The following is a 144,179-nucleotide window of genomic DNA, read 5'->3' on the forward strand; positions in this document are numbered from 1 at the left end:
TAATTATTAATTAGTAATATGCGCCAAAATAATTTCATATACTTATAAATACATCAAAATCTCTTCTAGTTTCATTGTCCTCAGAAACCTAAGAATATCACTCAATGGTCATTTACTTGTCATTTTCATTAGACACCATTCTTTTTGACTTCATATTCTACTGAATACATCTTTCCCCGATTACTTATGTTTTACTAAAAAGAAAAAAAAAATATTCTTGGGAACATAATGAAATCTAAATTAATTCAATAGCTGCTGAAATTTCACCTGAAATTTTAGACAGCCACAAATTCACAAAAGGAAAATGTAAACACATTAGCTTTAATATTTAACTAGTATACAATAAAAATTAAAAGAGCTATTTTTGGAAAGTTGATGCAAGTAGAAAAACTGATTAAAGTAAAAGTCCTGTCATCAACATTTTTATTTAGTTTAGTATTTGTTAGAATATAAATACATAACAATATGTTCTTTTTTATCATGAGTAGTCTTTTACATAACTAAAACTCATGGCCAACATTTTATATAACATAAAACATAGAACAAAAAAATCTGTAAATTATCAGAATGGGACAAGGACATCAGAAAATAATACATTTTATATAAATTATAGAGGACAGTTACAATGCAAATCTATTACTTTCTTCTCTAATTCAATTTTACAAGATAAAGTCAACAGGTGTTTCGTGGACTGTTATGAATGCACAAACATGTGGCTCTTTCAAAAGACACAAGTCAAAAAAGAAAAGACATTGGTCAAACACAAATATTATCTTGATGTCATCTATTGTTCTTAGTTCTTAACTGGAGTTGAGCTTCCTTTCATGGTCTTCTTTAGGTGATGGTAGTTTGGCAAGATTTTCATCAGGAAATCCAGCTGTAGTGTCTGGGGCTAAAAAGATAAGAGAATTTTAAGAACTGGCCAGCAGGAAGCAAAGTTGAGAGCATCAGGTAGAAAGGATTATCACTACGTCACAAATTACAGGTGATTTTCACCGATCTCTGTTTTTTGGACTGAGGCATGCCGAGTCAGCTCCCTGACCAGGGACTGAACCTGTGCCCCCTGCAGTGGATCCCATTCACTGACTTAATTTTGCTTCCCTGCTTTTTCAATTTACAATGAACATAAATTAAGTTTGGTAATAAGAAAAAGCCAAAAACTTTTGCATGTAAAAATGTATGTTTATCAGTTTTCAACCTTGCTTTTTGTAGATTTCATCTTGGCCTCTAAGAAGTGAAAGAGTTTCAATTACAGTAGACGTCATGAGTACACTGCTTTCTATATGACAGAGCACACAGCTATGACACTCATCTGATCTTCACTCTTCATACGTCAGCTTTGCTCACACTTGGCCTCACTGTAAAATTCACTTGGGGTACTTTTAGGCCCTTTGTCCTAACCACTTTGGTTCAAAAAGTCTGGGGATCATTTGTAGCAAGGACCTCTGTGTGATCCTTATAATTGGTAAAACATGGAAAACGGTGTTGCATACATACCATTACGTATTAAACTTCAGATATTCTTGCTCACTTAGTTCTAATCTCCCTTACCCCAACTCCAGCTTCATCTCTCCCTCTTCAATCATTTTGCTGTTATGCAGAAAGATAGTGAAAAAATACTAGATTTGTTCTTATTTCTTTTTTGGTCCAAAGAATAGTAATACTTGCTTATAATAATAAAAGCCAAAGATTACAGAATTAGAATAACCCAGAAAGAACTGGCATTTTAATTTCTGATAAAATATGGCTAAGAATCAAAAGTGCTAAATGTCTTGCAAACATTTCTTTGGGGGAGGGGAAGGAGGCTGCGTAACTAAGGAAATATACTGACTGTGCCAAGCAGTAAGGTTAAAACTTCAATCAGAATGCCTTCTGTCCAAAGGAAGCTCCAAATGCTCTATCAATACTTATCTCCTACTCTAACATCAAACTCCAAATGCATACTTGCCATTACTCTTGGCTATTAGGAGGGGACAATTCCTCATAAGCCAGGAAAATATCTAAATATACTTGCATATTCACAAGCTGCATTTATTTTCAGGCCAACTATGTCAGCAAACTGATAGGTGGACCCAAGCTGGGTGTAAAGTAATTTGGTAGGTTCATTTCTTACCCCTGAAGGTTGGTATTTTAGGAGCAAATCAGTGTAGTTCGTAAGGCTTGGAGATGCACCTTCAGTGAAAACACGTAAGACTAGGAGAAACATCCCTGGATGTTCTCTTCCCACAGTCAATATGTCCCTGTCATCTTTGGACGTATTTCTGATATTAACTTACTGCTGCTACTGCTGCTGCTAAGTCGCTTCAGTTGTGCTGGACTCTGTGTGACCCCACAGACGGCAGCCCACCAAGCTCCGCCGTCCCTGGGATTCTCCAGGCAAGAACACTGGAGTGGGTTGCCATTTCCTTCTCCAATGCATGAAAGTGAAAAGTGAAAGTGAAGTCGCTCAGTCGTACTCGACTCTTGCCCCACGGACTGTAGCCTACCAGGCTCCTCCGCCCATGGGATTTTCCAGGCAAGAGTACTGGAGTGGGGTGCCATTGCCTTCTCCGGATATTAACTTAAGGACTCAATAATTCTGTTGAGTCAACAAATAAATTGTAGTTTTAGGAATGTTCCTCTGATGCTTTATTTTAATCACTTGCTTTTAAAATAACAGACTCGCTGCCCCATTAAAACATTTATGTGGTATTTTGGAAAATTAGCAGCCCTAGAAAGGATGCTACCGACTAAAGAGGTTCTAGTACCTGTGGCCGTTCAGTCTGCACCCGACGCAGGCAGTCTCCACCATAGATCACTGTGTTCTCAGGGATGACTTCAAACGTGTTCAGGTTGCAACAGGCCCCGATGATACAACCACTCGTCAGTATCACATTTCTGCCCACATACGCTGCAGGGAAGACACACAGAGAGCGACTAGAGGACAGTCGGTGACCAGAACACTGTTTTCCTCCTGAGATGATGCAAGCATAAAAATACAAACTGTCCTTAAGAAACATATTAAAAGAAGTACTTCAGTCCAGAGTTTGTACAGCAGAGAGGCACGAAGCAGGCTAGTATTAAGTGGATTCAAAACAGAGCTCTGTTGTGATCTGTGTGACCTGTACACGCTCTCAGCGAGTTTATCTCTAAAATGGAGCCCATCCTACTTCACAATGGGCTGTAAGGAATAAATGAGATAATAAATGTCAAGTGTCAAGCACAGGTCTGACACACGGTCAGTATACGATAAATAGAAAATGACAGTGATACTCATCATCATCATAACTGGCAATCCAAGTTAAATAAAAACCATTGCGTAGGTTAACAACAAGTCTTACTATTTTAAAAAAGCTCTTCTTTCATGCCATCCAAGACTAAGAAAGGAAAGGCACTATTCTAAAGAGGTCTTGGCCAATGCAGGTTCGTTGTATGAAGCAGGGCACTCAAAGCCGGTAGGGAGAGAGGTAGGTGGGGAGTTCAGAATGGGGGGACACATGTGCGCCCATGGCTGATCCATGGCGATGTATGGCAAAAACCACCACAATGTTGTAAAGTAATTATCCTCCAATTAAAATAAATTAATTAAAAAAAAATAAAGAGGTCTTGGGCTTCCCTGGTGGCTCAGTGGTAAAGAACCCACCTGCCAATGTAGGAGGCATGAGTTCCATTCCTAATCTGGGAAGATCCCACATGCTGCAGAACAGCTAAGTCCACGCTCCGCAACTATCGAGCCTGAGCTCTAGAGCCCAGGAGCTGCAACTACTGAGCCCACGCGCCCTAGAGCCTGTGCCCCAACAAGGGAAGTCACTGCAACGAGAAGCCCGAGTACCTCAACTCGAGAAAAGCCCTCGAAGCACCAAAGACCCAGCACAGCCAAAAATAAATAAAAATTTTAAAAATGAATAAAATGACTGTATTTGTCCTCTTAAATAGATAACATTATTTAGAAAAATAGACAAGTCTTATCATTCCGGTTCTTTCTGGACAAGCTCTTGGAGTCACTTCCCAGCAGTGGTGGCAATTCAGGAGACCCCTTGTCTAGCCCCTCCTATGATAAGTAGCTTACATATGTTTCTAATGGGCTAGGGGAAAGCAGTCCTGAAATTAAAGAAAGCAAACTAGTAGAGAAACTGGTTTTTTTCCTTTAATGCAACAACAACATGAATCAACTAAATTACCATTGACACTAGTTTTTAGTAGAAATCGTTTTCAAATCTTTCACCTGAAGGTTTAATTCAATCCTGATTTAAACATACACAGTTAGAAATTTAATTTAGTGGATAAAAAACATGATTAGATGAGGTTCCTTAAAGGCAAATAATTTGTCTCACGGCTATGCTAGCCCACTCCCAACCATGCCTGCTGTCCTTCCAAGCACATGGCTTCGTTGTGGTTTGCACTTAGGCTGTTTTTCAGAACACCACAGAGAGAGAGGAGGTAATCACTTCTCACAATATAGTTCCAAACGTAGCTTACCTTTTGACTCGATAACATTATTATCTCCTATTTTCATGGCTTGGCAGTCTGTAAGCCAGAGTTAAGCACACATTGTGAACGTGTTCATCTTTTTCTTTCTGATTCACTCTCCTCGTCCTGCAGTGGGGCGGACCGAAGCCTGAGAGGGCCCGCAGGCTGGGCTGACCAGAACCCCCTGCCCAGGGCAGCAGGCAAGTACAGTTTAATTCTTTAAACAGAAATATCTCGAAGGATAAATAAATGACTTCTGTATTTTTAAAGAAATGAGTACCTTATATCCCAATTTTATGAGTATTTTCATAACTGTTTTAAGAAACATATTTTCATAATTGTTTTAAGAAAATTAAAACTGTCTAACACCCAATCACATAAGGGCAGCACTGTTAACAGCTTGACATATCTTTACATTGTAAAGATATATAATTCCCTTTATATAACTGGAAATCAAACTGTATAAAATAAAACTCTATAACCTTTTGTAGCTTATTTTATTCAGTTCACCTACCTTTGCAAGCCTTATTCCATACCATCAGAATATTTAAAAACATAATTTTATGTGACTCCTTAATGGTTCTAATGGTCTATCTTATAAATGAAGCTTAATTCATTTAAATATTTTGCTATTGTTAAACCTTTAGTTTTTTCCTTGAAGTATTAATAGTTTCTCTTATAAAATAATGTTTTGCTCACACTATGAAAAGATTTTACTCACATTATGAAAAGATTTTACTCTTTTTAGAGCATGAAATCAGCAAAGGCACTGGTAACACTCAGGAGAAAAACATCAAAGAACGAAATATTTCCAGCCCATCCACCACTTCCTTGTATCAGACAACAACACACTGTCAACCTTTTAAAACTATACAGAAATCACAAATGGGCAGAGCTGTGGCTCTTAAATCAGGATTGAAGCCAAGATTACTCTGCTTCGTGTCCAGTGCCAGTCAGTCACTGACGGACAAGACAATCACTGACTGTCCGTCACCCGCTGACAAGACGCAGCAACACGGGAAGACGGCTCCTAAAGGTGAGTGCGTGTGTGTGCACGCATGCACACCTGAGAACAGCATGCTTCCTTCACTCTCTGAAGTTACTCAATGAAGGAGAGGGAATAATTTTTTTTTGATATACTGTAAATAAGTCTTTTCAAGAGATGGATGGCCTAGTCCTAAAAATATAATTCATACATTTATTTATATATATACATAATATATGTCACATGTATAATTAAATGATTATATATAAAGTGTATGTATGTGTGTATATATATACACACGCACACACATATAAAGTATTTGATAGATAAACTATGACAATTTCTACAGAGGAGATTGGGTACTGAAAGACAGTTGGGAATGATTTCTCTTAAATTATTGCAAAGGATACAACAGCCAACTTCAAACACATTATTGGTGCCAATGATCATAGGTTTGGGTTCTGGATCTTCTGCATCAGGAGTGATATTATCAGGGTGACTATAAAAAGAAAAGAAATTATCAAAAAGTCAATAATGCAATAAGCAATTCTCCTGTTACAGAATTTGGGTTCATTCTCTCAATTGGACCTCTATCAAGCTTGATATATGTAATGACATTAAGTAACTTCTTAATCCAAGTGAATTATTTATCCTCTATGCTGGAGAAGACTTGATTCTGAATTGAAAAAGAACTACTGCAATGTAAAGAAATCACAGGTGCGTATAGAAGGTCAGTCTTCCTTTGTTTATTTTTTAAACTCAAAGCCCAGGGGACCTTTCCCAAGACAAGGTAGAAAAGAAGCTGGCTGGGACTTTCAGCTTGTTAAATTGGAATCAAAATCATGCCTAACTTGAAAATTTTCCATTCCTAATAACCATTCAAGATTGTGAAATGTAAACAGATATTCATGTAAAATAATCATTTTATGCTGTTACGTGGTTAGCTGAAACATTTGTAACAAAAAAATGTTTGCAGTCTAAGAGAAGGAAGCCATTTAAAATTGGTGCTTTATCTCTGACAGCTGAGTTACTGCAGAATATAGCTGTTGTTAATTGACTTAAAGGTGCCAAAATATATTTTAAAAAGAAACTGCTTAATATAGTAAGAAACTCCCAAAGCCTAAGTAAGCATTAAGACAAATCAATCTCTTTATCACAGTTAAATATTTTCCCAAGGTCTTTACTACAAATTCCATACACTGTTGCTATAAATTAGGTATAAGCTTGAATTTCCTGCCAAAATTTTATCTAGCTTTACAGATGCTTGTAAAAATTTCATAGGTATTACAGTCTAGTTGACTAAGATCATACATATTCTAATAGCTTATAATTTTTTTTTAATCTTTAAAGTTGAAACATTGCCTCTAGGACCTCCAGTTTTTCAAATATAATTGTGAGTGTTATCCCCACAAGGCACACAAAAATATACATCAGACTGAAGTTCACGTGTCCTGGTATGAGTAATAACATGGCAGTCAGGATCAAGCCATCCCATCAGAAGATGACTCGAGGCTGGAAGCACAGCGCAGGGCCACTGGGGTGTCCTCAGGAGACGCCTCCTTACGGGACAGAAGAGGCTGGCATGTGGAAGGGAAGAGGACCAGACCCAGACTCGGGGATTCTAGTCACCCACCTATGAGCTGCTTCACCCTGGACAAGCCTCTACCCCTCTGGTCTGTAGCGTCCTCACTTACTAACTGCTTGTGTTGAAAAAGATCCTTAGTGTCTTCCTGGTTCTCAGACAGTGGGCTTTCCAGATGTCAGCTGTAAAAGGTCCCTACAGATGGCTGACATGAACGGAGACTCTCTCTGCGGCAGCTCGTTCAGAGCATGCGTAAGGGTGCTACTCACGCATTTATGATGAGCGCCTGCTCCTCTATTAGGTTGCCTTCGCCGATCACTATTGGACCGGCTTCTGCGATGATTCGTGCTTTAGGGTGGATCACTGTCCTGGGTCCTGTTAAACGGATGGGAAAGAAATTACTTGTGGAGGCCGAGCTTCTAAGGAGGCTCTTGGGAGGAACGTTTCCTAAAGCGGGTACCAGGTATCCCAGAGGGCACGTTACAAAGGCTATCACTGTAGTTTGGGCCAAATCTCCAGCCCAGGAGAGGGGACACAGCACAGGGCTTTGGAGCCGGACAGTCCGGCTCACCCTCTGTTGTGAAGTCTCTGTTATCTCAGTGGTGAAATGGGGGTGGTGATAATACCAGTCCTGCAGGGTTGTTGTAAGAATTAGATGAAACACTGTAGACAATGATATTTTGGCACAGAGTTGGCAATAAAAGTTAATTCCTTTCCTTCTCTTCCCTCCTAAAGGTAAGGCTCTCCTTGCTTACAACACTGGTACTTGCTTATGCTGCTGAACCACATAACACTTTCTCATGCTGGTGTATTACAGGGTTAGTCCTTTCATTAAGGGAACATGATGAAATACGGGTGGAATGAGAGTTAGAAAACATGGAGACTAACCTGACCTTTGTTACTCTGTCACCATCCTTATTATAAGCCTACTCAGTGGAAGAAGGCAGAGCCCTTGAGTCTGGTCGAGGATATGATTTTAACCAGTTGAAAAGGATAAAGGGAGGCAGAGGAAGGAGCCAAGCGTGGTTAATGGACTCTGGCAGTGGGAGAGCTGAGCTGAGGCAGTGACTCCAGCCTCACGCTGCGGGGCAGGAAGGGCCCTCATCGCATCCCTTCACCACCGGGGTGGAGGAGGCCCTGCACGGCCTAAAGAAGGCCGTCGGTTCCGGACTGTACCATTCCCTTCCTCCGCTCGACTGACCCAAAGGCCTAGCATTTGGCTGATAGTGAAGCCACTGATGAGAAAGCATCACCTCACCGCAGGCACTCCCTCCCAACCTGCCCCACCAACGCAGATCAAGGCCATCCTTATCTGTAGACACGGGGACAGGAAGTTTTGCTTTGTACAGGATGCAACTGACTCCGACAGCACGACAGGGTGGGCAGAAGCACTGGCACGAGGTAGGGAGGGAGGCAGGCAGACGACGCTGCCCATCAAATTCAGCGCTCAACTGCTTCAGTCGACTGCACTAATCAACTGTTAATTTACTCAACAATCACTATCTGCCAGTGACAGGCAAGACGCAGGGCTGCGTGTTACAGGGAAACAAAAAGGAACGGGTGCTATTGTTGCCCTCTGGAGCTTTGTTTGTCTTGAAAATCGGGAAGACTTAACACGCTCACTCAGAAATGTATTAAAATAAATAAGGAGGTGTTCCTGGTGCCCAGAGAACTGGAAAGACTCTCAGGACAGCTTATTTTTTTCCCCAACAAGAAGAGCTGGGGACTGATAACAGAGGGTGGGGCCCAACATGGGGTGCGGGGTCAGGGGACACATAGAGGGTGGCTTTGTTCTTTGTGGCACCTCCGGCTCCCTAAATCCTCAGTTGCTAAAGTAAAACTTTCCTGGCAAATGCTCCTGTTTAGGATAGGAGATTTCAGAATAGAAGATGGGGTCACTCAGATCCCTGGAAAACTTCTCAAGGTGGCCAGGACTGTGACCATGGGTGCCTTTTTCCTTTGGTTAAAAAATATACACACATACACATAATTATAAACATATACACACACATACACATAATTATAAATACACACATACATACACATAATTTTAAATACACACACATATATAATTATAAATATACCTATATATAATCATAAATATAACACACATACACATAATTATAAATATACACACACACATACACATAATTATAAAAGGAATACCTGCTTACCCCAAAAAACTCAATCAAAGTCAAAAGTGAAAGATCCTCTCTCCTCCTGCTGATCTCATTCCCTGGAGGTAACTATTCTTAAAAGTTTGGAGTATTACTCCAGACTTGAGTACTAGTGTATATTTAAAATCTGTAAATATGACTGTATATAAAATATATTTCCCTAGAAAGTTAGAAGATAAGTTCAACTTGAAGGAGAAAAATATGAATTTTACATACTAAAATATGAATTTCAAAAACTAAGGAATGGTACTTATTTTGCAACTTGCTTTTTCACCTAAAAAGTTATCATGATTTTTTTCCACATAAATTGTTGAATATTATTTCACATTATATTAATATACCATGATTTATTTAACCAACCCCTTAATATAAGGCATTTAGAAGAATTACCACTTCTGGGGAGAGGTGCTAAAACAATGTTGAAACAAACATTGGATTCCTTTGAAATGAGAAACTTCTTATAGGTCCTTCCAGCTGTGTGAAGCAATTTAAAGCTGTGGTTTGCACAATACCATATTTATATTTTATGTCAAGATATTCTATGATAAAGGGACACGATCTTTCTATTTTCGGTTCTTTATAATTAAAGCCCCAGCCAGCAACCACATCCCTTGTCTAGAAAGTCCAGGCTCTGGCCTTTATTACTGAAAGGCTGTGTGCTTAGCCTCTCAAATGCTTCAGTTTTCTCATCTATAAAAAGATGAAGTCTATGATAGCCTATCTCACCAGGTTGAAGTGTGGATTATATTTGGAAAGGAGATCATGGGGTCTGGCCCATAGTTCTTCAAAATGGGAGGTTCATCACTATCTGACACTAAGAGCTAAGAACTTTATCAGAGTAAACAAAATAACTCTTTCTGGTCTGAGAAACAGAAGAAAAGGGACTGCTTTATTCCCCTGATACTCAGGTAACAGGGTGAAACCTCCTTTTAAACAGGGAAGAAATTCTTCACCTTACTGTAAGACAGTGAAACAGATTAATACAAATTTTCCATACTGGCATTAAAAATCTGACAGGAGGAAGAGGTCATCCTGGCTATGACAGAAAGCAGATCCTTTACCACAGCTAGATTAGTACCCAGGGGCACAAGATATTCTGCTGGTCCTCAGGCTGCAGCTTTTGACAACAAGCAGTCTTGCAAAAAGCTACGTGAGAAAAGGCTGATAAGACAAAGGTTACACTGGGACCTGTGCTTCTTTAAAAGTTCCTCTAAAGTACAGGTTTGAAAACAACTGATATTTTCATTTTTTCCCTTTTAAAAATAATGTTGGCGCTGTGTTAGCCAGGTATTTTATTATTATTATTTCTTATCATTCTTAACAAGAGGGTTAGTAAATAACTGGAAAACTGGTTCTAAGTCTCAGGGCCTTCCCTGGGATAGAAAGCACTACAGGAGACCAGTGAGCAGATTCCATGAGACGTTTAAGAAAACACCTCCACCTGGTGGTCACACTGCCAAACTACAAGTCCTGGAGTTCTGAAGTGACTTGAAAGGTGAAACTGTTGCTCAGTCCCTAAGCTGTGTCCAACTCCTAGTGACCCCAGGCACTGCAGGATGCCACACTCCTCTGTCCTTCGCTCTCTTCTGGAGTTTGCTCAAACTCATATCCAGTGAGTCGGTGATGCCATCTAACAGTCACATCCTCTGCCACTCCATTATCCTTTTGCCTTCAATCTTTCCCAGCATCACAGTCTTTTCCAATGAGTCAGCTTTCCTCATCAGGTGGCCAAAGTATTAGAGCTTCAGCCTCAGCGTCAGTCCTCCAATGAATATTCAGGGTTGATTTCCTTTAGGATTGACAGGTTTGATCTCCTTGCTGTCCAAGGGATTCTCAAGAGTCTTCTCTAGCACCACAGTTCAAAAGCATCAAATCTTCAGCACTCAGCCTTATGGTCCAACTCACATCTGTATGCCTACTGGAAAAACCACAGCTTTGAATATATGGACCTTTGTCAGCAAAGTGATGTCTCTGATTCTTAATACACTGTCTAGGTTTATCATAGCTTTTCTTCTAAGGAGCAAGCATCTTTTAATTTCATGGCTGCAGTCACTGCCTGCACTGATTTTGGAGCCCAAAGAAATAAAATCTGTCACTGCTTCCACTTTCTCCCCTTCTATTTGCCATGAAGTGATGGTACCAGATGCCGTGATCTTAGTTTTTTTTAATGTTAAGTTTCAAGCCAGCTTTTTCACTCTCCTCTTTCACTCTCAACAACAGGCTCTCTCCTCTTCATTTTCTGCCAATAGAGTGGTATCATCTACATATCTGAGATTGCTGATATTTCTCCCAGCAAACCTGATTCCAGCTTGTGCTTCATCCAGCCTGGCATTTTGCATGATGTACTCTGCACAGAAGTTAAATAAGCAGGGTGACAATATACAGCCTTGACATACTCCTTTCCCAATTTGGAACCAGTCCGTTGTTCCATGTCTGGTTCTAACTGTTGCTTCTTGACCCACATACAGGTTTCTCAGGAGACAGGTAAGGTGATCTGGTCTCCTGTCTCTTAAGAATTTTCCACAGTTTGTTGTGATCCACATGGTCAAAGGCTTCAGCATAGTCAATGAAGCAGAAGTAGATATTTTTCTGAACTCCCTTGCTTTTTCCATGAGCAATGAATGTTGGCAATGCGATCTATTCTGAATTGTGAAGAAAGAGCAAGGTCATGGGTGACAAACTAAATAGCTCCCCTTAACCTCTTGAAGAGCTTTTTTGGGGCAGAGATTAGGGAGGTTAGTTTTTAAACATGAACTGCCATATCAGATCAGATCAGGTCAGCCGCTCAGTCGTGTCCAACTCTTTGCGACCCCATGAATCGCAGCACGCCAGGCCTCCCTGTCCATCACCAACTCCTGGAGTTCACTCAGACTCACGTGCATCGAGTCAGTGATGCCATCCAGCCATCTCATCCTCTGTCATCCCCTTCTCCTCCTGCCCCCAATCCCTCCCAGCATCAGAGTCTTTTCCAATGAGTCAACTCTTCGCATGAGGTTGTGACTGCTAAGACTTAAGTTTGGTGAACTTCTTAAAGGAAACGTCTGACCAGGTGCTTTGTCTCTGCACAGTGCTGGAGGCTGGCCCCAGAAAGCCTGATTGCCCAGCACTAGTGCAAGACGCGGGCAGCAACCTCTCGCTGAAACGTGAGCACAGTCTGCTCCACACTTTTCTGCACGCAAGTGGCACTTTCACCTAGGATAGGTCTGAATTCAAACCAAGTTGAAGGGTCTTGGGGTTAAAATGCTTTAAAAATAAAAATCTGTCACCATGGAAAGTTTTTGTTAAAAGGCTGTCGTGAACTTTCTGGAGCTCTTTCTGGCAGGGTAGTTTGTGTATTTTCTTACCAAATGTGCTGAAACCCTATTTGGCTTATCTCCTTGTTTGGATAAATGTGTCTAGAGTTGGAGCTGCCTTACTGGCTGATGAATTATTTTTCTAAATGGTTGGCTGGGCTTGACGCAACCTAGCCAGAAAGACATTCCTTGCATCATATTTCCATTCCCTTCAGTTGGTAAAGGGTATTTTTCCTGTCTGTCTTTGCCACAGAAAGCAATCTTTGTGGACATTTTCATATGTCAATAAATAGTTCCAAAAGCCACAAGGTCTCTTGAAAATGAAAACAATTCCTTTGGCCTATAAGACAAAGTACTTTTAACAACTGTTTTATATTCGATGCATTTCTCAAGTCAAAGCCACTGTTTTGCCTTATTGAAAAAGATTTCCATATAATGTTGTACATATGAAACTTATGTAATATTATAAACCAATGTGACCTCAATTTTAAAAAATTTCCACAATAAAAGGGAAGCTTTTGATCTGTATTAAAAACTCTAATGGAAAGAACAACAACGTGGGGCAAAGTGCTTCCATCACAAAGCTGTGTCCCTGCAGGCGCTCTGCCTTCACACCAGGAGTCCCCAAGTGTCGTCCTAACCCCAGGAGTCTGCCTCCAGGCTGCAACAGGACCGCAGGACTGTGCACGGACGGACCTTTGGACGGACCTTTCTAAGATGGGTTTCAGCTTTTAAAACAAAATTTTCAGAAAATAACACAAAACCCATGAATCAAGGCAGTCTGATTAAAAGCAGGCTTTAAAAAAAAAAGCAGGCTTGATAGTAAATAAGATGAAACCTTATTTACCCAAATTATAATTAACGAGAGAACTGTTATTTTTCCTAAGCTCTGTTTCCTAACAGACTCTAATGAAAGGGGTCAGGTTCCGTCAGCGCCACAGACATAGGGTTTCTGGTTAAGGAATACACTTCAAAGCTTCAGACTAGTTTCTTTGATAAACCAAATACTTGATTTTCTAGGAAAACAGAAAATGTAATGTTCTACTAACTGAAACACAGCAAGGTAAAACTGACGAGGGGATGCAAAGTTATGTAAAACATTGTGAAATCTCCCTATCTATACTGTAACAGGAGAAGACTTACATTAGCTATTCTGATAAATTAAGCAAAAACAAAACCAGCCATAAGTTGAAAAACAACAGCCCATCGACAAAGGGATGGATAAAGAAGATGTGATACATATACATAATGGAATATTACTCAGCCATCATAAAGAATGAAATAGTGCCATTTGCAGCAACATGGATGGCCCTAGAGATGATCATACTATGTGAAGTAAGTCAGAGAGAAAAACAAATACCATATAATGTGATACGTGGAATCTAAAAAAATGAACTTATTTACAAAACAGAAATGGAGTCACAGATACAGAAAACATGGTCACCAGGGAGGAAGGGAGGGAGGGATAAATGGGGAGATTAGGACTGATATATACACACAACTATACATAAAATAGGTAGCCAGTAAGGACCTACTGTATAGCACAGGAAACTCTACTCAATACTCTGTAGTGACCTGTGTGGGAAAAGACTCTAAAAAACGGGGGGTATATGTACATGTGTAACTGATTCACTTTGCTGTACAGCAGAAACTAACAACACACATTATAAATCAACTGTACATCAATGAAATTTTTTAATAAATAAAAAATAAAAGTTTCCCTAAGAAAATTCCACACCCCTCCCCCCCAAAATAAGAAGGAAAAAGAACACGGCAGGGAGAGTGAGTTTTCATCAGGTAACTTATCTCTACTCTCTGCTCTGATTTAACTTTATATCTACCAAGAGCTTTTTTTAATCTGAGATATTATATCAGAAAAAGCAATTAACAGTACAAAAAGATTAGAGATTATTTTACACCAAATACAAAAGTGATAGAAATGACTATCTAAGTATCAGTCCTGGAAAATTTCCATATTTATATATACAATTAAGAATCAGAAACAGGCACAATGAAAATGAGATAAGAAATATGGAGCATGGAACACTGGGTAACTGGGTTATACCAGAGTGATACACTGGGTATCACTCTGAATCTTTTCCTTAGTTTTGAAAATTGAGGTGTTTCTGTAAAGTGAGAACATTTTCTGATTTTAAAAACCTGGGTCAAAAATAAACCCAACAAAATATTAACTTAGATCCATTCAATGATGAAATTAAAGTCACTAGTTAAAAAAAAAGATTATTATCATTTCTTATGCTACAATCCATCTCTGAAAATCTGTACTGAACAATAATTTTATATTTTAACCACCAGAGGGGTACATGATCACCTGATCAGCTTATATGGAAAGCAGATTTAAATACCACATTTCTTTACATAATTTCAACGTTCAAGGAAGGCAGGAGGATAAGAGGGATAAAGAAGAGGGAAGAGCACCAAGACAAGAAAGACAGAGGGAAAACAGGAAAGTGAGTGCTGATTCCTGAAACCCCCAGGCCGCAGTCCTACGCAGCGGTCCAGCTCTCCCTGGCACAGGATAAAGCCTTTACTGCTTTTCTAGGGAAGCTTCTGCAAGGACAGAACCTGTTATTTCAAATCTGAAACACACACACAAACATATATGTATACTTGCGTGTACACTTATGCCTGTAGAGATATCCAGACTATCTATGTGTCTACTACACAGTAGATACTGAACACATTGTTTAAAGTAGGGAAGAAGTAGAAATGAGAGGGAAATATCATTACTTTAGTCTTGCTAAGTCGCTTCAGTCGTGTCCGACTCTGTGCGACCCCACAGACGGCAGCCCACCTGGCTCCCCGGTCCCTGGGATTCTCCAGGCAAGAACACTGGAGTGGGTTGCCATTTCCTACTCCATATTTTTTTTTTTATTTTAGTCTTACTTTCCTTCTAATTATAGAGTACCCTGCGAATTAATATTAGGTGTTATCCCTCGAATCATGATGAAAACCATAAAAATACTAGAATAAAAATGCAGAGGAAGAGAAACGTGGCTAATTTCTCCTCACAAAAAGTCTGCAAGTGGTTTAAAAGTTAACACAGGACTGAAAAGAAACAGAGTCACCTTCTAAACTTTGAAATTCTGTCCATTTAAAATAATTAATTAGATCCAACCTGGGCAAAGCCCTAATTATGCTCCATAATACTGGCACAATCGTAACTAGTTTTATAAGACATGATCCTGAAGTGGCTTAGACTTACTAAAATTACAGAAATTTTTTTTTCTTTTGTAGTTCCTGTTAGTGTAAGGGAACAAGGCACAGTTTCTCTCTGAAAGTGCACTTAGTTTCCTGAAAGCTCTACTCTGGTAACACTCAGTGGCTAGTAAATATGCGCGCACGTTAATAAAGCTACCAGGGTACCATGTCCAGTGAAACGTATGGAAAAGATCTAGTGGCTAAAACGTGCATTTGGGGGAACTCAATCATGTTCATATGAGCAAGTTGCTGTTTAGTCGCTAAGTCGTGTCCAACTCTTTTGCGACCCTACAGACTGCAGCCCACCAGGCGCCTCGGTTCATGGATTTCCCAGGCAAGAATAAAAAAGGGTTGCCATTTCCTTCTCCAAGGGATCTTCCCCACCCAGGGGCTGAACCCACATCTCCTGCAATACAGGCAGATTCTTTACCACGGAGCCAGCAGCGAAGCCCATGCTGCCACATGTTAAATTTTTCATTTCATTTTAAACGCTGGACTTTACCTCTAGAGCAAGGCTACACTGATTTTACAGTGCAGCTAGCCAACATTTATTGAGTGCTTACTACATGTCAGGTATTGGGCCATGACTTTCATAAATATTCTTATTTAATCCTTCAAAAAGCTTTGAGGAAGGCACTCTTATTTTGCATGTGACAAAAGCTGCTTCCACTGAATATCCATTCTTCCCTTTTTCTATGTAAGAGAATCCAATACGGGGGCTGCAATGTGTCCGGTTTAGACTACATCTCCCAGCATTCTCCGTAGCTAGACGTGTCCTTGAGGTCAGGCCCAAGGCAAAGAGTGTTGTGGAACCTTCAGGAAGACTACCTAAGGGGAGCGGACTCCACTGGGAGGCGCACCCTTTAGTTTCCACTCCTCTCCTTTCTGACCCAGGACACTCTTGGTGCTCCAGCCATCACGCCCTGGCCTGTGAGGCGCAGGTCCCGGACAACCAACTGACAAGACGTGAACTGCCTACCCTTAGGCTTTTTATACGAGAGAGTAACTTCTGTGTGTTAAGCCACCACTACAAGCTGCTGACCCTAATTCTGATACACGCAATTACACAGAAGGGGAAAATGACAGAGACTAAGTGATATGCCTGAGGTAATCCAGCAGATAAAGAGCAAGGATGCTAACCCCAGGTCCATCAGACTCTGTGGTTTACACTCTTAGAAGAGTGTAAGCTCTGCTATATTCACTGCTGGGTCCAGAGTGCAAGCACAGGTGTGAGCATAGGGCCTGGCACACAGTAGGTACACAGATGTCTCTCGAATAAATTACTTTATTATACTGCCTTAGTCTATCAGATGGGAGTTTAAACACAGACTCCATCACACTAAATTATTTGAGAAATATTAAACACTTAGAGAAATACATTGCTTTGTCAATAAAATTAGGAGCTCAGTCAAACATAGAAAATAATACCTAATGAACTGTAAAGCACAGAAATAAACTAAATAACACCAATTCTTGAGAGACAACACTTATAGGCTATTCTCTTACCTATAGTGACATCACCTCTGATTTCGCTCTCTACACACACAACTGCTCCAGGTGCGATCTTCACGCTGCAGGAAGAAAAAAGGAACATGCATCATGGGTAAGGTTTAAAAACATTGTTATAGGAGCTATCCTGGCACTGCAATGATAGAAAGGTTAAAACAAATTGATGGAAAAATGAAAAGTAAACTGTAAGATTTAATACATTATAAACTTCTCAGGTGATACACCATCCATCAACCTAAAATCATTTATCACGTGTTCTTAAAATGCTTGAGAAGAAAAGAGGCACTGGACTCTTTTAATACCAACATTGTTTTTAAATAGCAAAAAGCTCAAAACAATCTAGGTATTCATTAGTAGGGACCTGGTTAATGCGTTATGGTATAGTACGAACTAATATACAGCATAAAAAAGAAGGAACAATCCTGTGTGTAAAGAGTCCGGATGACCTCCAAGCTACATTGTTAAGTCAAAAAAATTGAAGCCAGGGACTAGAATCAGAGGCTCCAGCATACAAGGACAGAGGGGAACATTAGGGTAATTGCTGTGCATCGGTCTTAGAGAGCAAAGACAGAGGACTTCAAAGGGAAGTTTCTAGGAAAAAAGAAAAAAAACTGAAAGATTATGTGATGAGCACTTGGGGAAAAAGTTAGGAGGCATCTGACATTATCTGTTGAAAGATTTGAAAAACATCAGTACGTAGAAAAGAAAATGAAAAATGGAAGTTATTTGGTTAAATTTTAGATGAAGTCAGTTTGAGGTACCCATGGAGAAAGACCCAGTATATCTAGATCTGGGGCTATGAGAGAGCACTAGACCAGAAATATAGCTGAGAGTCAGCAGAGTACAAACTCTTTAACATGTTTCTCCATCATTCATATTCCAGAATCCACCCAATTATTCCCTAATATAAATGCAGAGTAACACCAAAAATAAATATTTTAAAAAATCACCACTTCCATACTGATGTGGAAAACTTAAAAAAGACATGTACGGATTTTTCTTCTGTAAATTTAAGTGAACAAATCTTCCTCTCACAAAGTATTTTTAAGGCTCTAAGTAAAAAGAATATCCATCAGAACTAAGAATCTGGCTAAGAATCTGGCTGCCAATGCAGGGGACATGGGTTCGATTCCTGGTCTGGGACAATTCCACATCGTTGTCATTGTCATTAAATTGTGTCCAATTCTTTGACTCCATGGACTGCAGCATGCCAGGCTTCCCTGTCCTTCACTATCTCCCACAGTTTGCTCAAACACATATCCACTGAGTCAGCGATGCTATCCAACCATCTCATCCTCTGCTGCCCCCTTCTCTTCTTGTCCTCAACCTTTCCCAGCACAGGCTCTTTGCCAAGGAGTCCGTTCTTTGCCTCAGGTGGCCAAAGTACTGGAGCTTCAGCTCCAGCATCAGTCTTCCAATGAATATTCAGGGTTGATTTCCTTTAGGATTGACTGGTTTTTTATCTCCTTGGGGTCCAAGGGACTCTGAAGTCTTCTCCAGCACCACAGTTTGAAAACATCAATTCTTTGGTGCTCAGTCTTCCTTATGGTCCAACTCCCACATCCATACATGACTACTGGAAAAAACAGTAACCTTGGCTATACAGACCTTTGTTGACAAAGTGGTATCTCTGCTTTTTAACATGCTGTCTAGGTTTGTCATAGCTTTCCTCCCAAGGAGCAAGCATCTCTGAAATTAAAAGGTTCCACGTGCCATGGAGCAGTGAAGCCTATGCACCACAACCACCCAGCCTAGAGCCGATGCCCTGCAACAAGAGAAGCCGCTGCAACGAGAAGCCCACACCTCGCAACTGGAGAGCAGCCCCCATTCACTGCAACCAGAGAAAGTCCCCACACAGCAATGAAGACCCAGAATAGCCAAAAATAAGTAAGTTAAAAAAAAATACTGATAAAATAAAAAACTTATAATCCTTAAATCTATCTTTAAGAAATGTCCAGAGGAGACACAGCTATGTCTGTCTCCATCATTTTCACAGGCACTGACTCTCTACAAGGCACAAAATAATACAATTTAAAAATGATCCATCTGGGTTACTACATGTCACTTGTCTGCTGAAATCACAGGAAATATATAACCTTTCCATTGAATAGAAGGAAAAACTTTAGGTCCTGTAGACTGCATCCTATGCAGACACCACTGCCATTACACTGCAGACACAGGGATGGACTAGAAAACAGAAAATGCTCCAAACCTCTCATTTTCTAGATGGGGAAATTGAAGCCCAGGGCCTTGAAACTTCTTGAAGCAAAGTTCATTCCCGGGACATCACTGTCCTAGTATTATTGAAACACAAGTCCATGTAACTCACAGTGAGGCCAAACAATACTAAAACGTCAGTTTGGAGCAGAGAAAGGTTTACTGTAGAGCCAGGCAAGGAGATGGGTAGCTTATGCTTTAAAACCCCCAAACTCCCTGAAAGCCTTTAGCAAAGCCCTTTTCTAGGAATTGGGGTGGGGGCATGGTTAGTTGTTGCCAAACATCCTGGTGTCAGATCCTTTGTTCTTGAGGTTGGTTCATGGTCAGGTAACGATGTTCCTGTAAAACTCTACCAAATAAATGTTATTCTCTGTTCTGACAAGGCCCAGGTCCCAAGGCACCACTGTCACCCTCCAAAGTCCAGGTCCTGGCTAAGAAGAGGCAGATATCCATCAGATATCCATCCGTCCCCAGACTCTGCCTAGCCGTCATCGCTGAAGGAGACAGGCTCCCAGGACCCCAGTGACTCTCAGGCTCCTCAAGCCACCCTTAGGGCAGAGGCTGGGTCCTGCAGACTGCATCCTATGCAGACACCACTGTTATTATGCTGCAGACACAGGGATGGGGGAGAGGTTCGCAGCCGCTCAAGACCTGAGCCTGGCCAGTGGGAGGCCTTGGCCAAGGCTCTGAAGCCCTGCAGGACACAGCCCCCAACTGTTCCCAGGATCTGCCTCTTACCGGACTCTCTGCCTGAGGCCTGAAGACCACCACTCTGCTGACAGAGGGAACCACTAACTGTCTCTCACTGACAGCTGGCAGCTTGTGGGAGGGGCCCACTGCAGCACCCATGGATGGCTGAGCAGGACCACTAAGGGTTGCTCACCGACAGTTGGTTGCTTATGGCAGGAGCCCAGTAACTGCTACCTGCCTTCCCAGGTGGTTTGCTGGTAAACAATCTGCCTGCCAACGCAGGAGATGCAAAAGAAGCAGGTTCAATCCCTGGGTTGGGAGGACCGCACCCCCTCCAAAAGATGGCATGGCAACCCACTCCAGTATTCTTGCCTGAAAAATTCCATAGACAGAGGAGCCTGGGGGGCTGCAGTCCATGGGGTCACAAAGAGTTGGGCAACTGTTATCTGGTAAAGGGGCGGGGCTTAAAGGTGTACAGCAACAGTCCATGCTAAGGTTTGTGCTCAGCCACACTCTAAAAAACACGAACATCAATCATCCCTTTTTTGTTAGCTGGAAGTTTCCTGGAAACAGCCTGTCACTTTGGACAGTTTCCTGTGTCAGCTGAATGATTTTGCCCTTGAAAATGGTGATAAATGTATCACCATTTATAAACACGTTTTCTCCGATCCTTTTCCCTTCAGGTGGGTTTGTGTGTAAAAAAAGCAATCTTATTAAGCTGTGGACAAATAAATTAACCTCTATAAAACAGCTCATTTTACACATGATTTCCGATCCTAGTTTTCCATTCCCTCAGCCTCCTTCTTGCTATTTCTTTTTTTAATGAAAAAAGCATTATCTAATATTTAACTGGGCAAGTTATATTGGCAATTATACTGGGCAAGTGAGAACGGAAGAGACTCAAAAGTGCCCTGTCTTCAGTTTTATGCCCAAGGAAGACGCCCCAGGTTGCGTGCGTCAGTCAGCATATTTCTTTGTGAGGCAGGAATAATAAAACTCAGGAGTGAAGGGGCGGAGCCGGGAGCAGACAGCCGAGGGAAGACTTAGCCGAAGTCCTAACTAATAAAATATCAACAGTAACCTCATCTCCACAGTACTCTCCTATATACTGTGCATAATATTCCTAGCATATCTGTTCCTCTTTAGCTTATGCAAAAGATTACAATTACCTGCCTAAATGGATGAAAAACCTAAATGTTAATTTACGGCCGCCCCCAAAACGAGGCTTGTCGGTGTTCATTTTCTAAAAAAGTCAGCAGAGGGTGCTCAACTTTGCTGCTTTGGGAAACGGTTTAACTGAAGCTTGTCTTGCATCCTAGCTGTCCATTTCCACCGACAGCGCCCAGCAGCCCCGAGGCCCGTCCCCACGCGTTTACCAAGCAGCTAGCTTTGGCCCAGGCGCGGGCCCCGCTTTGAGTCTGTCTGCACATACACGGAGCGCCCCCGACGCACAGGGAGGGTTTGGGGGACCGTGGGTGATGGCGACACAGGACAGCTACAAGGGTTCGGAGCGCCGCGGGAAACGGGAGGGTCCCTCCGTGTCCCAGGCGACGGGGACGCCCTGCATCCCCAGCAGGCCCGCCCGAGACAGCGCGGGCGCGTGGCGGAGGGCCAGCGAGGCCACGGAGGGACCACGAACCAGGACCTTCCCCTAACCCATTCCGCATCCTTTCCCGGCCCTCGCTACCCCCAACCCGTCGCCTCCTCCCTCCGCGAACGCCAGGTCTGGGCCTTAGGAACCATCTGGGCCGGGCGCCTGGAATAAGACACCACCTAAGTCCCCACCACTGGCGACCAAGAGCAGATTCCACCCCTGCGGGGAGGAGAGGATAGGACCTCAGACAGCGACCGACCTCTTTTGAGTCTTCTCCGCCATGGTTTCAGCTCCTGTCTCTAGCTGGATCGACACAACCGCCTGGCCACAGCGATGATCTCTGTAGGTGATTGTGGAGCCTGGCAGGACGGGGAAGGGGCGGAGCCTTGGCGCTGCTCGCGTGGGCGGGGGCGGGGCCGGCTCGCGTTGGAGGTTTCAGTTCTGCGTGAGCCGGCTCCAGCCAGGCGGCGGTGTTTGGCCGCGATCTGATTGTTAGTGCAGTAAAAGGATGGGCGGACTCGGATTTAAAACAGCCGTTAAGTCAAATCCAACGCAAGTCATTGTGACCTCACTAAGCCCCACTGTTCATTCTCAGTTCCTTAAGGATCCTCCTGCTAAACCTGGGCTCTTTTCCCTTTCAATGTGAGTTGGTTCTCCACCCCTACTCCCCACCCCCACCCCGTAAGTTAAGTACCCTCTACCTGATGTCTTTCTCAGGTTAATCTCTAATTCTGCCCTTCTTGCCAAGCTTCACACCTGATTATTCGAATGCCTACTTGACCTGGATGCTGCGAGGTCTTATGAAACCTAAAATGTGCAGAACAGAGCTTTGGTGGCATAGTGGTAAAGAATCTGCCTGCCAATGCAGGAGTGGTGAGTGAGTCGCTCAGTGCTGTCTGACTCTTTGTGACCCCATGGACTGTAGCCTGCCAGCCTCCTCTGTCCATGGAATTCTCCAGGCCAGAGTACTGGAGTGGGTAACCATTCCCTTTTTGCAGGAGGCTCAGGTTCAATCTCTGGGATGGAGAGATCCCCTGGAGAAGGAAGGACTCTTGCCTGAACAATTCCATGGACAGAGAAGCCCTCAAGCTGCAGTCCGTGGGGTCCCAAAGAGTTGGACACGTCTGGAGCACCTGAGCTCGCAGGCATTTCTCTCTAAAGAATGTAAGTTGGTCCTCTGATCTCTGTCTCAATAAAGGAATCCACCATTCACCCAGTTGCTCAAGACAGAAACTCAAGTCATCCTTGATTGTCTTCACCTGTCCATATATAATTGACCAACAACTTCTGCTGGTCCTGGGCTTCCCTTGTGGCTCAGCTGGTAAAGAAACCACCTACAATTCAAGAGACCTGGGTTCCATCCCTGGGTTGGGAAGATCCCCTAGAGAACGGAAATGGTAGCCACTCCAGTATTCTGGCCTGGAGAATTCCATGGACTGTATAGTCCATGGGGTCACAAACAGTTGGACACGACTGAGTGACTTTCACCTCTGCCAGTCCTACGCTTACAGTTTGCATCATTTACTATCTCTAAATCTCCCTCTGTAGTCTGCACCTTCTACCCTTGACCTCTAAAATCACATTTCCATCCAAGCTATTCTTCTGTAGCTAAAATCATCCTTTTAAAAACCAAATTTAGTTGTTTTTTTTTTACTTCTTTTCCTTTTAAAAACCAAATTTAGTTTAGTTTTTTTTTTTTTTTACTTCTTTTTCCTTTTATTTTTTATTTTTTTTCTTTTTCCTTTTAAAATTGCCATTACCTCTGGGCTTGATCCAGCCCCTGCCCACTTCTCTCTTCTTTAATTTCATGTTCCTCTTTCTCTTCTTTGAAACAGAGCAGGACCCTATGATCCTTACCCCAATGTCCTCTGCCTGCCTTTTGTCTGTTGAAATCTCAGTCAAAACTTATTAGTTTAATCAGAGAAATGAGAAAATGTGGAAACAAAGGGTAGCGGTCAAAGGAGACCAAATACTAATGATGTACTCATTAAGCATAGTCAGGGAACTTTAGTCCCTTCTCAAGGGCTATGGATAATATTCTGAGCCATATGCTGTGAGCTGTCTTATAGACACTGAAACCCCCACCAGGTGGAAGACGCTAACTACACGATGACCAGACTGTAGCTGTGACATAAGCTGCCACAGTTTCAAGAACTGGCCTCAAAGAAATGTAAACAACTGACCCTGGAACTGAAGATTAACTGTATTTAAAACAATCAAGATGAAGCTGGTCAGACCACCAGTGACCAACTTGAAGATGATCGTAAGAGCAGACTCTGCTGTTTCTGCATGTAGCCCGCTCCCTCAGTCTATAAAAGCTCTTGCCCCTCTGGTTGTCAGTGGAGGGGGAACCACCTTTGGACAGACATCTGTCCTCCCCCACCCCCGTTGCCAGCATCCGAAATAAAGCAAACTTTCCTTTCCACCTGGCCTGTTTATTGGCTTTTGAGTGGGCGAGGACCTGGACCCGAACTTTCGGTAACATAATCACACTTTAATTCTCCAAGAAGCCAGTTTGAATTCAAACCCAAACTGCTTCCACCCGCCCTCTACCCCCACCGCTCTTCTGACTGTTTAAGTCTCATGTTCAATGTATTAGTCCGGGTTCAGCCACAGAAACAAAAGCATTAGGAGATAATATAAGAAGAGGCTTATTGCAGGGAATGGTTAACGTGATCGTGAGGGTTGGTTAGGCAGGTAAGAAATCTGCAGGGTGCATTGCAACACTTATACATGGAGCACAGCCACTGTCTATACAGGTAGAATTTCTTCAGGGAAGCTCCAGCTCTGCCCCTAAGGCCTTTTAACTGATGCAGAATCTTAGTTCCCTGACCAGGGATCGAAGCCGTGTCCCCTGCAGTTGAAGCACAGAATCCTAACCCTTGGACCATCAGGGAATTCCCACTTTGGCCCTACTCTTTACTCAACACTGGCCACAATACCTGACACGTGGTTGATACTTAAAAAAAAACTTGAATAAATATATGGATGAATTTAGAACATCCTGTTGTCTCCAAGCAGGTAAACACCTATTCACTTTTAAGCAATGTCTAAATTAATTTAAAAGACTTCCATGGCATGAGTAACAGCCGGGGTTCTCCAGAGAAACAGAAGTGGTAGAAGATAATATAGACACACACACATTTATTTTAAGGTATTGGCTTACTTGATCAGACTGGAAACTCAGGGAAAAGTTGATATTGCAATCTCATACCCAAAACCTAAATGTGGGAATTCAAGCAAGGTTTCTTTGAGGCAGGATTTCTTTTTGGGGGGAGAACCTTGGTCTTTGCTCTTCAGACCTTGAACTGATTGGATGAGGCCCGCCCACATTTTGGATGGTGATTTGTTTTACTCAAAGTCTATTGATTTAAACGTTAATATCACCTTAAAAATACCTCTGCTGCAATATTTAAACTGGTGTTTGACCAAAGAGCTGGGCAGTGAAGCCTGGGTTGATGCAAAATTAATTGCAAGAGCATGCTTATAAGAAGGACAATTTTATCAATATTAGGTACAGTGTCTAGGACCTATAAGCTTTTGAGAAATCTATAAATTATTTGAGACCTGAAAGTAAAATGTGCTGATTCCAAAATTCAAGAAGAAAAGTACAAGTAGGTATTAATAAATATTTAATTCAATGACAAAAAGCATAACTTTTCCCTATTAAAATAAGTGCAGCTCAATTCTTCTGAACCTAGCAACTATATTCAGTGGGGGTTGTGGTTGCATTTTAATATGTTTAATATGATATGAGCATATTCATTGCTTAGGGAGCCCTTTTCTCCCATTAATTGCTCTACTGTTTGTCTAGGGTTTTGTGCCATCTGTGGCCTGGAAAAAACTATCCATCTGGGAATATCCTTCCAGAGCCAATTTAAGCATTCCCCCTTCTCTACTTCCCTTGCATTTGAAAAATTCCTTATCTCTGTAGATGATTGCTTCTTTATTTATTCACTGCAGTATGCCAGTGATGTACTGCATCAATAGTTCCTTAATGAAAGTATTTGTTGCCTTTTCCTTCTTCCTAGTCAATTCAGAGCTACTGGAGGGCAGGAGCCATATCGTATTCATCGTTCTATCCCAAGAGCTTAGCACAGGTCTCTTATAAATTGGCAGCCCAATGGTGCTCATCATTTTTATTAATCAGTTGGTTTACCTTCAACTACATCTAACCAACCAGTTTATCCTCCGTGCTTTTATATACGGTATCTAATCTTCATAACAATCCTCTTGAAGACAAGAGAACAATTTTGCTGAATAACTGGCATTATTGTATCTACTTTTAAAATGAAGGCTTTCAGTCTCAGAGAGGTAAAGTGATTTGCTCAGAGTTCCTCAGCTAACAGGAGGCTTCCTTTCATGCTTTCTCTACTGTGAAGAGCTGTATCTCACTAACAGGTGGTCCTTGCCTTTAAGATTTTTTTTTTCCTTAAGATGATATTATATCAGGCTATACTTTCCTGTCTCTTATTTAAGGCTGCTTGCTCTTGCATGTACCTTCAGAGATGAAAAACGGCTGGTTAGGGACAGCGCGGTGATGCTTGGCTCGGTAGATGGACCTCAACTCGCCATGAGGCTTCTTATTCTTGTCTTACTTTTAAGCAGTGTCTCTTGGATTGCTTTTCCACACCCTAAAGAAAAGCTTCTCTTTAAATATTCCTCTCCACATGTTTTCTTCCTTAAAGACTTTCGAATTTTAACAAGCACTTATTGAACATATCATACACACCCAGCACTGTTCTCAGTGCAGGCAATACAGCAATAAACAAAACAAAGTTCCTCCCCTGTAGAGCTCCGAGGGAGACGGGCAATAAACTAATCTAGAAATAGATATACAAGGGCTGGTGACCAGTACTATAAAAAAGAATAGAGCAGAAGGAAATAGTATAAGGAGCGCAGGGAGGAAATGGTTGGGAGAGTCTTCCTAGTCTTTGAGAACCTGCCTCCCTTTCTCACAGCTCATGTTCTTGCTCTCCCTTCCTAATCCAGCGAGTGAACTGTCCTCAATGGGAAAATGAGATTTTTCATTTACTTAGTGAAAAGAATATGACAGTCAGATGACTGGAAAGGCAAATACTGCAGTATGTAAACAAAACCAGAACTTCTGAAAGCAATGCTTTTGTGCATGTCCTTGTTAAGTGATATAATACCAAATATGTTTTGGTTTCTATAGTGAGTTCCCTTTATCAGAAAGCCAACTTTTTATACTGCTTATCTCCAGTGCTTTTGTTTGCCTTTTGCTCACCCTTCCTAAACCATATAAAAAGATCAGAGAACCTGGTTGAGACTTCTCTTTCAGGAAAGCATCAGTTAAGGACTCTAGGAAGGACAGCGTCTTTTGTTCCAGTTCATGATGGATTGGCTCCAGCTGTTCTTCCTTGATCCTGTATCACTTTATCAAGGAGCTGCTTTTCCTTTTGCACTTCTGTTTAATCATCTCTGCGTTATGGATTCATTTTCCACTCAGGCCAGGTAGGTTTGATGGCTAATTTTGCTCTTATGTTTAGGTTGGAGTGCACATGTGAATATTAAATATTAATTACACTGGTCATTTTTAAGTTATCATCATATCATCACTGCCACTGATTATTGATTGCTTGATTATGCATATGTCTAATAGAGTGAATCAGAATTGGAAATTGAAATCATGTCTGCCCTGACTCAGCTAAGTTTGATAAGTTCACATTAAAAGGGAAAAGGGTGAAAATAAACCAGGGAGAGATGAATGTTGGGGTGACACAGATTTCCTCAAATGGATGCATCTATAAATCAACCATGCACTCCAGATGTTCTTGAACAGTCTTAGTTTCATGGAATTCTATGATATTCAATAAAATTAAATTTTATTAAACATGATTTTTTAAGTGCCTTCGTATGATTTCCCAGAGAAATGAAATAAGTCAAAAACAATTTTCTTAGGTTAGTTTTTTCTCAACCTGGGATCTAGTGATTATTGTCACTAGAGATTTGATGGGCTTCTCTGATAGCTCAGTTGGTACAGAATCTACTTGCAATGCAGGAGACCCTGGTTTGATTTGTGGGTCGGGAAGATCCACTGAAGAAGGGATAGGCTACCCACCCCACTGTTGTTCGGCTTCCCTCATGGCTCAGCTGGTAAAGAATCGACTGCAATGAGGGAGACCTGGGTTCGATCCCTGGGTTGGGAAGATCCCCTGGAGAAGGGACAGGCTACCAACTCTATTATTCTGGCCTGGAGAATTCCATGGACTGTATAGTCCACGGGGTTGCAACAAGTCGGACATGACTGAGTCACTTTCACTTCACATCAGAGATTTGATAATGATTAAAATGATTTTTTATAACCAATCAACTTGATACATTAGAGACAGTCCCTATTTTGTAAAAAAGTTTTATGAAAAAAAAAAGTTTTATGGTATATCCTTTTGCAAAGTTAAAATCCATTGCCAAAGTTCTACCTCCTAATAATTCACTTATTTCTGAAATGTGGATTTTTACATGTTGGGGGTTCTTATGTAAACTCTGGCTATATCTAACAATCAGGCAGGCTGAGTTTGATTACACTGTGGTAGACTATTACATGTACACAGCTAGTTGGGGGCTCTTTACCTTTGTTTCAGAGATGAAGGAAACAGTTGTAAAAAAAATAAGTTTCCTATTGAGGAAGAATCACTAACAATAAAGCAAAATGAATGCAAGAATAAGGGTTAATTCCCACAGGTTAAGATTTCTGGCTTTGGAGTCAGCTTGATGAGCCCTGCGCCCTCTCTTCCTGAGTGTTCTTGTACATGTGAATAAACTTGGTCTTTATCTGTAAAATGGAAATAACAATAATAACAATATAATCCTCATGGGGTTATTTTAAGGATTAAATAAAGAAATTTCTTATAAAGGGATTATTGGCCCAATGCCCAGAATAAAATAAGCACTAAAAAAAAAATCATGCATCTTGCATTGTACACGTGTAGACAATTTCTTTCTTTTTTTAATTGTTTTCTAATTGGAGTATAATTGCTTTACAGTGCTGTCTTTGTTTCTGCTGTACCACAGCATACATACATCCCCTCCCTTTCGGACCTCCCTCCCTCTCCCAAACCCACACCGTCCCATGCCCTCTCGGTCGTCACAGAGCACTGAGCTGAGCGCCCTGCGCTATTCAGCAGATTCCCAGCAGCCGCCTGTTTCACACATGGTGGTGTGAATATGTCAGGGCTACCCTCTCAGTTCGTCCCACCCCGCTGCGTCTGCAAGTCCATTCTCTACGCCCGAGTCTCTATTCCTACCCTGCAAATGGGCTCATCTGTACTGTTTATCTAGATTCCAAGTGCATGTATTAATAAACAATATCTGTGTTTCTTTTTCTGACTTAACAGTGCTTACAAATCCCCAGGGCAGTTGCTTCAGGTTTCACTTGTGCTGCATAAGGAATAAGTGTTTTCCCTTATTTTTCGATAGCAAGGGAGCGAAGGCTTAAACCACAGGGTTCAAAGCCCTACACATAGGCTCAACAAGCGGTTCAGGAAGGGCCAGGGCCTGTGGAATGGAGCCTCTCATACTGAGGAACCTACATCTCCCTCAAGAAAGGAAGACATCTTGGCAAAGGCGTGTCTGTCCCAAGCACACGAGCCAAGGAGCCTCAATCCACACCCTGGGGCATATTCATTCATTTTTCCTGTCCCTGACTTCTCAGTCCCTGTTTCAGATGGTTTCTTCTGACCTTTTTGTTCAGATTTATAAACTTGGCACCAACTAAAAGGAAAAACCAAACAAACCTCCATATACTGTGGCAAGAAGAGCTAAATCTTCATTATGTGGAATCTCCAGGGCCTCGACTGGTCCTCGAGTCGTCCACTGGCTTCCGAGGGAGATAAGCTCCCAAACCATCGATGTTGATGTGGGTATTTACAACATTATAAAAAGTGCTAAGTCATGAGGCCAAAAAGTGCAACAGGGTGGATTAAGGGTAGACATAATGACAAAATCACATGATATCATTACCTAATCTAAAAGAATGATACAAAGGAAGTTATTTACAAAACAGAAAAACTCACAGGCACAGAAAACAAACTTATGATTACCAAAGGAGATAGCTGGGGGTGGGAGAGGAGAGATAAATTAGAAGTTTGGAAGTGACATATACACACTACTATATATAAAATCGGAGAAGGCAATGGCACCCCACTCCAGTCCTCTTGCCTGGAAAATCCCATGGACAGAGGAGCCTGGTAGGCTGCAGTCCATGGGGTTGCTATGAGTTGGACACGACTGAGCGACTTCACTTTCACTTTTCACTTTCATGCATTGGAGAAGGAAATGGCAACCCCCTCCAGTGTTCTTGCCTGGAGAATCCCAGGGACAGGGGAGCCTCGTGGGCTGCCGTCTGTGGGGTCGCACAGAGTCGGACACGACTGAAGCGACTTAGCAGCAGCATCATATATAAAATAGATACACAACAAGGACCTACTGTATAGCACAGGGAACTGTATTCAATATCTTGTAACAACCTATAATGGAAAAAATCTGAAAAAGGATATATGTGTGTGTTTAACTGAATCACTTTGCTGTACACCTGAAACATTGAAAGTCAACTATACTTCAATAAATTAAAAAACAAAACAAAATATTATACTGATGGTAGCAGCTTTACTCGAATAAGGATGTACTGTAAGATTTTATTCGTATGAATTTAGAGAGTAGGCTAAACTATGTATACAGATGACAAAAATTATTAAATGATACACAAAGACTTTGTCATTGAATTTTCAAACACTTATTTTAGCGAGGCATTGGACTTCCCTGGCAGTCCAGTGGTTAATGCTCCCAATACAGGGTGCATGGGTTCAGTCCCTCACGCCTTTGCAATGGGTTGGGGAACTAAGATCTCACATGTCACATGGCAATAATAATAATAACAATAAATTTTAAAAGGGAGCCACTGAGCCTATCCCTCCCCTCAACCTTCCCTCTGAAGGCCAGGGCAGTGTGACTATGTCAAAGGGAAGAGACCCATCTGGCTGAGATGACATCTGGAGCCCTCCTAGATCCTCAAGCCTAGATTCCCAGAGCTTTTAGGTCACGCAGCAGGCACAGGGCTGTGTGTGGCCCTACCGGGAAACATTACAGACCTGTCCCCACAGGACTGTTGGGGACAAGTGTTCTCACTGCTATGGTGGACATCAAAGAGGGGTGACCAGGCAGGAATCACGGTTCGCCTCCCAAGGAAGTAGTTCACAAATCCACCCTGCCCTACCTCCCGCATTTCTCTCCTATACCGCTGTGACTTCTTTAGGGGTGGAGTGGGGTCCACCTCCATCGGGCTTCCCAGGTGGTTGCCACGGGGACTGACTGCACTGCTTGGAGGCGGGCTCAAGGCCAGGCTGTCGTCTGTGTTCCAGGTACCTGTTCCTCCTGGCGGGAGGCGGTGCCCTGGCCGTGGCTGCTATGGGTGCCTTCGCTGTGCTGGTCTTCATCCCCGCCCTGTGCACGGTGGTCCTCATCCACTCGCTTGGCCCCCAGGATGTCCACAGGCCGACCTTCCTCTTTCAGATGACCTGGCAGACGCTGTGCCACCTGGGTCTGCACTATATGGAGTATTATCTGCAAGAAGCTCCTTCTACAAGGTAAAGCAGCCCATTTCTGCACTGGTACCAAGCCACCAGGGTTTGCTTCCACCCAGATGGTGGAGAGGACCTGGGCATTGAGTTTGAATCCGAATTCTTCCATATCTCAGCAGTGTGATCTTGAGTGAATCAGTCAACCTCTCTCAGCCTTCATGTCTTTTTCTGAAATAAAGGATGTGTGTGTGTGTGTGTGTGTGTGTGTGTGTGTGTGTGTTGGGGATAACAACGCCTATCTTGCAAGCTTCTTAGGTTAGAGGTAATGAATATACCGTAAGTCCGCTACCCATGAACGAATTCTACTCCAAGAGTGTGTTCATAAGTCCAATTTGTTCAAAAGTCCAACAAAGTTAGACTAGGTACCCAACTAACACAATCAGCTATATATACTGATATAGGTTTATAATACTTCTCACACAAACAGTACATAAAAAACAAAAAAATAAAGAAAGCATTTTTAATATTATGGTACAGTACCTTGAAAAGTACAGCCCCTGGCACACAGGGGCTGACACTGAGCACACAGGCAAGTAGAGTTCCTGCCAGGAGGAGGGAGAGGAGGTGGGAGATGGTAGAGCGGAAGGATCGTCAGCAACAGGAGATGGAGGGCGAGCTGCAGTTTCATGCACACCTGATGTTAATGGAATGTATGTCCATGTCTGAAAGTGTGCAACTTAAAGGTTCATATGTAGGGGAGTTACTGTATAAACCTATTCTAGTAAGGGGCTTCCCTCGTAGCTCAGTCAGTCAAAGAACATGTCTGCAATGCAGGAGACCTGGGTTTGATTCCTAGTTCGGGAAGATCCCCTGGAGAAGGAAATGGCAACCCACTCCAGTATTCTTGCCTGGGAAATCCCATGGACTGTAGCCTGAGGTCGAAAGAGTCGCACACAAATTAGTGATTAAACCACCACCATTCTAGCACAGTACTGTATAGCTGATTCTGTTAGTTGAGTACCTAGGCTAACTCTGTTGGACTTAGCGAACAACTTGGACTCACAAATGCTCTCTCTGAACAGAACTTGTTCGTATGTAGAAGACTTACTGTAAGTGTAAATGTATGACTGCTAGCCTAGTAACTACCATGAGCTTCCTACGTAGCACGGTGCCTGGCACCAGCTGTAATTATCATTGTGCCCGAGAAAGAGGGTGAACCAGGAGTCCCAGGCCCCCGCCTGCAGGTGACTAAGCAGAGGACACACACCTCAGTGCAGGTGGTTTAGACACCCAGCTGGCAGCCTCCCTGCTGTTTTCTGGTAAGATAGGGAAAGGCCAAACTGACTGTCAGCCTCTGCTGAATTTCCGCACACCTGCTCCGCAAGAGTTTTACTTTCACTGAGACACAACTCTCTATCCCCTAGAAGAAGAGAAGTCACCCAATCCAGGAAAGAAAATCAGGTGCCAAGCAAAGTCTAGGGATGTGTTTTCCTGAACCAGTGAGATCAGCAGGATTAGAGGGAAGCAGGCACCTCTGCCATCCTGAGGGCTGTTGCTCCCGGCTCCACGGTCTCGTGGTGAACTAGAGTGGTGACCTATCGAGGGGAGAGTCACCTCTCTGATTCTAGCTGCCGTTGGCTCCTGCACTTTGCCATCCCTCTGCACCCAAGATCCTTTTCTTTATTCTATTTTCACCAAAGGCTCCAGGGCTTGCTTCTCTGAGGAGAAGGCACGATGGCGGGTGGGTAGGGAGTGGGGAGTCCCGACTGGGATGTGGTGACCTAGGGCTACCTGGGGGGCCTGGAGGAGCAAGTCGAACAGGATCTGGCTGGATGGGAAGGAGGCTGAGCCAGAGCTGAAGTGGGAAGATGCATTTGTTTGCTCTGGCCCTCATACAGAGGGCTGTGGACAGGTGGCTTCAACAACAGACATTTTATTTCCTCTGGAGGCTGAAGCCCAAGGTCAAGGTGTTGGCAGGTTCAGCTTCTCCTGAGGCCTCTCTCCTTGGCTTGTAGATGCTTCTCCCTGTGCTTTCCCACAGTCTTCCCTCTCGGCGGGTCTGTGTCCTGATCTCTTCTAAGGAGACCAGTCACCTTGGACTAGGGCGCACCCTCACGACCTCATCTTACCTTAATTACCTCCTTGAAGGCCCTAGCTCCAAACACACACATCGTAGGACCTCCAGTGGTCCAGTGGTTAAGACTCCATGCTCCCAATGCAGGGAACGCGGGTTCCATCCCTGGTTGGGGAACTAAGATCCCACGTGCCACGCAGTGCAGCCAAAACCAAACCAAAACCAAAACGAATAAATGGAAAAAAAAAAAAAACCACCCAACATTCTGAGGCGCTGGAGGTTAAGAGTCCAACATATGAATTGAGGGTGGGGTGGACATGTTCAGCCCTTAACAGAAGGTGAGTGAACAGGGGTTAGTGGCCGGTTTGCTTACTGTTTGATAAGTCAAGTAAGGAGGTCAGTTGTCCTTTAGTTCTCAGACACAGAAACAGCATTGGTTGGGAAACAGAACCATTTTCTCCTCATAGGACAGCAATCCTGATTGTCGAGTGTGTCACTGTAATTGTCATTAATTTTCTCCTTGACAGTCCTGCCAGCAGGATCTTCTCTACTGTGAGGGCGAAGCAGGAAGAGCTCAGGTGGCTGGTCAGGAACACGCCTCGAATTGCTAATGACTCAGCGAACACCCTGAACCTCTAGCATGACTCCCTGTTCCTCAGCTCAGATCCCAAAGCCTGCAGAATCTTTCATTTAAAAAAATTTTTAAATTGGAGGATAACTGCTTTACAATGTTGTGTTGGTTTCTGCCGTACAACAACTCAAACCAGTCAAAACTATATATATGAAAAGTGAAAAGTATTAGTTGTTCAGCCATGTCTGACTCATTGCAACCTCATGGACTATAGTCCACCGGGCTCCTCTGTCCATGGGATTCTCCATATACATCCTACCTCTTGAGACTCCTTCCCACCCACACCCCCCTAACCTACTCCTCTAGGTCATCACAGAGCACCAGGCTGAGCTCCCTGTGTTACAGAGCTTCCCACTAGCGATTCGTTTCACACGTGGTAGTGTATATAAGTCAATGCTATTCTCTCAATTGATCCCACCCTCTCCTCTCCACACTGGGTCTACAAGACCATCCTCTATGTCTGTGACTCTATTCCTGCCCTGCAAATAGGCTCATCGATACCATTTTTCTATATTCCATAGACATGCGTTAATATACAGTATTTGTTTTTCTCTTTCTGACTCACTTCACTCTGTATAGCAAAGCCTGCAGAATCTTACAGTCCAGATCTTCAGCTTCCTAGACTCTCTTCATTCCTAAGGTTCTGTTTCTTCTGTGGCAAATTTCTCCCAGGTCCCTGATCCTAATCTTAATAAGCCACTCTCAGAGATAACATATTCAATGTTTCCCCCATAATATTCCTTGTTTTTCTTTTATTTGCCTCTCTGACTAAGGATTCATCTCTCCATTTATCCTTCCATCCTGCTCAGAGGATCCTGTGGCTCTGAATTAAGCCAAGAGTCTTTGGGGCAGCACTGCAGGGTACTAGATTGGTCTTACATGCTTTTTAAAAAATTTAAAAAAAAAAATGTTTGGTCACCCCTCCCCCCATGGCATGTGGGATCTTAGTTCCCTGAAGAGGGATTGAACCCATGACTCCTGCATTGGAAAGTGGAGTCTTAACCTCTGGATCTCCAGGAGAGTCTGATTGATCTCAATTGTCTAGAGCCACCCATTTCCCCAGGGATCTTGTTTGAGCAATTGGATGGAGCTAAAATAAACTATGGAATGTTTTACTTTAAAAAAAAAATATATCTCTTTCAGGTTCTGCATCACTCTCTCTTCGCTCATGCTCTTGACCCAGAAGATCACATCTCTGTCTCTGGATATTCGTGAGGGGAAGGTGGTAGCACCATCAGGACGCATCCCTAACAAGAATTCTTTGTCTGAGCATCTGCGTTCGGCTCTTCCCTATCTCAGCTACTTGCTCTTCTTCCCTGCCCTCCTAGGAGGCCCGCTGTGTTCCTTCCAGAGGTTTCAGGCTCGAGTTGAAGGGTCCAGCAGTTTGTGGTCCAGGCACTCTTTCTGGGCTCTGACCTGGAGGGCGCTGCAGATCCTGGGACTGGAGAGTCTGAAGGTGATCGTCAGCGGGGTGGTGGGCGTGGGGCAGGACTTGGAGGCTGCAGGCAGCTGCAGTGCGTCTTCGTCCTGTGGTCCACGGCCGGGCTCTTCAAACTCACCTACTACTCCCACTGGCTCCTGGATGACGCCCTCCTCCGCGCGGCCGGCTTTGGATCTGAGTTAGGTCGCAGCCCGGGTGAGGAGGGACTCCTCCCCGATGCGGACATTTGGACGCTGGAAACGACCCACAGGATAGCCCTGTTCGCCAGGAAGTGGAACCAGAGCACGGCTCGGTGGCTCCGACGCCTGGTTTTCCAGCAGCGCAGGACCTGGCCCTTGTTGCAGACATTCCTCTTCTCGGCCTGGTGGCACGGTCTCCACCCGGGACAGGTGTTTGGTTTCCTCTGCTGGGCTGTCATGGTGGAAGCCGACTACCTGATTGACGCCTTCGCCAGCGTGTTCATCAGCTCCTGGCCCATGCGGCTGCTCTACAGAGCCCTGGCCTGGGCCCACACCCAGCTCATCATCGCCTACATAATGCTGGCCGTGGAGGCCCGGAGCCTCTCCTCTCTCTGGCTGCTGTGGAATTCTTACAGCAGTGTCTTTCCCACGGTGTACTGTATTTTGCTTCTCCTGTTAGCAAAGAGAAAGCATAAATGCAACTGACATCTTTCCCATCCCTCCTCTCATATGCCCATGAAACAGACGTTAGAAAGTACCAGATGGCACCTGTGTGCATGTATTTGCACTTTTCCATGATAAAAGTTGTTTTTTTTTTTTTAAGTAATGGATGTATATACCTGATGTCTTGACATGGAAATCTGTCTATCTACTTTAATGATCTATTATTGATGCTGATACTGAGGATCCAGAAAGGAAAAAGACATAATTTCATCCCTTAGGGGTTACAGTTTATGTGTGGAAGGAAAGTTTAGGTTTAATATGATACATAAAAATATAAGGCACTTTAATGTTTATACATGGAATCTAGAAAAATGGTATGATGAACCTATTGCAGGGCAGGAATAGAGACTCGGACATAGAGAATGGACTTCTGGGCACAGAGAGGGAAGGAATGGGTGGGGTGGATTGACAGAGTAGCACTGAAACATATACATTACCATATGTAAACTAGATAGTATGGGAAGTTGCTAGATAACACAGAGAGCTCAATCCAGTGCTCCGTAACAACCTAGAGGGATGGGGTGGTGGGGTGGGAGGGAGGTTCAAGAGACAGCAGTTCAGTTCAGTTCAGTCTCTCAGTCGTGTCTAAGTTTGCCACCGCATGGACCGCAGCACGCCAGGCTTCCCTGTCCATCACAAACTCCCGGACCTTGCTCAAACTCATGTCCATCGAGTCAGTGATGCCATCCAACCATCTCATCCTCTGTTGTCACCTTCTCCTCCCGCGTTCTATCTTTCCCAGCATTGGGTCTTTTCCAGTGAGTCAATTCTTTGCATCAGGTGGCCGAAGTATTGGAGTTTCAGCTTCAGCATCAGTCCTTCCAATGAATATACCGGATTGATTTCCTTTAGGATGGACTGGTTTGATCTCTTTGCCCTCCAAAGAACTCTCAAGATTCTTCTCCAGCAGCACAGTCAGAAGGCATCAATTCTTTGGCACTCAGCCTATTTTATTATCCAGCTATCACATCCATATGTGACTACCAGAAAAACCATAGTTTGACTAGACGGACCTTTGTCGGCAAAGTAATGTCTCTGCTTTTAAATATGCTGTCTAGGTTGGTTATAGCTTTTAGCAAGTGTCTTTTAATTTCATGGCTGCAATCACCATCTGCAGTGATTTTGGAGCTCAAGAAAATAAAGCCTCTCACTGTTTCCATTGTTTCCCTGTCTATTTGCCATGAAGTGATGGGACCGGATGCCTGATCTTCGTTTTTTGAATGTTGAGTTTTAAGCCAGCTTTTTCACTCTACTCTTTCATTTTCATCAAGAGGCTCTTTAGTTCCTTTACGCTTTCTGCCATAAGGGTGGTGTCATCTGCATATCTGAGGTTATTTATATTTCTCCCTGCAATCTTGATTTCAGCTTGTGCTTTATCAAGTCCAGCATTTTGCATGATGTACTCTGCATATAAGTTAAATAAGCAAGGTGACAACATATAACCTTCACATACTCCTTTCTCAATTTGGAACCAGTCTATTGTTCCATGTCTTTCACTTTCATCAGGAGGCTCTTTAGTTCTTCTTCACTTTCTGCCATAGGGTGGAGTCATCCGCATATCTGAGGTTATACAGCTACATGTATACATATAGCTGATTCAATTTGTTGTACAGCAAAAACTAACACAACATAGTAAAGTAATTATCTTCCAATTAAACCTAAATTTTAAAAAATATAAGGTGCTGTGAACAAAGTAGAAAATGGCATCTACAGATGGTCTCCAACTTACAATGGTTCAGCTTATGACTTTGCAACTTAACAATAGTGCAAAAGCAATACATATTCAGTGGAAATCATCCTTGGAATTTTTATCTTTTCCTGGCTAGTGATTTATGGTATAAGGCTCTCCTGGGGTGCTGGGCAGGGCAGCCACAGCTCCCAGTCAGTCACAGGATCATAAGTAACTTGAACCTTCCCTGGTGGTCCAGTGGTTACGACTTTGAACTTCTAAAGCAGGGGCATGGATCTGATCCTTGATCAGGGAACTAAGATCCTACGTGCTGTGCGGCACAGCCAAAAAAAACAAAACCACCAAGAATTTGAAAAATTTGGTCTAAAAATGGCAAGGCTGATATTATCTCAGAGAGATATGTTAATAAACTGAGAATCCAGCAGACTAGATAGATAATCACTTACATAATTAAATACTTAAAATTATTTAAATTCTTAAATACAAAACTGATTCATGAAATATATCCCATGAAGAGACTGATAACAAGAAGTAAACACTATTTTAGTACAACTTTGAGGGTCTGGTCCTTTTTCTTGGTATATAACTTCCTCTGTTTCTTCTTCTGTTAGGATTTAAAATATACTGAGAGAAAGAGGTCAGGACCTCCAAGTTCCAGCGAGCAATGTCATCTTAACTAGCATTTTCCTAGCACTACCACAACTCTGGGCCACCTGGATTATTATCTAATTTATTTTTTTTTCTTCAAATCAACTTTAACTTACCTTACTTTTAAAAACTTTGTTTCCGAGTAGTAGCATTGGCAAAAATTGGCTTTGGTATACTAATTTTATTCTCCTTCCGAGCTCACTAAAAGAAACACATCCTTGCTTGAGTGAGAAATGTTTGTGTACTGCTTAAAATCATCTGCTTATCCCAGGATTATGTTTGTCCCACCAAAGAAAGAATTATACAGGTATCTAAGCTTCTAATACAGAAAATTTTCATCCTCAAAATATAAAATTGCAAAAAGCTTTTAATGTCTAAAATTTAACAAAGGTAATACTAAGAAGCTGTAATATATATACACACATGCTGCTGCTGCTGCTGCTAAGTCGCTTCAGTCATGTCCGACTCTGTGCGACCCCATAGACGGCAGCCCACCAGGCTCCGCCGTCCCTGGGATTCTCCAGGCAAGAACACTGGAGTGGGTTGCCATTTCCTTTTCCAATGCATGGAAGTGAAAAGTGAAAGTGAAGTCACTCGTCCTGTCCGACTCTTAGCGACTCCATGGACTGCAGCCTACCAGGCTCCTCAGTCCATGGGATTTTTCAGGCAAGAGCACTGGAGTGGGTTGCCATTGTCTTCTCCATATACATGCATAGATCACTTAGAAAGTTATGTCAATATCACTTGCCATCATTAAGGCAAACAAACAGCCCCTGATCTCAGCACACAGGACTTAGTGCAACAAGTGTTAAGTACCTTAAACAGATGGGATGAATGTGTTATGGCCTTGACCGGCGTGGTTCTATATTTTCTCTCACTACACTCAATACCCCAGAGGAGACAACGTGGACAAATGGGGTTTCCAGCATGGGGAACAGTCAAGGAGGATACAGTAGATAGCCTAGGGGGTGTTATTACAAAGGAAAATAGGGACTTTCCCAATGGCTTAGCGGTAAAGAATCCACTGGCCAATGCAAGAGACACAGATTTGATCCCTGATGTGGGAAGATCCCACGTGGAACAACTAAGCCTGGGAGCTGCAACTAGTGAGCCCACAGGCTGCAGCTATGGAAGCCCGAGAGGCCTAGAGCCTGTGCTCCGCAACAAGAGAAGCCACTGCAATGAGAAGCCTGGGCACCAAACAACTAGAGAATAGCCCTCGCTCACGGCAAAAGTCTGTGCAGCAACGAAGACTTAGCACAGCCAAAAATAAATACATAAAATGATTTTAAAAAGGAAAATAAATACAGTATTGCTGTATAAATTTGATAGCCTATTACAACTTTTAACTTCATTTAAATTTTTGAATCATCTACCTGTTGCATTTATCAAACCATACAGTAATAATATACAGAAATGCCACTGATAATACACAATAAAAATTATTCGAAGTGGTGCAACAAATCTAAGACCATCACAAGCACTGAAATGGCAATCTTAAGGATTAATCCAGAGAAACAAGTGGGATGGTGGTGCTGGTGGTCTCATAAACTCGGAGAAACATTAATCATTGCAGCATTATTTATTATAGAGAAAAATATTTAGCATGAGGAAAATGGTTAAGCAAATTATGATGGCCTCTTTCAGAGCTATTAAAAATAAATGCTTTTTCTAGAGGTACCTCTGGGGAGCTGGCTACGTGGATGCATGTGTTCTCCAGGTTATGAAAACCCTTCAAGCTATACACTTAATATCCATGCAACACACATACATACACACACACCCCCCCAAAGATACACACCAAAAAAAGATCCATGCAAGTTTCTGTATATATGCTACACTTTAACAATTTTAAGTGAGTGCTCTTAACAATTAGGGAAATGTATATGAGAGAATGTTCAGCTTTAAAATGAGTTGGTTAATGAAGTATTTTAAATTGCAACTTGGTCTCCCCAAATCTCTCTCCTTTTCTCCTAGGGATCATTTCTGCTCCTCTGATTGGTTACAACCAGAATATTTGCTTCCTTCTTTTTCTATTTCCATTTCTGCTCCTCTGATTGGTTACAACCAGGACATTTGCTTCCTTCTTTTTCTGTTTCCATCTACCAGGAAGGGTTTCATTTAGCTGGAGAGTATAAAGAAAAAAGAAAAAAAAAAGACATTTAAAAAAGAACAATGCAATTTGAGAGAATTACTCTAAGGAGACATAGACCCTGGAACTGTCTGTCTGCAGGGGAGATCCTTGGGATCCCCAGAAGGGCAGAGAAAAGAGACTGTGTCTTCTCTCCCTTCCTCGTTCCCTTTGTTAGGACTCAGCTCTTTCAGTACAGGATCCTTGGCAACTTTAGTTTCTCTTTCCTTGAGTTGCTGATTATCACTCCCAAGACCCTGCTCACAGACTCCCAAATGCCCTTGACTGATAGCACCTGCTCATTCTTCTCGTTATTGACCTCATGGCTCTGACCTTGCTGCCAGAACTGGATTTTTTTTTCCCTCTTGCTTGCTCTAGAAGTAGTCCCCAGGCCACCCCTACTTTCTATCTCTTTCTGGCTTGTACGTTGACCAATCATGCTTATCCTCTACAAATGCAAGGAAATGGCCAGTAGCCTCTGCCCTGTGGGCAGCAGCCCTGGTCAAATGAATTAGATTCTGTGGGACAAATACTAGAGTCAGCCCCTGGAGGGCATACACTTCCTGACCGCTGGTCTCCCACCTTTTGTGTGTGTGTTAGTCATTCAGTCATGTTCGACACTTCTCGACCCCATGGACTGTAGCCGGATAGGTTCCTCTGTCCGTGGGATTCTCCAGGCAAGAATACTGGAGTGGGTTGCCATTCCCTTCTCCAGGGGATGTTCTTGACCCAGAGATCAAACCCAGGTCTCTGCACTGGCAGGTGGATTCTTTACCGTCTGAGCTTTACCAGGGAAGCTTTGGCCTCCTACCTTGGTATCCACCAAATTACTCTAAAGGGTCTGGGAGGAGCCCTGACAGATCCTTCCCACAGCCCTCCAGAGGGGACCTCATCTTGTTGTTTGAAAGCATCATCCTGTGAGATTCTGGTGATTTAAGAAATCCCTAAAAAGGGGATAAGCCGTAACTGAAAAGCTCAGAATTCTCGTGTTGACACAATCAATAAACAACCTGTAACAATGAGTAGGAGAGGGTTTTATTTGAACCAGGCTGAGGACTAGCTCAGGAGAGCAGTCTCCAGTGAGGAAAAAAGTGGTCTGGAGAAGCATGGTTTTCACTATAGTTTTATATCGTGTCAAAACGTAGAGCCTACGTCAAACACGACCTTTCTTCAAGGTTTCAACAGATGGTTACAGATTAGCACGTACACAGTGAGTCAGCAGGACCCTGGCTCTGGGAAGGCAAGCTTATCTTCAAAGGAGTGGAACGCTGCCATCACAGGAAGGGGAGTTTATAAGGGCAAAACCCACAAGGCTACAGTTAGATGAAATTTTATTAAGAATTACAATTGGAACTGGCAAAAATTAAGGATACTTGTTGAGTAAGAACTGATTGGGGCCCTAAATGGTTGCATAGTTACAAGGGGGAGGGCTCGAGACCACAAGGTTGCAGCTGGCAGGTGTTGTTCTGAAGACAGCTCGTGGTGTCCTTGGGTTGGAACGGTTTAAAGAAAGTTCATGTTCTCAGAGAGGCAGAGAGGTGTCCGAAATCAGATTCCCAGTGGCCACCATTTTTATACACCCAAACTGTGATTACTCAATTACAATTTCAATTTGTCATCCCAAATTGAAATCTTAATTAAGAAAATATTTAACAAAAATAAACTACAAACTTTGCTTTCCTAAGAGGACCAAGGAACTATAGATGCTATTATTTGTCTAATGAAATAACACTGCCTTAGTAAATATTCCATGAAAACTTGAGGCCACCTCTAGCCCTATTGTTTTGGATCTGCTGGGCTCACAGGGCAGTCCCATCCCCCTGATGCATGTGCGGCCATGCTCTCGCGCTGGCATTCTTTTAATCTGTTGGCAGATGCCATGACCAAAAGGCAGCCAGTGGCTCTAAATGGGCAACCAGGTTTAGTAATCCACCTACTGTTCAATGTCTCCAAAGGTGATGATCCGATCTTGCTTTTTTCTATCCATGTAGCTTTATAAAGCAAACTGTAGGATTCACACATGCACGTCCAGCCTGTTGATCCGTCAATCTTTGACTCATCAATTCCATGAGAATTATGGAAAAGGAGGCCCAGATGGAAAGTGTTGAGGAGTATGTCCTGGCAAGAATTTGGAGATCTTGAAAGTCAAGTTCTACCTCTGCCCAAAGGATGCAACTCAGCCCATGTGACCAACACCTTGCAGGCAATGAACTCTTTTCCTGGTTACCTGAGAGACCCTGGCAGCCAACCCGCCAACTCTGGGTGAAGGGGAGTGGATCAAACAGTGAGGAACAGGTTGATGGTGAAGCAGGTTCAATGGCTGTGAAAGAACAGATTTGACAATTGTATTCATGGGAGCATGGTAGAGACCAACAGATTATGGGCATGGGCATTGTAATGACGAATTGCTAGAAAAGAATAAATGGCAATCATGAGTAATTATCCTGAATAAAATGTCAACTATTAGACTAACAGATTCAAGTCACTTCCAACAGATTCTTCATGTTTTTATAAATTAGCAGATGGTACAGAAACTTGGTTTCCTCTAATCTCTGGGTTCAGCACTGAAGGTGAAGGGGCAATGATTATTTTTGATATGAACTTTCTCAACTGTCCCTATTTCCCAAACAATAAAACTATGCAAAAAAATTGAACACAGGCTTCACCGAAGAACAGACACTTCATTTTTGGCTATTAGGTAACATGCTGTTATTCATAATAACACCAGATTCAGAGTACTTAAATAAAAAAAGAAATTAAAGTACAGGATAAGAGGGTTAGGGACAGAAGAGAAATAAGGGAAGAGTGGTCAAAAGAAGGGTGCTGGTCTGTTTCTGAATTTTACTCCCCTACTCTTGAGATTGGGCTTCCCTGGTAGCTCAGACAGTAAAGAATCTATCTGCAACGTGGGAGACCAGGTGCCTGGGCTGGGAAGATCCCCCGGAGAAGGGAATGGCTATCCACTCCATTCTGGTCTGGAGAATTCCATGGACAGAGAAGCCTGGCAGGCTACAGTCCACAGGGTCACAAAGAGTCGGACACGACTGAGTGAATTTCATCCGCACTCTTGAGATCAGGCTTGGCCACCCACTCCAGGCTCTGGTCAGTGGGTGTGTGGAGCACGTGTGCCCCCAGGAAGAAGTTCTAAGAACCCCCATGTGGGTCTCCATGTTTAGTCTCTTCTGCCAAGAGGTGTCAGCTCAGTCTCCCAAGAGAAGATGCCAGAGGAGAGCCAGCTGTGATGGACATGTGTGTGTGAAAGTCACTCAGTCATATCCAACTCTTTGCAACCCCATGGACTGTAGCCTGCCAGGCTCCTCTGTCCATGGATTTCTCCAGGCAAGAATACTGGAGTAGGTAGCCGTTCCCTTCTCCAGGGGATCTTCCCAACCCAGGGATCAAGCCTGGGTCTCTTGAATTGCAGGCAGATTCTTTACCATCTGAGCCACCAGGGAAGCCTGAGAATACTGGAGTGGGTAGCTTATTCCTTCTCCAGGGGATCCTTCTGACCCAGGAATCAAAGTGGGGTCTTCATGCATTGCAGGCAGATTCTTTACCAGCTGAGCTACCAGGGAAGCCTGTTATGGACATGTAGTGAGTAAGAAATAAACCTTTGTCGTGTTTCACCCTGAGATTTGGGCAGTTGTTTCTTCTTGCAGCAAGTTGAACCTACCCTGACTGCTACAGGAGGATTTCCCAACACCTCTGGTCCCAGTTCAAAGATCAACTATTAATTTCCCTAGTGGCTCAGATGGTAAAGAATCTGCCTGCAATGCATGAGACCTGGGTTCAATCCCTGGGTTGGGAAGATCCCCTGGAGAAAGGAATGGCAACCCACTCCAGTATTTTTGCCTGGAGAATTCCATGGACAGAGGAGCCTGGTGGGCTACAGTCCATGGGGTCACAAAGAGTCGGAAATGACTGAGCTACTAACAACGTGACTGCACAACATTAATGAATACGCCAATAGGCAAATCAAGGTTTTTCTGATGTAGAATGCATGATGTTCTGATGATACCAAATCCCAACATTTTAGTATCTTCATGGATAGAAGTAGGGGAAACTGGTGTTTGACATTATCAATAAATTTTTAATTCATTTTAACAGCGCTTGTTCAGGCGATGGAAGAAGCAACATTTTGATGAGCTTCCTGGCCACATGAAACAAAATCTTCCCTCTTGGATTAAAAGGGTTGAAAGGATCATGTGGTCAATTATGAGTAACCCTATCTTCTCTAGGGGCCAAGCTGCATTTGCGTTGATTGTTGTGTTTTGGAGGTGGGGTCTGGACTCAGGCAAGGGGACCTTGTCCAAGAATCCCTCCCATCTAGGGGAGGTAAGATGGTGCTGGCAACTTGGGACAGGTCAGCGCCAGGGAGGTAGGACTCGGGGCAGCCTCCAAACAAGCCCATGGGCAATAGACTCTAGAAGCCAGAGTCCAATGCCCAGTTGTATGGTTGGTTTGTTTTTGTTGGGGGTAGGGGTGGGGGAGGGGAGGGTGTATAGTAATCCTCTCTTCCTCAGGCCTTCAGTAAAAAATTATGTAAAGTTACAGCTGGGCTTTTGATGTGCTTTGCAGGATCCTATCCATGGTTGTGAAAGTGAAAGTGAAACTCACTCAGCCGTGTCCAGCTCTTTCCAACTCCATGGACTACACAGTCCATGGAACTCTCCAGGCCGGAATACTGGAGTGGGCAGCCGTTCTCTTCTCCAGGGGGATCTTCCCAGCCCAGGGATAGAACCCAGGTCTCCTGCATTGCTGGCAGATTCTTCACCAGCTGAGCCACAAGAGAAGGGGACAAAGGTCCACGGTTGGGGTGCAGGATTTCGGGAGAAATTTGCAGTTTGCAAAGCAATTAGAAGATGGTAAATGGTGGCTGCAGAGAAGTGGAAGCCAGCCCAGGTTGGCTGAGGTATGAGTGACAACCAAGACAAGTTTATTCAACATAGAAGAATTCCTAGAATTTCTAGGAATACTTTGGAAGAGGAAAAACATAAAAGAATGTTAACTGTCACATAGGCTGGAGGCTTGAATGGTTACTTATGAGCTTGTTTAGGATTCTCTAGCCTGGAAAATCCCATGGACCGAGGAGCCTGCAAGGCTGCAGTCCATGGGGTCGCTAAGAGTCGGACACAACTGAGCGAATTCACTTTCACTTTTCACTTTCATGCATTGGAGAAGGAAATGGCAACCCACTCGTGTTCTTGCCTGGAGAATCCCAGGGACGGAGGGGCCTGGTGGGCTGCCGTCTATGGGGTCGCACAGAGTCAGACAGGACTGAAACAACTTAGCAGCAGCAGCCCCTCAGTTTCTGCCTACTTCCTCTATAATCACAGTCACTTTATAGATACAATGTAGTAGAGAACTTCAAGATACTTTCTTCTGTTTGTTGTCACTTCACCTTCCTTTTTTAAGGGAGAATATGTTTTTTAGGGCTTCCCTGGTTGCTCAGTGGTAAAGAACTCACCTGCCAATGCAGGAGACATGCATTCAACCCCTGGGTCAGGAAGATCCACTGGAGAAGGAAATGGCAACCCACTCCAGTATTCTTGCCTGGGAAATCCCATGCACAGAGGAGCCTGGTAGGCTACAGTCCATGGGGTTGCAAAAGAGTGATTAACAATTTCTAAAATTTTTAAAAATTGACGTATGGTTGACTTATGGTATTGTATTAATTAGTTTCAGGTGTACTGCTATATATACTTTTTCAGATTCTTTTCCCATATAGGTTATTAAAAAATACTGAATAATGAATATTGTCCCCTGTGCTATATGGTAGGATCATGTTGTTTATTTTACCTATAGTACCATGTATATGTTACTTCCAGTTTCCTATTCGCCTTCCTTTTCATTTACTTTGTGGTTTTGATGTCTGGTTCCAAACATCTATGGAATGAGTAAGTGCTGATGGTGGCCATGTATCGTTCCAGGTGGGAATCTAAGCATCTCATGGGATGGGGTATGCTTCTCCCCTCCTTTCCACCCATGCAGACAGCAGGTTCTAGGTTCAGTGTCAGGACAGGATGCCACAGGGAGAGAACATATTGCAGAAAAAGTTTATCAATAGTAAGTTTACTGTATTCACCGTATCTTTGAGTCAAATCTATTGTTGTAGTTAGAAGAGCCTTGAGGAAAAATAGTTCTCCAGCGTTCAGTCCTGGGGAATCCTAATTGGGTTTGGGTGCGAGAAATGTAAAATGTTCTGTGACTTGACTTCATCAACCTGATTTTGTACACTTGGCAAGACCTTCTGGGCCAATGGATGGTTCCAGTACTTGGAACTGTAAGCATGGAGGTCTTTTTGTTTTGTCAACTGTTCCCCTGAAGGTAAATTCTGTGAATCTGTCTTCTTCCATCGGGCTCTCCTCAACTGCTTGGTTATCCCTGCCTGGGTGCTCCCCTTTGAGACCCCTGGGTAGAACGTCTGCCACTCTGGAGTGAGCATTCTGCCTAAGGGTAGGTGCAGTGTGTTCACTGCCAAAAAAGATGTGCTGCCAAGCAGGGTCTCCTGGTGGCTGGCCTCCTGGACTTGGATGTTCCCGTTCTCCCTACTGCAGGATGCGGGTTCTTCCCACCCTAGAGGGTGTGAGACGGGGATGGGTGTGTGTCTGGTGTAGGTGGACCTGCTGGCCTGGCTGCTTGTGCTGCAGCACCCCACATAAATCCCCTTGTGACTTTCCTCTCTGTACGTTGCCCAAACCTGTCCTGGCCCCGGGTTCCACCACTTGCGGTGGTACCGGGCCTCCCCAGCAGGACTGCCACCTATTAGGGTAGTGTTCACCCACGCACCTGCCACCCATGTTTCAGGCGACAGCTTCTCTCTTCAACTCAATCCCCGATGGTTTCATTTTCTCAGGGATTTCTTAGCTTCACATCCACCATGACTTCCCCTTCTTGCTTTAAAAACGTTTAGCAATGTATTTCTTTTTAAAAAATGTGTACCACATCTCAGTTCCAAGACAGGAGCGGAGGGGGCAGTAGGATCACATGTCCTTATCCACCGGAAGCACGTGTCACAGCAGCTGGCAGGGTCTATTAGAGTCAACAGATCTCCTGATTTCCCCAAAGTACTGTGGCACTGACAGGGAACAAGGAGGTTAACAGTATTTCCAAGAGGTACTATAAGGCTGACAGTGATGTGTCTGCAAATAGATTATCTAAAGAGACTGGATTTTCAGTTTGTCTCCTTGTGTGAGAAGGAACTGCTTATCAGTACAGAGAACTGCTATGAGAAACAGTAAAAACGGCTAACGTTGAACACGCACAGCTGCTGTGAGCCCTCTGCGTGTCATCCTTGAACCCCACAAGCACCCTATGAAGTAACTACTATGATCACCCTCCTTTTATGGATGTGGATATGAGACCCAGAAAGGAGAAAAACCACACTTGTGTGACGTATCTAGTGTAAGAGCTTGGGGCCAGGCAGTCTGACTCCAGAGCCCAGTGTAACCATGAGGACAAGACATGTGCTACCATGTCACCCCTCAAGGAACTGACAAACCAGTTACAAGGTCAAAGGGTCAAGGGTACCATCTTGTCTGGTAAAGGTTTTAAACAAGGCAGATGATGATATCCTTAGGTTACCCATCGATGTAACGAACCAGTGGTTGGGACATGGTGTCCACCTCTGCCGTTTACTTTTCACACCCTCCCTCATTACATCTCTTTCACCCCAAGCCCCTGACATGCACAACTGACAATCTGGTAGTCACCCTTGACTCTTCGTTCCCCCACACAAATTCATCAGCGGATCTGCTTGATCATTTACTAAGTCTCACCACCTCTCACATCGCCATTGTATGTGGGACCCAGAGATCAGGGTCAGAATCAAGAAGCCCTGCGATCACCGCTGCTGCTGTGCCTGTCGCCTTCTGCACCCCAGGGAGCTGAGGAACCACGGCCAGGACGCTGCCCTGGAGACCCGCTCCACGACCCTGCCTGCAGCAGCAGACCGGCCAGAGCAGGACAGGAAACTCCCTCCAGCTCAGCTTTGCTTCCCTAACCGTTTCTTCCGGTGAACCCACACACTCCTTTGGCGTGCATAGGATCAGCTTCCTGTGGTCCATTTTTGCGTCTTAGCTCAGTAGACTCCTAGCTCCAAGAGGGACCCCGTGCCCTCATCTTTTCATGTTCCCCAAGAGTATCTAGAATGCAGTCCTTTAGTTCATAGGTTTCACTGGGAACAAAGAACTTTTCCAGGATTGAGCTTTTTTTTGGGGGGCCACAAATTGTCTTGTGGGATCTTAGTTCCCTGACCAGGGACTGAACTTGAACCCAGGCCCTGCAGTGAAAGCGCAGAGTCCTCACCGCTGGACTGCCAGGGAATTCTCACACCAAGCTTTTCTTAATCATTAGGAGACTAACATCCTTCTTCACTGCCATACTCATAATTTGGTTTTAGAGCTGATTCTTACCTATGTTTTGGAGCACGATGAAAATAAGGAAAAATCTATCCAACTTAGTTTAATTCCAAGAAATTGTTCAGCTGTGAACAGTTTTAGAAACAATCTTCAAATGTTCAATGTAAGTATACCTAGCTTTCAGGAAAACATCTGCCCATTTTGGAGGTTCACAAGTCTACACAAGTTCATTGACACTTATTCCACACTACAGTTACATAATATTAAACATTAAATTGATTTGACAAGAGAAAAAGACATTTCTGATATTAAATGCCAAACCATAAATCTAAATTATAAAGTACTGTTGTTTAGTCGCTAAGTAGTGTACGACTCTTTGTGATCCCATGGACTATAGCCCATCACACTCCTCTGTCCATGGGATTTCCAAGGCAAGAATACTGGAGTGGGGTGCCATTTCCTATTCCAGGGGATCTTCCTGACCAAGGCTTCGAACCCTGCCTTGCAGGTGGATTCTTTACTGATGAGCCACTGGGGAAGCCCTATAAAGTACTGGGTTGGCCCAAAAGTTCATTCATTTTTTTGGTAACACCTTATGGAAAATCCAAAATGAAACTTTTTGGTCAACCTAATATTAATGCTCTTACAAATACATACGCGAATACTTGTTTGTTCTATAAAATTTTATTCTATTTGATGGTTCCTATGGCTATAAACTGTGACAGTTTTTCTTTTACAGTATTAGCCATTCTACTGAAATTAAAAATTCATGAGTTCTCTTTTTAGTACTGCCTCTAAATACACAAAAGAAAACAGAACTATAATTGAAAGAGGAATGTTTTATGGTCTTCATTATTTGATTTCCCCAAAATCATATTAAAGCAGACTCTAAGACCCTATAATTTGAATTTTTTTAAACATATAATGAGATTGTAAGTACGACAATTGGGGCAAGATTCTTTTTAAGATTCATTTTTGATAAAAGAGAACACTACTTTTCTCTGTTCACACTGTACCACACAGATCAATTTTTTTTTAACATTTACCTGTTTGAAATGTTTGCAAAAAGCAAAATGCTCTAATGACAAACAATAATAAATTATAATAAAACGTGAAGTCATAAAAGAGTTCTGAAAATTAAGAACAAGTACAACCTTAACATTAGATGGTCAGTAGCCTTGTTATGTCAACAAAACCTTCTACAGCGTTTTTTAAAAGGTTAGGTCAAAGTTCTACTCCTCCAAATTACCAGTCCTTTGACTACAGCTCAATATCATATGGCTTCACTGTAGTATTACTACAGTTTCACTTTTATTTTGGAAGTGAAACTTCTGCAAGATTAACAACTAATGTCCTCCCTGTTTTATAGCACATTCTTAAAATGGATAATGCACTTCAGCAACTGAAGTGTGTTGTACGTTTTCATTTCAAAAACACCCACAAACTAAAGCGGATATTTAAAATCTTTATTGTTTCATCATCAAAAGTTCTCTTTCCATAGAAGAATGGCAATGCAGGGTCAGTGCACATTCTATGGAAAATTCAGCCCTCAAGTAATTTTAGCCTAGAAATCAGAGACAGCACTATGTCAAGCTAGTGTGCAAGGTCAAAGACACAATGCTGCCAGGGTGATTATTATACAGAAGAAATCCGCAGCTGCTAGAAAAAGAGTCTACGGCCAAGGAAATAAGACAGTAGCAGTGCACCGCACTGACACTCTAGAACAGAAAACAGGGAAGGACCAGAGACTGTACTTTTGGCAAAAAGAAAAACTCGAGTAGATCACAGGCACTGAGTTCCCAACTCTACCTCCAGCTGCCTGCTCCGTGAGCAGCTGTCCCTTTGTCTTTAGGCCTACCTCGTGACACCGCAAGCTGCCTTCAGCTTGTGTGCAGATGCGACAGCCACACGCCGGCATTTCATCCTGCTGCCCATCTCACGGCTCAAAGTAAAAACTTGGGTTGGGCAAAGAAGCCTTGAGGCATCTCTAGTAGAAAGTTGAATAAACCCACAATCTGTTCCCATTTTTTTTGAGAAATCAACTTTATAGAATGAAATAGTTGTTGTGATTACTGTTTCATCTGAAGCCAAAACAGATTTTTAAGTAAGTATACTGAATAAACATACAAACAAATGTCCTTAACAAAATACTGTCAGACCTGGACTATTTTCAAAACTCCTGAAACAAACACTGATCATTGCGGGAGAGGTGAGTGACCACGACAACTTGATCATGCCTGGTTACTGGGAATCTGGGGGTCAGGTTTGCCTCTCAAGCTGCCACACAGCTGGATTGGGCTGCTTTGCATGAATTCACACAATCAAGGCCATTTATAAAAGGAAACAGTGTATCTCTGAGGGTGAAAGAAAAAAAATGTTGAGAAGTACACAGGAAACTCGTCTTAAGTATTGTAAAAACACGTATGATACAACCTTAGGGAATAAGTACTACCATTCCCATGTTCTGGATCTTAAGGTGTTAATATATGACTGGCAAGACTAAGAAGTCACTTTAATCACCTCAAGGCCTTCTGTGTGGGGCAGGGACACTCTGAATGTATGGCAGAGCACTCACCTCTAATTTAAGGTGTTACTAAACTGAATGGGAAAACACACTTTACTGAATACATACAGTGTATAAAGTCAGTCACAAGGAGGAAGCTGGAGGAGGTATTCTAGTACGTAGGGTGCAAACATACTTCCAGTGTCAGTACAGTTCCCCGTGTGTCCCTTTACCCACGCAAAACATGAAAGCCTGAAAGATCAAAAATTTCACTTATAAATAGAAACAGGATTTTTAAAAAATGGAATTTCAACCTCATTTCTTCCTGCCATGCGACTCACTCTAACTATAATAAACATAAATAAAAACCATGTCTCAAAAATCTGTTTTTACACCCTTACCTTTAACCCTAAGTTCTTCTAGCAACTGAGAATAAAAGCACTCCTTTGCAACAATTCCATAAAATAATTTTCAATTCACAAAACACCTGCTTTCTGGCAAAACCAGCAACTATTATGGAGGGCACGGCATTAACACTTGGCCCCTCTGAGGTATAAATGCAGCTAGATTTGCATTGAGTATATAGTCTATAAGGTATGCTAATGGTCTGCATGTTTGCATAAAATTGGGAGTGATGTCATCCTGACTGAATGAAAAATTTATTTTTATAACTATGTGTAGTAATGGAGGTTAAACAATTTTAAGGGAAAAAATGTATTTAGCCCAGTAGTAGCCAGCAGAACTCTAATGCCTAACCAATGCAAATGGTTATTACATTTAAAAAATGTTTAACATTGCATATTGATTAAAAAAAAAAACTGAACAGGAAAAACACATAAATATTTTAAAATCAGCAGGACACCACAAAAAGCATACTAGAGATAAGTGTGAAATCAGTCAAGCTCCTCCAAAAGAGAAAATCCTTTTAATCCTTCAGCAAGTCTCTGTGAAAACAGTATGCTTACAATACAAGTGAGAAGGGAGCACCTGGAACACCCCCGAGAGGCCTGCTCCACTGCTCAGCATCACTGCCCTGTCTCCTGTGCGCGGACAGCCGAGACATGACAAGAAGTCCATGTGACGAGAGTTCAGTGATTCCTTTCACCACTGCTGCCAGCTGAAGTCATCGTTGCTTCCAAAGACCAAGAAAAAGCCCAGGATAGTTGCAAAGATGACAGTGTTTCCTGTGAGGACGAGTGCACAAGCTCCCCACTCGATCTACAGATGTAAGACAGAAATGCTCAGTTAACAGACATGAAAAACAACAAGGAAATGAAAAGCGATCAAGATTCCAGTTGTACGCCAACCACGATCCAAAACAAAGACGACTTGTAATAATGACTCTGACACTGCTGAACACATAATGGCTGTTCCTGTAGACCTGGCTATTCTTGCAGACCTGTGATTCCTTTAAAGAGACAGAAAGGCATGGAAGATAATCATTTTTGAAAAGCAAGCTTGACTTCTGGGTTATGAAGAGGCAGCATAGAATTCTATGATTTTCTGTTTTCAGAGAAGTTTGCTTCAAATCTTCCTTAGAATCTAAAAATTTCACCTAGAGAGCAGACTATAAGCATCAGAGATGCACATGTGCTCATGTATGGTCTATTAGAGAGGCAGGGGGAGTCACTGCCCTGTGTGTGTGGAAGGGTGGCCAGCCTGTCTTCTTTGCTATCTCCATCTTCCCAGACACGGAGGAGCAAATCTGACTGGTGAGTCAGGGAGGTCTCTTCTATTCTTTGGTACCTTCCCACCTGCAGAGATTTCCTCAGGTCTTCAATGTTGTAAGCTGTACAGGGTAGGCCTGGGGTTGTGCAGCACTGGGCGAGTCCATGCCCCCAACTGTTACCTATCTATTTAAGTTCTTGGCCGCACCATGTGGCATGCGGGATCCTAGTTCCCTGACCAGGCGTTGGACCTGGGCCCCTGTATTGGGAGCATGGAGTCTTAACCACTGGACCACCAGGGAAGTCCCCATGTGCCCAATTCTGAGAGTGAAGTACTGGCATGCCAACCGCTGCTGCCAATGCATTTCAGTATTTTTACCAATTAACAACAACAAAAGTAAGATTTTTCTCTCTCATCTTCTAGGTTCCTATGTCTCTCATCTCTTTTTCATGTTATTTAACAGACTTTTTTTCCTGAGAAAAACTGAACATAGTCTACTGCAAAATTGTGAGTAGGAGAATGCTGTCACTTACCAAATTTGCTCTGGCAAATACGATAGGGAGGCCAAAAGCTGAGACCACAATGCCTGTTGTAAGAAATATGGCGAGTTCCTTACAGGCGTTACTCATAGCATCCGTATCGTCCACTAGTCTTCTCGCTATGCAGTATGGAATAGGTGAAAGGATATAGAAGAACAGAACAAAGAGGGGCCAGTATTGGCTAGAAAAGGAAAAATAAGTTAATGTAGTTTTTGCTGTCTTTGTCATTTTCCTACACACAGAATATACTCTTTTTTAAAAATAAGGACCAAAGTATACTGGAAGGTACAAATATGACATTGTTTAAATATAAGCTATAAGCTGAACACTGAAAAAGAGAAACATTTTGAGTCACAGTATTCCTAAAGTCAACTACGATACACTGATTAAATATTTCTTAAATGAAAAGAAAATGCTTTATGATTTTTAACAGTTGGAATTAAGGCCCCAAATTAAAAATATTTTTAGGTTATAAATAAAAAGGCATATGAAAAATGGCATTGTTAACACAGTAATTTTTAAAATTCAAGATTCATAACCTTCACTTCTAAAATCCTGCTTTGGCATGAAGCTGGAACACCCCCAAACTTTCCTTAGTTCACTAGGAACTCCCAAAATACTGCATACAGAAAATGAACTGAAAGTAATACTGAAGACTTTCAATCAGAATGTCAACTTTATCACAATAAAAATCATCTAGCTATTGTATCGTGCCATGTCCTTTCCTGGTTTGGATGATATAAAACACTTATGTAAGATATTACCACTGGGAGAAGATGGGTGAAGGGTGCCAGAACTTCTCTGTGCTATTTTTGCAGCTTCTTGACAGTCCATCATTATTTCAAAATAAAATGTTAAAATAAAATAGATGGCTTTAAAACTGCCATAAAATACATATCATAATGGAGATTTGCTTGTACTTAGAGGCTCATGATAAGCAAAGATTTATCTATGTGTTTCTCCTAAAAATCTTCTGCTGAATATTTTGAGAATGACAACAAAAAATTACAAATGGGCATAAGTTTAAGGGAAAACATATGCAAAAAATACAAAATGACAGTAAGTGAAAAATCCAGGTTACCTGTGTCTTCCCTGTCTTCTCTTTCCCAGTTCTACTGGTGTGGGTCTTTCCAGATTCCCATATGGATAAACTTTAGAGATATGAATGAATCACTGCACTTTTAAATTTAATAAGATAGCCTGTTTAACAGATTAGCAACCACAGCCCTTTCTTGTCCTTTATAAGACGACCCGGTATTTGCATCAGTGGATGTACTAATTTATCATTTTTCTTTTGATAGACCTTTAGGATGCTTCCAGTTTTCCTGTTGTTGTTGGTATTATAAACAAGGCCGCCATGAATATCCATACTCTCCCGACACACATATCTTTGTAAACATCTTCAAATAGATTTGTATGAGTTAATTCTAAGAAGTGGAAGGATACATTTTGAGAGCTACAGGCAAACTGGTCACCCAGGACTTGCACCTGTTTGAACTTCCACCCAGAGTACATGACAATGCTTGTCTGTCCTATCTTTTACCTTTGCCCATTGATTTCATGTAACTTACAAAAGTTTTTGTGTTATTTATTTACGGCTGTGCCGGGTCTTCCTCGCTGCGCACAGGCTTTCTCCAGTAGTGGCAATCGGGGGCCACTCTCTAGTGCCATGGCTTCTCTGGTGGAGCACAGGCTCAACAGTCGTGGCACATGGGCTTAGTTGCTTTGCAGCATGTGGGATCTTCCTGGATCAGGGATTATCTCCTGCATTGGCAGGAGGATTCTTTATCACTGAGCCACTAGGGAAGTCCTAATTTTGAGTGAGGTTGAGTATATTTTCATGTTCTTATTAGCAAACGGCAGTCCTTTTTACGTATTTGTTGTTCGCTTTTCTATTGTGCTGTCTGTATTTTTCTTACTAATTTAGCCTATTAATTTAAAAAATTCTGTCTTATAGAGTAATTGTTTACATAACTTTTTTCTTTGTCAGTTGCTCTTGACTCTGCTTACAGTTTTTTGTTTGTGTTGAAAAAGACATTTTACATTTTCTTGTCTATAACTTAATCAATTGGTTCTCCAGATGAAGCAGTAGTGATGGGTTAGCATTTCACTATCTGGCCATTAAAAGCTCAGGAGTAGTCAAGGAACAACAGCCAAAGTCTTTTCTACATGCTGCTGTCCTAAAATACTTTCAAACAAATTTTAAGTGAAGACTTAAAAGTTTATCCTTAACAAATGACCATTTCTCAGGTTTACTTCTATTGCAGTAAAAAAAAAAAAAGTGTTTTAACTTTAAAAGTAGGGCTTCCCTGGTGGCTCAGTGGGTAAAAGTAGAAAAACCTTACACTTAAACACAAAAAGACAAAAACGTTACATACTTGTATATTGGGAGGGCACATCCAAGCATTAAAAACATCAGTCCAATTGCTCCTCCAAAGGACAAGCTAATCAAAGCTGCAGAGTAAATAAAAAGTCAAACAGAAACAGCAATTAAATCAACATTTATTTTTATTAACATTACTATTAGCAGTCAGAATATTCCCTGAAATCCCAGAAGCAAAAAGCAGACAAAACACAACAAAAAAGCAAAGGTATTAGTGACTCATCTTCGAAAGCTAGAGTTATCTTGTCTTGGAATAAGCTATTTGAGGCATCTTCAAAGCAAAATACAGTGATACTGATTTTCAAAGCCCTGACAGATGGCCGGCACATTACCACATTCCCAAATTAATGGTCCCATGTCAAAGGAGTCCTATCCCAGTCTGCAAGATCAATGCTTCTCCAGCCTTTAGTATGGTATTTGTTGTCTAGTTACTAAGTCGTGTCCAACTCTTTGTGACCCCATGGACTGTAGCCCGCCAGGCTTCCCTGTCTGTGGGATTCTCCAGGCAACAACACTGGAGTGAGTTGCCATTCTCTTCTCCAGGGGATCTTCCCCACCAAGGGACTGAACCCAAGTCTCCTGATTGCAGGCAGACTCCTTATTGCTGAGGCATGGGGGAAGCCCAGTGTGATATGACATTTACTCCACAGATCTCTACAGTTTTCAAAAGCAGTCTGTGGAGAAACTCTGCAATCAGCTTTACTGGACTTTAGAGGCCTCATCTGTGGGAAAACTTCTCCTGATCAGTGACTGCTTCTTGCACATTCACCCCTGGCGTGTACAGATGAAAAGTGTTCAAGGGTACCAGTAATCAATAATCTCAATTAATTTTGCTATAGATCTTTAAATAGCTTGCAAAACTACAGCCAGATTTCTTTCCCTAAGCTGCTACACATCAGAAAATATTCAGGATTACAGGTACAATCCTTCAGTTGTATCACCATTTTAAGATGTCATCACAAGCCATAGATGCATTCTGTAGGCGAAATACAGTTTCTGAGGTCACACACAAACAACACCCACACACCCTGATACAAAGCATATATTTTAGAAAGTGTTTTTACATATATCAGTGAGTAGAAACAATGTTCTTGAAAAAGTATAGTTAATCAACAGTCTAGAATTAAGCAAAGAAATAAATGATCAGTTTGAGCTCCACATAACCTCTATTTCCACAACTAATAGTGGCTAAAAGAATAACTTTCTTTTTTTGTCCAACGATGCAGTCTATTAACCTTAACAGAAACATTAAAATTCAAAAGAGCTGTCAAAAGTCTACAAGTTAGCAAGACAAGACTCAACATACATAAACCAAAATTAACACTTAAGGGGTTAAATGCTGCTCAGAATTAGATATACTTCTCTGAATTAAAATGGTCATAATCAAGGACACCCACAGACATGGGAGCTGAGCAGATTTAGTTTTCATTCCGATCACTGATGTAGGTCATGTCAACCCTGAACACATTTACTTCGTCCTTAATGCCATTAGATTTTCAGTTGCACAAGGAAAATAAAAATAAAAATATCTGCACTTTAATTTGTGGCAAAGGAGGAGCTTTAAGTTTCCAAGGGAATGCGACGTCAACAGTGAGGTAAATACCGAGCTTACCATGTTTTGTTCAGTTCAAGACAGGTCCTCGGAAGCTGGTCTTGCTTGCTTGGGAGGACACGCATTCACCCCAGGCTGCACCCCTTGGCCTCTGCATCTGTACTGGCCTTCTTTCCCCTCCTGGAAGTCAGCGGCTCTCTCAACCACAGGCCCTTTGCATATGCTATCCTTTCTACCTCAGATACTTTTTCATTCACTCATTTCATTCAAGAAATGTCTACAGAGAGCCAAATACCTAACAGGTGCTGGGGTGATGTTAACGAACAAGGCAAGGCTGTGAACAACTTAGGAGCTTGCATTCTTATCCCAGCTCTGGCCTCTTTCCGCCACATGAGCTCCTGCTTTTCCTTTAGATCTCAGCCCAGTTACCTCTGAATCAGTGAAGTTTTCGAAAAGCCCCTAACTAGACCCATTCCCCCTATTATGTTTATTTATTCCTTCACTCTGCAAATATCTACTGAGTGCCTCCTGAGCACTGCACACTGTTCTTAACACTGGAGACAGGGCAAAGAAAAGAAATTAAAATTCTTGCCCTCATGCTTATGTTCTAGTGGGAGAATAAATTGATTTTTTTTTTAAAAAGTAAAAAAATGTCAAACGTTATTTAAAAAAAACAAAAACCAAGGGCGTAAGAGTGCTATTCTAGATATATCGGCCTGGAAGCCATCTCTGATGAGCAGACATCTGGACAGAGATCTATGTGAAATGAAGAAGTGAATCAACCTTGTGGCTATGCGGGGGGACATTTCAGGCTGGGGCACACATGCGGAGGCCCTCTTTGCTCTGGCGTGCCTCCCCTGTGATCATTTATCACAGCAGCTAGGTTTTTGGTTTGTTCTCAGAAAAAATATAATTTTATGTGTCATCATCAATTAATAATTTCCTTAAACTGAAGTGTAAAATACATGCTTGGTAAACACAGATTAGTAGAGTAACCGATTTTGAATACATTTAAGCTATCGAATTACCATGACATTTGGACAACCAGACATGAAAATAGTTCAGTATAAATGTTTCTGCAATGCTATACAGATTTGTTTCTCTTTCCTTCTAAGCTGTTCACACCAAGAGAGCAGAGAACAGAGGTTTTCTACTGATTCTCAGGCCTCAGCTCTTAACGCTCCATAATAATTATGTGTGGAATGAACGAAAGGAGGCTGAAGGAAAAGAGACAGGGTGGGGAGATGGAAAAAAGAAGACAGGAGAGAGCCCAGTGCAGCTGAGCAGAAACAGTTGCAAGTGAGAGTCAAGAGGCAGTGGGGCCCAGCTCCTATCAGCCACTTACTATCTGACTATGAAAGTCATCTGAGCGTCAGTTCTTTCTTCTATAAAATAAGGGTTGGACTAGATCTAAAATGCAAATAATTCTCTGAACACTAAGATACTTGTTATAAGACATGCTGAAGAAGTAAAAAAAATAAACAAAATCAACTCTGCTTTTTGAAAGGTAACTGCCTAACAGCTCAGTTCATAACTATACTAACACCTTGTGTATACAAAAGCCATTTACGCAGACTATAGCTTACAAACCTGGCGGAAACAGAAAGACCACACAGATGTCACAAAACCCACATGTTAAAGCTAACATTCTTTACCCTCTTATTCAGAAGTTATTTATTTGATTTTTGTGACAATTGTTGTATAATGAAACCTTTTATTTTAAACAATCACCTATGCTCACTTATACATATATATTTCAATAGGCAATTCATGTACCCAGAACAAAGTTAAGTGAAAAGTAACCTTCCTTTCCTGGACGCAATTACTGTTATCTGTATCGTATGAGCACAAAATTTTGTAAGCTTATTTTGATTCCCATATTGAAAATGATGAGAAACAGGAGGAGAGCTGCGGACAAGAACTGCCCTCTGATTGGAGGGAAGAAACTGGAAAAAAAAAATTCCAGTTAAATCAGGCATAAAAAATCTCAAAAAGCATACCAGATTTGTGATAATCTTGGCCAGGAGATTAGTAACCTTAGAACTTGGTTGCTGTGGTTAACACTGTTCTATGATAGAGAAAAATTACTTATATTCTTATCATCAAAAAAGAGTCTAAATTCTTTTTAGTGTGCTCTTAAAAAGTTAATGACGACTTATTAGAAAAAACAAACAAGGAACTTTCGAGATAAGATTCAGGTATCAAAAGATTACTTTGTGTGACATCTTACTTCTGGGTCATACTGGATAAGATAAATACCAATGGGGTTAGATAAACTGCTCAAAAAGAGTTCTCAAAAGTGTAAAGTTCCTCCAGTCTTAGGAATCAACAACTAGGTTGATGTATATACAAATCTTGCCATCTATGTATAAACGGTTGTCCTAGATGACAGATCAACAAGGCAAAATTAAACACTGTAATTAAGTGATGCAACATTCAGAAGGCAAAGCTTAGATGAGTCTGGTTTCTACTCCCAAAGCCTCCAGGTTAGGGGTGGAACAGGCCAATTATCAACTCTTAAGACACTGGGTGTGGTTTCTGTGATTACAAAAAGATTGGAATAGGAGAAGGGACCTGAACTGGGAGTTACCAGAAAAATCCAATATGTAACAAAGTAATAGACAAATGGATTCCCTGGTGGCTCAGACTGTAAAGAGTCTGTAAACAATGGCCCTGGATTGGGAAGATCCCCTGGAGAAGGAAATGGCAATTCACTCCAGGACTACTGCCTGGAGAATCCCATGGACAGAGGAGCCTGGTAGGCTACAGTTCATGGGGTCACAAAGAGTCAGACACGACTGAGCAACTTCACTTAATAGACAAATGACTTGAGAAGTATCCAGGATTCAATTGGTAAAGTATCCACTTGCAATGCAGGAGACCTGGGTTCGATCCCTGGGCTGGGAAGATCCCCCAGAGAGCGGGACCACAACCCACTCCAGTATTCTGGCCTGGAGAATTCCATGGACTGTATAGTCCACGGGATCACAAAGAGTTGGACTGAGTGACTTTCACTAACATAAAGATAGGTCAACAAGAAGAAAACATCCTGATAACAATCACAACAATCAGAAAACTGTACTGAAACCAAAGTGTAAGTACAATTCCGTTTGAGATACTTTCTGCTGATTAATACTCACCTCCCCATAATTACAAAGTTATTTTCTTGGGAGAGAGACTCCTATATTAATTGACAGTACAGAAATGGGGAAGAACTGGGAAACTGACAACATCCTAAAAATCACAACATTTCTACCATGACTACCTTTCACACAGGTATTTTAAAAGGTGTGTTATAGTTCAAAAGGAGACAGGAAAGTTATCCCAGCTGCTCAACTGACAAAGTTTTCTACCGGAAATGTTTCCAGACATTATAAATAAACAAGAAACAGTAAACATGTGACTCTGGGGAAGAAGCTCAGCAAAAGCTGTCCTTGAAGAAAATAAAAAAACACAGAAAAAACACTGTTACTGAAGTTCTTCACTTCCTGCTTGCCTGCCCTTCAAACAAAGCCGCAGGTCAGGAAATCAATGTAATTCGTTGTCAAGAATTAAGTTGAAAACATTGTTGATGGTTATTCGCTTCTAACCTAACAAAACTACCAAACAGCTGGAGAAAAAAAAAAGCAACATTTTTTTTAAAGGAAATAGACAAATAAAACGAGAACTTTTTCATTGAGTTTTAATAAAAAACCCTTTTACCTTGAAAAAAAAAAAACAAACCCTAACTTAATAAAAACATTGAAATGTGAAAAAGCCTCAAGGTCCAACTGTGGAGAGGGGAGGGAAAAGGAGCCCTTTGGGGTCGCTCACGGGCTTTACATAGTCAGACCAACACCACAAATCAAAACGCATCCGTTTTAGGAGCGTGAAGCTTAGAGTTTGGGTCCTGACGCGGATGTGATCGCCAAGGTTTGGGAAAGAACCATCCTAAAGCCCTTCCAGAGCATTCCTGGGGGCTCGGTTCGGCTCAGCATCCGAAAAGATCGCACTTGTGCCTTTAAATGGGGAATGACACCGATTTTCCATAACTGGCATCTCTGGCGGCCTCCTCAACCCCCTCAAAACCACACAGGGCAAAACCCTCGGCTGCAAACTCCTGCAAAACGCGTGTGTGTGGAGCCGAGCGGCTGGCTGCGGGACTCCGAACGCCCGGCGGGGCCACTTCAATTCTTCGCACCGGGGGGCGACGGGAGGGAGCTAGGCGGCCGAGCTCAGCACCGGGCGAGGGCTGACGCGGGAGCCGCGGACCCTGCCCAGTCCTTTCCGGGAGGCCGCCGCGCCCACCGCGGCCCGGAGGCCGGAGGTCGGAGGCTGGGGTCGCGGTCGGGGGGAGCCGGGAGTCAGCCGCCAACGCAGGGAGCCCCGCGGCGCGCGCCGGGTCCCGAGAGACGGCGTGTGGGCCCCGCGTGGGCCCCCCATCCCCTCTCTCGGAGCGGCAGCCCAGCCCGCCCGGGCTCAGCGCCCCAGGCCCACCTTTGATGCCGGCCATGGTGGTGACGTCGCTCCTGCCTCCGGGACCCGAGGCGGCGGCGGCGGCCTGGAGACCGTAGACGCGCGGCGGCGGCGGCCAGACAACACCCGGAAGTGCGCGACGCAGCACTTCCGCCGGCGGCTCACGCTCGCGCGGGGGCGCGGGGGGCGCGCCGGACTGGGGACCGTGGGTCCAGGCCCCTTCCTCCTCAGCTGCGCTGTTGTGGGATCATCGCTCTCCAAGGCTTTCCGCCCCCGTCTCGGTTCAGGGGCGGTGGAAACACCAGCTTCATCCCGAAGCCCCCAACGGGCATCCCGCAACCTCCTACATCCTTTGAGGAGAAAGAACGCGACTGGAAGCCGTCCCCTTGGGACGCGTGGTGTGATGCCTCTGGGGGAGTCCTTTAGCGTTCTTCAGAGGGCACCCAGTTCTTTTCCCCCTCCGTCCTGTAATAAAGGAGCTGTAAGGCCAGTTGGGTGGCCTGCACTTGGCTCCTCACTTTCTGACACAGAACCGGGGTTCTGGTGAGACCCACCTCGCGAAGTAGGAGCGGCGGAACCCAGTAACAGGTGGGATTTAATACAAATACAAACGGGATTTAATACAAATCCAAGCTCTTGGGAATCTGTGAGAGTCGCTTTTGTTTTTGTAACAGGGCTAGGAGAAAAGGAGAAAGCAGAGGTACAAATACATTTAGTTAAGTCGTCCTGCAAAGCGATTGAACATTTACCATATATGAAGTGATGAAAAACTAGATACAGTTTCTGTCCTCAAGGAACTTGCAGTTTAGTGACACAGACACGAAAAGGTGTAAAATTACAACGAGGACAGTTGTTAGCAAAGTGAATAACTACTCCAATGAAAGTCTGATTTAGATCCATCAGATAACTATTTCCCTGAGGGACAACAGCAGGATGGACGGGTGGGTAAGTAGGAGAGAAAAGGGAAAAGCCGTACTGGGGAGAAGATAGTGTTTGCAGGGGTGGGGAAGGGAAAGAGCACATTTGAGAATCCTTTGGGGGCACAAGCTCTGGTGGCTGAGTAAAGTGCATCTTCCCTAATTTGCTCTTGTGAATACAAAAGGGTTGGCATTGCAGACATTTGTTCTTCATGACATTAGTGGGCAACTGGAATTATTCTTCAGATTAGAAGGGTCTATATTCTTTTGCATCCGTGGTCATGAAGAAATCCTAAGTGAATATGCTCTGATTTTTCCCATGAGACCCAGTGTTTCCAGCTTTAAAAAAAAAGAAAAAGCACTACCCTAAGGACTATTTTTTTGAGGACTATTTTTTTGAACAATAGATGTTGTTTAGAGTCAGTTGAGACCTTAAAAACAGTATTTCCAAGTGTTGTATTTCAAAGACCACTTACAACAGAATTCTTTGGGATGCTTCTTAAAAAGGCACATTCCTAAGCTCCACTCCAGACATTCTGGCTCAGAACTTTTGTGGGCAGAGCCCAGAAATCTGAAATTTTAACCAGCATCCCAAAGGATTCCTATGCAAAGTAAAGCTTGAAAATAATTGTCTGAAGAAGGTGGAATGTCAGTTTTCTTGTCATCAGTTTTCCAAGCGAATCCTAAGCATTAATAGGGCTTCCCTGGTGGCTCAGATGGTAAAGAATCTGCCTGCAATGCGGGAGGCCTGGGTTCATCCCTGGGTGAGAAGATGCCCTGGAGGAGGGAACGGCTACCCTCTCCAGTATTCTTGCCTGGAGAGTTACATGGACATAGAGGAGCCTGGCATGCTACAGTCCATGGGGTCACAAAGAGTTGGACACGACTGAGAGACTTTCACACTTCACTTCAAGCATTAATATTACATCCTTTGAATGTTCTCTAAATATTCTTACATAAATTCCTAGTTCAAAAACTTTTCCTTCAGATAGCTTCCTATCTTCCAAAGTCAACTTGCAAAGATGGGGATGAGAGGAAGAGAGCTATTTTTTGTCGAGTAGCTGCTATAAACATTTATCTGTTGCTTTAAACACTGATCTAATTTAATCCTCTCCACGCTTTTGTAAACTTGGGATTCTTAACTCTTACAGATCAAGTCAGAGACATCTCAGAGAAGTTTAAAAAATTTTTTATTATAGAAAAAATTTAATATATAAAAAAGTAATCAGAAGTGTCTAATGAACTCCCATGTACCATCAGCTGCCTTCAACAATTAATGCACAATGTTGTTTTATCTATATTCACATCCACTTTCCTTTACCTCCCACAGTATTTTTCCCCATGTTATTTTGAAGAAAATTCCAGATATTTTAATAGCTCAATATGTTTTGAAAATGATTCTTAACAAAACAATACATTTATCACACCTAAAGAATAATTCTTTAATAGTTTTATATATCTAGTCAGTGCTTACATTTCCATACCTCATAAGTGTCTCTTATAGTTTATTTGAATCAAGGTCCAAATCGATTTCATGTATTGCTATTGCTATGATTCAGAGATGTTTTTAAAAACTGCTTTTTATCTCATAGCTCTCAGTTGAATGGTAACTCTTCAGAACCTTTCCTGGACATCCTCTTTATTTTAGCATTTCACTTCATATTACCCTGTTTTCTTCTTGAAGGCACTTATTATTTATCTGAACTATATTATTTGTTGGCTGTCTCTCCCACTAGAATGTAAATTAGTACAGTCCTTTATGTTTTGTTTACTACTGTCTAGAAGTGTACATGGCCTTTAATGGGACCTCAAATAACAGAAATTCTCTTAAGGTAATTAGTGACCTCTACATTGCAAAATCCAAAGGTCACTTTCTGACCCAACCTTTCAACAACAGTGGATGCTGGTGACCATTCTTTTCTCTCAACTACCACACCACTACTCTCGTTTGTTTCTTATATCTCACCAGAGATTACTTTTCAGACTCTTTCCTGGATCTTATGCTAGAAGTTCAAATGTTAGTATTCTCTTAATTTGGTCCTGGGCCTGTGTCTTTGTTGGGCTTCCCTGGTGGCTCACACAGTAAATAATCTGCCTGCAGTGTAGGAGACCTGGGTTCAATCCCTGGGCCGGGAAGATCCCCTGGACAAGGGAATGGCACTGTACTCCAGTATTCTTGCCTGGACAATTCCATGGATAGAGGAGCCCGGCAGACTACAGTCCATGGGGTCGCAAAGAGTTGGAAACGACTGAGCAACCAACACACTTGCACTGTCTTTGCTATATCAAAATGCTCTCCTATGAATTGGATCTCTTCCTGTGACATTAAATACTGTTTTCATTTTGATAATATAAGTACACAGTTCACCTTAGCTTGGAGATTTAGACTTGTCTGTCCAAGTGTCTATTTAACATGTCTATCTGGGTTCCTAACAGTCACCTCAAACCTACCATGTGGAGAGACATGATTCTAAGGGCATGAGCTCCCTGTGTCCCCCTTTTCTGACAAAGCAATAAAGCTGTCCTTTTCTACTTCACCCCCACCCCCCCACCACGCAAAAAAAAGCCTAACATGCAGAGACCGGAATTGTCTATTATCTTTATTCCAGTCCTGCTTGGTCCTACTCCATGCTACCACTGTTATGCCTCCTCTTGTTCCTTTCTTTCCCAAACCTACTTTCCTTCCGTCGCACTTCCTTTGTTTGCCTCTCCCACCCTCCAAGTTTTGTTTTATTCACTGTATATCCCCAGTGCCTAGAACGCTGCCTTGCAGGTACTGTTAGATACTAGTAGGTGCTAAATATATGAAGGTACTCATCAAATTAGTGAGGGATGTGCCTCAAAACACAAAGCTGGGGCTTTTGCATCTGCTGTTCCCCACATGGTGAAGATATTCATATTTTCTCATCATTCACAGCTCAAAGCTTCAAAATCACTTCCTCAGCAAGGCTCTCCCTGAAGCTGCCTCCCAGGTCTCTAGTGCTGTTGTTAAGTGTCCCACTCTTTTGTGACCCCATGGACTGTAGCCTGCCACGATCCTCTGTCCATGGGATTTCCCAGGGAAGAATACTGGAGTGGGTTGCCATGTCCTCCTCCAGGGGATCTTCCTGACCTAGGGATTAAACCCCGGTCTCCTGTATTGGCAGGCAGATTCTTTACTGCTGAGCCACCAGGGAAGTCCCAGACTCTACTGCATTACTGTTTTATTTTCATCAATGCACTATCACTGTTATCTTTGTTTATTAATTATTTAATTCTGTTTGTTCTATTTCTTATCAGTGTAAACTCTATGAGAACAGGGACTTTGTCTGCGTCCTCTAAGCCTAAAACAACATCAGATACATATTAGGCACTCAACCTATGTTTGTTGAATGAATGAATGGAGAGAAACCCAGGCCTCTCAAACCTCAAAGATAATGCCTATGCACATAACTGTTTTCTCTGGCTGGTTTTTTATTTAGGTGGTAGTTTCTCCTCCAGATATCTTGTAAATTCCCACTGCCTCCACATAGAAAGAAATATGTAAAAGTTCTGAGCTTTGGAAACCAGACTATATTTCCACGCCACCTCTGTCTCAAATCCACTCTGTATTTAGCAAACAGTAATGGTGTCACACTCATTGTAAAAGACCCTGATTCTGGGAAAGATTGAAGGCAGGAGGAGAAAGGGATGACAGAGGACTGAATGGTTAGATGGCATCACTGACTTGATAGACATGAGCTTGGGCAAGCTTTGGGAGTTGGTGATGGACAGTAAGCATGGTGTGCTGAAGTCCATGTGGTCTCAAAGAATCGGACACGACTGAGCCACTGAACTGAACTGAATGGTGTCGAAAAGAGTTGGACTGTGCGACTAACACTTCAGTTCAGTTCAGTGGCTCAGTCATGTCTGACTCTTTGGGACCCCATGAATCGCAGCACCCCAGGCCTCCCTGTCCATCACCAACTCCCGGAGTTCACTCAGACTCATGTCCATCGAGTTGGTGATGCCATCCAGCCGTCTCATCCTCTGTCGTCCCCTTCTCCTCCTGCCCCCAATCCCTCCCAACATCAGAATCTTTTCCAGTGAGTCAGCTCTTCGCATCAGGTGGCCAAAGTATTGGAGTTTCAGCTTTAGCATCAGTCCTTCCAATGAACACCCAGGACTGATCTCCTTTAGGGTGGACTGGTTGGATCTCCTTGCAGTCCAAGGGACTCTGAAGGGTCTTCTCCAACACCACAGTTCAAAAGCATCAATTCTTCAGCGCTCAGCTTTCTTCACCGTCCAACTCTCACATCTATACATGACCACTGGAAAAACCATAGCCTTGACTAGACGGACCTTTGTTGGCAAAGTAATGTCTCTGCTTTTGAATATGCTATCTAGGTTGGTCATAACTTTCCTTCTAAGGAGTAAGCTTCTTTTAATTTCATGGCTGCAATCACCAACTGCAGTGATTTTGGAGCCCAGAAAAATAAAGTCAACCACTGTTTCCCCATCTATTTGCCATGAAGTGATGGGACCAGATGCCATGATCTTCGTTTTCTGAATGTTGAGTTTTAAGCCAACTTTCACTCTCCTCTTTCACTTTCATCAAGAGGCTTTTTAGTTCTTCACTTTCTGCCATAAGGGTGGTGTCATCTGCATATCTGAAGTTATTGGTATTTCTCCCAGCAATCTTGCTTCCAGCTTGTGCTTCTTCCAGCCCAGCGTTTCTCAGGATGTACTCTGCATAGAAGTTAAATAAGCAGGGTGACAATATACAGCCTTGACGTACTCCTTTTCCTATTTGGAACCAGTCTGTTGTTCCATGTCGAGTTCTAACTGTTGCTTCCTGACCTGCATACAGATTTCTCAAGAGGCAGGTCAGGTGGTCTGGTATTCCCATCTGTTTCAGAATTTTCCACAGTTAATGGAACACAAATCTTGTGCCAGATATCATGCTAGGGGCTGAAGATATAAAGTTGAGTAAGGCACAGTAATGTCTGTCGGGAAGGTTATTGAGGTTTTATAAATACATAATTGACGACAGTTAGACTTTGCCTGGGGCTTCCCTAGTAGCTCAGCTGGTAAAAGAATCTGCCTGCCATGCAGGAGACTCGGGTTCCATTCCCGGATAGGGAAGATCTCCTGGAGAAGGGATAAGCTACCCACTCCAGTATTCTTGGGCTTCCCTGGTGGCTCAGACGGAAAAGAATCCGCCTGTAATGCGGGAGACCTGGGTTTGATCCCTGGGTTGGGAAGATCCCCTGGAGGAGGGCACGGCAACCCACTCCAGTATTCTTGCTTGAAGAATCCCCACGGACAGAGAAACCTGGCAGGCTACAGTCAAAACAGACTCGAAAAGAGTCGGACACGACTGAGCGACTAAGCATAGCAGAACCCAAAGACTTTGCCTAATAATGGTTTCATTCTTCAACCACAGCACCTTTGCGCTAAACCCTCAGGTGGCGGGCTGTCATCCCGGCTCACAGCCTGTGCACCCGCCCTTGGCTCCGCCCCTACGGCGGCGCCTCGCTCACAGCGGCGGCCACTCGGGTCCTCACACGCGGCGCAGCGGCAGTGACGTCAGAGTGGCGCACGGGCTGTTCCTGCGGCAGCGGCTCTGCGGCAGATCTGCCTTTCTCGGCGGCCCGAGCCACCGGCTTCAGTGCGTAGCGGCGCGTAGACACCTGCAGCCCCAGTTCTGGGCCGCGAGTGCCCGGCTGCCGCGCGCCATCTTCGTCTAGCGCCATGGCGGCGGCCGGCGGGCCGGCAGCGGCCGGACGCTGCGCTCCGTCCAGCCTCCTTTTGCTCCTGCTGGTCGTGGGCACAGCCCAGTGCTGGGACGAGCGCGGTGAGTGCCGCTCACACTCCCCCTTTCCCGCTGCCTTCAGCCAGCGGAGGACCATCTTCGCTCGCCGCCCCTTGAGCCCTTCTGCCGTAGTTTCTCCTTTCCGTCCTCCCGCCTGTCCTGCTTGCGCTTCCCCGACGTCCTCCCGGACGGGTGAACTGTGGGGAGGGGTCGGGTCGGGTCGATCCTGGCGTGGTTACCATTCCCTTCTCTTCTCCTTGGACTCCCGGAATTGGCCCATCTTCTTTCTCGGCCAGCCCTTGTCCCCCGAGTCTGGCTGGCAAGCTCGACCCTCGCCTGCGCGTCCTGCTTTGTTGTCGACTGTCTGACGTCGTCGTCGCTGGCTCTTGTCTTGGCTGCCTGTTGCTATACCTGGCGGTTGCCACAGCACCCGCAGTGTCTGAGTCACACTTAGTGGACAGGCCGCAAACCTTCGAGGTAGATTGTTGTTGTTGTTCAGTCGCTCAGTAGTGTCTGACTCTTTGCGAACCCATGGACTGAAGCACGCCAGGCTTCCCTGTTCTTCCATCTCCCGGAGTTTGCTCAAGCTCATGTCCATTGAGTCGATGTTGCATCCAACCAGCTCATCCTCAGTTGCCCCTTCTCCTCCTGCCTTCAGTCTTTCCCAGTATCAGGGTCGTTTTCGTTGAGTCGATTCTTTGCTTCAGGTGACCAGAGTATTGAAGCTTCAGCATCAGTCCTTCCAGTGAATATTCAGGGTTGATTTCCTTTAGGATGGACTGGTTTGATCTCCTTGCTGTCCAGGGGGCTCTCAAGGTTAGCAGAGACATAGACTGTACTATATATGTGAGGACAACTCATGCTGCTGCTTCTGACTATTACAGTGAAGTCCATTGCATTACATAAGCTTTTCTCATTGAATTAAAAAAAATATACATTATTTTGGTGATGATACATAATAAGTGATTTTTAAGAAAAAGTTGTTTTATATCACTGTGTTATTAGAATTTTCTAACGACATTTTATGGGAACGGTAATATCCTATATAATTAATATGTATGTGTGTATATATACAGTCCCATCACTTCATGGGAAATAGATGGGGAAACAGTGGAAACAGTGTCTGACTTTATTTTTCTGGGCTCCAAAATCACTGCAGATGGTGACTGCAGGCATGAAATTAAAAGACGCTTACTCCTTGGAAGGAAAGTTATGACCAACCTAGATAGCATATTAAAAAGCAGAGACATTACTTTGCCAACAAAAGTCCGTCTAGTCAAGGCTATGGTTTTTCCAGTGGTCATGTATGGATGTGAAAGTTGCACTGTGAAGAAGGCTGAGCGCAGAAGAAATGATGCTTTTGAACTGTGGTGTTGGAGAAGACTCCTGAGAGTCCCTTCGACTGCAAGGAGATCCAACCAGTCCTTTCTGAAGGAAATCAGCCCTGGGATTTCTTTGGAAGGAATGATGCTAAAGCTGAAACTCCAGTACTTTGGCCACCTGATGTGAAGAGTTGACTCATTGGAAAAGACTCTGATGCTGGGAGGGATTGGGGGCAAGAGGAGAAGGGGATGACAGAGGATGAGATGGCTGGATGGCATCACTGACAAGATGGACATGAGTCTGAGTGAACTCCGGGAGTTGGTGATGGACAGGGAGGCCTGGCGTGCTGTGATTCATGGGGTCACAAAGAGTCAGACATGACTGAGCGACTGATCTGATCTGATCTGGTATATACAGACAGACAGTTTTTCCAATTAGTAAGTGATGCATGCTGTTAAATTGGAGTGATGTAAAAAATGATTTTCAAACAATGAACATATCACTTATGCTTTGCGGAGTAAAGATGTTAAAGCATGGAAAGTGTACCAGTATTGCAGTAGTGATTTGATGATGGGAAATGACTGTTTTTGAACCTAAGCAACAGATTTATTTTTTTAGCTTCTTATTTCTATTTTTAAATGCTAAAAAGAGAAGATGTTATTTGTAAGTACTTGACTTTGATTACTCCTTTGATGTTGATGTTTACTAGAAAGTTAAGTTGGATTTAAATGTACATTTTACCTATGTATTTCTAGAAAGTTTTATATAGATAGGAGACTTTGATCAGAATTATAATTTATAAACTGGATTAAAACATTAATTAGTTGAACCTTCAATCCTTTCTTAAATAAAGAAGTGAGGTTTACAGATGAGTCAAGGGAATGAAAAAAAGGAACCAAATTTAAATCAATGGTGAACTGCTTCCTGGTAGCTCTTAGTCTGCCTGCTCTGTAAAACTATTGTTCTGGAACAAAAGGCACTGAAATATTTTCAGAGTAAACACAGTCTTAACTACTTGGCCTTCACTCTCTTTTGAGGAACTGTTTGTCTTTTGTTTGACTTTGCATGCATGCACTTTGTCTTTAGCTAACACAAAGTAATAATGTGCCCAGAAAAGAAAAATTGTACCCGTTCTAAAGAGAATACCTAAAATTTTAAAAAATTCTTTATTGGGCTACATTGTATTTGTTATTCTTCTGGGTGTTGGATACATAGCAGTGAATAAACAGTGTTTTGCCCTGAAGGAGTTTACATCTGTTGACAAATAGACAAACAAATCAGGTAAGAAAAAGTGTTGTATTGTAAGTAGTGGAATGTGTATGTGTACTCAGTTGCTCAGTCGTGTCTGACTCTGCAACCCCGTGGACTGTGGATTCCCAGGTTCCTCTGTCCGTGGAATTTTCCAGACAAGAATACCGGAGTGGGTTGCTACTTCCTGACCCAAGGCATCGAACTTGCATCTCCTGCATTGGCAGGCAGGTTCTTTACCACTAGCGCCACCGGGGAAGCCTGAACAATGGTGTGGACGTTGATAAAAATAGGATAAGGAGGACAGAGTGTGTAGGTAGAAGCAGGGAGTTTGAAAATATACATTAGTCAGGGATGAAATCACATTTAAGGTGATAATTGATGAGAAATCTGAATGGACGGGTGTGCTATGACCTGTGTTTTATTTTATTCTACTCTATTCTATCTAGTTGTATCAGGAGGAACCCTTGGAGAAGGGTTAGGCTACCCACTCCATTATTCATGGGCTTCCTGGTGTCTCAGATGATAAAGAATCTTCCTGCAATGTGGAAGACCTAGGTTCCATCGCTAGGTTGGGAAGATCCCCTGGAGGGGAGGGCATGGCAATCCACTTCAGTATTCTTACCTGGAGAATCCCCATGAACAGAGGAGCCTGGCAGGCTACAATCCGTGGGATCACAAAGAATAGGACACAACTGAGCAACTAAGCACACACCACACACATGTGTGTGTATATGTGTGTGTGTGAACTTACATATATATCTAATATGACCTGTATTTTAGAGGCTCATTCTGCCTGCTCCTTGGAAAACCATAGCGGGTGAGGGTGTGGGGGAAGCTGGGAGGCCAGTGAAATTCCAAGAAAGGTGATGGTTTGGGCCAGGGGAGAAGCAGTAGTTGATGAGAGTGGTTGGCTTCTCACTTGTTTTGAATGTAGAAATGACAAGATAATTCTGCTGGATTAGACATAGGGGTGGAAGGAAGAGAAAAGACAAAGATGACTTAATGGTTTTTGGTCTGAGTGGCTAGAAGGACGGAATTACCATTTCCTGAGATGGGGGATTGTGGGAGAATCAGGTTTGAGGGAGTTTGGTTTTGTTCATCTTAAGCTTGAGACCTCCTATGAGTAAATTTCGATTTGTGAGTCTGGATTTCAGGGAACTCTGTGTGACCCTTGACTGATGTGGAGTAAGGTTGTGAGCATTTTGTTCTTAGACCTTGTCTTATTTCAAGCTTCTGTAACAAAATAACATAGACTGGGAGCAGCATTTATTCCTCAATTTCTGGAGGCTGAGGAGTCCAAGATCAAGGTGCCAGCATATTTGGTGTCTGGTGAAGGAACCAGAGATCAAATTGCCAACATCTGTTGGATCATGGAAAAAGCAAGAGAGTTCCAGAAAAACATCTATTTCTGCTTTATTGACTATGCCAAAGCCTTTGACTCTGTAGATCACAATAAACTGGCAAATTCTGAAAGAGATGGGAATACCAGACCACCTGACCTGCCTCTTGAGAAATCTGTATGCAGGTCAGGAAGCAACAGTTAGAACTGGACATGGAACAACAGACTGGTTCCAAATAGGAAAAGGAGTACATCAAGGCTGTATATTGTCACCCTGCTTATTTAACTTCTATACAGAGTACATCCTGAGAAACGCTGGGCTGGAAGAAGCACAAGCTGGAATCAAGATTGCTGGGAGAAATATCAATAACCTTAGATATGCAGATGACACCACCCTTATGGCAGAAAGTGAAGAGGAACTAAAAAGCCTCTTGATGAAAGTGAAAGAGGAGAGTGAAAAAGTTGGCTTAAAGCTCAACATTCAGAAAACGAAGATCATGGCATCTGGTCCCATCACTTCATGGGAAATAGATGGGGAAACAGTGGAAATAGTGTCAGACTTTATTTTTCTGGGCTCCAAAATCACTGCAGATGGTGACTAGCCATGAAATTAAAAGACGCTTACTCCTTGGAAGGAAAGTTATGACCAACCTAGATAGCATATTGAAAAGCAGAGACATTACTTTGCCAACAAAGGTTCGTCTAGTCAAGGCTATGGTTTTTCCAGTGGTCATGTATGGATGTGAGAGTTGCACTGTGAAGAAGGCGGAGTGCCGAAGAAATGATGCTTTTGAACTGTGGTGTTGGAGAAAACTCCTGAGAGTCCCTTGGACTGCAAGGAGATCCAGCCAGTCCATTCTGAAGGAGATCAGCCCTGGGATTTCTTTGGAAGGAATGATGCTAAAGCTGAAACTCCAGTACTTTGGCCACCTGATGTGAAGAGTTGACTCATTGGAAAAGACTCTGATGCTGGGAGGGATTGGGGCAGGAGGAGAAGGGGATGACAGAGGATTAGATGGCTGAATGGCATCACTGACTCAATGGACATGAGTCTGAGTGAACTCCGGGAGTTGGTGATGGACAGGGAGGCCTGGCATGCTGAAATTCATGGGGTCGCAAAGAGCTGGACACGACTCAGCGTCTGAACTGAACTGAATTGAAGCCCCTCTTCCTGCTCTGCAGATGGCTGTCTTGTTCTCACATTACAGAGCGGGGGTGGGGAGATGGGGGAGCCCTGGTCTCTTCCTATTTTTACAAGGGCACCGATCCCATCACTGGGGCTCAATACTCATGACCTCATATAAAACTAATTGCCCCTCAAAGGCCCTGTCTCCAAATGCCATCTGTTGGGGATTAGGGCTTCACATACAAATTTTGGGGGACACAAAACATAGCAACGTTTAGGATCTCTAGGAGGAAAGATGCTGTGGAGTTACGGTAATGAAAACCCATAGGTATGCGTGTGCATGCTAAGTTGCTTCAGTCGTGTTGACTCTGTGCCACGCTATGGACTGCAGCCGGCCAGGCTACTCCGTTCATGGGGATTTTCCAGGCAAGAATGCTGGAGTGGGTTGCCGTGCCCTCCTCCAGGGGATCCTCCCAACCTAGGGATCGAACCTGCTGCATCTCTTACATCTGCATTGGCAGGATAGTTTTTTTTTTCTTTTTTTTTATTTTTTTACCACTAGTGCCACCTGTGGAGAAGGCAGTGGCGCCCCACTACAGTACTCCTGCCTGGAGAATCCCAGGGACGGGGGAGCCTGGTAGGCTGCAGTCCATGGGGTCGCTAAGAGTGGGACACGACTGAGCGACTTCACTTTCACTTTTCACTTTCCTGCATTGCAGAAGGAAATGGCAACCCACTCCAGTGTTCTTGCCTGGAGAATCCCAGGGACGGAGGAGCCTGGTGGGCTGCCGTCTATGGGGTCGCACAGAGTCGGACACGACTGAAGCAACTTAGCAGCAGCTGCAGCAGCAGCAGCTGTAGCAGCAGTATGGGTTTAATATACAATATTTTATTTTAGTGTAATTCTGAGAAATTTAGATCTTTGGCTCACATGGAATTAAGTTTTTGTATAGTCTTAGGTGGATTTTATTCTGGGGCTTCCCTGATGGCTCAAATGGTAGAGTCTGCTTGCAGTGTAGGAGACCTGGGTTCAGTCCCTGGGTCAGAAAGATCCCCTGGAGAAGGGAATGGCAACCCACTCTGGTATCCTTGCCTGGAGATTTCCATAGACAAAGAGCCTGGTGGGCTACAGTCCATGGGATCACAAAGAATCAGACACGATTGAGTGAAAATTTCTATTTCTCTTTCTGTAGGTAAGTTTTATTCTAATTGTATAGTCAGTTATGACAAAACATTTATTAAAGAAGGCATCCTTTTTCTACTAAATTAAAAAGCCCACTTTATCTTGTATTGACTTTCCACATTTATCTGGATTTATTTCTAGACTTTCTTTTGTTTCACAATTCACTAGTCTATTTCTGTTACTGTTATTTTGATTATTTTAAGTTTATAGTAAGCTTTATCACCTGGTAAAGCAATGCCTTCTTTTTTTTTTTTATTGATGTATTGACTGACAATGTTTGTTTTAGGTGTCCACATATGTGTGGTATTTTTTTTTAGATTGTTTTCCATTTAAAGTTGTTACAAAATAATGACTGTATTTCCTTGTGCTGTGTAGTCTATCCTTTTAGCTTATTTAAGCAAAGTATTTTTCAGAAAATTTTTTGGCTAATTATAGACATTAATTTTCCAAAAGCCTTTAACATAATTTCTTTCTAGTTCCAAGGAAGCCCAGTTGGAAGTGCCTTAAATTTATTTAGGTTTTATTTATATATATATTTTCTTATATAGATCACGTATTGACCTTAAGTTTGTTTCTAGATATTTTATGAATGTATATAGTAATTATATATATATATATGTATAGTATATATATGTAATTTGTCATATAAAAATATAGTAATTTGTCAGTAATTTGAGAAAGGTTTTAAATTTTCATCTGTAATTAGACATTACAGTTATAAGAAGAGCTTTGGCCTTTTGGTTATCTGACAAAATATCCAACCGTCTTGTCAAATTCTCCTAATATAACAGAGTTGTCTTTTGGGAAGTTCTCTTGGATTTTGTAGGTTCAACAGCTCTAAATAAAATGTTATTTTTTCTATTCTCTGTACCAAACATGACAGACAGTGTTTGATGATTATTCAGAAGCTGTTTTCTTCTTTCTTCTCCTTGTCTTTTTCCATGTACATATTGAAAAAGTCAAATACTCATTTTACTTGAATCTCTTGACACTAAGTGATCTTGTCAATCTACTGGAGGAATTCTGGGGGAAGTATCTTTAAGTTTTGATGGAAAATTATTAATCTTATTTCTCTGTTTTCTTTCAACCCTCTCTTTTTTAAAATGATGAAATACTTTAATATCAATTACAGGCCATAAGTAAATCCTTCAGTATAAACCTTTTTTATATGAACTTTTCCCTATATAGTAAAACTAACATTTTCCTAAGTCACTTCAGTCGTGTCTGACTCTGTATGACCCCAGAGACGGCAGCCCACCAGGCTCCCCCGTCCCTGGGATTCTCCAGGCAAGAGTACTGGAGTGGGGTGCCATTGCCTTCTCCAAAACTAACATTACATCTAACAAAATTAAGCCTAATTTCTTAATATCAACTGATTACTTATTCCATATTCAGATACCACAGTTGTTCCTAAAATGTCTAAGCTAGTTTGTTCAAACCTGGGCCCAGTCTAGGACCATGCATCGCATGTGATTGAATTATCCCTTAAGTCTTTTGAAAATGTGGAAGGGTCTCTTTTTTTCCATGCCCCTGCTTTGCTGAAGGGATTGGGCCAGTTGTTCTTCAGAATATCCTGCCTTCTAGATTCTGTTTTCTCATGGCATTGTTTTAGCTAGTAAACTGAGTGCTAGGTTCCAAGGATTGATTGGATTCGTATGAAATACTTTGGCAGGTTACATCACTGGAGATGGTGTAATACAATCTGTTCTACCTTTGGCAGTGCTAAATTTGACTAGTGGATTACAGTGGTTCTGTTTCTCCCTTGTGAAGTTACATTTCCCCCTCTTGTGACTGGAAAGCACTTGTGTAATGTTACTTGGCACCATACCAATATCCATTTGCTTAATGATTTTAAAACTAGTTAGTCCGAATCTGAATCTGTTTCTTTAGTGGGTTGTAAAATGATGATTTTTCTATTTCCTCTGCTTTTATTAACTGATATTCTTCAGTAAAGTTGAGATTATCTATTGTTTCAGATTATAGTTTTGGCTAGAGAGTCAGGATAAACATTTAATTTAAAATCTTTAATTGCTAGTTTTCAAGTTAAGGAGGTGATTGATTGGTACTCACTTTAAGTATAGACAAATGAGTTTTTGGCTTTCTCTTTGAGTATTATTATGGATTCTTGGGTTTTTATAGATTGAACATGATTTGCCAAGTACAGTCACTGTCTTGCTGATCCGTCTTGCTTTTGGTGTCTTAAGATCTTTCTAATCCCAGGATCATAAACATATTCTGTTGTGCTTTCTTCCAGTATTTTAATTGGTTGTATGTTTTATGGTGATTGTTTAACTGTCAGGGATTAATTTTTATATGTTGTGCTCAGGATGATCAATTTTCCTAATCCTGTGATAGTGTTACTATAGGCTTAACAGGTTTAATTGGGGCTTCTCTGGTGGCTCAATTGGTAAAGAATCTGCCTGCAATGCAAGAGACCCATGTTCGCTCTCTGGGTGGGGAGATCCTCTGGAGAAGGGAATGGCAACCCACTCCAGTATTCTGGCCTGGAGAATCCCATGGACAGAGGAGCCTGGTGGGCTATAGCCATGGGGTCACAAAGAGTGGGACACGACTTAGTGACTAAACCACCATATAGGTTTGATTACATAAATTTTGTTAGCTTTAGTCCAGTTTTCCTTTCTTTGTTACTGGTTTTTGGCTGTCTTTTTACTATTGTTTTATGTTATTATTTTATATTATTTTTAGTTTTGTTTTGTTAACAGAATATGGCCAATAAGTCTCAGTTCAGTTCAGTCGCTCAGTCATGTCTGACTCTTTGCGACCCCATGAATCGCAGCACGCCAGGCCTCCCTGTCCATCACCAACTCCCAGAGTTCACTCAGACTCACATCCATCGAGTCAGTGATGCCATCCAGCCATCTCATCTCTGTTGTCCCCTTCTCCTCCTGCCCACAATCCATCCCAGCATCAGAGTCTTTTCCAATGAGTCAACTCTTCTCATGAAGTGGCCAAAGTGTTGGAGTTTCAGCCTCAGCATCAGTCCTTCCAATGAACACCCAGGACTGATATCCTTTAGAATGGACTGGTTGAATCTCCTTGCAGTCCAAGGGACTCTCAAGAGTCTTCTCCAACACCACAGTTCAAAAGCATCAATTCTTCAGTGCTCAGCCTTCTTCACAGTCCAACTCTCACAGCCATACATGACCACAGGAAAAACCATAGCCTTGACTAGATGGACCTTTGTTGGCAAAGTAATGTCTCTGCTTTCTAATTTATTAATTTTTTTTGGTAAATAAGTATAAATAGGATATGTATTTGCTGATGTCAGGGAATATCTATGATTAGGTGGAAAATCATGGGAAGACTCATGTGCACTGTATGATTCAATTATATAAAAATAAACAAGAATCAAAACAGCCTCTGTACATGTATGTTTGTGTGATCAAGAAGCTACTTGCCAGGTTGCTAGTTTTGGTTATCATAGAAATATAAAGTTGGAGGAAGAGTGGATCTCTCATTTTAAAGGGAAAACGAGTTACTTTTAGACTTTAAAAAACTATAAAATACATATATATATTTCACAACTATGTATGAGCTGGGGAGCTGATCTAGGGATGTAGCTTCGTCTCAAGTTTCCATGGACTGCTATTTAAGAGCTGCCATTTCCTGTTCCTTTAAGGATTCCATTATGTGCGTCAGGTTGGTTCTCCGTTTTCTCTCCTGCTGGTTTGGCATTTGGCTTATACTTAGGACCCTGGTGGCTCAGAGGTTAAAGCGCCTGCCTGGAATGTGGAAGAGGCGGGTTCGATCCCTGGAAGATCCCCTGGAGAAGGGAATGGCACCCCACTCCAATACTCTTGCCTGGAGAATCCCATGGAGGGAGGAGCCTGGTAGGTTACAGTCCATGGGGTCACAAAGAGTCGGACACAACTGAGCTACTTCACTTTCACTTTCACTTTAGGACTAACTACAAGTCCAGGGCTTCCCTCATAGCTCAATTGGTAAAGAATCCACCTGCAATGCAGGAGACCCCAGTTCAATTCCTGGGTTGAGAAGATCCACTGGAGAAGGGATAGACTACCCACTCCAGTATTCTTGGGCTTCCCTTTTGGCTCAGCTGGTAGAGAATCTGCCTGCAATGCGGGAGACTTGGGAAAGGCTACCCACTCCAGTATTCTGGCCTGGAGAATTCCATGGACTGTATATTATAGTCCATGGGGGTCACAAAGAATTGGGCACCACTGAGCGACTTTCACTTTCACTAGTCTGCTTTCACCTTCCAGAATTCTGTTGCCATCTCCTTTTCTGTTTTTCTTCACCTTGTTTATTCACATCATCAAGACAATTCGTTTATTGTACTTTCGGTGGCATTTGAGAGGCAGCACATTCTGCTAATTTGACAGGTTGATTATAGGGAATTGGGTGCTAACAAAATGGTAGAAAGTGATGCCTGCTTCATCTGTCGGAGAAGGCAATGGCACCCCACTCCAGTACTCTTGCCTGGAAAATCCCAAGGACGGAGGAGCCTGGTAGGCTGCAGTCCACGGGGTCGCTAAGAGTCGGACACGACTGAGCGACTTCACTTTCACTTTTCACTCTCATGCATTGGAGAAGGAAATGGCAACCCACTCCAGTGTTCTTGCCTGGAGAATCCCAGGGACAGAGGAGCCTGGTGGGCTGCCGTCTATGGGGTCGCACAGAGTCGGACACGACTGAAGTGACTTAGCAGCAGCAGCAGCAGCTTCATCTGTAGCAGTGAACAATAGGTGGCTTCCATCAAGCCTCCTGGCATCCACAAAGCTAATTATGAGGCAGTGGACAGCGTCAGAAAAACCCTGAGCCCCGTGCCCGTCTGCTAGCCAGAGCGTGGTCTGAGGTGAAGCTCTGCCCTCCTCCGGGACTCTTGCTTGAGTTCCCCCGGTTGACAGAACCAAGATCACTTTCAGAAACTGTAGCTTTAAGAGGTTTTAGGAGTCTTTTAGCTTTGCAAGAAGTTAGTACCAGTTTGAGGGAAAAATGGATGTTGAGTGAACCAGTCCACAGTCTCTTACATCATAATCCGAGGATGATAAGTAGGAAGATTTTTCATTTTCCAGTAACACTTTAAAACTAATTTATGTACATCAATGCTGGACTTAATTTCCTTGTTTTGACGTCTTCTTTTTAAACTGCTTTGTCAGTGTGATTTTTAATTTGTAAGATAATGTAACTGTTTCTAACCTTTTAAAATTTTGAAATATTTAAAATATTTAAATGCACAGAAGTATACTAGGAAAATCCCATATCCTCACCAGCCAGTTTTATTGAATCTTCACATTTTACTGTATTTGCAGCAAGTCTCTTCCCAACTGCAAAGTAATAAAACATTAGAGATAGAGAGCTGAAGTCTCTTATCTCCCTCTCTCCTCAGAGATACTCTGCTATTTAGTCATTCCTATGTGGTTTTCATTGGAGAAGGCAATGGCACCCACTCCAGTACTCTTGCCTGGAAAATCCCATGGACGGAGAAGCCTGGTGGGCTGTGACTGAGCTTCACTTTCACTTTTCCTTTCATGCATTGGAGAAGGAAATGGCAACCCACTCCAGTGTTCTTGCCTGGAGAATCCCAGGGATGGGGGAGCCTGGTGGGCTGCCATCTATGGGGTCGCACAGAGTCGGACACGACTGAAGCAACTTAGCAGCAGCAGCAGCAGCATGTGGTTTTCATATATTATTATATACATATATAGACTTTAACAGTAAGTAGTGCTGTGTTGCCAGTTTTCAAGGTTCATGTAAAGCTATCCTGCTAAACATTCTACAACGTACATTTTGCTTGAGATGTTTTACTGTTTCTATTGTGATACATGTATTCTAGTTCACTCATTTTAACTGCTGTAGATTTTGGGACTTGGCCAATTGTATTAAACCATTTACCTGTTGACAGACATTCAAGTCATTAAATATGCTCCAGGAGCATTCGTGTACAATTTTTGCTTTTTAAATTAACCGTCGATGTTGTCATACAGTAGAACAATTACTGTACTACTGTAGTACATTATTTCAGGGTAATGTACTTTTGCCTCTGATTTGCAAAACTTATGTAGAACTTACGATAGAGAAGCTGTTTCGGGGGCATGCATCCTGAAATGAAGGGAGGCCTCAGAGGTGTGACTTTCTGAATTTTGTGCGAAAGACCTGAAGGATGTTGTGATGGCTTTGGGATTTGGGAAACTCCTTCGTCTACTCTTCCGTGGTCATCCTCAAAAGGCAGGAAAGACTGACTTTTGAAAGTATTTCCCACCACAGGAGTTTGACTAGAATGAATCTTTTATAGAACAAGATATTTACCATCTGTTTATCTGTGTCCTTACTGTTTCAGACAGAATACTGTTGCGGGACATAAAAGCGCTCACCCTCTACTATGACCGCTATACCACTTCCCGGAGGTTGGAGCCCATCCCACAGTTGAAATGCGTGGGAGGTACAGCTGGATGCGACTCTTACACCCCTAAAGTCATACAGTGTCAGAACAGAGGCTGGGATGGTTACGATGTACAGGTAATACTCTTATGTCGATGCCAGTCTAAATTGAATTTTTTTCATAAAACTGTTTATTGAGATGTTGTTCAGTATTTTTGGGAAGCACATATAGAAAAATCTAAGGTTACACTGAAATATATAAATATAAATCAGTCATCCATTCTCTGGAAGAAAGCTTCTACAAAAGACATGAACTGCTTTTAAAGCCTGGAAATAATCATTGTAATTTTTATGCCATAACTTTTTTCTAAGTCATTAGTAAGTTCTTAAAACTTTTCATGTACTTGGAGGGTAGGGGGATGATTTCTTCTGGTTGTTACTTTTCTGTCATTCCTCAAAGAATACCAACCTACTCTTAAAAAATAACAGTGATTATTAAGGCATTGTACATGGTAAATAGTGTGGTTACATGTGTCGCTATTATGCTTCAAATTTTTAATTTTTTTAAAGTTGTTTTTGAACTGAGGATGGTTACTTCTGAATGAAAACATTTCACTGGGCTTTGTTTATTGTCTTTAAGTCTCAGGTATTTTGCTCTTAGGCTCGACCATCTCCTTGAAGTTCCAAAATTTACTGTCCTTTAGAAATGGAATAGATTTTATTAACTGAATTCAGTTTAAATCAATACTACTAGATTCTCCTTTGTATCCTATCTGCTTTCAGAAGGACATAAGATGGTTGGTCATCTGGCAAGAAACTTGTGTTGACAGTTTACTGTTCCGTCAGAGTGGTAGTCTTATTTGATATAGTCTTTAGCCAAGTTTATGCAATTCAGGGAGAGGGTTCTTATTTGCTTGGTGATACTTGCTTCACAATACTTTTTTATAGTCTTGCTCACTGAACCATGGAATCTTCAGGTTAAAGCTGAAATTATTTTTGTATTACTTTTCAGTCTTGATGGAAAAAAGATACTATCAGTAAAGTCATTCACTAAATGTATATTAAATAGTATAATACAAAAATGAATGATGGAGTCACAACCCCCGAGCTCTCTTCCTAGTAGAAAAGATGAGACAAGCGCTCACATTACATCTAGGTGTCAGCAAAGCATTGTAAAGTCATGTGTTGTTGGGGGGGTTGTGAAAGACTTCAAGAGGAAATCTATGATGTACTGTGTTAGTAAGGAATGATAAGATTTTTAGAGCTGAAGAGATGGAGAAGGGAGTAAATGGCAGAGCAAAGAAATCTAGAGGCCATCATACATTGACTTATGTTTAGTAGCAGGAGAGAGCCTTGTTTAACTCTGAGAGTTTAAATATAATAATTAAAATCCACTTTGTATATGATATTAAGGAAATGACAATTAACATGAAATACCAATAGAGATTGAGTTTGTCTTATTTACCTAAATCAACAAGCTTTTAAATCTTCCTCCAAATAAAATTATTTAAAAAATGGAATAGTGGTAGCAACAACAGTACAATAGAAAAATTATATATTATATTATCTAAATTAAAAATTTTTAGTCTTCCAGAAAGTGAAAAGGATGTATGCAAAAGGAGAAAGCTTTTGCAGTCATATATCTGATTGGGAACTTGTGTCCAGAGCATGTGAAGAACTGTTACAACTCAGAAGACAGATAACCAAATTTAAAAGTGGATTAAGGCATTTAAGTAGACATTTCTCTAAAGAAGATATATAGATGGTCAATAAACATATGAAAAAAAATGTTCCACATCATTAGCTGTCAGGGAAATAGAAGTTAAAACCTCAATAAAACACCAGTTCATACCCAACAGGATGCCTGCCATCAAAAAGACATGATAACAAATGTCAGTGAGGATGTGAGACTCATACACTGTTGTTGGGCATGTGAATTGGTATAGCTACTCTGAAACACTGGCGGTTTCTCCAAAGTTTAAAACCTAGAGTTACTGTATGCCCCAGTCATTCCACGCCTAGGTGTTCACCCAAGAGAACTGGAAACGTGCGTCCACACAGAAACGTATGAAATGTTTGCCGCAGCATTATTCACAAAAGCCAGAAAGTAGAAACAGCCCAGATGCCCATCGGTGATGAACGAAGAAACAAAGTGTGGTATTTCCATAGGATGGAGTATTTTTGAGCCACAAAAAGGAATGAAGTGCTGATTCATGCTACATGTGTGAACCTTAAAAACATTCTGTCGAGTGAAAGAAGCCAGGCACGTGGGATACACAGTGTATGTTTCCATTTCTGTGAAATGCTCAGAGTAGGGGAGTCCTTGCAGCCAGATGGGCGGTTGCCGAAAGTTGCGGGGAAATGGAGTGACTGACTGCTCATGGAGATGAGATTTCTTTTGGGGGTGATGAGACTATTCCAAAATTGGTTGTGGTGATAGCTGCACAGCTCTGTGAATATACTACAATCCAATGAAATGGGTGAATATATAGTATGTGAATTATATATGAATAAAGCTGTCACAATGTATCTGAAGTTTGAGAGAGGAAGATACTGTCCTAAAAAAGAGAAGCAACAGAACCAGTCATATCTATTTGAGCGTACCTTTTAAAAAAAGTTGTTAGAGAAGCTTTTAGCTGGAAATAGTTACAAAATTCAAACTAGGCCTGGACTTTTTTTTTTTTAAGCTGGAAATTTTTGAGGCTAGCATAGATTCTTTTTGCGTTTTTCTAAGTATCTTTAGAAAAAGCTTTAAGCAATTGCTTCTTGGATTGGAGCTTGGGAATGGTAGTGCATGGTTTTTATAGAATTTGTATGGAAAGTTTTTCTCTGAAGGTTATATACTATTTCTAATGCTGTATGGAGCTACCAGATACTCGTATATGATGCTAATTATTGAAACTTAATGTTTAAAAAAACCTCTATTTTTAAAGAAAACTTCTTCAGCAACAGTGATTAAAAAGTCGACATTTAAAAAAATTTGCTTAAAATTTGTAAATTAGGGAAGGCTTAATATGTACAAAAGAATTCTTCACATCTGTATTTAAGAAATAAGGAATAAATGAGCAGTCCTGTACCCACCACCTAGCTTCAGTATATCGTGAACATCACCAATATCTTTGAAGCCCCTGGTTTGCCCTCCCCCAGCACAGAAATACTCATTCTGAATTTTGTTAATCATTCTCTCGCTTCATTTTGTTGTCTGGCTTCCCTGGTAGCTCAGTTGGTAAAGAATCCGCCTGCAATGCGGGAGACCCCAGTTTGATTCCTGGGTTGGGAAGATCTGCTGGAGAAGGTATAGGCTACCCGCTCCAGTGTTCTTGGGCTTCACTTGTGACTCAGCTGGTAAAGAATCCACCTGCAATGCGGGAGACCTGAGTTCGATCTCTGGGTTGGGAAGATCTCCTGAAGAACGGAAAGGCTACTCAAGCCAGTATTCTCACCCAGAGAATTCCATGGGGTCCATGGAGAAGTCCATGGGGTCTCAGAGTCAGACACGACTGAGACTTTCGCTTACTCATACAGCTCAAATAATGTATATTGAGTGAAAAAAAAATCTTATGATTCTAATAACCCATTTCTACTTTTTCTTTACAGTGGGAATGTAAGACTGATTTAGATGTCGCATACAAATTTGGAAAAACTGTGGTGAGCTGCGAAGGCTATGAATCCTCTGAAGACCAGTATGTACTTAGAGGTTCCTGTGGCTTGGAGTATCAGTTAGATTACACGGAACTTGGCCTGAAGAAACTGAGAGAGTCTGGAAAAGAGCATGGCTTTAACTCATTCTCAAACTATTATAGTAAGCTGTACTCCCCAGAGTCTTCTAGCCTTGGTGGGGTGGTTACCATCGTGGTGCTGCTTGCTATTGCCTTTGGAGTTTATAAATTCTTCCTCAGTGATGGTCATGAGTCACCTCCACCATATTCTGAGGATCCTCCATATTCCCATCGTTATCAGAGATTCAGCAGCTCGGCCGGGCCTCCTCCTGCAGGCTTCAAGTCTGAGTTCACAGGTATGTTTCCCTAGGCAATGGCAGTAAGTAAGGTAGAAGTCAGGCAGTGAATCCTGTGCGGGTTTCTGAAGTAGAAAAATGCTCACCAAAACAGATTCGTCTTCTTATTTTTTACTTTTGACTTCTTTTACCGCTTTGGTTTTCTCATTTAAGTCACTTGTGATTACTATTTTAAGGATGCGTGATTAAATTATAAATTATCTAGTCAGACTTATTAGATTTGGTAATAACCTTAAACTCTGTTTCATACCATACACAAAATTTTATTCATTAAATATTACAGAGTTCAACATAAAAGGTACAACAGTTAGTTTCCAGAAGGAAACATAGGAAAATATTTGTCACGCTAGGCAAAAATGTCTTTGAGTACAAAAAATGCCAGCAAAAAAGAAAAGATGGATAAACTAGATTAATTTAAATTAAGAATGTCTAGTCATCTAAAAACAACTTTGAGAGAGTGAAAAGGCAAGCCAGAGACTGGGAGAAGGTATTTGTAAAACGTATTTCCAACAAAGGATGTGTGTCTACAATAAAGAACTCCCATAAATCAGAGAAAAAGACAACTGAATTTTTTAGTGGACAAAAGATTTGAACAGCTCCTCTTTTAAAAAATTACTATAGTAAAAGAAGATGTCCAGATGTCCAGTAAAAATTTGAAAAGGTTCTTAGCATCATTCATCTTCAGGAAAATGCAGATTAAAACCTGAGTTCTCAATTAACCACCATTTAATCATAATGGCTGACATTAAAAGGGCAGACTACCAAGTAATGGCAAGTCTGTAGTTAACTGGAACTTGCTGGAAGAGGTTGAGATGATAAAGCACTATGGAAAACTGTCAGTATCTGTTGAGACCAGACACACGTCACCCAGTGACCCAGGAGTTTCATTCCGAGATGCACACCTGAGAGAAATGCACACATGTGTGCACAGAAAGATGTGCACGGGAATGCTCAAGGCAGTTTATTCGCAGCAGCCAAAAACTAGAAACAGAAAGTCTGTAAACATTAGGATAAGACAAATTGTTTTTTTTTTTCTTACGCATTAGAATACTGTAGAAAAATTTAGAAAAAACAAAATTGATACATGCAGTGGTGAAGGTCGACTCTCATGGACATAATATATAGCAGACACAGAAGAATATCTCTGTATGATTTATAAAAAGTTCAAGACAGGGTAAAACCGAAGTGTAGTGAAAGAAGTCAGAGTCGGCTTTTCTCTGACGTGGGAGTTGTCATGAGGGAGGCTCTGGGAGCTGGAAAGGTTTTACTGACATGGGGAGTGGTTACACGCATGGGTAGTGTATGCAAACACGTAGGATTAGCTGTAAGAGCTGTACACATAGGGTTAGTGCCTTCTTTTACAGATATCATACAGCAGTTTAAGAAAACCTTCCTCTGAACAGAAGATATTTTTTGGGTCTCTTTTAAGACCTGACTTCCCTACTATCAAATACCCTCCACTTGGATTCCTCCACTAGACACTCAGGTACAGCTCTCACCTGGCGCTCCTGGAGACGCCCACAAGGTAGAAGGGAAGTTACTCTGACACGTGTGGTCGTCTTCCAGTAACTAATCTGGAGCAGGGCGGATGTGACCTTTCAGGAAGAAACTACCTTCCACTGTCCTAAAACACATCTCTCCTCCTCCATGTATGTGGGAAAGTGAGGCACTCCTTAGTTATAACAATGTTTTATGAGTACATTTTTTGAATATAACTTGTTTATAAGTTGAGACCAAAGTATTATTAAATCAGCCAGATGAAGCAATTGAAATGTTGTATTTTACCTTTAGTTTTGCAGGCGTAAAAGGTAAAACTATTTTACCTTTAGTTTTGATTTGTTTAAGAGAGGATACATAAGAAATCATTTTTATTTCCAGGACCGCATGGTGCAACTGCCGGTTTTGGCAGTGCTTTCACTGGACAACAAGGACATGAACATTCAGGACCTGGGTTCTGGACTGGCTTGGGCACCGGAGGGATATTAGGATATTTGTTTGGCAGCAACAGGTAGGCTTTGCATTTATCTTATCTGCTCTTTAATTCAGCCTTTCTTTCAGTTCAGATCAGTCGCTCAGTCGTGTCTGACTCTTTGCGACCCCATGAATTGCAGCACACCAGGCCTCCCTGTCCGTCACCAACTCCCGGATTCACCCAAACTCATGTTCATCGAGTCGGTGATCCATCCAGCCATCTCATCCTCTGGCGTCCACTTCTCCTCCTGCCCCCAATCCCTCCCAGCATCAGAGTCTTTTCTAATGAGCCAACTCTTCACATGAGGTGGCCAAAGTATTGGAGTTTCAGCTTTAACATCAGTCCTTCCAATGAACACCCAGGACTGATCTCCTTCAGAATGGACTGGTTGGATATCCTTGCAGTCCAAGGGACTCTCAAGATTGTCTTCTCCAATACCATAGTTCAAAAGAATCAGTTCTTCGGTGCTCAGCTTTCTTCACAGTCCAACTCTTACATCCATACATGATCACTGGAAAAACCATAGCCTTGGCTAGACGGACCTTTGTTGGCCAAGTAATGTCTCTGCTTTTGAATATGCTATCTAGGTTGGTTATAACTTTCCTTCCAAGGAGTAAGCATCTTTTAATTTCATGGCTGCAGTCACTATCTGCAGTGATTTTGGAGCCCCCCAAAATAAAGTCAGACACTGTTTCCACTGTTTCCCCATCTATTTGCCAAGAAGTGAGGGGACCAGATGCCATGATCTTCGTTTTCTGAATATTGAGCTTTAAGCCAACTTTTTCACTCTCTTCTTTCACTTTCATCAAGAGGCTTTTTAGCTCCTCTTCACTTTCTGCCATAAGGGTGGTGTCAGCATATCTGAGGTTATTGATATTTGTCCCGGCAATCTTGATTCCAGCTTGTGCTTCCTCCAGCCCAGTGTTTCTCATGATGTACTCTACATAGAAGTTAAATAAGCAGGGTGACAATATACAGCCTTGACATACTCCTTTTCCTATTTGGAACCAGTCTGTTGTTCCATGTCCAGTTCTAACTGTTGCTTCCTGACCTGCATACAGATTTCTCAAGAGGCAGGTCAGGTGGTCTGGTATTCCGATCTCTTGAAGAATTTTCCACAGTTTATTTTGATCCACAGAGTCAAAGGCTTTGGCATAGTCAATAAAGCAGAAATAAATGTTTTTCTGGAACTCTCTTGCCTTTTCGATGACCCAGCGGATGTTGGCAATTTGATCTCTGGTTCCTCTGCCTTTTCTAAAACCAGCTTGAACATCTGGAAGTTCACAGTTCACATATGGCTGAAGCCTGGCTTGGAGAATTTTGAGCATTACTTTACTAGCGTGTGAGATGAGTGCAATTGTGTGGTAGTTTGAACATTCTTTGGGATTGCCTTTCTTTGGGATTGGAATGAAAACTGACCTTTTCCAGTCCTGTGGCCACTGCTGAGTTTTCCAAATTTGCTGGCATATTGAGTGCAGCACTTTCACAGCATCATCTTTCAGGATTTGGAATAGCTCAACTGGAATTCCATCACCTCCACTAGCTTTGTTCATAGTGATGCTTTCTAAGGCCCACTTGACTTCACATTCCAGGATGCCTGGCTCTAGGTGAGTGATCATACCATCGTGATTATCTTGGTCGTGAAGATCTTTTATGTACAGTTCTTCTGTGTATTCTTGCCACCTCTTCTTAATATCTTGTGCTTCTGTTAGGGCTCTACCATTTCTGTCCTTTGTCGAGCCCATCTTTGCATGAAATGTTCCCTTGGTATCTCTAATTTTCTTGAAGAGATCCCTAGTCTTTCCCATTCTGTTGTTTTCCTCTATTTCTTTGCATTGATCGCTGAAGAAGGCTTTCTTATTTCTCCTTGCTATTCTTTGGAAGTCTGCATTCAGATGCTTATATCTTTCCTTTCTCCTTTGCTTTTCACTTCTCTTCTTTTCACAGCTATTTGTAAGGCCTCCCCAGACAGCCATTTTGCTTTTTTGCATTTCTTTTCCATGGGGATGGTCTTGATCCCTGTCTCCTGTACAATGTCACAAACCTCAGTCCATAGTTCATCAGGCACTCTATCTATCAGATCTAGTCCCTTAAATCTATTTCTCACTTTCAGTGTATAATCATAAGGAATTTGATTTAGGTCACACCTGAGTGGTCTAGTGTTTTTTCCTACTTTATTCAATTTAAGTCTGAATTTGGCAATAAGGAGTTCATGATCTGAGCCACAGTCAGCTCCTGGTCTTGTTTTTGCTGACTGTATAGAGCTTTTCCATCTTTGGCTGCAGAGAATATAATCAATCTGATTTCGGTGTTGACCATCTGGTGATGTCCAAGTATAGAGTCTTCTCTTGTGTTGTTGGAAGAGGGTGTTTGCTATAACCAGTGCGTTCTCTTGGCAAAACTATTAGCCTTTGCCCTGCTTCATTCCGTATTCCAAGGCCAAATTTGCCTGTTACCCGACGTGTTTCTTGACTTCCTACTTTTGCATTTGTCACCTGTAATGAAAAGGACATCGTTTTTGGGTGTTAATTCTAAACGGTCTTGTAGGTCTTCATAGAACCGTTCAACTTCAGCTTTTTCAGCATTACTGGTTGGGGCATAGACTTGGATTACTGTGATATTGAATGGTTTGCCTTGGAAACGAACAGAGATCATTCTGTTGTTTTTGAGTTTGCATTCAAGTACTGTACTTCGGACTCTTGTTGACCATGATGGCTACTCCATTTCTTCTAAGGGATTCCTGCCCGCAGTAGTAGATATAATGGTCATCTGAGTTAAATTCGCCCATTCCGGTTCATTTTAGTTCGCTGATTCTTAGAATGTCGACGTTCACTCTTGCCATCTCCTGTTTGACCACTTCCAGTTTGCCTTGATTCATGGACCTAACATTCCAGGTTCCTATGCAATATTGCTGTTTACAGCATCGGACCTTGCTTCTGTCACCAGTCACATCCACAGCTGGGTATTGTTTTTGCTTTGTCTCCATCCCTTCATTCTTTCTGGAGTTATTTCTCCACTGATCTCCAGTAGCAATTTGGGCACCTACCGACCCGGGGAGTTCCTCTTTCAGTGACGTATCGTTCTGCCTTTTCATACTGTTCATGGGGTTCTCAAGGCAAGAATACTGAAGTGGTTTGCCATTCCCTTCTCCAGTGGACCACATTCTGCCTTTCTTTAGAGGCTTCTTTGTCTTGTAAATTTGACTGGATTTGTTAAGGAAGTAAATTCTGATGACATTACCCTGTTAAATCAGATTCTCTGGGGGTGGGGAAGGAATGCTGTCTCTTCTTCGATCAGTGTTATATGTCTTGTTTTCTTTCCCATGTCATGCTTACAGATTTGAGATAGGAGAAAGATGTTGACATCTGAGAAGGCAGGAAAGAATGCAGCATTTGGGGCACAGCTGGCATTCTGGTTAGTTGAAGAATGATAGAAGCAAGGGTCAAAAGAGCTGGGGACCCATTTTTTTAATGTCTTCAGTGTTAACTGTAGTTTAAGTTTATAGTGTATTTGAGTGTGAATTCAGAAAGGAGCCTTTATTTGCGTCATTTTCTTCCTTCATAGCAAGGACCATAAGAAGGGCAGAAATATGAAACAGTATTTATTTCATGTTAATCCTCATATGGTGGGCTTCCCTGGTGGCTCAGTGATAAGGAATCCCCCTTCCAAAGCAGGAGACATGGGTTCGATCCTGGGTTGGGAACATCCCCTGGAGGAGGGAATGGCAACCCACTCCAGTATTCTTGCCTGGAGAATCCCACGGACAGAGGGGCCTGGAGGACTGCAGTCCATGGGGTCGCAAAGTGAAAAAGTGAAAAGTGAAAGTTGCTCAGTCGTGTCCAACTCTTTGCGACCCCATGGACTATATATAGTACATGGAATTCTCCAGGCCAGAACACTGGAGTGGGTAGCCTATCCCTTCTCCAGAGGATCTTCCTGACCCAGGAGTCGAACCGGACTCTGCTGCATTGCAGGCAGATTTTTTACCAAAGAGTTGAACACAACTTATCGACTAAATAACAACAACAAATCCTCATGTACCAGAATCACTGTGGAAAAAAGTACTCGATAAAAATTGTTTCCTGATAGTTTAGGAACAGGAAGGGATTTAAAAATCACAGTCACAAGGAAAATGCCTGCCCTGCTTTTTTCTTTTCAGAGCAGCAACCCCCTTTTCAGACTCGTGGTACCCGTCCTATCCTCCGTCATACACCAGCACGTGGAATAGCCGGGCTTACTCACCGCTTCGGGGAGGCCCCGGAAGCTCTTCAGCATGTTCAAGCTCAGAGCCAAGAACCAGAACAGCATCAGGTGAGAGCAAAAATCAGTAAGTTCCTGTTCAGTAGAGTACAGAAGTAATTTGGACCTTACGATGATTATATATTTAGCAGTTATGGTTTATGTGGTATACCTGCCAGAAATATTAATTGCATAATTAATTGAGATAAAAATACAATTCAGATTCATTCTTTCCTTCCACTTCTCTTCTTTAAAACTCAAACAAGAATTTGGTTTAGAGACTCACTTCTACTGCTAGGGTTTAAGTTAAACCTGAACATTGGTATTCATCTATGTTTAATTCTGTTAAATCTCTAGGGGTCCTTTAAGCTCTAAAGTGGGAATTTTCTAGGTAGAAGGCTGAACATTTCAATTAATTAAAGCTTAATAAAAATGTATTGAGCCAGTCTTCAATTTACATTATTGTCAAAAATATGTTTATTGCAGTTGCTAAGAGGAAATTCTGTAAAGAAGCAGAGATGAGATATATATATAAAAATTAGTTGGGGTTAAGCATCCAGCTAATTAGCAGAGAATGGGGGTAGTGGATGATGAAGCAGTAGTAGATTGCTATGGGTTGGGTTTTTCTTCTCTTAGTAGAGGGTAGAAGTTACAGAACAGTGAATAATTCTTGAAATTAGGAGAATAGAAAACTCATTCTCTGCAGAAACAAGAATTGTAAGAAACAATATATATCAACTAGAAAGAAATTTTTCTTCTTACATGAAGAAAATCATAAACATTAGCAAATAACTTACAGGACAGTCTGAAAAAGGATGAGAACAGATGGAGACACTCGTGGTCTTGTAACGTGTTAGTGTGTGTGTTGCGTGCGCGTGTGCGTGTTGACTAACATTTACCATCAGAAGTCCACAACCCTCCCCCAGGTTGCTTCTGTTTACCACTGGAGTCAGGAGAGGCAGCAGGGCCTGACCTAGGCCTCAGGGGCCTCTCTGCTGTTTGGCTTAGACTTTGAGACTCGCCCCCAGAGAACACATCTTTGGTTTCCTGATTAAAAGTTATTCCCAGCAACCATGATGCTGATGGCAGGACTGGAAGGGCTGCTGGGGGCCAGGGCGGATGCTCTGTGTCCTGCACAGCCCTGGACCACAGCGTGCTTCTCTTCTCCCCTCATGTCTCTTACTCATTTGCTGACAGTAAATGTGTATTATTGTTGTCATTTTATAAGCAGTTCTAGTGCATTTAATAAAACTAATATGAAATTTGCTCTTCTCCTTCTAGGATATGGTGGAACCAGAAGACGATAAGAAAGTTAAAAGTTGGGGTCAAACACTGGACGCAGAAGTTCTGATGTTTCATCACTTTCTCTTATAAAACATGCTCCCTCCTAACAGCTGGGGAAAGGGAATATGCAAAAGTTCTGTGGTGTTTTGTCCTGTATGGCTTTCTGTATTCTGTTATTTGAGGCTAAGAATTGACATATGACAGAACGCTTCTGTAGACAACTGTATGTTTGTGTAACACGCAGATGTGTGTTATATTTGAAAGTGATGACTCCTGTGAAATGCTAGGAATGTATCGTGTAATTTCTAAAACCTGTGATGCCGTAAGAGTAAGAGCGAAGGCTTTATACCAGTAGACGCTGAGTCAGAAATTTCAGTTTTAGGTGGTCTTAGTAGTTGATTCATTATATCATAGAAATGATAACAAGCTGTGTGGTATGTCTTATTGAGTGTTTGCTGTTCTCCAAACATTTAAACCAAGCTTTGGACTGCTAATTATACTTTCCTGTATGTTTTGATCACTTCTGAGCTCAGGAGCTTTGAATCTGTCAGTGGTGGGTGGGGTTCTGGTAGATGAGAATTACGTTTTTTTTAAGGAAAAGGTAGAAAATAAGTATCTAGAAGGTTGTCATGAATGACTGTGCTGACAAAAATGCCTGAAACCTCCATATTCATTTTTTAAAGAAGGAAAGTTCAAGTGCTTCAAAGTTTTCTAATAGCAGAAGCATGCAGTTTTCTGTGGAATCTCAAATGTTGTGTAGCAGTCTCTTTCAATCTTACATTAAAATGACAGAAAAAGTAAAAACAAAGGGTTTTGTTCTTTCTATCAGCCTCGACACAAGTTGGTGTTACTTTTTTCCCAAAGGAAAAGGGATTCACGCAGAAGTCCTCTCTCCCCAAACAGTATTTTCCTGTGGTCGTCTTGCCTTAGCTACCCATCACACAGAAAACCTCAGTTCAGGAATTCCCAGTTATACTCATTAAACATCATTATTTTGCAATGGAAGACAAGAACAGATTTGTGTTGTTATTATCACTACATATGCTACTAATTCTTAAAAAAATTTTTTTCTTTTATTGAGATAATAGTTGATGTACAGTATAGTGACTCACACTTTTTAAAGGTTAAACTTCCCTTATTTTTTGTTGTTCAGTTGCTCAGTCTTGTCCGACTCTTTGTGACTCCATGGACGGCAGCATTCCAGGCTTCCCTGTCCATCACCAACTCCCAAAGAGTGCTCAAACTCATGTCCCTCGAGTCAGTGATGCCATCCAACCATCTCATCCTCTGTTGTCCCCTTCTCCTCCTGCCGTCAGTCTTGCCCAGCATTGGGGTCTTTTCTAATGAGTCGCCTCTTCACATCAGGCGGCCTACTACTAATTTTTATATCTACAGTAGTCATTGTACCTTAACCAGTGGGTTTCAGGATTCTTGCTTTTTAAAAATTCCTCCAGGCTTCTTGCTTCCTTGAAAATCATGGATTGGATAACTTTGGAAAGCAATGCCAGGTTGTATTTTTTCTGACATAGAATGGCTCATGGTGTCTCCTAATCAAAAACTGTTAAGAAGTCACCTGTCATGGCACAGAGAATCTAAAACTTCAAAATGTGTATTGGCAGCATTGGTTGCCACTGCCTGCTGCTGCTGCTAAGTCGCTTCAGTCGTGTCCAACTCTGTGCGACCCCATAGACGGCAGCCCACCAGGCAGCTTTTCCTAAATTCTTTTTTTCTTTTCATCACTAGAGGGCAGTAATGCTCCGCTATACAAAGTTAGTGGGCAGTGCTGTCTCTGCTGCTGCTAAGTCACTTCAGTCGTGTCCAACTCTATGTGACCCCATAGACGGCAGCCTACCAGGCTCCTCCGTCGCAGGGATTCTCCAGGCAAGAACACTGGAGTGGGTTGCCATTTCCTTCCAATGCATGAGAGTGAAAAGTGAAAGTGAAGTCGCTCAGTCGTGTCCGACTCTTCGAGACCCCATGGACTGCAGCCTACCAGGCTCCTCCATCCATGGGATTTTCCAGGCAAGAGTACTGGAGTGACGTCTCTACTTTGAATATTTTGTGGGCTGTAAACCTGCTGTAGACCTTTTAGGGAGATAAGCTTCTCCCGGCCTGCTACCAGAATATAAGGGTTGCTTATATTACAGTTTTTCACACAAGATGCTTCTGACCTATAAGAACCAGAGACACTGGTCTCCCATTTTCAGTCACATAGGACTTAATTCTTTGCTATACAAGAAAGTAAATCCACATTTGGATGATGTCTCATCTTTTTCACTGTTGCCACTCAGGTTCAAGTCACCATCATTTGTCATTCAGTGAGGTCTATGCTGATGGCTTGCATCCATTAGGATAGACCGGTAACAAACAATCCCCAAGTCTGACTAGCTTAAATCAAACAAGTAGGGGTTTCTGCTCATCACAGTTACTCAGGGATTCTGGTTGATTGGAGCCTCCTTCTGGCATGTTCTGCTGTGGCTGTCACAAGGGAAGGGTGTGTGGAGAATCACACACTATTCTTAAATGGCCAGATTTCCTCAAATTAATGAACACTTGTTCAAGAACATCAGAAACATCTATTGACTAAAGTTTTTGAGTTCCAATAGGACAAGCTTTTTAAAAATAAGACACCTCATTTAGCGTCACTTAAAAATATACAAAAGAAAAGTGAAAGTATCAGTCACTCAGTTGTGTCCGACTCTACAACCCCATGGACTATAGTTCACCAGGCTCCTCTGTCCGTGGAATTCTCCAGGCAAGAATACTGGAGTGGGTAGCCATTCCCATCTCCAGAGGATCTTCCCAATCCAGGGATGGAACTCAAGTCTCCCTCATTGCAAGCAGATTCTTTACCTGAGCCCTGGTCTGAGTCACTGCTGCTGCTGCTGCTAAGTCACTTGTCTTGTCAGTGTCTTATGTGTCTCGACACACAAGTGTCTCGACAGTGTCTTGTCGACTCTGTGCGACCCCATAGACGGCAGCCCACCAGGCTCCCCCATCCCTGGGATTCTCCAGGCAAGAACACTGGAGTGGGTTGCCATTGCCTTCTCCGGTCTGAGTCACTCGGTTCAGTTCAGTCGCTCAGTCGTGTCTGACTCTTTGCGACCCCATGAATCGTAGCACGCCAGGCCTCCCTGTCCATCACCAACTCCCGGAGTTCACTCAGACTCACGTCCATCGAGTCAGTGATGCCATCCACCCATGTCATCCTCTGTCGTCCCCTTCTCCTCCTGCCCCCAATCCCTCCCAGCATCAGAGTCTTTTCCAATGAGTCAACGCTTCGCATGAGGTGGCCAAAGTACTGGAGTTTCAGATTTAGCATCATTCCTTCCAAAGAAATCCCAGGGCTGATCTCCTTCAGAATGGACTGGTTGGATCTCCTTGCAGTCCAAGGGACTCTCAAGAGTCTTCTCCAATACCACAGTTCAAAAGCATCAATTCTTTGGCACTCAGCCTTCTTCACAGTCCAACTCTCACATCCATACATGACCACAGGAAAAACCATAGCCTTGACTAGCTGGACCTTTGTTGGCAAAGTAATGTCTCTGCTTTTGAATATGCTATCTAGGTTGGACATAACTTTCCTTCCAAGGAGTAAGCTTCTTTTAATTACATGGCTGCAGTCACCAGGGAAGCCCAAAAATATATGAGCATCATCTAAAGTATGAATTCCAACCTCCATTTAAAGAAACTGAAGTATAATTGATTTATAATATTGTGTTAGTTTCAGGTATACAACAAGCTGATTCAGATATATATATGTGTGTGTGTGTTTATTTTTCATTGTAGGTTATTACAAGGTATTAAGTATCAGTTCAGTTCAGTCGCTCAGTCATGTCTGACTCTTTGTGACCCCATGAATCACAGCACGCCAGGCCTCCCTGTCCATCACCAACTCCGGGAGTTCACTCAGACTCACGTCCATGGTCCCCCTATGTAATCTCCATTTGATAAAGTTTTCATCAGTATCTTGAGACAACTGTGCTGTGTATTCTTCCCTATCTACTAGTTTTGTCTGACAATCCCCTACCCTGCGCTGTCGGCCCCTGGGGAGAAGGTCCAGTCCTGGGGCCTTCTCTCCTGTCTGCAGTGCCTTCTGTTCTGGGTCCCTCACTTCTTTCTGCCTGCGGCCACTCCTCTTTCCTTTCATGCTGTGAAAGGGTGGGCCTTGGGGGAGTGTAACGAGCCTGTGCTGGTAGGACTGCACAAGATGTAGTGAGAGGAAGAGGACAGGTGACGGGACCACGCTTCTGGCTGCACCTCCACCTTCGCTGCCAACCGCCACTGTCAGCCGCTGGTTCCAGCACAGGGGAGTGGCATCCTTTTTCAATCCTCCAGGTTTTTCTGTCCCTAATGTGCCCCGCTCCCCTGACTCATGTTGGGGTGACGACTGACTCTCCGAACTGCAGCTGTGGGAGGGAACGAGACGGGGAGCAGGCAGGAAGCCCCAGAGGCTGCGTCTCCGGTGCTCGCAAGCCACGCCCCAGGCCAGGAATGTGACTGGTCCTCTGGTCCCATCCCGTTAGAAGGTCAGATATCCAAAGTCAATGCCTTATTTTTTCAAACCTTGGGTCAGGGTTTTGTTCCCTCTGATCAGAGGAAGAGAAAAGTGGACTTACAGCTGGCAAATCAACCGATTATGATGCTGCTCATGAACCATAGCTAATCTTAGCTCTTAAACAACATCTGGGTTTCTCTTCTTGAAAGTGTCTCAAATGTGACTTTTCTTTACCAGATATGGTGTAGGGGAAACAGGAATGAGAATCTCTGCCTTGGTATATACTATATCCACCTTCCTTAGTTCGATTTCCTCCCCATCCCAGGCGCTAGGATGTTTTCTTGCAAGTGATGTCACGGAAATTTTGTGAAGAGAAGTGTGGAACATCTGGATGCCTTGTTCTCTCTCCCATGTCAGGTGTCGGCAGAGATCAAAGCAGCAAATTCAGCCTCTGTGGTCCGTTTTAGATTTCTCGTGAATAGTTATTCATTTTAAAATGTATTACAAAAAAAAAAAATGTATTACAGAATATATCAAGTATGAGAAAAGTATGGAGAAAAGTTTATCAAATATCCTTGTATCTACCATCCAAATGACAAAATTTTGTCATATCTATTTCAGATCTCTCAATCTATCCATCTAATAGATATTATAATCTATTATATATATGTATTCAATCTATTGGAGAAGGCAACGGCACCCCGCTCCAGTACTCTTGCCTGGAAAATCCCATGGATGGAGGAGCCTGGTAGGCTGCAGTCCATGGGGTCGCTGAGGGTCCGACACGACTGAGCGACTTCACTTTCACTTCACTTTCATGCATTTGAGAAGGAAATGGCAACCCACTCCAGTGTTCTTGCCTGGAGAATCCCAGGGACAGGGGAGCCTGGTGGGCTGCCGTCTATGGGGTCACATTGAGTTGGACACGACTGAAGTGACTTAGCAGCAGCAGAGACAAGCACTGCCCACTAACTTTGTATAGCGGAGCATTACTGCCCTCTAGTGATGAAAAGAAAAAAATTTAGGGTGGGCTGCCATATATGGGGCCGCACAGAGTTGGACACGACTGAAGCAACTTAGCAGCAGCAGCAGCATTCAATCTATATGTATATATTATATACATAACTATTATTAATATATAGGATATTATAGTATTGATTTCATTTGCTGTGCCAAAGCTTTCAAGTTTGACTAGGTCCAATTATTTATTTTTGTTTTTTGTTTCCTTTACCTGAGGAGACAGATCCAAAGAAATATTAAGACCGGTGTCAAAGAGAGTACAATCTATATTTTCTTCTAGTTTTATGGTTTCAGGTGTTACATTTAGGACTTTATATTGAGTTTCTTTTGTACATGGCATGAGAAAATATTCTAATTTCATTCTTTTACATGTAGTCCAGTTTTCCCAACATTATTTATGGAATAGACTGTCTTTTCCTCATTGTATATTCTTGCCTCCCTTGTAGATTAATTGATCATATATGCATGGGTTTATTTCTGGGCTCTCTATTTTATTCCTATGATTATTTATTTTTATGCTTGAAAAACTCAATCCCCTTCAAAAACCCTTCCAAGGCCTCATGCATTATGTGTTGAACTGTATGAACTTGCCATGATTGTAGGTCAAAAATCATAAAAAATTGGTAATTTTGTAAGGTTCCATTTAATACTTGCTTCAGAGTATAAGTTCTATTTTGAAATTATGAGAGGAAGAAACAGCAGAAGGATGAAATTTTGATAAAGAATATAGATGAGGGCTCTGTCTCTGGGGATAGACAGAAAAGTCCCCAAGTGTTGAATTTGTGCCCCCTTAATCCTTCAATTTCTGGGCATTTCTTCAATTTTATTGTAATTTAGTTACAGTATTTTAACATGACCTAGTTTAAAGTTTCATCAGAAAGTTGCAGAAAGATTATATATTGCAGTGTGTTGGATTGGCTTATGTATTCGAAATGGTAAAAATCCTGTTTTGGAAGTGATCATTAGGAACAGGAGCTGGCCAGCTTGCTAGTTAGTTGGCCAAGACCTCATTAGTGAGCTCGCAAGGTGGCCTGCCGAGTGATGGGGACAAAGAATCGAGAGTGAATTTACATACTTCTCCATCTGATCTTGTTAACACCGGAGAGCTGATTAATAATTGTGGAGAGAATAAAGGTCCTGCCAGGTGGCCCACGGGGAGCAGTACCTAATTAGAACCAACATCCCTTGCCAAACAGACAGCTAGTGCTGTAGGGCTGGTGAATAACCTTCTGACACCAGGTGCTGGAGTCTAGCCGAGCTCCTGTCACTTGCTCTAATTTGACTGTGTGATTCACCGACACAAGAGAAGTGGCTCCACGGAGGTAAACCCTCCCACACTCGAGCCCCTCACATGCTGTCAGACTCCTTTTGAATTCCCTCCTCTTTCAGAGACTGGCAATTAGGTAATCTCTCTGACTCAGTTTTTATGATTAAGGTAAATTAGAAAATTGTGTGCGTGCTCAGTCATTCAGCTGTGTCCGACTCTTTGCGACCCCATGGATTGTAGCCCGCCAGGTTCCTCTGTCCATGGAATTTTGCAGGCAAGAATACTGGAGTGGGTTGCCATTCCCTTCTCCAGGGGATCTTCCTGACCCAGGAATCAAACCTGAGTCTCTTGGGTTTCCTGCATTGGCATGTGGATTCTTTACCACTGTGCTACCTGGGAAACCCAATTAGTGACAATTAAATCTGCTATGGAAGAGACTGAGTTAGTATATTCAGTACTGTGGTGTTGGAGAAGACTCTTGAAAGTCCCTTGGACTGCAAGGAGATCCAACCAGTCCATTCTAAAGGAGATCAGTCCTGGGTATTCTTTGGAAGCAGTGATGCTAAAGCTGAAACTCCAGTACTTTGGCCACTTCATGTGAAGAGTTGACTCATTGGAAAAGACTCTGATGCTGGGAGGGATTGGGGGCAGGAGGAGAAGGGGACGACAGAGGATGAGATGGCTGGATGGCATCACTGACTCGATGGACGTGAGTCTGAGTAAACTCCGGGAGTTGGTGATGGACAGGGAGGCCTGGCATGCTGCGATTCATGGGGTCGCAAAAAGTCGGACGCAACTGAGCGACTGAACTGAACTGAATATGATCTCCGGACTTCCAGTAGTTAAGAGACCAGTAACCAGTTAACACACCACACCTCCACTGCATGGGGGATGGGTTCGATCCCTGGTCAGGGAACTAAGATCCCTCATGTTGTGCAGCACGGCCAAAAAAATAGAAAAAATAAAATTACCTCAAGACTTGGGCCCATCTATCTTCGTGGCTGGCAGGATTTAGTATATATTCCTGCCCTCAAATGGAATGGGGGCTGAACGTTGGTTCAAATGACAGGGTGGGTATTACCACATCTCCCAGAAGACAATGGCTCATAACTTTCTCTTAAATTCTTCTTTTAAAAAATTACATAAGTCATCAGCGATAACTTCCATGATAAACAAAAGAAAAAACCAGAGTCGGTTGCCCATGATCACTCAGATGTGGCCTGATGAGCACCTTGGGTGGACAGTGTGACCCTGAGTGGAGAGAAGATTCAGTTCAGAGTACATGGAGAAAAATGATTTTCATTAAGGGAAAGGCACTTCCTCTATGTAATAGAGAAAGAAGATAGTAGTTGCGAATAGAGGTTTGGTGGCTGAAATACGAGGGACCTGGCACGGAGCGCTCTGTAGTCCTCAGGAATAAGCACCAGCTGACAATGGAGAGAAGGAGGAAGTCAGAGTTTCAGTGGAGGGGAGAGGTAAGAAATCATAAAACATGGGAGAAGGGCTTAGCAGAGAAGGAAGCAGGAAGGAGCAGGAAGATTTGCTCCATCGTTGAGCGTAAGTTCGGGCTTGGTCACTATGAATTTGACCTGGTAGCATCCTGCCTAGTTGGAGGTTTTCTCCAGCAATAACTTCAGGTTGAGGCTCAGAGACGGTAGATGGTCTCGGATCCATGCGTAGTTAGGGTTTTGCTTTGGAAGGAGCAGATCAAGGAACGGAAGGTGTTTGCAAATTTAGTGTTGGACCCTGCAACTGCAGCTGGATGAGGAGGGACACGACTGATAAAATGTTAGGAAGTGTAGGTGTGTTGGTGACATTGATGAGGTCAAAGAACTCTGGTCTTGGGATGGGAGGAACTTGAGAAAATGATGTGAAGGCAAAGGTTATGGTAAGAGATTGAGCTTTGAATTAGTGCCTTTAACTCATCTCCCTCCCTCCCTCCATTGCTTCCTCAGGTCCTTCCTTTTACTGAGAAGCTCAGTGGAAGAGGAAGCATAGTTCTTCTGGAGTGATTGGAAAGGCTCAACGAGGTGAGATTTGAGCTGGCCTTGGAAAGATTTGTGGGGCTTCCCTGGTAGCTCAGTTGGTAAAGAATCCGCTTGTAATGCAGGAGACCCTGGTTCGATTTCTGGGTCAGGAAGAGCCACTGGAGAAGGGATAGGCTACCTACTCCAGTATTCTTGGTCTTCCCTTGTGGCTCAGCTGGTAAGGAATCCACCTGCAATGCGGGAGACCTGGGTTCGATCCCTGGGTTGGGAAGATCCCCTGAAGTACGGAAAGGTTACCAACTCCAGTATTCTGATAGTGCATGGGGTCACAAAGAGTCGGACACGACTGAGCAACTTTCACTTTCACTTTCTGGAAAGACTTGTAGGAGCAAAGAAGCTGCAAGTTATGTGGAGCTGTAATTTTGGTGAACGTATCTAAGAGTGAAAATTCACATTTGCTTTCCTTTGCAATGAATAGCTTTCTTCAGTCATTGCTGATTTAGAGGAACATAACTAGTTTGTTAAGTCTGTCAAGGGTGTGTGTGTGTGTGTGTGTGTGTGTGTGTGTGTGTACAGGATCTTGACATTTTAATTCAGTGACTTCCGTTTGTCATTTTATCAGGTACTTTGCCTTTAGGGAACTGAGTCATTCTAGGCAAATCTAAAAAAGAATGTGTGATAAATTACCAAATTCCTACTGCTAAAGTTTCAAGACAAGAAAGTTCCTGTGGGCTGATCAGCACATTCTTCCTAGTCTATTTCTCTTTCTTTCTCTATCTCTCTGTACAGGTATCATTATCTGTGCATTTAGTTATGTTTTGCACTATTTACTGAGGGCTTACTATGTTCTGGGCTTCCCTTGTGGCTCAGCTGGTACAGAATCCGCCTGCAATGTGGGAGACCTGGGTTCAATCTCTGGGTTGGGAAGATCCCCTGGAGAAGGGAAAGGCTACCCACTCCAAGAATTCCATGGACGGATAGTCCATGGGGTCACAAAGAGACGGACACGACTGAGTGACTCTCACTTTCACTTCACTACCATGTTCTAGTCCCATGATATGTACTTTCATTAGCTCATTTAATCCTCATGACAACTCTAGGAGGCAAGCATTATTATCAGCCCCATTTTTTACACAGGAAACTGAGACTTAGAGAGGTTAAGTGGTTTGCTTTCATTCAGCTACCTGGTAGAGCTGAGTGTCAAATACAGCCTACAGACTAACCAGAGCTTGAATAACTTAATTCTATGCTAGGCGCGTGCACATACATGTGTGTGCTATGGGTTGTGCATGCGTGCTAAGTCTCTTCAGTGGTGTCCGACTCTTTGCGATCCTATGGACTGTAGCTGTAGCCCACCAGGCTCCTCTGTTCATGGGACTCTCCAGGCAAAAAGACTGGAACTCAAGTCTTTTGTCTCTCGCATAGGTAGGTGGGTTCTTTACCACTAGCACCACTTCACACACACATTTAACAATTGAGATAAAATTCACATACATACATTCACCATTTTAACCATTTTAATGTGTACTATTCAGCGGCTTTTAGTCTCTTCACAAGGCTTTGTGACCATCACCACTGTCTGACTCTGACCACTTCATCCTTGCAAAAATTAGAGTCACTTCCTGTCTTCCCTTCCCACTAGCTTTCTGCAACCATCAATTGTCCTTCTGTTTCTGTGAATTTCTCTGTTCTAGACGTTTCATTTGGGCTTCCCCGGTGGCTCAGATGGTAAAGAATCCGCCTGCAGTGCGGGAGACCTGGATTTGATTCTGAGTTGGGAAGATTCCCAGGAGGAGGGCATGGCAACCCACTCCAGGATTTTTGCCTGGAGAATCCCATGGACAGAGGAGCCTGGTGGGCTACAGTCCCAGGGGTGGCAAAGAGTCAGACACAACTGAGCGACTAAGCACACGCAGACGTTTCATAAAGATAGAATATGTGGTCTTTTGTGCCTGGCTTCTTTCGTTTGTTTTCAAGGCTTATCATGTAGCACGATCAGCACTTCATGCCTTTTTATGGCAGAATAATATTCCGTGGTATGGGTATGCCACATTTGTTTATCCATTCATTAGTTAATGATATTTGATTGAAAATTTCGGCTATTATAATAACTTCTCTAAATAATGCTGCTCTAAACACTGTACAGTTTTTATTTCAACGTACATTTTTTTCAACTCTCTTAGGTAGCGTCTGGGCTTCCCTGGTGGCTCAGATGGTAGGTAATACCTAGGAGTAGTTATGCTGGTTGTATGGTGACTCTAACTTTTTGAAGAGCCACCAAACTGTTTTCCATAGTGGCTGCACCATTTTATATTTCTACCTACAATGTATGCTGCTGCGTCACTTCAGTCGTGTCTGACTCTGTGCGACCCCATAGATGGCAGCCCACCAGGCTCCCCCGTCCCTGGGATTCTCCAGGCAAGAACACTGGAGTGGGTTGCCATTTCCTTCTCCAATGCATGAAAGTGAAAAGTGAAAGTGAAGTCGCTCAGTCGTGTCCGACTCTTAGCGACCCCATGGACTTCAGCGCACCGGGCTCCTTCGTCCATGGGATTGTCCAGGCAAGAGCACTGGAGTGGGGTGCCATTGCCTTCTCTGACAATGTATGAGGGTTCCAGTTTTTTAAAATTACATCAGGCCTACTGGGTGTGAAGTGGCATCTCAGTGTGGTTTTGAGTTGCATTTACTTAATGACTGATGAAACTGAATTTTTTACTTCATTATTGTAGTCAAGCTTCTGTTGACTAAAAAAAGATGTACAACTTGAGAGTTGTGAGTTAAGTTTTATTTGGGGCAAGATGAGGACTGCAGCCCGAGAGGCAGCAGCTCAGATAGCTCTGAGAGCCTGCTCCAAAGCGGCAGTGGGGGAAAATCAATATATAAGGTTTTGGTGAAGGGGGAGTTCAACACCATGAAACACTCATTTTACAAAAGGCTTTTTGTTAGTCATGAGGATCTGATGTCACTATGAAGGGATTTAGTGCTTCTCTAGATATGAGGAGATACAAGGATTGGGATCATAAAATCTGTACCTAAAAACATCCAACTATCTAAACACCTGTCCCACCAGATTCCCTGGAGCACAGAGTTCCTCGCTCCACCCTGAACTCCCTCAGGGGTTGCTGAAAGTCATCAGCTGTAGCAGCATGGGCTTCAGTTTCTGTAGAGGCAGATGGCAAACGCCTTTGTGGTTCAGTCCTTGGCAATGCTCTTGGTAAATGCCAATTTGTAGTTGACACTTTCGTTGCTGATTCATGCAAGAAAGACTTCAATACTGACGTTTTTTGAAAAAGCTTGGCAGAGATTTCTAGTGCTAAGTGATTGCCAGTTTTCTAACCCCTTCTGGACAAGTGGAAGGAATGCTCTTTTCTCTTTCATGTGACTAGTTCTGGCCAATGAGATGGGAATAAAAGCAACACTTGTCACTTCTGGGCTGCACCATTTATCCATTTGTATGAGACACTCCATTGCTAATATCTAGAAGCAGACTTGCTGGGTTGTCTTGTCACATACAACTTCAACCGTATTATATAATGTCTACTTTTGCTCTTTGTACCAGTTGCAATAATTTACATTTTGACCAAGGTAATAAGAAAGGGCCATTTCTCCACATCATCACCCAATTTCTGAAAAATGTATTTTGCCAGAATTTTCTGGTGGTCTAGCAATTAGGACTCTGAGTTTTCACTGTCGAGGGCCTGGGTTTGATATCTAATCAAGCAACTAAAATTCTACAAACCATGTGGTAAAAAAAAGCAATCTATTGTCTATAAAATAGTCTATTTTGTTATAAATTTGCATTTCCATGATGACTAGTGAAACTGACGATCCTTTCACATATTTACTGGCCATTGTTTCATTTTCTGTTTGTTCTTTTCTGTAGGGATCTTGCTTCATTTATCACTGCTCTAAGTATTCTCTATATCTTAATAACTGTCCACATGCAGAATCCTTCTTGCACAAGGATGATGTCAGAAAACAAAATCATGTCAGGCTCTCTTGTAATGAGAGTGCAGTGTCTAACCTAGATTCGTCCCATAGAAGACTTTGTTTAGAAGTGAACGATTTGAGTGATTTCCTTGCTGCTGTTAAAAAAACTTCATCCTCAGCACTGAAACCCCAATATACACTTACTTCTCATAACAAAGTCTGATGCTGGAGTTCTTGGTGGAGCAGACTTCCACATGGGCTCTCAGAAACTCAGGCACTGGAAGAAGCAACAGAGAACCATTTGCAGGAAGATTTTAAGGGCTCTTCTCGGAAGTGGTATGCTTCTTTTCTTGATACATTCTATTGGCCAGAACTCAGGCACATACCACGCCTAACAGCATATAATCTGGTCATGGGTTTTGGTGAGTGCATAGGAGTTCAACTACGTGGTGAAATTACTCTTTTGACTAGCATGGTGACAGATGGCTGGTTTCTTGGGGGAAGCAATGGTGGAGCTTTAGAACATTTAGCCTCGAGAGCCATAGACAGAGCAAGACAGCAAAGGTGGTTCACTAGAAGTTTCTGCAATGTGGTTGGGTGTTGTTCCTGCTCGCCTAGCTTCAGTGGCTGGCTTTCTACCCCTCCCAGGAATTCTCATGGCTGTCTAAATATCCTTCAGCAAGTTCCTTTTCTGCTTAAGTTTCTTCAGTTGATTTAATTTCTTTTTCTTGGCTGCTTTCAATATTCTCCACCAGGTGGCTCTAGTTTCTCAATGTAAACCCTGCCTACAGCCAGTTTTTGAGCCAGGCTTACTTTTGTGGGTTACTCCCCACAATCAATTTCGACTTCTCCAAGTCTTTAGACAAAACCATTTCATAGGCTTGAAAGCATCTTCTTCCTATCTTCCATGGTACATTACTCTCCTTGTTTAAACTACTGGAGAAGGAAATGGCAACCCACTCCAGTATTCTTGCTTGGGAAATTCCATGGACAGGAGGGCCTGGCGGGCTACAGGCCATGGTGCTGCAAAGAGTCAGGCACGACTTAGCGACTAAACAAGAAGACTCAACCCAATAATTTATTATTATTTTTTGATGACACTAAGCTATCTTCTACCACAATTTCTATGGTGGGTGGTGACCAAGCCTAGTTCTCCACACCTGAAGCTGGCCCTCTGGTGCTGTCAGACATAGCAGACAGTATGCCCCTCTGTGCAGCCAGGAGTTGCTCATATGGCTTAGGAAGTTCCTATGAAAGTGGACAACCTGAGATTCTGGGCTCTTCCATTTTGGTGGATTCCTTACTGTACTTGATCTGATGAAACCACTCAGTTCTGGGAGCCTCTCTATGGGGAATTAGGAGCAATCAGAAAGTAGTCATCATCCTAGATGGCATATTAAAAAAGCAGAGACATTACTTTGCCAACAAAGAGTCATCTAGTCAAGGCTATGGTTTTTCCAGTAGTCAAGTGTGGATATGAGAGTTAGATTATAAAGAAAGCTGAGTGCCAAAGAATTGATGCTTTTGAACTGTGGTGTTGGAGAAGACTCTTGAGAGTCCCTTGGACTGTGAGGAGATCCAACCAGTCTACCCTAAAGGAAATCAGTCCTGAATATTCATTGGAAGGACTGATGTTGAAGCTGAAACTCCAATGATTTGGCCACCTGATGTGAAGAACTGACTCACTAGAAAAGACTCTGGTGCTGGGGAAGATTGAAGGTGGGAGGAGAAGGGGACGACAGAGGATGAGATGGTTGGATGGCATCACCAACTCAATGGACACGAGTTTGAGTAAACTTCGGGAGTTGGTGATGGACAGGGAGGACTGGCGTGCTGCAGTTCATGGGGTCACAAAGAGTCGGACACGACTGAGCGACTGAACTGAACTGAGGAAGTAGTCTACTCATCTATAGCTTTCTTCTTGTGTATATTCACTTCACTGCTCATTGGGTGGTCGAGTACCAGGCAAAAGCAGAAACAACCTTAAACTAAGTCCAAATCATCATTCTGAAAAATCACTGAATTCAGATCAGTTTTGTGATGTGATCCAGCTCAGACCCTAATCAATTATTTCCTTAAAATAATCCTGACATTAAAGATATATCTGTGTATACATGAGTGTGATAGTAATTGGAAAATTAATAACTTGTTTCCCTCTGCTGTGGACTGAGCTAGAAAGAATGAAAAACACTTTTCCATTTTCCACTCCTGAGTTATGTTGTTTTTGAAGACCTAGATCCATTAGGGGAGGGGTCTGTTGGCAGAAGAATGTTGGACAGACAGTATAAGGAAAGGAGGAGATTGGAGACCTGGCATATTCCATTGTTCATTCAGCAGATATCCGTCACTGACACGTGCCAGGCACTTTTCTAGGCACTGCACTGTTGTTTTAGTTGCTAAGTTGTGTCCGACTCTCTTGTGACCCTATGGACTTCAGCCTGCCAGGCTCCTCTATCCATGGGATTCTCCTGGCAAGAATACTGGAGTGGGCTGCCATTTCCTGTTCCAAGGGATGTTCCCCACCCAGGGATCAAACTCATGTCTCCTGCATTGGCTGATGGCTCCTTTACCGCTGAACCACCTGGAAAGCCCAGGCATTGGATACGTACCAGAAAGTAGGGTTTGGCTCTCAGGGGATTTATGTTCTTCCAAAGAACACAGAAAATCAACACAAAGTCCATAAATCAAGTGGTTTCAGATACTGATCTGTGCTATGAAGAAGCTGTGACCGGGCCGTGGGGTGTAGAATGCCAGGAACAGCTGTTGAACTGAGGCCTGGAAGGATGGGGAGGCAGTAGCTAAGTCCCCCAGGGCTGGAAAGAGGCTTGTGAGTTTCATGAAGTGGGAAGAGCTGAGCTCACTTGAATGCAACAGCTCAGAGGTGGAAAGACATGCAAAGGCTGTGGCTGCTGGGCTGAGTGAGGACTCACCCTCATGGTTGAACTTGGCACAAAGAAGGGGTTAAAAGTGCTTGCCACTGGACACACCTAGCATATAGCCTGGACAAGGACCAAGGCAGCGTCTATGTCCTGGAGTGATAAGCAGAAGCTGCCTCTTTTTTTTTTTTTTTTTTTTTAAATCATAAGCTCCATGATTTCTTATGCTTATGGGAGACAGAAAGAACCTTCTGAAATGACAGACACTAGACTCTTCATCACGTTTGGAAAGGACAGTCTTAATAGATTTAATTTGACTAAAATATAGAAACTGGCACTTTTAATGTCTTTCTTGTCATGGAGCTGTACAAACCAGCTATACATACATTACCTACAGCTGCTCACCTGAATTCTCTTGTGAGAACACAGGTGCCTTGAGGTCAGGGACTTGACTTTGAAAGATGGAATATTTTCTGTCATATCAGTAAATAAAGGATGTCACAGTCGTCAGCAATTGGCAGCCCCCAGGGAAGGTGAGCTGGTGAGCCCTGAGGGAACTCAGAAAAGAAAGAATACCTGCCATCTAGCAGCCACGGAAAAGAAATGCAAAAAAGCAAAATGGCTGAGGAGGCCTTACAAATAGCTGTGAAAAGAAGAGAATCGAAAAGCAAAGGAGAAAGGAAAGATATTCCCATTTGAATGCAGAGTTCCAAAGAATAGCAAGGAGAAATAAGAAAGCGTTCCTCAGTGATCAATGCAAAGAAATAGAGGAAAGCAACAGAATGGGAAAGACTAGAGATCTCTTCAAGAAAATTAGAGATACCAAGGGAACATTTCATGCAAAGATGGGCTCGATAAAGGACAGAAATGGTATGGACCTAACAGAAGCAGAAAATACATAGAAGAACAGTACAAAAAAAAATCTTCACGACCCAGATAATCACGATGGTGTGATCACTCACCTAGAGCCAGACATCCTGGAATGTGAAGTCAAGCGGGCCTTAGAAAGCATCACTACGAACAAAGCTAGTGGAGGTGATGGAATTCCAGTTGAGCTATTTCAAATCCTGAAAGATGATGCTGTGAAAGTGCTGCACTCAATATGCCAGCAAATTTGGAAAACTCAGCAGTGGCCACAGGACAGGAAAAGGTCAGTTTTCATTCCAATCCCAAAGAAAGGCAATGCCAAAGAATGCTCAAACTACCGCACAATTGCACTTATCTCACACGCTAGTAAAGTAATGCTCAAAATTCTCCAAGCCAGGCTTCAGCAATACGTGAACCATGAACTTCCAGATGTTCAGGCTGGTTTTAGAAAAGGCAGAGGAACCAGAGATCAAATTGCCAACATCCACTGGATCATTGAAAAAGCAAAAGAGTTCCAGAAAAACATCTATTTCTGTTTTATTGACTATGCCAAAGCCTTTGACTCTGTGGATCACAAGAAACTGTGGAAAATTCTGAAAGAGATGGGAATCCCAGACCACCTGACCAGCCTCTTGAGAAACCTATATGCAGGTCAGGAAGCAACAGTTAGAACTGGACATGGAACAACAGACTAGTTCCAAATAGGAAAAGGAGGACATCAAGGCTGTATATTGTCACCCTGCTTATTTAACTTCTATGCAGAGTACATCATGAGAAATGCTGGACTGGAAGAAGCACAGGCTGGAATCAAGATTGCCGGGAGAAATATCAATAACCTCAGATATGCAGACGACACCACCCTTATGGCGGAAAGTGAAGAGGAACTAAAAAGCCTCTTGATGAAAGTGAAAGAGGAGAGTGAAAAAGTTGGCTTAAAGCTTAACAATCAGAAAAGTAAGATCATGGCATCTGGTCCCATCACTTCATGGCAAATAGATGGGGGAAACAGTGTCAGACTTTATTTTTTTGGGCTCCAAAATCACTGCAGATGGTGATTGCGGCCATGAAATTAAAAGACGCTTACTTCTTGGAAGAAGAGTTATGACCAACCTAGATAGCATATTGAAAAGCAGAGACATTACTTTGCCAACAAAGGTCCGTCTAGTCAAGGCTATGATTTTTCCAGTAGTCATGTATGGATGTGAGAGTTGGACGGTGAAGAAAGCTGAGCGCTGAAGAATTGATGCTTTTGAACTGTGGTGTTGGAGAAGACCCTTCAGAGTCCCTTGGACTGCAAGGAGATCCAACCAGTCCATCCTAAAGGAGATCAGTCCTGGGTGTTCATTGGAAGGACTGATGCTAAAGCTGAAACTCCAATACTTTGGCCACCTCATGCGAAGAGTTGACTCACTGGAAAAGACCCTGCTGCTGGGAGGGATTGGGGGCAGGAAGAGAAGGGGATGACAGAGGATGAGATGGCTGGATGGCATCACTGACTCAGTGGACACGAGTCTGAGTGAACTCTGGGAGTTGGTGATGGATAGGGAGGCCTGGTGTGTTGCAACTCACAGGGTTGCAAAGAATCGGACACGACTGAGCGACTGAACTGACTGACTGAGCAGCCATCAAACTGCAGCCACTCCCTACAGTGAGGGAGTTCAGGATGTGAAAAACACAAGGAACTGGCCCCAGATAACTGAAGTGCATATCAAAGGAAGATTTCAGTGAGCTAAGACTTGTATTTTTCCACACATAGAAAAGCCCTAAATTCCTTAACTTGGGATATTTGGTGTACTTTAATTTACAACAAAACTTTTGATGTTCAGAATACCTGCCCTTTGTTGCAAAACTTCTATATAACCTGGCTCTCCAACAACCACCCCTGGGGCACCCCCCTTCCCCGCCCCAGAGTAGTTCTCTCAGGGTTACGTGAGATGCTGTCTCCTAGACTAAATATTTTCACCAATTAAAACATATTAATAGCTCTCAACTTTTAGGCTACATTTATTTTTGTATTTTTTCGGTCAACAACTTCATGCTCAGAAAGTTCCAGTGATTTGAAATTTGAAAGCTAACATTCAGTAGCCATTTCAATACAACAACAACAAAATTTTTTTTTAAAGTCAAACTGTTCCAGGTGTAAGGAGACCTTTGTGAAAACAAGGCATCATTTGACTGGTCCAGGGTGGGACCAGTAAGTGGTTAGACCTGGAGACCTGTGTTCCAGAGGGTTCCAGAATCTTCTATTTGCTGCTCAGTGGCCGGGGATGACGATTTTCCTCCTGGAGGCCTCCATGATCTGGGTCTCTCCTGGGCCTGGTGTCTCTGTGACCTCGCAGGAGCTGTGGGCAGGGAGGTGTAGGCAGAGGCTTTCATGACCTAGAAAACGCAGCGCCCAGTTCCTGTGGGGGTGAGTGACGGATCCTGGATGGTTGTATAGAAGGGGCTGCATCTCGCCCCAGGAAGCCAGCTCCTATGAGCCTCTGGCTCAGGAAGGGCTGGAAGGTGCCAAGAAACCTGCCAGGAGGGGGTCGCTGCATCTGCGGTGGGCGTTCAGCGCATCCACCAGAGGCCGCGCACGCCTGCCACCTGTTTCCTGTGCGCTCTGTGGGTTGGGTCTGGGGTTGGGGGCCCGAAGAAGCTGATGCAAATGTGAGTTTCTGCGGCGGCCACGTGGCCAGGGCCAGTGCTCTGAGCCGTGTCCTCTCTCTCTCCAGCATCTTGGCTTCTCTGGAAGGGGTGGTGTCAAACTAGTAGATTCTATGCCGGTCCCTTGACGGTGCGCCAGGTTTTTGAGTGAGCAGGTGTTGTTAGCTGCCGGAACTAGTTGCTAAGGTTTGAACCCAAACCAGGAAAAGGGTGGGTGTGGAGGATGGCAGAGTCGGGAGGGAGAGCACCTGTGAAGGGTCTGGGGTAGGAGGTGAGTCAGCCGGAAATGGCCGCCTCCTTCCTCGCCTGTCCACCTCGCTGGCACTGGAATCTGGAGGCGAGGCAGCCCAGCAACCGTTCCTGGCTCTGCCAGCACCCCACCGCCCAGGCTGGCTCTAAGCTACTGGGCACTGAACATCTTCCCTGAGCTTAGGAGAACACAGGCCTGCCAGACCTTAAGGGTGTAAATGGAGCCTTCCCCAATCTCCTCCTTTTTTGCAGGCTCCAAACCCCATGGAAGGAGGAGCCTGGTATGCTGCAGTCCATGGTGTCGCTAAGAGTTGGACAGGACTGAGTGGCTTCACTTTCACTTTTCACTTTCATGCATTGGAGAAGGAAATGGCAACCCACTCCAGTGTTCTTGCCTGGAGAATCCCAGGGATGGGGGAGCCTGGTGGGTTGCCATCTCTAGGGTCGCACAGAGTCGGATACGACTGAAGCGACTTAGCAGCAGCAGCACCAACATGACAGAGAAAGCCTGCAACCAAACCTCGACCTACTCCCTTGCTTGGGCAGGTGCCTGTCCTGAGTCCTTTCTTTAGCTCCAGGTTCTGTGCAGGGAGATGGTGACCTCATGAGCGCAGGTTTCCTTCCTGACATCCTCTGTCTCTCTGGGGAGTCATCCCATTTACTGCAAATCATTTAGTTCCATCCCCACTAGTGACGAAGTGTTACTGGACCACCAGCAGGGCTAAATGTATTGTCATTGCAAGGCTGCCAAGTGGATTAATGGATGATTTCAAAACACACAAAGCTAGGTGGCGAGAGGAACCCACTCCCATTTCTATAGCCCTCTTTCCGAAAGAGGGAACAGTGGAGCAACCAAGTTTGGGCTGCCAGGTGATTGAGGGCCTTTCCCACTTCCAGGAGAGGTGGCCTTAGCTCTGCAACCATGAATCTCTGGGTCTCTGTTTCTTTACCTGTAAAATAGAGGCTGGTGGAAGGATGGATGACCATAATCTCTTCCATCTTTGAATTGCACAGTTCTATCCTAGCAGCTGGGATTGGTAAGAGCTCGAAGGAGAGTTTGCTGGGTGGTGTGGGCAGCAGTTTGGCCTCCTTTCTGGCCCTAAGGTTGATGGCTCTGAAGGCAGAGCAGATTGATCAAGACCACAAGAAATGAGAAATCTCCTCTACCTTTGGATCAATGGAAAAATTCATCCAAATCTCCCTAAAAGAACTCATTTTTTCCTTTTCTTTTCACATGTCTTTCAGTTATAGGAAAAATAATTTGGGCAACTGACAGTAAAGCTTTTGTTACTCCTATAGTAAAGAACATTTATTAAGATCCTGTTTGACCTGGAAATACAGATGGAATCAAATTATGGTTTTCTTTTATCAGAATGCTTTCCCCTTCTAGTGATTCTGAGCTGGATCCTGCTGGTAAAGTGTTGCAGTCCCAGGAAGACATGGGAGGGGTGGGGCTGGTACTGATGCTTTCAGTTCCAAGGCCTGAATAAGCGAACAATATTCGAGTTTTACAGCAGCTGCCCCAGACACCTGATTCAAGCCACAGCAACAAAATTTAGTAATTCCTCCAAAGAAAAGGTGAATATATATATATATATATATATATTTTTTTTTTTTGCCTGATGCTCGAGATACAAAATGAGCTTTTTTATTTCTTTTGATTGCTTTTATAAGTCAAGGAATGTATTTGAGATTTTCCACATAGTACGGCACTTCTGTAGTTTTTGATTTTCCTTTTTGAAATGGAGTAATTGGTTTTGCTTAGAGTGGTGACTGGTACAGTAACAGAACTGGCTAGTAGAGAAAACATAATTTTCAATATTAATAGTTTTAGTAGTAAACCGCTAACTAATCTATGGTACCTATTGTGCTATATCACTGGACTGTATCTCTGGCCTCTTAGCATCAAAATCACCTGGGATTTTTAAAAATAAAGACCACAAGCCTATTCCAGACCTACTAACAAAGTTGTTTTTTTTTTTTTTAATGGTTTGGATTTGCTTTTTTTTTTTTCTAAATAAACGTTTTAATAAGTTTTTAGTAAGTTTATCAGGTGCTCTGTTGTGTGCTGAAGAAACAGACTTACATGCCATTCTGCCCCGTCATAGCCCTTATGCTCTTCATTCTGGCTCTGTTTTACTTGGCTCACTCTCACCTCTCTAACTGGATTGCAAGCTTCTGCAGGGCAACACACCACCAACTTCTCTAGTGTTTAGGATGTACCGCTGCTATTCACTTTGGAGGTTTACACAAGAATCTGTCATTTGTAACCAGAAGGTCTGGCACACTTGGGGATTCTGACCGGTAGCTGGTGGTCCTAGGAAGGAGGATGCGGTGAGGGAAGGGGGAGGGGGTCAGGCTTGATGCTTCCAGATGCCAAGTGCACGTTTCCCTCCCTTCTTGAAAAGCATCTGCTGTTGGGGTCCTTCCTCTCCCAGAAGTGTGGGTTCTGGGGTTCTGACACCAGAGAAGGGCCTTGTAGGATCGAGTTTGGGGAGTATGTGAGGCTAGAGGAAAGCGAAGGGAGAAATGATGACTCCAGGGCATTGCAGTCCTGTTGGCTGAAAATCTCAGAGTTCCCTGGGTGGGATCTGAAACTGGACCTGAATATAGAGAGCAAGGAGAGACGAAGAAAGAGGCAGATTGGTAGGTGGTAGGTTTGATAAACTTTCCCAGAGGCTTACCTCGGGCAGCTGCAAGAGGAGTGGGTCCCAGCATCCACCATCCGGCAGGATCTCAAAAGCCTGCCTCTGCTTGCCCACTGGCTCATGGGTGAGCGCAGTCGCGTCCTCTCCGTGACCTCCTCCACCACGTGCCTGGCCCCGTGGCCAGCGTGTGCTGGCCTTGGCTCAGACCCAGGTGGTTAAAGGCGAACTGGAGACCCCAAGGAGGTCCCGAGGAGAGGGTGGCAGGAGAAGGCGGAGGCGCGAGGACCCTCGGCTCCCAGGAGAAGGGACCCAGCAGCTGCTGAACGTAGTGTTAAGACCGGCATGTGATAGCCCGGCCTCGCAGCTATTCTCGCGGCCGAGCCGTGTTCACAGCGAGGAGTGAGTGACCGTCTCAGTGAGCGGGGTCAGCCCAGCAGGACCAGGTGAGGGAGCACCAACGCGGGGCCGTCGGGGAGAGGTGGCCAGCTCAGGGGGGGCGCAGACGCCTTGGGCGGATGGGGCGAGGGGGCAAGCAGGGGGGCACCGGGTCTCCCGGAGGCCGTGGCCGTGGCCGGCTCCGGGGGACTGGATCGCTCAGCACAGTCGTGGACCCAGATGTTGAGGGAGAGGAACCAGGTGGGAGGAAGGATCGGCTGGAAAGGAGCCGGGCCACGGGCCTTCAGGTTCGGAGCGGAACCTGCCCTGTGGTTTCTTCCACCGCTGGTCTCCCTCTACAAAGCGCCCTGTACGAGTCATAACCTTTCGCAGGAAGCTTATTTCAATGGCCTAGGGCTTTTTTCAGAAAGCATGCGCATGCAGGGGTGAGTTAAGGAGAGCCTGCCTTGGGGCCGGAGCTCGTGGACGGTGAAGGAGGCCGTGAAAGCCGCCTCCCGGCGGCTGGAGGGTGGATGCGTGGTTCAGGCTCAGCGAGCGGCTCCTCCCAAGTTTACTTTTCCACCTCCAGGTTTTCCATCACGCCTCTAGTTCATAGTTGAAACTGTGTAACTTGTATGAGACTATTTTATATATATCTAAATCTATATTATAAATAGTAATATAGATTTCCTAAACTTTCCTATTTTTTAAACAGAAATAATGTTATATGTAATATACTATTACTATATTGTATAGTTATATAGTCATATAAGTATATATAATTTTATTATAAATATATTATGAACTTATATTATGTAATATTATGTAATTATCTAAAAGTATACATTATGTCATAATGTTATATTATGTGACAATACTTACCATAATATGACTATGATAATCATATTGTGTGATTATATAATTAGTATATACCATATTATACTATATACTATATATTATATAATACTATATACTATATTTTGTATAATATAATTAATCACGTATATACATATTTATATTATATATGATATGATATAATTGATATATAAATATATTATTTAATGTATAGCTATAGGTATTATTATAGATTATCTATTGCATATTATAGTTATATAATAGACAAATTGTCTTTCTCCAAGGCACTTAAAGTTCTTTATGCTTTCCACGACTCTAAATCTGTATTATAAATAGTAATATAGACGTAATAATAGTGATAGTAAAGAGACGGCCAGAGGGCAGAAATATTCCTGCTGTTGCTGCTGCTAAGTTGCTTTAGTCGTGTCCAACTCTGTGTGACCCCATAGGAAAATGTAGTTTAGAGATTCCAGGAGACTTGCTGGATGATTCAGCACATTATTGGTAGAGACAGGAACAAAAGCTAGTGTAGTATGTGATCCATGGCTATTTGAGGCCATAGGAACACCACCTTAGACGCCTGCCGTGGTGGCCTCCTTCAAAATGGGCTTGCTCTTCTGTTTTCTGACTGATATCCTTGTTGGTGTTTCTCAAAGATGAGGCCTGGTTTCTGGGAGGTAAGAAAGCCTGAAGGGAAGCTTGGAATTGACCAGGTATCAGACACTCTGAGTGTGGTACAGTCGTGGAGACGATGGCTGCTTTTGACATCTGTGTGCCTTCCCTTCTCCGTCTCAGTTCCTGTCCTTCTCCTGGGAGCTCGAGGCCTGTCTTCTCAGGTTCCCGCACCTTCCTACCGTCCTCTCGTTTAATCTCCTACTCCTCTCCAGTGGCTATGGCAGTGGCCATCCAGGAGACACCTTTCTTCTCAAAGGTCAGTTCTTGGTCTGCATTAAGTCATTAAGATTAATATATACATTGGACCACTCCAACCATCTGGGCACTGTTGTTTCTATTAAAATTAAAATATACATTAGACCAAAACTCTAACGGCCTGGGCACTGACGTTTCTAAAATCAGTACCTGTGTTGCTGTACGTTTATTCCCTGTTCTCCCTTCCCCGTTCCATCTGGATGAGGTTAAGGTCAGGGACAGGAAGGCAGTGATCACTAATTTTCTCCTAATATTTGTGCTCCCCTTCTTCTGTGGTAACAGAGCTCTCAATTTTTAGCTCAGCATCTAGCTGACTGGAATAAACACTACATTTTGCAACTTCCTTCACAGTTGGGTATGACCTGTGACTAAACTGTATGTAGCCCAGTGGGTGCAAGTGGAAATATTGTGCAGCCCATTTTGAGAACTGTTGTTCATCTTGCTGCTTGGAAGGGAGATGCTGTCATCTTGGATCATGAGATCAAGGCTCCACGTGGTAAGAGCCACACGATAGAGGGAACCTAGGTTCCTGTCACAGTGGAGCAAACTTTGCAATTTGGATTGTTTATTTGGATTTGTGGAAGCCAGTGTTAACCTTTTTTTCATTTATTTCTTTGCTGATCGCTCCAAGCTAACTTCTAATGAATAGAATGCAATCTAGAGTGCAGCCTGTATGGATTGCTTCTGACCCAAGCCAATTACCCAGGACCCTGGAAGAATGATCATTCACCATTTCCAGATGATGGTGCCTTCCAGGTTGATGCTGATGTGTAGAACTGGGAGGGGATATGGATGTGTAATTACACGGTTTATTCCCTGGTTGATCAGCAGGAGGAGCAACAAGTCAATAATCCCCGGAAGTCCAACTTCTCCCTTCCATACACAAATCAGAGTCTTTCTGTTCATTCTTTGCCCAAAGCACAAACTCTTGCAGACTCCTCTCTTGAACAACTCCCTCCCATCCAAGATGGAGCCAATTAGCCTGCACAGCGTCTAGACCTACATTACTGTTTTCTTCTTTGAAATATGTTTTATTCTTACCAAAGAACCACTGGCAAATGAAGGGGGATGGGCACCAGGGGCAATGGCAGTGGGTATGTGTGGATCGAACCGGGACCCCCTGCATTGGGAGCACAGAGTCTTAGCCACCAGGGAGGTCTCTCCTCTGACTTTTGAAGTCACAGATGCAAAGCATTCCACAGTTGTGCTTGTTACCTTTTCCTTCCTCCACCTCTTGCCTCTCACTACAGGGTCTGGCTGTTCTGCTCAGTTTCTTCTACACTTACTAATTTAACCTGATTTATTTCTGCTAGGTACACTGATGCCTTTTTCTCTTCCTTCATAAAAGATCCCCTCCTGAATGGAGATGTGGACAGAGTGGGGGAGGGAGAGCGTGGGATAAATGGATAGAGCAGCATCAACATATATACACTGTCAAGTGTTAAGATGAGTTGCTGGTGAGAAGTTGCTATGTAGCATAGGGAGCCCAGCCTAGTGCTCTCTGATGAGCTGGAGGGTGGGATTTGGGAGGGAGGGAGGCTCTGGAGGGACTGGATCAGTTCACTTCAGTTCAGTCGCTCAGTCGCGTCTGACTCTTTGCGATGAGTTCAGTCCCATGAACTGCAGAATGCCAGGCCTCCCTGTCCATCACCAACTCCCGGAGCCTACTCAGACTCATGTCCATCTAGGCAGTGATGCCATCCAACCATCTCATCTCTGTCATCCCCTTCTCCTCCCACCTTCAATCTTTCCCAGCATCAGGGTCTTTTCAAATGGGTCAGCTCTTTGCATCAGGTGGCCAAAGTATTGGAGTTTCAGCTTTAACATCAGTCCTTCCAATGAATATTCAGAACTGATCTCCTTTAGGATGGACTAGTGGGATCTCCTTGCACTCCAAGGGACTCTCAAGAGTCTTCTCCAACACCACAGTTCAAAAGCATCAATTCTTCAGCACTCAGCTTTCTTTATGTATAATTATGGCTGATTTCCATTATTGTCTGGCAGAAACCAACACAACGTTTTAAAAATTAAATAAAAAGCATTTACACTTGAAATAAAACAAATGAGCTGGAGAAAACTCTCTCCAGTCTGCTGCTAGAAGGTGTGTGTAGTGTAATGTGAGCAAGGGAGTGCTGGTTCACTAGCTTTGTCAGACAGTGGAACCTAAGCAAGGGGAAGCCGAGCCTATCATATTAACAGGTCTCCCCACACTGAAGGGAGAGGGGTTTTATGGGCTGTGAACACCAGGGAGCAGCTTAGAATTCTGATTCTACAGTTAACGTGCAGTTAGGTCTCCATCTGTGGCTTTGAGGGCTATTCAGGAGATCAAACCAGTCAATCCTAAATATTCATTGGAGGAACTGATGCTGAAGCTGAAGCTCCAGTACTTTGGCCACCTGATGCAAAGAGCTGACTCATTGGAAAAGACCCTGATGCTGGGAAATATTGAAGGCGGGAGGAGAAAGGGATGACAGAGGGCAAGATGGTTGGATGGCATCACCAACTCAATGGACATGAGTTTGAGCAAGCTCTGGGAGACAGTGAAGGACAGGGAAGCCTGGCGTGCTGCAGTCCATGGGGTTACAAAGAGTTGGACACAACTGAGCGACTGAACAACAACAGGAGTTTAATGAGTTCCACCCATCTTGTTTGTAGGGTGCTATCTTGGAATGTGATTAAAACCCAAAACTTGAAAAAAAAACCTCGATCCCCTGCTAAACTTCCTCTCTGGCTTGGAGCCACCCACTTTCCACTTTCTCACCTATTGCTATTGGCTTTCCAGGTAAGCCGTTTACAGTGAGCTTTCGGATCCCAGTGAGCTTTCAGTGGTTTTGAAGGGCAATGAAAACAGCTCTGAAAAGATCCAGGCCCTTGCCTAAGCCTGGAGTCTGCCCCGATCACTCCCATCTGGGAGTCCCTACTTTCATAGGTTGAGATGTCAGAGGAAGGAAAAAGGGTGAGGAGAGGAGGCTGGAAGAAATAAGCAGCAGCCCAGAACTCTGAAAAGTGGCTCTCAGGTAGAAAGGTGAAATTCATCCCAGCAAGAGATAAGAAAGCTCTGTTTTCCCCTGGATATAGCCCGCATGGAATTTTACACCATGAAGCTAAAGGCACCCACTTTGCAGTGATATTTGCACATTACTTTTGCTACGACTGTCATGTTTTCATGTCGTTGGCAAGTGGAATACATATTCTTGGGTTGCCATTTCCCTCTCCAGGGGATCTTCCTGACCCAGGGATCGAAGCAGGTTTACTGCATTGCAGGCAGATTCTTTACCTACTGAGCTATGAGAGAAGCCCTCTTACACAAGAAATTATTCACATTTCCTCAGGGGTTTATTTCTTATTATAATTTGTTCATCTTTGTGAAGGCTTTTTATTTACTTTGATTGTGAATAATCTCCATTTCCTCCTTTAACTTTCCACTGTTAAATTGATTTGCATACATATTTCAGCCAGGGAAACATCTATGAGAACAGTAATGTTATTTGCCAGATTGACTTATTTGTCCCTGAACCACAGTCCGGCCTGCTTTGAGGACATGCCTTACATGTTTTTGTTCTGCCTTTGGATGGTCTGGCTGTTTCTGAAACATTCCCTGGGCTGGGTCTCTATCCCCACATCATGAATCTAGAACTACTTGGATGGAGTCTCAGTTTTAGATTGTTTGGGTATGAGCATGATATGTGATTTCCAATCTGTCTTATGACCACTGTGTATACTAAGTCGCTTCAATCGTGTCGGACTCTTTGTGACCCCATGGACTGTAGCCCGCCAGGCTCCTCTTTCCATGGGATTTTCCAGACAAGAATACTGGAGTGGGTTGCCACACCCTCCTCCAGGGGATCTTCCCAACCCAGGGAAGATGCCCATGTCTCTTAGGTCTCCTGCATTGACAGGTGGATTTTTTTTTTTTTTTTACCACAGGTGCCACCCGGGAAGCCCCTTATGACCACTCCAGGGGCTTAAATCAGACCTGTAGGGAGAGAACAAAATCCTAACCCTGCCTGAAATTTTTACATTGTCCCAAATCCTGACTTGATGTTACTGATGCTCTCCCAAAGGCCGTTTTAATGCTGCCTTTTAGACTATCCCCTTGTTTTGGCTACTGCTTCCTTGCTTTTGAAAACATCTGGATCTCTCGAGAAATTGCTGGGACCACAGGGTCTTCTCCTGAGGAGCAGGGAGCAGAACTATGCACAAATAGGCTCGACCCCCGTGTCCTTAACCTCTAAGGTTAGTTGCTGTAAAAAATTCTGAACCACAGGAGTAACATGAGTGTATGTATGTGTTAGTCGCTTAGTTCTGTCAGACTCTTTGTGACCCCCTGGACTGTAGCCGCCAGACTCCTCTGTCCATGGGATTCTTCAGGCAAGAATACTGGAATGGGTACCCATTCCCTTCTCCAGCGGATCTTCCCAACCCAGGGATCCAACCCAGGTCTCCTGCATTAACAGTTTCATCAACAGGAAGCTGTTCAAATTTTTCTCTAGTCTGTCTGTAGGTATACCAGTGACTGCTGCTGCTGCTGCTAAGTCGCTTCAGTTGTGTCCAACTCTGTGTGACCCCATAGACGGCAGCCTGCCAGGCTCCCCCGTCCCTGGGATTCTCCAGGCAAGAACACTGGAGTGGGTTGCCATTTCCTTCTCCAATGCAGGAAAGTGAAAAGTGAAAGTGAAGTCGCTCAGTCATGTCAGACTCTTCGAGACCCCATGGACTGCAGCTTACCAGGCTCCTCTGTCCATGGGATTTTCCAGGCAAGAGTACTGGAGTGGGGTACCATTGCCTTCTCTGTTACCAGTGACTAAACTGTCATTAATAAATGTGACTGTATAATTTTCTGTCCTAGTATTTTTCTTTAGATTCTATTCCAATTTATTTGTATCAACATTACCCTCACCTTGGCATTCAATAATGACATTACTATCATTCCTGATAGCCATGCAGTTCATATGATGTAATTTTACTGATAGGCTCTTTTGTTTTTATTAATTCTTTTATTTTACTGTGTATTTATTGTGTTCTCTTTCCAATTAGGAAAGGGTTCTTGACCTTTAGAAATATAAGCCTTGAAATGGTCTTTTGGCCTCAAGCTGTAAGCTGAGAGTTAACCACTTAGTCTTGACTGGGGAAGGGTACTGTAGATTTAAAAATTTTAACCTTAACTAAATATCTGTTACTAAGCAGTTAAAGTACACTTAAAAAATGAAAAACAAAAGACTTTCAACCATTTAACAGAACTGTTGTCATTACTTTATATTCCATATTCATAAAATATACACATTTTATAATTATACTGTAATGCAATTTATAACCTGCTCTTCCCATTTCACATCAAACCACATACAAGAGGTTTTAAAGTCATTATTTTAAGTGGATGAGTAATATAATAGTGAAAAACCATTGAAGATAAAGTTGTGGTTCACATTCCTGTCTATATAATTTTAAAAATTCTGTTTTATTATTTCTCGGAATCAGGATCAAAAGGTGTTATATTTCATGATACTTAAACATATTGTCATGTTGCTTTCCCAATATACAATGATGCCAACAAAATATGAGTTTGTTAGTTTTTCTACAATTTTGACAGTACTGGATGTCATGATGAAAACATTTTCTGGCATTAGCTTACTAGATGTAGAATGCTCACTGCTCAGGGTTTAAGCTTAGTAACTGCATCTAATGGGTAGTGAGTTAAATGACCCAAGGTAGGCTGGTGGCTCCGATGGTAAAGAATCTGTCTGCTATGCAGGAGACCCGGGTTCAATCGGTGGGTTGGAAAGACCCCTTGGGGGAGGAAATGGCAACCCACTCCAGTATTCTTGCCTGGGAAATCTCTTGGACAGAGGAGCCTGGCGGACTACAGTCCATGGGTTGCAAAGAATTGGACATGACTAACACTTTTACTTTCACTCTTAAGAGAACCCAAGGTACTCTTTTATTCACTCTGAATAATCTGTCAGAAGAGCAGACAGCTCTTCTTTGTGTGGCCTAGATTGGAAATGGTAATGCAATAAGAAATTAAGATGCTCTGAGAGAATATCCATTGTGCATCCGCATATTGTTTTATTCATCTTGTCAGGCTGTGGGGGAGTTAAGGCCTCTGACTGAACACTAGAGAGCGCCCGTGGCTACAGAATAGCTCTGCTCTGCCTTCTCATTCAAGCTTCCTTGGCATTGTCTGGCTGTGGCACCAAGGCAGGTGGCCTAATAAATGCTGCTTCATTTACTCCCTGACGTGACAGTCTCAGACAATCAGAAATGCAAAGGGATGTTTACCCCTTGGAGACTTGTCTCTTTTCTAGCAATGCACTGTTCGGGTGCTTTCAAGAATAAAAATACTGAGAGTTTGCTGTGGAGCATACGAAGATGCTGCAACAAAACCTCTGTGGAGGGATCTGGGCTGCAGACACAAAGAGGAAGGATGGCTCCCGTGCTTGGGAACTGAACCCAGACAGTGGCCCTTGGAAATCTTAATTGTTCCTTTGGGTTGAGTTGGGGCTGGGACAGGGAGGGGATCAGAGGAAGGTGGAGAGGAGTGGAAGAGACCCACGGGCTCCTGGGAGGGGATGGAAAATGAGGGAAAGAGAAGTAGCCTCGAGCCCCTGGAGCCTGGCTTGATCATCCTGCAGGAAAAGAGGAAACAGCGTGGCCCATGATTGTTCTGCTCCCATTGAAATAATTAGCACAATAGTTGGTCTTGAGTCTAGGTAGCCTCTTTCTCTGAGGGGCTCAGAGGACTCAATCTCATTAGCCCTGAGGGCAGCTGGAAGAGGATGACTCCCCAGTGCCACCCAGGTTCCTGAGCTGGAAATCCAGTCCCCAAAAGGGGAGGGCAGTGAGGCCGGACAGAAGTGGGGCCACGTCTCTGTCTTACGTGGTAGCTGACGGTGATCGTGTGGGGTCTTCCTGGGACTGCTGTCTCTAGGCTAGGGGGAGAAGCTCGAAGAATCACCTTCCTGCAGACTTACACCTTCTCCAGAGCCTTCCTCTTTCAGTGTTCTGCCTCAGTTTCTCTTGGTTCTGTCTTCAAACAAACTCAGGTTTCTTTTGCATTAAAAACAAAACCCTTCAAAAAATCACGCTTCCTCCTCAATCTGCAATACCTTGGAGCAAACTTCTTGTCTTTATCTTTCTTTCCAACATCTAGAAGGGTGGATTTGTATAACAGAAAGAGATTTGAAACAACAATCCTAGCTGTTGACATACATTTTGATTTAGGCAAAAGGTGAACTATTACTCAAAGTATTAAAAACAGTATTTTAAAACTATTTAGTTACACAGGAAAATTCTCCAGATAGAATTTAAATGAAGCAGTCAGGAATAAACGTGCATTAAGGTATGATTCCAAAAAAACCAATACAAACCTTCCTAAAATATACATAAAAAAATGTCTGGAGGGAACTATCCGAAGATGTTCTTAGTGTTTCTCTCTGGGGTGGAAGTATGGGAAATTAAAATTTTTTTCCTTATATGTCCTCAAAATTTTTAAAATTGGTATTAATTTTAAAATTATAAGAGGCCTTGTTATTATCTGTCTTGTTTTTTTGCACTTCTTCTAACTAACTGCCTCTTTTACCAACCCTTGCCTCTCACCTTTCATCTCCCAATCTCTCCTGAAGTTGTTTTTTTTCTGGGATTACAAAGATCAGAGATCATCTGCTTTTTAAATTAATTAATTAAAATTTTTTTCCTGCACTGGGCCTCTCTTTTGGTTCCTGGGCTTCTTTAGTTGCAGCTCATGGATTTAGTTGCCTTGAGGCATAAGGGATCTAGTTCCTTTACCAGGGATCAAACCCAAGACCCCTGCATTGGAAGGTGGATTTTTTTTTAATTAGTTTTTTTTTTAATTGAAGAATAATTGCTTTACAGAATTTTGTTTTCTGTCAAACCTCAACACGAATCAGCCATAGGTATACATATATCCCCTTCCTCTTGAACCTCCCTCCCATCTCCCTCCCCGTCTCAGCCCTCTAGGTTGATACAGAGCCCCTGTTTGAGTTTCCTGAGTCACACAGCAAATTCCCATTGGCTATCTATTTTAATTACGGTAATGTAAGTTTCCAAGTTACTTTCTCCATACATCTACCCTCCCCTCCCCTCTCCCCGTGTCCATAAGTCTGTTCTCTACGTCTGTTTCTCCATTGCTGCCCTGCAAATCAGTTCTTTGGTACCATCTTTCTAGATTCTGTATATATGCATTAGTATATGATATTTAACTTTCTCTTTCTGACTTACTTCACTCTGTATAATAGGCTCTAGATTTATCCACCTCATTAGAACTGACTCAAAAGCATTCTTTTTTTATGGCTGAATAATATTCCATTGTGTATACGTACCACAACGTCTTTATCCATTCATCTGTTGATGGACATCTAGGTTGCTTCTATGTTCTAGCTATTGTAAATAGCGCTGCAATGAACAATGGGATACATGTGTCTTTTTCACTTTTGGTTTCCTCAGAGTATATGCCTAGGACTGGGATTGCTTCATGTGGTTGTTTTACTCCTAGTTTTTTAAGGAATCTCTTCCATAGTGGCTGTATCAATTTATATTTCCACCAACAGTGCACGAGGGTGGAAGGTGGATGCTTAGCCACTGGACCACCAGGGTGGTCCTTCACCTGCTTATTTAATTTAGTATGTTTTCCATCAACTTCAGCCTACTCCAATGGAGGAATTTCTACCTTCTCACTGTCTTCTTGACATTTCTACCTGGGTGCCTACCAGGATCTCAATCTCAAAGTGTCCAAAACAGAATAAATATTCTTTACTTATAGGCCTCAGTCCCTTCCCACCCTCTTCTCTCAAGCAACATCAAGTAACATGTTTAAGTTATTTGATCCCCTAGACTTGGACTTGAAATAGTGCTGACTCCTTTCTCTTCCTGGTTCCTTTCCCCCGTCCGGAGGCTGAGTCCTCCGAATTCTACTTCCATAATATCTCGTTCCTCAAATCTTCTTTTTTCTGGAGTTCTCATCACACCTTGTCTAGTTCAGAAGCTCCCTGTTTGATACCCTGGGCGTTTTGATGGTATCCTAACCCTTTGCTTTGTGTCTAGTGTCTGCCCTGCACCGATGAACCAGTCCACTGGCAGAAGACCACAGCCCAGCTCTGAGCAGGTCTAGCCTCTACACACAAGTCTCCATGAAGTCTGGCTCCTTGCCAAGTAGTGAAAAGAAATTGGGAGTAAATTATGGACAATGATAAGCTCTCTTAGATTGTTGGAAATATCTAGAGTGAGGAATGCTAGGGAGGGGTTAGACTTCTCCTCTAAACATATGGAGATGAGCATCATCAGGATCTGGAGTAATGTTGGGAGACTTATCTTCATGTGCACCCACAGACTGGCCAAGCCCCAGTTGCACAGGTGTGGCCTTTCCCCATTAGACTGTAAACTCTGGGAGCACAGGGCTGGGTCTGTCTTTTAATTGTAAGCCTGGTGCCTGACTCTTCACAGGCACTTAATTAACACTTTAGCAATGAATGAAAGAATAAATAAAAAAGTTTGATCTATGTATAAGGAAATGCAGTCACCTTTATTTTAGAGTCTATATTTCTACTAACATAACCTAAGACCACACTGATGCTTGTGGAGACCCTGCTGTGTTTGTGACTGACCCTTATCTTGCTGTTGTCAGGTGGTCCTCAAGTTGGGGTGTACTTCTGAATCACTGGTGACATTTAAAAAGCATACCAAGGACTTCCTTGGTAGTCCAGTGGTTAAGACTCCACACTTCCAATGCAGGGCACAGAGGTTCCATCCCTGGTCAGGCAACTAGATCCCGCATGCCATGTGGCATGGCCAAAAAATTAAAATTCAAAACAAAATTAGAAAGCATATGGATATCTGGGCCTATTGGACCAGAATCTCCTGTATCAGGGGTTGGGGCCCAGACTTGTGTACATTGGGTTCCTCTGATTAAACCTCTGTGGTTGCCTGAAGCGCTTCTGTTTTTCATAGGCGTTGCTGATGTATCCCATTTCCTTCTTCCTTCTTACATTTATGTAGTTAAATTTTGAGACTCTACCTAAATTTTGTCTTGTCAGTTTTGGCTCATTGCTTTTGCTCACTGTCTTTTTTGATCCTGGTCCCGTCATTCACTCTATTAGCTGTTTTCTCCCAGATTTCTGCCAGCTGCAAATGAGAAACACTTGCCTTCTTTCTCTTCATGCAGGTTGATGAAAAAAGTGTTGAATATAAAAGGGTTAGGGTTGAAGTGGGTTCATCAGTTCATACCCAGGACTAAAATAAGCTTAATAATTTTTTTTTTAGAGTGATTCAACTTTTTTATTTGGCTGCACTGGACAGCATGCAGGGATCTTAGTTCCTTGACTAGGGATCGAACCCACATCCTCTGTATTGAGAACTCAGAGTCTTAACCACTGGACTGGCAGGGAGAATCCTAACAAATTTTTTTTTTGGGGAATGATTTTTTTTTCTCTTTCACAAATGCACTTTGGAGGGAAATAACGCCAGGACACAATGAGGAATTTGATTTGCATTCCCAACTGTGTGACCTTGGACGAATCACTTACTCTTTCTGGGTTTAACTTCATGAGGAAAACCACAGGGAGAAGAGATTGATGTTCTGAGCTATCCTGAGTCCTCTCCTTCTCCTTTGGACCTGCCTCCCATTCCATTCATTCCTTCTAGGACCTCAGCCTGGCGTGGCCCCTGCTATCCCCAGGCCTGGCCTCTCAGGGAATAATTTCTCTGCTTTCAAGCCTCGTGTGGACAGATCATCTGTTCCATTAGGCCAGTCCCAGACAAGGTAGAAATTTTTCAAAAGGGCTTTCTAATGGATAAAAACATATCATACTAAGAAAATAGAGAGGAAACTGTATGTAGAGAGCGAACAGAAATATTCACTCATCAAGAACATGTTGGGTTTCTATGATGTGTCCCTCTTTGTTTCAGGTCCTGGGAATGTGGTTGTGAAACAAAGAACTTGTGCTGACGAAGCTCACATCCTATAGTGGGGGAGAGAGAGATAAGAAACAGTTAGATAAACGTGCTGGGGAAATGCTTTGGAGAAAGTCAAGTCTGGTAAAGGGGATGGGGAGTGGGTGGGTGGTGACTGTTTTATGTAGGGTGTTGCAGGAAGGCCTCTCTAATAAGCAGGGATCTGGAGGGTGTGAGGGAAGAAGCTTGCCTGGGAGGTCTAGGAACAGCCAGGAGCCATGGGAAGGGAAGATGCACTCAGTGAGGGAGGAGATGGAAGGGCTAGCAGAAGGGCCAGAGTGCCAGGCCCTCACAGGACCTGGGACAGGCTTTGGGTTTTACTCTCAGTGACATGAGAAGCCCTGGGAGAGTTTTCGGATAGAGAGATAACACGATCTGACTCAAGTGTTTAAAGGATCATTCTGGCCACTGTTCAGTGAATAGACTCTGGGGTGAGAGTGGAGGGAGACCAGTTGGTCCCAGGGTGGGAGCTGGTGAAAGTGTTGGGAATGTCAGGGAACTTGGAACATCAACCAGCAGGAGGTGCTGGTGAGTTGGACGTAGGGTGTGTGTGTGTGTGTGTGTGTGTGAGAGAGAGAGAGAGAGAGACAGACAGACAGACAGACAGACAGACAGACTGAGAGGTCAAGGGAGAGACTCCAAGATTTTTCAGTTGAGCAGCTGAAATGACAAGGTTGCCACTTGTTGAGATGCGGGTGGTGAACTTGAACTTGATTTTGGACATATTAAGTCTTTGGACATGTCAACTTTGAGATGACTTTTCAACATCTGAAGGAGTCAGGGGTTGGTTTGGAAAATAGAAACCATTATGGCTACATCAAGAAGAATGAGTATCTCCAAGAAGTGCTTCGATACTAAACTTACTTTTCTTCATATCCTCACGGCATAAAATCTGTATCTTCAGCCCATTTCATTCATTTTGCTTAAATATCCATATTTGCTGCTTCCTAAGGGTGGTCTTTGCCTTTGGAGAAACCTGACTCCCTTCAGCTGTGATTTTCATGAACGAGTCTTCATCGTGAGTACTCCCGGCATAGTCTGGGCCAATCCGATGGTTGAGAGGGGTTTCCGGGCTTTCTCTTAATTCAAAACTGGAGTCTTTGCCTGCTTGCTAAATTCTTGTTTGCTTCCAGAGGGTTACCACTGTCAATACCTAATTTGCAGAGATGACCAAGAGACCATGGCCTTGGCTATCTTTCTAGAAGTAACCACTTCCCCAGGCTCTCTGGTGACTCTAGAAAGTGTCCCCCTCAATCTCTTTTCCATTGCCTTCCATTGCCCCCTTCCATTGCCCACAAGAATCGGAAAACTGCAGGTTTCCAGTAGAAAACTACTTTAAATAGAGACAAAGTCTCAGTAAGAGAAGATTCATCCCATTCATACTCCTTTCTATAAATTAGAAGATGGGTTATCATTAAGATAGTAATAGATAGTATCCCAAGATTCTGAGTTTTGAGGGTTGTATAACACGACCATTTAAGAAAAAAAGAGAAAATAAAAAAGGATGAAACAATCCTTTTTACCTTGATTTTAAGGACAATTCGAGAGTTAGGTGTAGAAGATTGTTATTTTAGGTGACACCTAAGATATCCATCTGCTAAACCATTTCTCTGTCTCAGGTCATGTTGGGACTCCGCATTTTACCCCCATCCCTTTCCAGTTTCCATGCTGTTCTTTCCGTGAAGGTGCTAATGAGCAGTTAATGGCTTGAGGATGGACTTGCCAGCAAAGAAGAGAGAATAAAGGCAGGAAGCCAACACAACAGAATTTCAAAACCTGTTCAATAGCAAATTAACCATGTACTCTGTCGACCCTCAGATTAAACAGGTTAGAGGAGAATTGCCCTGTCTCTGGCTCCCATGAAGATGCCCACCTCGCCCTACCCCATTTCCTCTTGGGGTTTTTGCAACAGCTGTTGGCAGTGTCCTTAAACACTTCCGGAGGAGACAGCCTGGTGTTCTTTAGTAGTCGGTGATAAGGGCAGAGACTTCTGGTAGTCCTAGGGATGTATTTCTTCATCTGAAAGGGTTTCGTTCACGGTTAGAGCCTATACTTGAGAAATTGAGAGCCAGATAGAAGATCACCTGGGCTAACTCTAGACGTTGGTTTAACATTTACCCCCAAACCATATGCATTACTTGCACCAGTTTGAAAGTGAGCGTGTGAAATTCATTTACCTTGTGACTGAGAAGCAGGGTCAGGGCGTGTGAGCAACAAAAGAAGCAGAGTATGTGTTCATGTTCTTGACCTTTGCAGAATGCCTTGACCTTTCCTCCCCCAATTCCCCACAGGTCCTCTATTTTCATGCCCTCCCTCCCTCCAGACTCATTATTGCAGTTATTTTTGCTATGAGAGCACACACTCTTCTCCCCGGCAGGGCTTGGAGCTGGGGATCCACGAAGTGATCTGACGGAGCAGCTTCTGTCCTGCGTGGATGTGACTCACACCCAGAGTTTCTATTCCTGGCGCCTGCCGGTCAGCCTGTCCATTACTTGTGATTTGTCCGTCCTTCCTAAGCCTATTAGCTCATCTGTCTCTGCCAGGCTGACTCTGGATTTTCTTCCTTCGTCTGAGCCCAGGGACTGTCTGCAGCCTCACCTTTTCATGGGCTCAGTGTCCAGCTGCCACGTGCAGCTGCCATTAACATGCCATTTCCACTCTCCCGGATCCCTGATAAAAATGTCAAGTGAGTCAGAACCTGACATGGCCATCTGCGGGGTATTGACATTTGTCATTACCACAAGTGTATGGCCTTTGAAGGCAGAAATCAGGCCCTACACTCCTAGCAGTCCAAACTCCACCCATTTGAACTTAACTTGCAGCACGTGCAGTGATAAACACTCCCATTAACGGTAATCAACAGCTGCCATCCACAGGGGCGCTTAGGTAGCACTCAAGGAGCTGACCTGGGTAGGGGTAGGGGACTGTGGAGGTGAGGAGATCTGAGCCCCTGTCGCCAGAACTGCAGTCCAGTGGACTCTGTTCTCTGGGTTCTTGAAGTCTTCAAGCACATGACCAGTGGCATCTTGTCACCAGATCGGGTGGGGAAGGCAGTGCTCATCCAGGGCTAGCTCTGCTGTGTCATTTGGAATACAGATTCTTTTTGATTCAAGTTATTGGGTGCCCTGTCCACTGTGATGAAATTGACACTTCAGCATATACACAATCTAGAGATTTCTATAATACTAGTTATCTTATTTCCTTGGCTGAATTATTAAATATTAATTAGTATTATCTTCCAATTTTGTGGTTTGACTTCTCTTTTCTGGAAGTTATCCTGGTTATTTAAAATTTTAATTTTTGTATCTTATTAATTCATGTTTTCTTCATTTATTGGCTTGATTTTCTTGAGAGGAAATCTTTTTTCTTTGAAAATGGAACTTATTGTGTGTGTGTGTGTGTGTGTGTGTAACTCTGGACTATAGACATGGGTAGAAGACAGTCTTACAAGTTTTCATGTATTTTATGTCTTGAGTGTGGGTTATTCTTTTTTTCTGTAGAGGCTGAGTGATCCTTCAAAAGTCCATGCTGCAGTTGCTCTTTGTCAAGAGAATTAGAGCTTCACTTTGGACTTTCCTAGTTTGATTTTTGCACTTTTAATAGCCTCTATGAGGGACTGTGATTCTTCTGCCATTTTTGACCAGAGAAGGAATGAGACATAGATGTAAGTGACGTAAACGCAAGGGACAAAGTGATAATTGGCATCGTGCTAGTACCAGTGGCTGAGGTAGTGACCCAATCTCTGCTGCAGAGGACACGAACAAACCAGTGTTGTCACAGAGCATGCTCTGGGGAAGAAACCAGACAAGTTCTGTAATCAAGGGCCTGTTTATTCGAAGCCTTAGAACTTGGAACGCCTGGGTTGGGAATCTGGAAACAGGAAAAGAGAGTTTTAGAATTAGCAGTTGTACATATCATTTCTCAAAACAGTTTCCTGGCAAAGACAGTCACAGAGGCAAGAAGAGGGTGAAAAATCAGCCCTTGTGAACCTTGAACCATTTATTTAGCTGTGATGGATGGTGCCAGGCACTGAATCACATGCTGAACTTGCATTAATAATAGTAATTATGATTATCTCAATAATTAGGGAGAATAATATTTCTCAAGAATCCTCCCTTCAACTAAGTCAGCTCAGAGAGAGGAAGTAAAAAAAGCTTTTCAAGGTCACACATCTTGTAAGGGGAAGGGATAGAACGCCATCCTATCTGATCTCCAAGTCTGAGCCCCAAACTATTGCTCTAAATGTTAGAGATGCAGACAGGGGTCAGTGGTGCCTGCCCTTAAGGGTGTTATAATAGAATGGGAAGGAGGTGTGAGTCATGAAAGCAAATTAGAAAAGTAGCGTGATGGTTGCCATGGTAGAAGCAGGCACAGGAGTCAAGGTAGCAAGGGCCTGGGTCTTGAAAGATGAGTTGGCTGGAACTTCTTTCAGACCAATTTTCTACACTTTTCTTCGGCTTCTGAGTTAGAAGTAATCCTGGATTCAATCTGTATTCCCATATTTGCTGCAGTATTATTCATATTAGCCTTCAAGATATGGAAACAGCCTTAGTGTTTGTCTAAAATGGACAGATGAATGGATAAAGAAGATATGATAGAAATAAACTGAATCTTATTCAGTCACAAAAAATGAAATTGTGCCATGTGCAGCAACATGGGTAAACCTGGAGGGCATCATGCTAAGTGAAATAAGGCAGAGAAAGGCAAATACTGCATGGTATCACTTATATGAGAAATCTGGAAAAAAAGTCAAAACTCACAAAAGTCAATGGTGTTGCCATTGTGGGAGAAATAGGGAGAGAGTGGTGAAAGGGTACAAACTTTGATTTACAAGATGAATAAGGTCTGTGCAACTTATGGTCTGTGCAACTTATGAATTACATGATGATTATAGTTGATCATACTATATTGTATAACTGAAATTTGTTGAGAGATTAGAACTTGGGTTCTCACCAAAAAAAAAGGTAAATTTGTGAGGTGATGTGTTGATTAATTCTATAGGGGGAACCTTTCATAATTTCTATATATATTGAGTTATTATACACTTTAAATATATTAGTTATTTGTCAATAATTTTAATATAGGTGAAAAAAGTTAATATTGTTGGAAAAAAAAGAACCTGAGGATGAATTGGGACTCATTATGTTGGAACATTAAGTAGAAAAGTGGTTTCAGGCAATGGATTGTCTGAAAGATAAGGGAGACGTTATGGTGGGGAAGGGAAGCACCATGGTGGCTCAGACAGCAAAGCATCTGCTTGCAATGTGGGAGACCTGGTTCGATCCCTGTGTTGGCAAGATTCCCCTGGAGAAGGAAATGGCAATTCACTCCAGTACTCTTGCCTGGAAAATCCCATGGATGGGGGAGCCTGGTAGGGGGTCGCAAAGAGTCAGACACGACTAAGTGACTTCAGTTATGGTGGGGAAAGAATACTTCTCCAAAATGTTGGAGCAGGTTTTGCATGTTGGCTTGTATACTAGACTATGTGAGCTCTTTATTACAAACTCGAAAGTGTATAGTGACTCCAGCACAGTAGAAGTTCATTTCTGCCTCTCTGTGATCCGAAAGGGGTGTTTTTGGTCAGCGGGGTTTTCCTCCAGGCAATGAGGAGGAGGCAGGGGCTCCTCCATCAGAGCTCAACTAGCTCTAACGTGTAGCTCCCAAGGTCTCCGTGCTTGGCTGCGTCACGTCAGCAGAAGGGAAAGAGAGGGGAGGAGAAGGGACTCTAGCTTTAGTGACCTCAGCACATGCCAGTCCTGCTCATGCCTCACATTACTGGAGGCTGGACACTCAACTGCACGCCCCGCGAAGGAGCCGGAAGTGTAGTTTTGGCTGAAGAGACGAGTGTGTTGGAATAACAAGCGGAGAATCTCACGCTGGGGCTTTTCCTGAGCCTTGCGTTTCCATCCGTTGGCTTGGCAGTCCAGCTGGTCTTGTTCCGGAGCCAGCATTCTCAGGTACCGGGTACCATCTTCCTGTAGCGTCTTCGTGCGTGGGATTGTGGAGGCTCTTGGGCGCCATGTTTCCTTCTGCTCTTCAGCCCCTCAACCCAACCCTTCACCCCAGTGTCCTCAGAGGGACTGGGTAAGAGAAGACCCGCTGTGTTACCTGGGAAGGTGGTTTTTTTCTGGTTGTAGGACATCAACCAACCACAGGAGAGCAGAGCAGTAAAGCCAAGGTGAGCAACCAGGCATAAGCATCGGTTGAGGACATGCTAACTCTGAGTGTTATTAAAAACACTTTCAGTGAGTCTTGACTGATGTTGAAAATGGCCTTAGGTTCTGGGAAAAAGTTATTTTTGAATTTACTGGGTGCCTTTTTTTATTATTAGAGAAGTAATATATGGATAACAGTTCAATGCTGCTGCCTGCAGTGTTAATTTGTTATAACACTATTTCCCTCTGAAACATTTTTCTGAAATAGACGTGTGTGTTTATGTAAAACAATCAGTTACAGAAAACAGTATATTATATACATTATCTATATTAAAAAATTCCATTTTCTGAGTGTTATTGAACTATGGAAGTAACAGTATATGCTTTAAAAGAAACAAGAAAACACACTAGAACTTTGAATCCACCTTTCATAAAATTACAAGTAATTATGGGTACCAATTCTAATTTACGGAAGATTTGATAGGATACATCTTGTTGAGAGAAGTCCTCTGAAAATTTCAGTGCAGGTTGCTCTACTGTGTGGCTCTGCGAGGTAAACTAGAGAAGGTTGTAGCCTCTTACATTTTGTTAACCACAGGGCAAAGGGAACAAAGACCCCCGTTAATTACTAACCTGGGGGGCAAAGATCCTGTTTGAATTTAAAACTTTCTTTGCTTTGTTTCTTGTCATCATGTTATACTTCCTTTTTTCATACTTGTGGACATACAAGGAGAAGAAACTGTAGGCTTTCTAAGTCTTTCTGTTTTTTAATTGTATACTTTTAATTCCTGGGAAAGTAACATTTTAACTGGAAAGTTGATAACCAAAAGTGTTGAAAAAGGTGTTTATTGTAGAAAACTGTAGTCGTTTACATAAGCCATAAATTGTATAGGGTATTGAATTTGCTTACTTAAGCTATATATGACCTTGCCAGCCCTATGTTAATTAACTCACCACTCTTGTAAGTGAATGTGCCAAATGTGTTAATTGACTTTCCACTAGATATACTGTGTCTCTTCTCTTGTTAATCAGAAAGCAACTGTTTCTAAACTATTTTTCCCCTTTAGGCCTGTTTGAAATAATGGATACTTGATGCAAATTTTGCCCCATAGTACAGAATTCCATTCTTCCAGAGTATGCTTTCTTTACACCTGTTAGCTATTCTATGTAAACTTGGCATTAATTTACCATGCTGCAAATATTCTCAGCCAATGACTGCTCTATCACGCTATCGTGAGTTGACTGCATTTTGCAATGTGTTGTTTATTATGGTCTCTCTTTTTGCCAATTACTTTGTATTCTGGTTAATCATCTTGAGCCATAACAGTTGTCAAAAGTGTATTAGTGATGGTGCTGGCCTGCCGTGAACCAAGTGAAAACATCATGGTGGATACTGAAGTTTGAATTCCATGGTATCTGGAGTTTTTTCAAGCACATCATTGCAGAAACAGGGGGTAAAATTTAGTAAGCAGTTAGGAACTGGTGGGTATCCTTTTACATTAAGAATAAAACGATAGGGACTTCCCTGGTGATCCAGTGCCTAAGACTGTGCTTCCAGTACGGGGGGCCTGGAGTTTGATCCCTGGTCAGGGATCCCACATGCCACAACTAAACATCCCATGTGCTGCAGCCACGACCCAGTGCAGACAAATAAGTAAATAAACATATAAATAAATAAAAAGATCTACTCTCTCTCTAAAGAAAGAATAAAACCATAAGAACGATTGCAACCTGGGAATGACTTGCAAACTGGGAGTGAAGGTGGGTAGAAATTGTTTGAGCTGGAAAAGGCCTGTTTGACTTCAGAGGATGTGAAGGGAACAATCTGTAATTGGCAGTGGAAGATTCTGGGGTCACATGTTGACCTAGGTGATGCCACAACACCCCTGTGAGCTTCGAGGGAGTCAGTATTCCATATCCAGGAACGTATTCTCCCCATTATCTCCGTTGAGTGAAAGGGGCATTTATGTTATTGCTCTTGGTAGAAAAACTAGCCATATGAAATGAAAAAGACAAATGTCCATCTTCTTCTCCAGTTCCATTCTGTAGGGGTAACTACTGTTAGCCTTTCAGAATTTTTTCAAAAGCAGAGGCAAATTTCAGACCATACCAGGTGGCAAGAATATGGTTAATATATATTTTTTCTGTAGTAGAAATGAATCCTAATTTTAAGTTTCTTCCTTTTTCTTATTGAAGTATAATTGATTTACAGTGCTGTGTTAGTTTCTGGTGTACAATGAAGTGATTCAGTTATATATATATATTCATTTTCAAATTCTTTTCCATTATAGGTTATTATAAGATATTGAAGTTAGTTCTCTGTGCTATACAATAGAACCTTGTTGTTTATCTACTTTGTATATAGTAGTGTGTATCCGTTAATCCCAAACTCTTAGTTTATCTCCACCCATGGCATCCGGTCCCATCACTTCATGGCAAATGGATGGGGAAACAGTGGAAACAGTGGCTGACTTTATTTTTTGGGGCTCCAAAATCACTGCAGATGGTGATTGCAGCCATGAAATTAAAAGACGCTTACTCTTTGGAAGGAAAGTTATGACCAACCTAGACAGCAAGCAGAGACATTACTTTGTTAACAAAGGTCCGTCTAGTCAAGGCTATGGTTTTTCCAGTAGTCATGTATGGACGTGAGAGCTGGACTATAAAGAAAGCTGAGCACCAAAGAATTGATGCTTTTGAACTGTGGTGTTGGAGAAGACTCTTGAGAGTCCCTTGTACTGCAAGGAGATCCAATCAGTCCACCATAAAGGAGATCAGTCCTGGGTGTTCATTGCAAGGACTGATGTTGAAGCTAAAACTCTGATTCTTTGGCCACCTGACGCAAAAAGCTGACTCTTTTGAAAAAACGCTGATGCTGGGAAAGATTGAGGGCAGGAGGAGAAGGGGACGACAGAGGATGAGATAGTTGGATGGCATCACTGACTTAATGGACATGAGTTTGGGTGGACTCCGGGAGTTGATGATGGACAGGGAGGCCTGGCGTGCTGTGGTTCATGGGGTCGCAAAGAGTCAGACATGACTGAGTGACCTAACTGAGCTGGACTGACTCCCCACTTTTCCCCTTTGGTAACTATAAATTTGTTTTCTGTGTCTGCGAGTCTGTTTTGTAAATAAGTTCATTTGTAACATATTTTAAGATTGCACATAGAAGTGATATCCTATGATACTTGTCATTCTCTGTCTGACTGACTTCACTTAGTTATGAAAATCTCTAGGTCCATCCATGTTGCTGAAATAGTTTTTTAAGTTTCCTTTATGACGTATGAACTTGATCTTAGACATTTCAACGTTTACCACTTCTCTTTTCTGGACCTGTGATTAAGTTTTGAGGGATTTTTGAACGGAGGATGGTAGAGGGTCAAGGTGTGGGGTGGACAAAGGATGCGTTCCTCTGTGTCACCTGCTGCCCAGGTACCTTAGAGCTCTTGTCCCTGATCAGTGTCCCGAAACTGGTCTACACAGGTGCTAATGGCAGCTTTTCTCATTCTGGCTTCCAGGCCTCTGAGCTCTGGCCTTGCAGCTACTTCTGGGCTCCTTTGGGGTCTTCAGGAAGCATCTGAATCTTCCCAGAAATAGTGAGTGTTACTCAAGGGGAAATTGGCTGTGTCTCAGGGTTACCCCACTTGACTGTCTTGGCTCTTCTGCCTCCAGGTCATGGGAGGACTCCGGCATGCCTGCCTCCTTCCTGGGGGCTCTTTCCCTGCAGCCAGGCCCAGGTCTTCTCTGCTCTCAGATCTTCCACCTCCTCTGGGATTTCTCTCCGGTCCTCCCAGGGCACCTGGTGGGGAAGGTCAGTAGCAGGGCACAGGGCTGTTTCTTAGGGATCTGAGAGCATTTCACTCACTGCCTTTAGCTAGTCCAAGGGATCTTCATTTAGACTGAGAATGAGTAGAAGTTTTCTAAGACTGTGGCTTGAGGCATAAATGATAGGCATCTCAAAAGCCCAGCTTCTTAAAACTCAAAGGCCTTGAGTTTTGAACCCCTCACGCCTGTTATTTCTGCCAGGATTATCAAGATCTATTTAAAAACACAGAAGCCAGGAGTTGACCTCTTCCTTCCGTGTAGTGCTTCTCCAAGTCAGCCCACGTAGCCCACCTAGCATATTCTAACTGCTGCCTGATTGGGGGAAAGATCACAGAGTAACGGGAAATATAGAAACAAAGATCACAGGACTATCAAAATAGTGCCCTCTTGTAAATATCTGTTCATTGCTAAAGTACTCCTGGGGTCAATATTCGCCTTTTTGCACATCGGCTGTTTTTTCCTGCTTGTTTATTTAATAGTGTATTTTGGAGACACTTCCAGATCACTGCATAGAGACCAAACTCACCCTTCTGAACATTTGCTTACAATTATTTTGTGGGGCTGCATCATAGGTTTGTTCAAATGGAATATTCTTGTTTCTTTTTCGGTTGATGTGTTATTACAGAGAATGCTCCGGTGGGGCATTGCCACCCAGCTGCCCCTTCCCCAAGGGGGTTTAAACCCACACTGTGTCCTGCCCTCTTCAGCATTGCTGAGTCGGCTGGTTCCTAAGGGCTTTCCCAGCATAGAGGAGAATGCTGTCCTGCTGGGAACACAACACTCTCTGGAAAACAGTTTTCTATAAACAGTAAATTTTCACTTAGCAGTTTTGGGTGTGGGTATTTCTAGGAGATGAACAGAGAGCTGTTTGGCCATCTAGGATAAATTTGGCTACTTATTATTGAGGCCCCTTGAGAAGCTCACGCTTCCGTCTAAGTGCAAATCTGGGACCTGAGCCATGGAGAAGGCTTGTCTAAGTGGCAGCACCTCCATGCCTGCCACCGACCCCTGAGTTTTGCTGACCCGGCAGTGAAACAGGGTGACTGCCTTCTGATAGCCTTCTCTAAGACAGCTCCACTTTTAGTCAGGAGTTAAGAGAAGAACGTCATAAGTCTAATCCTCAGGATCTTTGAATCATTTCAGGGGGTCCTCTGGGGGAAAAATAATTGGCCAGATTTAACCTCAGGATTGAGTGGATGCTCTTAGGACCAGACGTAAGTCACTATAATAAACTTTTTCAGATTCCAACTGTTTAAAGCTGGCTTTAATGGCCGGAATATATAACTCTGAAACACTTACCAGGGTTAAAAATTTAAAAAGCTCTTCGGTAAAAAAATGGTTTTTAGGCTACGGCACTGAAATTTTGGGTACTAGTGGTCTGACTATAGCAAGTGGGAGAGATTACCTTATGTTGGACTTTAAAAAAAATCTTTAACATTTTTATTTATTTATTTGTTTTTTGGACATACCTCGTGGCTTGTGGGATCTTAGTTCCCCAACCAGGGATTGAACCCTCACCCCCTGCAGTGGAAGGGTAGAATCTTTCCAGAACCACTGGACTGCCAGGGAAGCTGAAAGTGAAAGTGAGTCACTCAGTCATGTCCGACTCTTTGTGATCCCATGGACTGTAGCCCACCAGGCTTCTCTGTCCATGGGATTCTCCAGGCAAGAATACTGGAGTGGGTTGCCATTTCCTTCTGCAGGGGATTGTCCCGACCCAGGGATCAAACCCAGGTCTCCCGCATTACAGGCAGACTCTTTACCATCAGAGCCACCAGGGAAGCCACTGCCAGGGAAGTACCTAATTTTAAAATTAAAAAATACTTCCTTCTTCTTAATTACTTCTTAATTAAAAGACAGTTATTGGGTATAAATATTTACTGATACTCACTGTGCGATAGCCCCTATGTTAGGTCTATATTATCATTCATCTCATCTACTCTCCTGCTAGTATTTTCTCCCGACAGAAAATCCTAAGACAGCACTCCCTTTCTCCTTAGCACTTCCTCTCCCATCCCACTCTCTCCCAGGCTGCTCTTACAATGTCTGACACTCTTAGGTCAGGAAAGGACAAAGCCTAAAACGGGTTTTCCAATCTGCATTCCATGCCCATCTCTTGCTCATATCAGGGCCATTTGAGAATCACCTCCTTGGAAATGGGGTAGGGTGGGGGAACAAGACAGGAAGGGTGATTTGCTGTCAGGGATGGGGAGGACTTTCACTAAGACCAGAGATTGATGTGTATAAAATTCTTAGCACAGAACCTGGTCTATGATATGCACTCAGCAGGCGTTGCTGTTTGATTATCGGTCTTGCCTCTGGGTGGACATAAATCCGATAAGTGAGGAAGACTCGCCTCCTACCAGCCTGTTGACGACTCTCTTAATGTGTGAAAACTCCCCCGAGGATCTTTTTCAGAAGAGAAGCTGTGGCAGAGTGGCTCAGGATTAAATTTAATACAGCTGTTTATCAAACTGATGAGGCTGAAGGGAAGAAGGATGGTTTGATAGGAAAGGAGAGAGGATCAGGGACATGGCATATCTCCTCTCCTTCTCCCTGACTTTTCTGGCTCAGAGAAAAACAGTTAACTGTAATTACCTAAAGTAGCTGAACTTTAATTCACTTAGGGACCCCAATGTGTAAAAGAAATGCAAACAGTTCAACCTCAAATCTAGACCCTCCCCCCCACCAAAGTTGCTGACAAAGAGATTTTTGTCTCCAGACTTGCACATAGAAAACGTGCTCGACCCTGGGAATAGCCAATAAATTCACTTTGCCTTCCCACCAACTGCTGGTGGAAGACATTCTTGCCTGCATTTATTAGCCAGTTCTCCCAGGTTTCATCCAGAGTCTCCCAGCATGACCTGAGTTGGTCCCTGTTCCTACATATTAAAAGTCTGGTAGATTTTGGAAGCTTTTAGAAGAAAAATTCCAGCTTCTTAATCTCAGAGGTGGGGAATTACAATTATGGTAGCAATTAATGTACCCTCTGTTTCCAGCCTACTGGTATTAGTCTGTTCTGGCTGCCACAGACTGGGTGGCTTCAATGATGGACACTGATTTTCTCATAGCCCCTGAGGCTGGAAATCCAAGATCAAGGTGCTGGCAGGGCTGGTTTCTGGAGAAGGCTCTCTTTTGGATTGCAGATGGGTGTCTTCTTGCTGTGTCCTCACGTGGCCCTTCTGTGAGTAATGCTCAGAAATGGGGGAAAGCAGGTAAAGGGAGGCAGAGGTCCCTGCAAGTAACAATAACAGCTTTTCTTGGCTTACTGCCTGCCAAGTGCTGTGCTCCTTTGCACACATACACACACTCACATATAATTTCATTAAAACCTTACAATATACTTCCGAGGTATTAAGGTTCAGAGAAAGCTAAATAACTTTTCTAAGGTCACAACCAGACCTTATAGACACCCAGATCAAACTCATGTCTGTCTGACTCCAGAGTCTGTCTGTGATCATATAAGTAAGGGAGGAAATCACATCCAGCCCTACCTTCTAAGCATGAGCAAACATTTTGGTGTATCTCTTTCCAGTATTCTCTTTCTCATTTAATAATAGACTTCTATTGCAGGTCCTTTCAATTGTGAGGCCTTAGTGCTAGACTGAACTGGACACTCAAAATGGGATTCTTCCTTAATATAGTGTATGTAACAATATTTCTGTTAATTCAAAGAATTTCTTTCCTTTTTGTCAGGACTTCCCTCCTTCTCCCTTTTTAAAAATGTCTGTCTGTCTGTCTAATAAACTCCCTTTTGATGAGATAAGCTCTCTTTCTCTTTGCTCATACCACTGTGTTTCTCTGTTATTAATATTTTTTTGACATAGAAGTGTTTAATTATGCTGCACTGCCTGGTGTGCGGGATCTTAGTTCTCCAACCTGGGATGGAACTCACAGCCCCCTGCAGTGGAAGCGTGGAGTCCTAACCACTGGACCACCAAGGAAGTCCCCTTGTTAATCATTTACTCCTCTGTTCTTCTGCCTTCCATCCTGCTGCCTAGAATGCGGCACTCTATAGTGGGAGGAGTTAAGTCCCTGAGGACTTAGCCAGGCCTCCATGCCAGCTTGCAGAATCTCTGAGCTCCTACCTATCCTAGAGAGAAATAAATTTCTATCCTGTTTAGGCACTGCTGTTTATTTTATTCTGCACCCCAAAGTCTCCCATAAAACCTAACCCTAACTATATATTGAGACTCGGAAAGGTTTTGTGACTTGCCCAAGGTAATAGACTGTTAAGAAAAGGTAAAGGGTGGAACCTGGTAATTTAAGTAACAATGACTGAATAAGTGAGTATCTCGTATAAGGGAACCACTGCATCAGATATTCTATGGCAAGTTCCTTGCTTTGTTTGAGAGCTCTTTCATTCCACCCTCCTGGCTTTGCCCAGCTTTCCCCCACCATCTGTAACACACAAGTCTCCCTTTGTGCTGGCTTTCCTGTGTCCCTTGGTTTGTACTGGTCTGATTTATGCTTCTGGCTCACTCTGGAGCACTAGGATTTCAAACATAAAACAATCATTGAAAGAATGAGGAATATTTCAAGCAAGAGAGGGAGAGCTAGAGCTAGAGCTTGAATCGAAAGATAAACAGGATTTGGATGGATGAGCGGGGGCAATGGGAAGAAAGACATGAAGGTCCTATCAATTTTCCATCCAAGGTGGGTCCCCAGGCGATCTTTTATGTCTCTCAGTAATTAAATTTTATGTGCTAGGGAGACCACATTAACATTATGAAAGAGAACTGGTGAATGGACCACGCCTTTAATCGCAATGAAACCTTTCAAGACTTAACTTTGCCTTCATTAAGCCATTTTAAAGGTTATAAAGACAGCATAGATTATTGCTGTAGGATACACTGGAGTTTGCCCTTACAATCAATTTCTTGCTAAAATGGACAACAGAGCAGTGCTAATATGAATTGCTGATTTAAAAGTCTTTTTTTTTTTCATACCTTGCTTCATTTGCTTCATTTGTATCTATCATTCTTATTTTGGACCTTAAATATTACCACTTACATTAATAACTGAGGCTTTTGGTTACATTCCTCCCACCGCCCCGGCCACATTGCACGGCATGCAGGAGCTTAGTTCCCCAACCAGGGATCAAACCCATATCCCTGCAGTGGAAGTGTGGAATCTTAACCACTGGACCACCAGGGAAGTCCCCTTGGCTATTTTTTTTTTTTTAATGTAAGGATTTTGGAAAGAATATTTCAAAACGTCTACTATTTCTCTTCTTTCAATACAGGTTTTAAGTGACTGATTTTAGAGGTCTATAACCTGAGAATCGGAGAAGGCAATGGCACCCCACTCCAGTACTCTTGCCTGGAAAATCCCATGGATGGAGGAGCCTGGAAGGCTGCAGTCCATGGGGTGGCTAAGAGTCGGACACGACTGAGCGACTTCACTTTCACTTTTCACTTTCATGCATTGGAGAAGGAAATGGCAACCCACTCCAGTGTTCTTGTCTGGAGAATCCCAGGGATGGGGGAGCCTGGTGGGCTGCTGTCTATGGGGTCGCACAGAGTCGGACACAACTGAAGCGACTTAGCAGCAGCATAACCTGAGAATAACCCATAATTTGAGAACATCTGGATGTCAGCACTGTATTCTGAGGTCTGACTCTAGTGTATGCACTTGGTTGAAATGATAAGTTGGTTAGATGCCCCCTCCATCCACAATTGTAGGTGATGGATGAGATGATTTGAAACATCTTACTTTCTTTGCTAACACGTGTCCAGAGCACAAGTGTGTGGTTGTCTGACGGCTACTATTCTTTGCTGATGCTGCTTTGAGGCTCCCAGAGAAGAAAGGAAGGCTCAGTGGGGTCTAAAAGAACTAATTATCCTTAATCCAAGTCACTGTTTGACATAGTGGGGCTGCTGACAGATAGTTAGTGCAAACATTTATGGTAAACTTAAAGATGTTCACCTGAGCAAGTATACTGGCTTCTTGGTTGTGGGACTTTGCAGGGTCCTTAATATGGTGGCATTCATGCCCCATGGCAAATCCTTTGGTAACCCTGAGTTAGGTGATATAGAAGTTTCAGGCTGTGTTCTAGTAAGGATTCAGAGGCTAACTGAATGACTGTGCTATCAGTAATCTAATCTGTGAGACTGGGTCATGACTGGGCACAGAATCCTTTCTCTTTTCAGTTCAGATACTCTGTAGAGATCTCAGTCCCAACTCTTCGCTTGATAACTCAAGGAACTGAGGCCCAGAGAGGTTAAGGAGCTTGTTCAAGGTTGTACCAAGTTAGTGGGGGAGTTGATATAAGTACCACAGTCC

At 43.0% G+C, this 144,179-nt stretch overlaps 4 protein-coding genes and 1 long non-coding RNA gene across 7 annotated transcripts; 3 read left to right on the forward strand and 2 right to left on the reverse strand.

The window, feature by feature from the left end:
• Window positions 1-406: 406 nt before the first annotated feature.
• On the reverse strand, window positions 407-22,075 carry DCTN6 (dynactin subunit 6). 3 transcript variants are annotated; one of them, XM_070364119.1, is made up of 8 exons: window positions 21,978-22,075; window positions 17,215-17,279; window positions 7,286-7,391; window positions 5,845-5,933; window positions 4,459-4,506; window positions 2,748-2,953; window positions 1,552-1,590; window positions 407-892 (listed from the first exon to the last, which is right to left on the reverse strand). In XM_070364119.1, exons 1-7 carry the CDS (start codon window positions 21,998-22,000, stop codon window positions 1,579-1,581), a joined length of 549 nt encoding a protein of 182 aa, XP_070220220.1. In that variant the 5' UTR covers window positions 22,001-22,075; the 3' UTR covers window positions 407-892; window positions 1,552-1,578. The 3 variants fall into 3 exon arrangements, with proteins under 3 accessions (XP_070220220.1, XP_005908194.1, XP_070220219.1); XM_005908132.3 differs by lacking the exon at window positions 1,552-1,590 and having other exon boundaries at window positions 2,748-2,890; window positions 21,978-22,069; XM_070364118.1 differs by lacking the exon at window positions 1,552-1,590 and having other exon boundaries at window positions 21,978-22,069.
• A 375-nt stretch (window positions 22,076-22,450) lies between these two features.
• Window positions 22,451-24,122, forward strand: LOC106701455 (uncharacterized). Its single transcript, XR_011462854.1, has 3 exons — window positions 22,451-22,591; window positions 22,717-22,882; window positions 23,807-24,122. It is a non-coding gene; the product is annotated as an uncharacterized lncRNA (long non-coding RNA).
• A 2,876-nt stretch (window positions 24,123-26,998) lies between these two features.
• On the forward strand, window positions 26,999-38,189 carry MBOAT4 (membrane bound O-acyltransferase domain containing 4). Its single transcript, XM_070364072.1, is given in 4 exon segments — window positions 26,999-27,193; window positions 31,096-31,320; window positions 35,103-35,434; window positions 35,437-38,189. Coding segments are annotated over 4 exon segments (1,308 nt in total). The 5' UTR covers window positions 26,999-27,071; the 3' UTR covers window positions 36,066-38,189.
• Window positions 38,190-52,301: 14,112 nt separating this feature from the next.
• On the reverse strand, window positions 52,302-62,255 carry LEPROTL1 (leptin receptor overlapping transcript like 1). The gene is made up of 4 exons (XM_070364269.1): window positions 62,034-62,255; window positions 56,001-56,076; window positions 53,617-53,803; window positions 52,302-52,633 (listed from the first exon to the last, which is right to left on the reverse strand). Exons 1-4 carry the CDS (start codon window positions 62,047-62,049, stop codon window positions 52,517-52,519), a joined length of 396 nt encoding a protein of 131 aa, XP_070220370.1. The 5' UTR covers window positions 62,050-62,255; the 3' UTR covers window positions 52,302-52,516.
• A 6,354-nt stretch (window positions 62,256-68,609) lies between these two features.
• On the forward strand, window positions 68,610-93,605 carry SARAF (store-operated calcium entry associated regulatory factor). The gene is made up of 6 exons (XM_005907915.3): window positions 68,610-68,744; window positions 81,247-81,425; window positions 84,885-85,302; window positions 87,181-87,310; window positions 91,434-91,585; window positions 92,795-93,605. Exons 1-6 carry the CDS (start codon window positions 68,642-68,644, stop codon window positions 92,818-92,820), a joined length of 1,008 nt encoding a protein of 335 aa, XP_005907977.2. The 5' UTR covers window positions 68,610-68,641; the 3' UTR covers window positions 92,821-93,605.
• Window positions 93,606-144,179: the final 50,574 nt, after the last annotated feature.

Source organism: Bos mutus, chromosome 27, assembly GCF_027580195.1.
Source record: "Bos mutus isolate GX-2022 chromosome 27, NWIPB_WYAK_1.1, whole genome shotgun sequence".
Lineage (NCBI taxonomy): Eukaryota > Metazoa > Chordata > Mammalia > Artiodactyla > Bovidae > Bos > Bos mutus.

Excerpts from the sequence above, each read along its gene's own strand:
- DCTN6 (XM_070364118.1), bottom strand. The coding sequence starts at position 22,000 with ATGGCGGAGAAGACTCAAAAGAG. Across the intron at positions 17,280-21,977 it reads GCGGAGAAGACTCAAAAGAG|CGTGAAGATCGCACCTGGAG; the intron begins GTCGGTCGCTGT and ends TTCTTCCTGCAG. Across the intron at positions 4,507-5,844 it reads TGTGTTTGAAGTTGGCTGTT|ACTGCCAAGCCATGAAAATA; the intron begins GTATCCTTTGCA and ends TCTGGCTTACAG.
- LEPROTL1 (XM_070364269.1), bottom strand. Across the intron at positions 53,804-56,000 it reads TGTGCCCTCCCAATATACAA|CCAATACTGGCCCCTCTTTG; the intron begins GTATGTAACGTT and ends TTCCTTTTCTAG. Across the intron at positions 52,634-53,616 it reads TATTTGCCAGAGCAAATTTG|ATCGAGTGGGGAGCTTGTGC; the intron begins GTAAGTGACAGC and ends TTACATCTGTAG.
- SARAF (XM_005907915.3), top strand. The coding sequence starts at position 68,642 with ATGGCGGCGGCCGGCGGGCCGGCAGCGGCCGGACGCTGCGCTCCGTCC. Across the intron at positions 87,311-91,433 it reads TATTTGTTTGGCAGCAACAG|AGCAGCAACCCCCTTTTCAG; the intron begins GTAGGCTTTGCA and ends TTTTCTTTTCAG. Across the intron at positions 91,586-92,794 it reads AAGAACCAGAACAGCATCAG|GATATGGTGGAACCAGAAGA; the intron begins GTGAGAGCAAAA and ends TTCTCCTTCTAG.